This window comes from Bos grunniens, chromosome 4 (genome assembly GCF_055505025.1).
Source record: "Bos grunniens cultivar Pamir isolate PY7600 chromosome 4, Bosgru_T2T1.0, whole genome shotgun sequence".
In the NCBI taxonomy this organism is placed as follows: domain Eukaryota; kingdom Metazoa; phylum Chordata; class Mammalia; order Artiodactyla; family Bovidae; genus Bos; species Bos grunniens.
Window position 1 is genome coordinate 7,398,193 of NC_141168.1, and position 137,498 is coordinate 7,535,690.

General features: G+C 53.3%; 5 protein-coding genes, 3 non-coding genes and 1 pseudogene across 38 annotated transcripts in view; 2 read left to right on the plus strand and 7 right to left on the minus strand.

The window, feature by feature from the left end:
• Positions 1-26,603: 26,603 nt before the first annotated feature.
• On the plus strand, positions 26,604-30,027 carry RARRES2 (retinoic acid receptor responder 2). 4 transcript variants are annotated; one of them, XM_086395080.1, is made up of 6 exons: positions 26,604-27,107; positions 27,832-28,029; positions 28,267-28,371; positions 29,367-29,462; positions 29,643-29,771; positions 29,911-30,027. In XM_086395080.1, the coding sequence occupies exons 2-5, from the start codon at positions 27,856-27,858 to the stop codon at positions 29,754-29,756; spliced, it is 489 nt and encodes a 162-aa protein (XP_086251206.1). In that variant the 5' UTR covers positions 26,604-27,107; positions 27,832-27,855; the 3' UTR covers positions 29,757-29,771; positions 29,911-30,027. The 4 variants fall into 4 exon arrangements, with proteins under 4 accessions (XP_086251206.1, XP_086251208.1, XP_086251207.1 ...); XM_086395082.1 differs by having other exon boundaries at positions 26,604-27,070; XM_086395081.1 differs by having other exon boundaries at positions 26,604-26,661.
• Positions 30,028-30,300: 273 nt separating this feature from the next.
• On the minus strand, positions 30,301-43,084 carry LRRC61 (leucine rich repeat containing 61). 10 transcript variants are annotated; one of them, XM_086395076.1, is made up of 3 exons: positions 42,891-43,048; positions 33,768-33,856; positions 30,301-31,721 (listed from the first exon to the last, which is right to left on the minus strand). In XM_086395076.1, the coding sequence occupies exon 3, from the start codon at positions 31,561-31,563 to the stop codon at positions 30,778-30,780; it is 786 nt and encodes a 261-aa protein (XP_086251202.1). In that variant the 5' UTR covers positions 31,564-31,721; positions 33,768-33,856; positions 42,891-43,048; the 3' UTR covers positions 30,301-30,777. The 10 variants fall into 10 exon arrangements, with proteins under 10 accessions (XP_086251202.1, XP_086251204.1, XP_086251201.1 ...); XM_086395078.1 differs by lacking the exon at positions 33,768-33,856 and adding an exon at positions 39,503-39,762; XM_086395075.1 differs by lacking the exon at positions 33,768-33,856 and adding an exon at positions 39,503-39,762 and having other exon boundaries at positions 42,749-43,048.
• Positions 35,072-36,221, minus strand: LOC147373486 (putative protein ZBED10P; annotated as a pseudogene).
• A 4,932-nt stretch (positions 43,085-48,016) lies between the features above and the next one.
• TRNAC-GCA (transfer RNA cysteine (anticodon GCA)) lies at positions 48,017-48,088 on the minus strand. The gene has a single exon. It is a non-coding gene; the product is annotated as a tRNA-Cys (tRNA).
• Positions 48,089-51,535: 3,447 nt separating this feature from the next.
• On the plus strand, positions 51,536-51,607 carry TRNAC-GCA (transfer RNA cysteine (anticodon GCA)). Its single transcript has one exon. It is a non-coding gene; the product is annotated as a tRNA-Cys (tRNA).
• Positions 51,608-56,117: 4,510 nt separating this feature from the next.
• On the minus strand, positions 56,118-65,534 carry ATP6V0E2 (ATPase H+ transporting V0 subunit e2). The gene is made up of 4 exons (XM_086395085.1): positions 65,361-65,534; positions 63,894-63,941; positions 62,394-62,508; positions 56,118-62,028 (listed from the first exon to the last, which is right to left on the minus strand). The coding sequence occupies exons 1-3, from the start codon at positions 65,462-65,464 to the stop codon at positions 62,415-62,417; spliced, it is 246 nt and encodes an 81-aa protein (XP_086251211.1). The 5' UTR covers positions 65,465-65,534; the 3' UTR covers positions 56,118-62,028; positions 62,394-62,414.
• A 150-nt stretch (positions 65,535-65,684) lies between these two features.
• ZNF862 (zinc finger protein 862) lies at positions 65,685-98,855 on the minus strand. 19 transcript variants are annotated; one of them, XM_086394960.1, is made up of 10 exons: positions 98,592-98,854; positions 92,078-92,189; positions 90,271-90,375; positions 88,451-89,148; positions 86,847-87,003; positions 77,285-77,380; positions 75,222-75,281; positions 73,712-73,819; positions 70,330-72,338; positions 65,685-68,709 (listed from the first exon to the last, which is right to left on the minus strand). In XM_086394960.1, the coding sequence occupies exons 6-10, from the start codon at positions 77,341-77,343 to the stop codon at positions 68,522-68,524; spliced, it is 2,424 nt and encodes an 807-aa protein (XP_086251086.1). In that variant the 5' UTR covers positions 77,344-77,380; positions 86,847-87,003; positions 88,451-89,148; positions 90,271-90,375; positions 92,078-92,189; positions 98,592-98,854; the 3' UTR covers positions 65,685-68,521. The 19 variants fall into 19 exon arrangements, with proteins under 19 accessions (XP_086251086.1, XP_086251087.1, XP_086251090.1 ...); XM_086394961.1 differs by lacking the exon at positions 92,078-92,189 and having other exon boundaries at positions 98,592-98,855; XM_086394964.1 differs by lacking the exon at positions 75,222-75,281.
• Positions 82,985-83,057, minus strand: TRNAG-ACC (transfer RNA glycine (anticodon ACC)). The gene has a single exon. It is a non-coding gene; the product is annotated as a tRNA-Gly (tRNA).
• Positions 98,856-102,937: 4,082 nt separating the features above from the next.
• The window catches only part of LOC147373492 (SCO-spondin-like), a 51,354-nt gene continuing 16,793 nt past the window's right edge, over positions 102,938-137,498 (minus strand). The window contains 67 exon segments of the mRNA XM_086395086.1: positions 102,938-103,072; positions 103,710-103,860; positions 105,246-105,376; positions 105,620-105,680; positions 105,816-105,911; positions 106,221-106,438; positions 106,739-106,785; positions 106,912-107,054; positions 107,154-107,281; positions 107,380-107,582; positions 107,733-107,871; positions 108,270-108,386; positions 108,531-108,689; positions 108,995-109,273; positions 109,580-109,626; positions 109,879-110,003; positions 110,245-110,375; positions 111,305-111,472; positions 112,077-112,421; positions 112,608-112,654; positions 112,744-112,896; positions 113,166-113,412; positions 113,510-113,641; positions 114,495-114,662; positions 114,833-115,042; positions 115,541-115,696; positions 115,842-115,883; positions 116,448-116,671; positions 116,946-117,106; positions 117,660-117,826; positions 118,156-118,355; positions 118,459-118,555; positions 118,820-119,023; positions 119,340-119,510; positions 119,603-119,794; positions 119,907-119,953; positions 120,479-120,648; positions 121,640-121,719; positions 121,883-122,053; positions 122,140-122,346; positions 122,560-122,612; positions 123,152-123,246; positions 123,645-123,790; positions 123,994-124,125; positions 124,415-124,585; positions 124,756-124,802; positions 125,920-126,172; positions 126,416-126,580; positions 126,916-127,089; positions 127,981-128,072; positions 128,199-128,324; positions 128,443-128,572; positions 128,728-128,850; positions 128,993-129,172; positions 129,865-130,029; positions 130,129-130,308; positions 130,986-131,129; positions 131,427-131,597; positions 132,863-132,926; positions 133,622-133,694; positions 134,183-134,321; positions 134,421-134,589; positions 135,376-135,485; positions 135,593-135,802; positions 136,093-136,197; positions 137,056-137,110; positions 137,263-137,416. Of these exon segments, the coding sequence (XP_086251212.1) occupies positions 103,050-103,072; positions 103,710-103,860; positions 105,246-105,376; positions 105,620-105,680; positions 105,816-105,911; positions 106,221-106,438; positions 106,739-106,785; positions 106,912-107,054; positions 107,154-107,281; positions 107,380-107,582; positions 107,733-107,871; positions 108,270-108,386; positions 108,531-108,689; positions 108,995-109,273; positions 109,580-109,626; positions 109,879-110,003; positions 110,245-110,375; positions 111,305-111,472; positions 112,077-112,421; positions 112,608-112,654; positions 112,744-112,896; positions 113,166-113,412; positions 113,510-113,641; positions 114,495-114,662; positions 114,833-115,042; positions 115,541-115,696; positions 115,842-115,883; positions 116,448-116,671; positions 116,946-117,106; positions 117,660-117,826; positions 118,156-118,355; positions 118,459-118,555; positions 118,820-119,023; positions 119,340-119,510; positions 119,603-119,794; positions 119,907-119,953; positions 120,479-120,648; positions 121,640-121,719; positions 121,883-122,053; positions 122,140-122,346; positions 122,560-122,612; positions 123,152-123,246; positions 123,645-123,790; positions 123,994-124,125; positions 124,415-124,585; positions 124,756-124,802; positions 125,920-126,172; positions 126,416-126,580; positions 126,916-127,089; positions 127,981-128,072; positions 128,199-128,324; positions 128,443-128,572; positions 128,728-128,850; positions 128,993-129,172; positions 129,865-130,029; positions 130,129-130,308; positions 130,986-131,129; positions 131,427-131,597; positions 132,863-132,926; positions 133,622-133,694; positions 134,183-134,321; positions 134,421-134,589; positions 135,376-135,485; positions 135,593-135,802; positions 136,093-136,197; positions 137,056-137,110; positions 137,263-137,416 (9,583 nt within the window). The 3' untranslated portion in view covers positions 102,938-103,049.

Below are 137,498 nucleotides of genomic sequence, written 5' to 3' on the forward strand. Positions count from 1 at the left end.
TGCAGTCCATGGGGTCGCCAAGGGTCAGACACGACTGAGCAACTTCACTTTCACGCATTGGAGAAGGAAATGGCAACCCACTCCAGTGTTCTTGCCTGGAGAATCCCAGGGACGGAGGAGCCTGGTGGGCTGCCGTCTATGGGGTCGCATAGAGTTGGACACGACTGAAGTGACTTAGCAGCATACAAAATTTACAAATATGAAAAAATTCTGTCAGAAACTTTGTCAGAGTTTTAAGGTTCAGAAAATATGGTAGAATGGATATTGTAGCACGTAAGCCAAGTTTGATGAGTATAGAAGAATGGATTTTTCTATGCGTGCAATCAGAAAGTACTTGAGTTTTTACTGAAATACTTACTGTGTGTTACTTGCTCAGTCATGTCCAACTCTTTGTGACCCCATGGACTATAGCCTGCCAGGCTCCATGGAATTCTGCAGGCAAGAATACTAGAGTAGGTAGCCACTCCCTTCTCCAGGGCATCTTCCCTGACCCAGGGATTGAACCCAGGTCTCCCACACTGGAGGCAGATTCTTTACCATCTGAGCGACCAGGGACCCTAAAATGCTTAATAATAATAGTTAATATTATTGGGCAGAATAGAAGACAGAAATGGTACAGACCTAACAAAAGCAGAAGATATTAGGAAGAGGTGGCAAGAATACACAGGAGAACTATACGAAAAAGATCTTCATGATGCAATAACCACAATGATGTGAACACTCACCTAGAGCCAGACATCTTGGAATGCGAAGTCAAGGGGACCTTAGGAAGCATCACTATGAACAAAGCTAGTGGAGGTGATGGAATTCCAGCTGAGCTCTTTCAAATCCTAAAAGATGATGCTGGGAAAGTGCTGCACTCAATATACAAGCAAATTTGAAAAACTCAGCAGTGGCCACAAGACTGGAAAAGATCAGTTTTAATTCCAATCCCAAAGAAGGGCAATGCCAAAAAGTGTTCAAACAACCACACAACTGCACTCATTTGACATGCTAGCAAAGTAATGTTCAAAATTCCCCAAGCTAGGCTCAATAGTACATGAACCAAGAATTTCCAGATGTTCAAGAGTTGGACTATAAAGAAAGCTAAGCAGCAAAGAATTGATGCTTTTGAATTGTGGTGTTGGAGAAGCCTCTAGAGAGCCCCTTGGACTGCAAGGAGATCAAACCCGTCAATCCTAAAGAAAATGAGTTCTGAATATTCATGGGAAGGACTGATGCTGAAGCTCCAATACTTTGGCCGCCTATTGTGAAGAACTGACACATTGTAAAAGACCCTGATGCTGGGAACAATTTAAGGCAGGAGAGGAATGGGACAACAGAGGATGAGATGCTTAGATGGCATCACCGACTCCATGGACATGAGTTTGAGAAAGCTCTGGGAGTTGCTGATGGACAGGGAGGCCTGGCGTGCTGCAGTCCATGGGGTCACAAAGAGTCGGACACAACTGAACAACTGAACTGAAGCTGGATTTATAAAAACCAGAGGAACCAGAGATCAAATTGCCAACATACATTGGATCATAGAAAAAGCAAGAGAATTCCAGAAAAACATCTACTTCTGCTTCATTGACTATCCTAAAGCCTTTGACTGTGTGGATCACAATAAACCATGGAAAACTCTAAAAGAGGTGGGAATACTAAACCACCTTACCTGCCTCCTGCGAAACCTGTATGCAGATCAAGAAGCAACAGTTAGAACCGGACATGTAACAACACACTGGTTCCAAATTGGGAAAGGACTATGTCAAGGCTGTATATTGTCACCCTGCTTTTTTAATTTATATGCAGAGTTCAGTTCAGGCACTCAGTCATGTCCAACTCTTTGCAACCCCATGAACTGCAGCATGCCAGGCCTCCCTGTCCATCACCAACTCCCGGAGTTTACCTAAACTCATGTCCATTCAGTTGGTGATACTATCTAACCATCTCATCCTCTGTCATCCCCTTCTCCTCCTGCCCTCAATCTTTCCCAACATCAGGGTCTTTTCAAATGAGTCAGCTCTTCACATCAGGTGGCCAAAGTATTGGAGTTTCAGCTTCAACATCAGTCCTTCCGATGAATATTCAGGACTGATTTCCTTTAGGATGGACTGGTTGGATGTCCAAGCAGTCCAAGGGACTCTCAAGAGTCTTCTCCAACACCACAGTTCAAAAGCATTAATTCTTCTGCACTCAGCTTTCTTTAACTCACAGCCATACATGACCACAGGAAAAACCATAGCTTTGACTAGATGGACCTTTGTCGACAAAGTAATGTCTCTGCTTTTTAATATGCTGTCTAGGTTGGTCATAACTTTCCTTCCAAGGAGTAAGCATCTTTTAATTTATATTCAGAGTACATCACGCAAAATGCCGGCCTGAATGAAGCACAGCTGGAATCAAGACTGCCAGGAGAAATATCAGTAACCTCAGATATGCAGATAATACCACTGTTATGACAGAAAACGAAGAGGAACTAAAGAGCCTCTTGATGAAAGTGAAAGAGGAGAGTGAAAAAGCTGACTTAAAACTCAACATTGAAAAAATGAAGGTCATGGTATCTGGGCCCATCAGTTCAGTTCAGTTCAGTTCAGTCACTCAATCGGGTACGACTCTTTGCAACCCCATGAACCGCAGCACGCCAGGCCTCCCTGTCCATTACCAACTCCCGGAGTCCACTCAAACCCATGTCCATTGAGTCCGTGATACCATCTAACCATCTCATCCTCTGTCATCCCCTTCTCCTGCCCTCAAAATTTCCAAGCATCCGGGTCTTTTCCAATGAGCCAGTTCTTCTCATCAGGTGGCCAAAGTACTGGAGTTTCAGCTTTAGCATCAGTCCTTTCAATGAACACCCAGGACTGATTTCCTTTTGGATGGACTGGTTGGATCTCCTTGCAGTCCAAGGGACTCTCAAGAGTCTTATCCAACACCACAGTTCAAAAGCATCAATTATTTGGTGCTCAGCTTTCTTTATAGTCCAATTCTCACATCCATACATGACCACTGGAAAAATCATAGCCTTGACTAGACGGACCTTTGTTGACAAAGTAATGGCTCTGCTTTTTAATATGCTATGTAGGTTGGTCATAACTTTCCTTCCAAGGAGTAAGCATCTTTTAATTTCATGGCTGCAGTCACCATCTACAGTGATTTTGGAGCCCAGAGAAATAAAGTCAGCCACTGTTTCCACTGTTTCCCCATCTATTTCCCATGAAGTGATGGGACCAGATGCCATGATCTTCGTTTTCTGAATGTTGACCTTTAAGCAAACTTTTTCATTCTCCTCTTTCACTTTCATCAAGAGACTCTTTAGTTCTTCACCTTCTGCCATAAGGGTGGCGTCATCTGCATATCTGAGGTTATTGATATTTCTCCTGGCAATCTTGATTCCAGCTTGTGCTTCTTCCAGCCCAGCATTTCTCATGATATACTCTGCATATAAGTTGAATAAGCAGGGTGACAATATACAGCCTTCACGTACTCCTTTTCCTATTTGCAACCAGTCTGTTGTTCCATGTCCAGTTCTAACTGTTGCTTCCTGACCTGCATATAGGTTTCTCAAGAGGCAGGTCAGGTGGGTTGGTATTCCCATCTCTTTCAGAAATTTCCACAGTTTATTGCAATCCACACAGTCAAAGGCTTTGGCATATCAATAAAGCAGAAATAGATGTTTTTCTGGAACTCTCTTGCTTTTTCCATGATCCAGCAGATGTTGGCAATTTGATCTCTGGTTCCGCTGCCTTTCCTAAAACCTGCTTGAACATTTGGAAGTTCATGGCTCACATATTGCTGAAGCCTGGCTTGGAGAATTTTGAGCATTACTTTACTAGCGTGTGAGATGAGTGCAATTGTGCGGCAGTTTGAGCACTCTTTGGCATTGCCTTTCTTTGGGATTGGAATGAAAACTGACCGTTTCCAGTCCTGTGGCCACTGCTGAGTTTTCCAAATTTGCTGGCATATTGAGTGCAGCACTTTCACAGCATCATCTTTCAGGATTTGAAAAAGCTCAACTGGAATTCCATCACCTCCACTAGCTTTGTTCGTAGTGATGCTTTCTAAGGCCCACTTGACTTCACATTCCAGGATGTCTGGCTCTAGGTGAGTGATCACACCATTGTGATTATCTGGGTCATGAAGATCCTTTTTGTACAGTTCTTCTGTGTATTCTTGCCACCTCTTCTTAATATCTTCTGCTTCTGTTAGGTCCATACCATTTCTGTCCTTTATCGAGCCCATCTTTGCATGAAATGTTCCCTTGGTATCTCTAATTTTCTTGAAGAGATCTCTAGTCTTTCCCATTCTGTTGTTTTCCTCTATTTCTTTGCATTGATCACTGAGGAAGGCTTTCTTATCTCTCCTTGCTATTCTTTGGAACTCTGCATTCAAATGGGTATATCTTTCCTTTTCTCCTTTGCTTTTCACTTCCCTTCTTTTCTCAGTAAGGCCTCCCCAGACAGCCATTTTGCTTTTTTGCATTTCTTTTTCTTGGGGATGGTCTTGATTCCTGTCTCCTGTACAGTGTCACAAACTTCCGTCCATAGTTCATCAGGCACTCCATCTATCAGATCTAGTCCCTTAAATCTATTTCTCACTTCCACTGTATAGTCATAAAGGATTTGATTTAGGCCATACCTGAATGGTCTAGTGGTTTTCTCTACTTTCTTTAAGTCTGAATTTGGCAATAAGAAATTCATGATCTGAGCCACAGTCAGCTCCCGGTCTCGTTTTTGCTGACTGTATAGAGCTTCTCCATCTTTGGCTGCAAAGAATATAATCAATCTGATTTTGGTGTTGACCATCTGGTGATGTCCATGTGTAGAGGCTTCTCCTGTGTTGTTGGAAGAAGGTGTTTGCTATGACCAGTGTGTTCTCTTGGCAGAACTCTGTTAGCCTTTGCCCTGCTTCATTCTGTACTCCAAGGCCAAATTTGCCTGTTACTCCAGGTGTTTCTTGACTTCCTACTTTTGCATTCCAGTCCCCTATAATGAAAAGGACATCTTTTTGGGGTGTTAGTTCTAGCAGGTCTTGGAGGTCTTCATAGAACCATTCAACTTCAGCTTCTTCAGCATTACTGGTTGGGTCATAGACCTGGATTACCATGATGTTGAATGATTTGCCTTGGAAATGAACAGAGATCATTCTGTCGTTTTTGAGATTGCATCCAAGTACTGTATTTCAGACTCTTTTGTTGACTATGATGGCTACTCCATTTTTTCTAAGGGATTCTTGCCCACAGTAGTAGATATAATGGTCATCTGAGTTAAATTCACCCATTCCAGTCCATCTTAGTTCGCTGATTCCTAGAATGTCGATATTCACTCTTGTCATCTCCTGTTTGACCACTTCCAATTTGCCTTGATTCTGGGCCCATCACTTCATGCAAAAAGATGGGGAAACAATGATAACAGTGACAGACTTTATTTTCTTGGGCTCCAAAATCACTGCAGATGGTGACTGCAGCCGTGAAATTAAAAGACCCTTGCTCCTTGGAAGAAAAGCTTTGACAAACCTATATAGCATGTTAAAAAGCAGAGATATTACTTTGCTGACAAAGGTCCGTGTAGTCAAAGCTATGGTTTTTATAGTAGTCATGTATGAATTTGAGAGTTGGACCATATAGAAGACTGAGTGCCGAAGAATTGGTGCTTTTGAACTGTGGTGTTGGAGAAGACTCTTGAGAGTCCCTTGGACTGCAAGGAGATCCAGCCAGTCCATCCTAAAGGAAATCAGTCCTGTATATTCATCGGAAGGACTGATGTTGAAGCTGAAACTCCAGTACTTTGGCCACCTGATGTGAAGAGCTGATTCATTGGAAAAGACCCTGATGCTAGGAAAGATTGAAGCCAGGAGAAGGGGACGACAGAGGATGAGATGATTGGATGGTATCACTGACTCAATGGAGTTTGAGAAAGCTCCAGGAGATAGTGAAAGATAGGGAAGCCTGGCATGCTGCAGTCCACGGGGTTGCAGAATTGGACACAACTTAGCAACTGAACAACAACAAGAGCAACTTACTCTACAGTCCCCGGTCCTGACTAGAAGTATCCTCTTGTCCAGTCAGAAGTTTTCCATCCACTGTACCTTTGCCTTTTGGCAAAGATGAAGGGAACTAATATAGAACCACAGGGTCTTCCCTCTGCAGAGAGGAAACGCACAGGAATGTAGAGGGACTCCTGACCTTCACTCAGGCAGACATTCTAGAACCTTGGCATTAGGGGATTCACCCACCACTCAACATACTTTAGGGAGGCACAGTTCTACGACCATCCAAGCAGCCAAATGGCCTAGCCCCGTGGACACAGTCTCAGCTTCAACACGCCTGCAAGAAAAAGAGAGGCCTGTACAGGGTCAGGGGCCCAGTGGACAGTGGAACTAGAGAGGGACACTGGGAGGCTTCTTCTTCCCTCTTACTGGTGTGTGAACCCACGACCACCCCCACTACTGGATTACATGGCAAGGTAGGTGGGCTTGCCAGGGGTACAGGGGGCAATGTCTCCAGAAATCCCCTGTGAAGACATTACCGAACCAAACTTGGATCCACTTGCTCCCTGCACGCTGTGAAGCCAATTGACCCCAGATTGTGGTGAAGTAAAGTGCAGCATTTAATTCAGGTGCCAAGCAAGGAGTCCAGGACAGCTAGTGCTCAAAAAACCCAAACTCCTTGATGGGTTTCAGCAATGCACTTTTTGAAGCTTTAATAAGAATATTTTAAAATTAGTTTTTATTAGAGTATAGTTGCTTTATGATGTTGTGTAGTTTCTGCTGTACAGCAAAGTGAATCAGCCATGCGTGTACCTATATTCCCTCTTTTTCTGATTTCCTTCCTATTTAGGTCACCATAGAACAGTAAGAGTTCCCTTTGCTATACAGTAGGTTCTCACTAGTTATCTATTTTATATTAATACAAAGGACTTCCCAGGTGTTGCTAGTGGTAAAGAATCCACCTGCCAATGCAGAAAATGTAAGAGCCTTGGGTTTGATCCCTGGTTTGGGAAGATCCCCTGAAGGAGGGCATGGCAACCCACTGCAGTATTCTTGCCTGGAGAATCCCATGGACAGAGGAGCCTGGTGGGCTATAGTCCATGGGATCAAAAAGAGTCGGACAGGACTGAAGCGACTTAGCACACATGCCATATTAATAGTGTATACGTGTCAATCTCCATCTCCCAGTTCATCCCATCCTCTTTTCCCCACTTGGCATCCGTTTGCTTCTTCTCTATGTCTGTGTCTCTGTTTCCACTTTAGAGCCAAGAGTTTTTGTTTCTGGTTTTTTTTCCCACTTTATTTATTTATTTATTTATTTTGGAGGCTAATTACTATACAATATTGTATTGGTTTTGTCATACATTGACATAAATCCGCCATGGGTGTACATGTGTTCCCCATCCTGACCCCCCCTCCCCCCCCTCCTCATGAGTCAAGCATTGTTAAAGGCCAGGTGAGGGAGGGGAGTCTTGGTGGGTGGTCAGTCTCTGGTTGGCAGTGGAGTAATAGAGCTGTGTCACGGGAGTTAACGCATGATCAACTCTCAAGCTCATGGTCATCAAATAGTTAAATTCTTCCTTTTGGTGGGGGTTGTAGCTGTAAAACAACTCAGGAAATGTGCATCAGATACTGTTATCTAGGTACTTCCGAGAGATGCTACAGCCAAGAATTTGGTGGAGGGGTCTGTCCCCGAGAAGTCCCCACAGGGTCCTGCCCAGTTCCAAGACACCCAGGTACTGGTTAGCAGGAGGCTCGCATCCACAAGAAGGAAAACTGCATCCCTCTAGCAGGTACAGCATCCTGGCACTGCTCACGGGTCTTGCCCATGACACCCAGCAAATATGTTATCAGTGCCACTACCTGCTGCTGGGCCTGACCAAGAGCCCAACAGAAATGGTCCGTGCTGCTTCCCCTTGGTGCCGAAGGATGCTTAGAGGAAGTTGGTTTAACGATGGAAGTACCTCTTGGGTTCGTGTGCATGCATCCTAAGTCACTTCAGTCATGTCCGACTCTTTGCGACCCCATGGATGTAGCCCACCATGCTCCTCTGTCCATGGGATTCTCCAGGCAAGAATACTAGAGTGGGTAGCCATTCCGTTCTCCAGGGGATCTTCCCAACCCAGGGGTCAAACCCATGTCTCTTATGTGTCTTGCATTGGCAGGTGGGCTCTTTACCACTAACCTACCTGGGAAGCCTCTTGAGTTAGTAATTCATATGAAATAAAGCCAAATACGTGTTGCTGATTTCTGAAAGAACCAATAGGGAGGCAAGAGAAGAGATAGAAAACTTTGGTCCACTGTATCATTTTCTCTGGCTTCACACAGCATCCCCAAAACCAATTCGGAAACCCTCAGAGCTCATTTCCCAGGCAGCAGACAGCGAGGGGACGAGGCAGGAAGCTCCTCCCCACTGACCATGGTGGAGGACACGTCTGCAGGGGAGGCCTCACATGGGCGCTGTCACCCCCAGGTGCTCCCACAGCCCTCGACCCCCAGAGTCTTCCCAGCCTCCCACAGGGAGACCGGGAGTGAAAGCCAGGCTGTCCAAGGTCAGCATCCTGCATGAAAGGGGTCTTGCTGGGTCCTGTGGAAACTTCAGGAAAAGGTCACAGTGCTCGTCCCTCTGCAGCTCCCAAACCATTCTTAAACGCAGGAACGTGACCTCAGGACACAAGGCAAGGGCAGACCCATACAGAATCCCCAGGCTGAGATCAAATGTCACCCCCCAGCCCTGTGGCCAAGGGCCACCAAGGCGCTTCTGTTGTGGGGCTAGTTCCAGGGGTCCGCTCTCCTGAAAGGAAAGAACACAGTTGGTCCAAAGAAAACCGGGTTTCCTGCCAGCTGACTGCTCCTGCCCTGCGAGCTGCCATTTGCTCTCCGCACCCTGCCCTGGCCACCCTGAGCCCAGTCTCCCAGACCATGTGATCCTTTTAAACAGAGATCGGGTGGCGCTCTGCCCACGTGACAACATGGCAATGGGCTGCCAGGGCCTCTAAGATTCTGCAGGATCTGACCTCCCACCAGCAACTTGAGGTGACCTCAAAAGCCCATCCACCGCAGGGAGAGCCTCTGGAGTCCCTGCTTCGTCTGCCTGGGTTGTTCTTTCTGCAGCTCTTTGTAGTTACTCTTTCACTTTGTTCAGATTTGGGCTCAAATATGGGTCAGGAAGATCCCCTGGAGAAGGGAATGGTACCCACTCCAGCGTTCTTGCCTGGAGAGTTTCATGGACAGAGGAGCCTCGTGGGCTACAGTCCATGGGGTCACAAAGAGTTGGACACGACCAAGCAACTAACAAACTCACACACCTCATCTCCTCACAACATGCTCCCCAATGACCCTCTTCTCCCTTCTGCACCCCGACCTGGGTGAGATCACAAATGACAAATGACCACAAACTCCGTGGCTTCAGACAACACACATTTATTCTCTCACGGTTCTGGATGTCCGAAGTCCCTGAAACCAGTTTCAACTGGGTGAAAAGCAAGGTGTCAGCAAGGCCACATTCCCTGCAGAGGCTCCCAGGGCTAAGCTGGGCCTGCCTTTTCCAGCTCCCAGCGCTGCCTCCCATGTGCTCTGCAGCTCGGGGCCCCTTCCTCTGGCATCAGAGCCAGCAGGGTGGCAATCTGGGTTTGTGGCCACATCTGTCTCTGCTGTAGTCAACCCTCTCTCTGCATCTCTCTAATGAGGACACTTGTGGTTACACTGGGGCGGGGCGGGGGGGGGAGGACCCAGATCTCTCAGGGTAATGTAAGGGAAGATACAAGTGCAGACTAAGAAAAACATTCTAATTCTCCCTGGTGCGAAAAGCGGGAAAAGTCCCCCTCCCATCCTATCCCTAGGGGAATTTTCTTTAGAAACTTCTAATTGGAAGTCCTTTCTCTGTGCCTTTGAGGTGTATGTAAATATTTTGAAAAACTCACTAAGCCTCTTGCCAGATTTACATCCAGGACTGTGTTTCTTGAGGATCTGGGAGCCATCTCTTCAAAGCGCAAACATCAGAGGAACAGCAGCCAGTGTCCCCTCCAATGGGAGGTAGGAGCCTAACTCAGCAGTGCCCGGCTCCAAGATGCAAACCTCCTCCCATCGTCACCGAGATCCAGGAAGTATGTGCTTCCTTTGCAGGAAGGCAGTTAGCTCTCCCGGGTGGCCGCCAATTCCAGGTGAATGTAGGGCGAACTCTGTGTGACGAATGGTGCTCTCAGGTCCCTTCACCCAGAACCGGTTATGCTTTCCCTCGAGAACACGTGTGTAGTGGGGTCGCATCTGCTGGGCTATAAGGTAGCATGACATTTCTCTCTGTCTTTGCCGTCTCTTTGTGCATCGCCTGTGATGTGCATCTTGCTGGCTTAATGCTTATCCAGTAATAAAACTGTTTTCTTTCTCCTCTACCTTGGTACAGAGCTTTCCAGCACAAGCAGGTGATTTTGTTTTTAATTTTATTTCCCCAACATAGTCTCCCCATCTCAGAATTCTTGGCTTAATCACATCTGCCATCCTTTTTGCCATCAGTTCAGTTCAGTTCAGTCGCTCAATCATGTCCAACTCTTTGTGACCCCATGAATCGCAGCACACCAGGCCTCCCTGTCCATCACCAACTCCCAGAGTTCACTCAAACTCAGGTCCATCGAGTCAGTGATGCCATCCAGCCATCTCATCCTCTGTCGTCCCCTTCTCCTCTTGCCCCCAATCCCTCCCAGCATCAGAGTCTTTTCCAGTGAGTCAACTCTTCGCATGAGGTGGCCAAAGTACTGGAATTTCAGCTTCAGCATCATTCCCTCCAAAGAAATCCCAGAGCTGATTTCCTTCAGAATGGACTGGTTGGATCTCCTTGCAGTCCAAGGGACTCTCAAGAGTCTTCTCCAACACCACAGTTCAAAAGCATCAATTCTTCGGTGCTCAGCCTTCTTCACAGTCCAACTCTCACATCCATACATGACCACAGGAAAAACCATAGCCTTGACTAGATGGACCTTTGTTGACAAAGTAATGTCTCTGCTTTTGAATATGCTATCTAGGTTGGTCATAACTTTCCTTCCAAGGAGTAAGCATCTTTTAATTTCATGGCTGCAGTCACCATCTGCAGTGATTTTGGAGCCCCAAAATATAAAGTCTGACACTGTTTCCACTGTTTCCCCATCGATTTCCCATGAAGTGATGGGACCGGATGCCATGATCTTCGTTTTCTGAATGTTGAGCTTTAAGCCAACTTTTTCACTCTCCTCTTTCACTTTCATCAAGAGGCTTTTTATTTCCTCTTCACTTTCTGCCATAAGGGTGGTGTCATCTGCATATCTGAGGTTATTGATATTTCTCCCGGCAATCTTGATTCCAGCTTGTGTTTCTTCTAGTCCAGGGTTTCTCATGATGTACTCTGCATATAAGTTAAACAAGCAGGGTGACAATATACAGCCTTCACGTACTCCTTTTCCTATTTGGAACCAGTCTGTTGTTCCATGTCCAGTTCTAACTGTTGCTTCCTGACTTGCATACAGATTTCTCAAGAGGCAGGTCAGGTGGTCTGGTATTCCCATCTCTTTCAGAATTTTCCACAGTTTATTATGATCCACACAATCAAAGGCTTTGGCATAGTCAATAAAGCAGAAACAGATGTTTTTCTGGAACTCTCTTGCTTTTTCCATGATCCAGCAGATGTTGGCAATTTGATCTCTGGTTCCTCTGACTTTTCTAAAACCAGCTTGAACATCAGGAAGTTCACAGTTCACATATTGCTGAAGCCTGGCTTGGAGAATTTTGAGCATTACTTTACTAGCATGTGAGATGAGTGCAATTGTGCGGCAGTTTGAGCACTCTTTGGCATTGCCTTTCTTTGGAATTGGAATGAAAACCGACCATTTCCAGTCCTATGGCCACTGCTGAGTTTTCCAAATTTGCTGGCATATTGAGTGCAGCACTTTCACAGCATCATCTTTCAGGATTTGAAAAAGCTCAACTGGAATTCCATCACCTCCACTAGCTTTGTTCGTAGTGATGCTTCCTAAGGCCCACTTGACTTCACATTCCAGGATGTCTGGCTCTAGGTCAGTGATCACACCATCATGATTATCTGGGTCATGAAGATCTTTTTTGTACAGTTCTTCTGTGTATTCTTGCCACCTCTTCTTAATATCTTCTGCTTCTGTTAGGTCCATACCATTTCTGTCCTTTATTGAGCCCATCTTTGCATGAAATGTTCCCTTGGTATCTCTAATTTTCTTGAAGAGATCTCTAGTTTTTCCCATTCTGTTGTTTTCCTCTATTTCTTTGCATTGATCACTGAGGAAGGCTTTCTTATCTCTCCTTGCTATTCTTTGGAACTCTGCATTCAGATGCTTATGTCTTTCCTTTTCTCCTTTGCTTTTCACTTCTCTTCTTTTCACAGCTATTTGTAAGGCCTCCCCAGACAGCCGTTTTGCTTTTTTGCATTTCTTTTCCATGGGAATGGTCTTGATCCCTGTCTCCTGTACAATGTCACGGACCTCATTCTATAGTTCATCAGGCACTCTATCTATCAGATCTAGGCCCTTAAATCTATTTCTCACTTCCACTGTATAGTCATAAGGGATTTGATTTAGGTCATACCTGAATGGTCTAGTGGTTGTCCCTACTTTCTTCAATTTCAGTCTGAATTTGGCAATAAGGAGTTCATGATCTGAGCCACAGTCAGCTCCTGGTCTCGTTTTTGCTGACTGTATAGAGCTTCTCCATCTTTGGCTGCAAAGAATATAATCAATCTGATTTTGGTGTTGACCATCTGGTGATATCCATGTGTAGAGTCTTCTCTTGTGTTGTTGGAAGAAGGTGTTTGCTATGACCAGTGCATTTTCTTGGCAGAACTCTATTAGTCTTTGCCCTGCTTCATTCCGTATTCCAAGGCCAAATTTGCCTGTTACTCCAGGTGTTTCTTGACTTCCTACTTTTGCATTCCAGTCCCCTGTAATGAAAAGGACATCTTTTTGGAGTGTTAGTTCTAAAAGGTCTTGTAGGTCTTCATAGAACCATTCAACTTCAGCTTCTTCAGCTTTACTGGTTGGAGCATAGACTTGGATTACTGTGATATTGAATGGTTTGCCTTGGAAACGAACAGAGATCATTCTGTCGTTTTTGAGATTGCGTCCAAGTACTGCATTTAGGACTCTTTTGTTGACCATGATGGCTACTCCATTTCTTCTGAGGGATTCCTGCCCGCAGTAGTAGATATAATGGTCATCTGAGTTAAATTCACCCATTCCAGTCCATTTTAGTTTGCTGATTCCTAGAATGTCTACATTCACTCTAGCCATCTCTTGTTTGACCACTTCCAATTTGCCTTGATTCATGGACCTGACATTCCAGGTTCCTATGCAATATTGCTCTTTACAGCATCAGACCTTGCTTCTATCACCAGTCACATCCACAGCTGGGTATTGTTTTTGCTTTGGCTCCATCCCTTCATTCTTTCTGGAGTTATTTCTCTACTAATCTCCAATAGCATATTGGGCCCCTACTGACCTGGGGAGTTCCTCTTTCCTTATCCTATCATTTTGCCTTTTCATACTTTTCATGGGGTTCTCAAGGCAAGAATACTGAAGTGGTTTGCCATTCGCTTCTCCAGTGGACCACATTCTGTCAGATCTCTCCACCATGACCCACCCGTCTTGGGTTGCCCCACAGGCATGGCTTAGTTTCTTTGAGTTAGACAAGGCTGTGGTCCTAGTGTGATTAGATTGACTAGTTTTCTGTGAATATGGTTTCAGTGTGTCTGCCCTCTGATGCCCTCTTGCAACACCTACCATCTTACTTGGGTTTCTCTTACCTTGGGCGTGGGGTATCTCTTCACGGCTGCTCCAGAAAACCGCAGCCACTACTCCTTACCTTGGATGAGGGGTATCTCCTCACTGCCGCCCTTCCTGACCTTCAATGTAGAATAGCTCCTCTAGGTCCTCCTGCGCCCGCGCAGCCACCTCCTTTTTGCCATAGGAGGTAACATTCCCAGGTTGTAGGGATTAGGGTTGGGCAGGGATTAGGGTCTGGGAAGGGATTAGAGCCCTGATTCAGCCCACTGCCCACTCCCACCCCATCCCCTTCTAGCCCCCTACTCAGTTTTATTGCTCTCATAGGTTTGATCACCTACCTGACATTATTTGGACATGTGTTCAGTTAAATAGGGGTCTTCCCTGGTGGCTCAGACGGTAAAACATCTGCCTACAAAGCAGGAGACCTGGGTTCGATCCCTGGGTAGGGAAGATCCAGGAAGGACAGAGGAGCCTGGTGGGCTACATGGGGTCACAAAGAGTCAGACATGACTGAGCAACTTCACTCACTCACTTCAGTTGAATAACTCTTGTTTAGTTACCCAGCACAATATAAGCCACATGAAGTCGGGGATTTGACCTTTCTTATGCACTACATGAAAAGTGAAAGTGAAAGTGTTAGTCGCTCAGTCATGTCCCACTCTGCCCTCCAGGCTCCTCTGTCCATGGGATTCTCCAGGCAAGCATTCTGGAGGGGGTTGCCATTCCCTTCTCCAGGGGATCTTACCCACCCAGGGATTGAACCCGGGTTTCCTGCTCAGCAGGCGGATTCTTTACCGTCTGAGCCACCAGAGAATCCTCTAGACAGCCAGCCCCTAGAAAGGTGCCAGCCCCTGGCAGGAACTCCAGGAGTGTTTGTGGACCAAATGAAACAGGAAATGTGAGTTCTCAACTCCATGGTGAGGTGAGTTTAATTAGACCACTCAGAGCAGCCAAAGAGCACCCCCAGCTGTCAACCAATGACCTTCAAACCTCCTCCCTTGGCTACTGCTTGTTAAGCAGTCGTTGGAGTTGGACAGAACTTTTAGTGAGAGGGGGAAAAAAACTTTTTTTTCTTGCAGAAAAATTCCAATCAGTATGTGAGTGAGGCAAAGAACAAGGAACCTGGGAGAAAACTTCAGTTTTTAGCTTTCCCACTGGAAGGGCTCTGATTGTTGGTAGCGGTGCTGTGAATGTACTGTTTTATCTGGAACATTATTGCAGAGTAACTGAAGGGCAGGAATCATTGAAGAACCTCTGGCTCCAAGGGGGATGAAAGTGGCTAGAGTCACCCATTCAGCGGGGAGAAGGGTGCTCCACATCCTGGCGACCACTATTACCCCCAGTTAGGGGTCTGGTCCAGGCATCACTCATTGCCAGGAGGAGCTGCCATGAATCAATCACCTTGGTGTCTCAGCCAAGAGACAAAGTACTTGATTTCCTCTAGAAATTGACATTTTCACGCTTTCACTGTCAAATCTCATCTATATCTGGTTTGGTTTTTTTTTTCCCCGGCAGCACCAAGTAGCCTGCGGGATCTTAGTTCCCTAACCAGGCATAAAACCTGTGCCCCCTGCATTGGGAGCTCAGAGTCCTAACCACTGGGCCACCAGGGAAGTCCCTTATCTATGTCTTTTTCTATTGCAGACTGGCATCAGGCTCTGTCTTCTTCAACTAAATTCAAAAGATGGATTCAGAGGCCAGGGTGTATCCATTCTTGGCTTGAACGTGAACGTGAAAGTCGCTCAGTCATGTCTGACTCTTTGTGACCTCATGGACTATAATAGTCCATACAATTCTCCAGGCCAGAATAGTGGAGTGGGTAGCTTAAAGCCAAGCTTGATTTGGAAGAGTTACCAAAAGAGTGTGTGTGACCTTCTGGCTGCTCGCTGCTCAAAAGCCAATAAACAGCCCAGGCTGGTGGAAAGGAAAGTTTGCTTTATTTCAGATGCTGGCAACTGGGGGCAGGGGAGGGTGGACATCTGTCCAAAGGCCGACTCCCGGCTCCCTCCGGTAACCAGTGGGGCAAGAGGTTTTATAGACAGAAGGAGGGGGCTACATGCAGGAACAGAACAGTCAGCTCTGACAGTCATCTTCAAATTGGTCACTGGTGGTCTGACCTGCATCATCTTGGTTGTTTTAGGTACAGTTAATCTTTAGGTCCAGGGCCCATCTGTTCCCATTTCTTGGCGGCCAGTTCTCGGAATCGTGGCAGCTTCTGTACAGTCTGGACATCGTGTAGTTAACTTTTCCACCTGTTGTTTTGGTATCTATAAGACAGCTCCCAGGATATGCTCAGAGAGTCCTTGAGAAAGAACTAAAGGTCGTCAACTATGCTTAGTGACTACATTATTATTGTTATTACTTGGTCTCCTTTGACTGTTTTCCTTTGTTTGTGTATGTTCTCATTTCTCTGGTTCAATTTGTTCTTTGACTAAAGTTTTCTGCAGACAAAAGGCAGGCAGAGGACTGTGGGGAGCAAGGACTACAGGGTCCTGCTCCATTTCAGAAGCACAAGACAATCCTCTGGGAGGCCTGCAACTTAGAAAGGCAGGTGTATTTTCAAGTGTTTTGTTTCCTGTGAATGCCACATACTGCTATTTATGAATATGCCATCTGTGCCTATTTCAGTTCAGTTCAGTTCAGTCACTCAGTCGTGTCTGACTCTTTGCGACCCCATGAATCGCAGCACGCCAGGCCTCCCTGTCTATCACCAACTCCCGGACTTCACTCAAATTCATGTGCATCGAGCTGGTGATGCCATCCAGCCATCTCATCCTCTGTCGTCCCCTTCTCCTCCTGCCCCCAATCCCTCCCAGCATCAGGGTCTTTTCCAATGAGTCAACTCTTTGCATGAGGTTCCCAAAGTATTAGACTTTCAGACCAAATAACAAAAATGTTGCCTCTAACCTCAGCTCATTCCTACTCAGCTCCTTTTGAATAAAGCCACTTGAGTCAGAGGAATCAGAGTGTAAACTTGGCTTCAACTTGGCATCCTTCCGCTCAGCTCCAGATCAAATCTGGGTCACAGATAAATTTGGTGCCTCTGGAGCTGGCCAGAGAAATCTCTGATAGTCTCAGAACTTGTTTGCCTTCTCTGTCTCAAAACATGAGAAGGAAGTTTCCCCTTAGCAGGATTTAATAAGGCTTATTTGGAGATGTTATTAGACATTAAAACACTGTAACATGTTGCATTACTACATGGTAACATTCTATCAGCATTAAATTACTACATTCAATAAATAATATACCAAGTAAAATTCATTTTAAAAAGAATACTTGACTGATTTTCGTTGATGTTTGGTAGAAACCAATACAATTCCATAAAGCAATTATCCTTCAATTAAAAATAAATAAATTTAAAATTAAATTAATAAAGCAAGCTTTAGCTCCATTAAAAAAAGAACACTTGAAAAGTATTGCATTTCATAGCATCTCAAGTACCCTAAGTGTTTTTCACTCACCAAGATGCTGCTTACAATATTATCCTTGCTGTGTGCCCCTTTACAGTCATAACAGACAGGTTATATCTATATACATAACAGAAAGTCATATACAAAATCATTGCAACAGATTGGCATGGTTTATGAGTCAGATGGAGTTATGAGAAGTCCTTAGGGTTAAGTTCAGTTTCGTTCAGTTCAGTCGCTCAGTCATATCCAACTCTTTGCGACCCCATGAATCACAGCACGCCAGGCCTCCCTGTCCATCACCAACTCCCTGAGTTCACTCAAACTCACGTCCATCGAGTCAGTGATGCCATCCAGCCATCTCATCCTCTGTCGTCCCCTTCTTCTCCCGCCTACAATCTTTCCCAGCAAACCCGGCATCAAAACGCAATGATAGGCTACTGCAAGGATGTAGGAAAAATAATTCCACAGCCTTGTTATTTGAAAAATATAGGGAACTCTTTGGAAGTGCAGACCTAGCTTGTGCTCACCATCGCCCTCTAGTGGTAGATCCTGGGGTGCGTTTAACGGGCTCATTGGGAACTTTTGGACAAACAACCTCCTGACCATTTTGATTTAGGAAAATATTTCGCACTCATCAAGCTGACTTTTTAAATGCACTTGATAAAGGTGCAATCAGTTTGCTGAATTTCCCTGAAAGAGTCATCATAATGGTAGGTTGCATTAATGGAAGGTGCATCCACTGATTAAAATCCAGGTTTCGTCTCCAGCCACGTGAAAACATTAAAAATGGCCCCCTGATTTCTTATCCTTCCATACATTTATTCTCAAGCAGGAGATTTTTATTTTTTCAGCTTATCCATCCAAGCCTTGTTCTTTCTATCACAAACATACCTGATTATAGAGTCACAGACAAAAACTTGGCTTTTCAAAATATCAAGTTGAGTGCATAGCTCCAAGTTATAGGACCTAGACTCTGCTGCAGACTGGAGGCTTTGCTCTGTAAAAATAGAATTGGTACCTAGAGGAGTGTGCGAGGTCTGGCTGCTCGCTGCACAAAAGCCAATAAACAGGCCAGGTTGGGGGAAAGGAAAGTTTGCTTTATTTCAGATGCTGGCAACTAGGGGGAGAGAGTGGCGGACACCTGTCCAAAGGCCGACATCCCCCCACTGGCAATCAGTGGGGCAAGAGCTTTTATAGACAGCAGAGGCAGTGAGGCGGCGGGGGGAGGAACTACAAGCAGAAACAGCACCGTCAGCTCTGGCAGTCTTCTTCCAATTGGTCCTCGGTGGTCTGATCAGTGTCCTCTTTAGGTCCAGTTAATCTTCAGTTCCAGGGTCCGTTGGTTCCCATTTCTTTGAGGCCAGTTCTCAGAATTGTGGCAGCTTATGTACGTTGTGGGTACAGTCTGGTCTTTGTGTAGTTAACTTCTCCACCTGGGGTTTTGGTATCCATCAGACAGCTCACAGGATGTGACTCAGAATATTATCTATAGCCCTTGAGAACTCAAGGTCCTTGACTGTGCTTAACGACTACATTATTATTATTTAGTCTCCTCGGACTGTCTTCGTTTCCACATGTCTCTCTTATCTGATTACACTTATTCTTTGACTAAAATTTTCCATAGACAAAAGGCAGGCAGAGGACACGGAGCAACAAGGACCACAGGGTGCTCAGAACCAGGTGAGTGGCCCAAATGAGAGGGGAAGGGGCAAGTCAGAGTCCCTGTGCCAATGATGGCTCTCAGCCCCTGACCCCACCGGGCACCCAGAACACAACCAGCTGGCGACCCCAGCCACACGCAAGAACTCAGAGGACTCTTTCTTGGAAAAATTGGATGGCTACAAAGAAAAGACCTATGAATAATTCCAATACTGGGAATAGTTCAAACAATAATAAAAATTCAGGCTTACCACCTGATTATCCTATAGGGCAGCCCACCAGTCGACAAGGCCTCAAATTTCCCACAAAACTTTCATTTGAGAAATGCTTTTGACATGAAAGACCAAAACTATGAACTGAAATAATGAGCAGATGGAACTTTTATAAAGAAATACTATCATTACAGGATGGTATTTTTAAATAGGAAAGAGTTTTGGATGCTAAAAAACACAAATGAAATTTTAACTTAAAAGCACAGTGAAAGGTTTAAAAGATAAAGTCAAGAATATCTCTCACATTACTAAAATCAGATATGAAAGTAGAGACATTACTACTGATTGTCCAGAAATAGAAAGTATTATGAGATTACTATGAACAATTGTATGCCAACAAATTGGATAACTTAGATGAAATGGACAGATTTCTAGAAACACAAAACCTACCAAAAGTAAATCACAAAGAAATAAAAAATCTGATTAAACTTATAACTAGCAAGAAGATTAAGTCAGTAATCAAAATTATCCCAACAAAGAGTTCAGGATGAGATGGCTTCACTGGTGAATTTTATCAAACATTTAAAGAAGTAATATGAGTTATTACTCATACTTTTCCAAAATATTGAAGAAGAGGGAACACTTCCTAAATCATTCTATGAAGGCAGCATTGCCTTGATACCAAAGCCAGGAAGGAAAAAAAAAACTATAAGAAACCTATAGACCAATATCCCTCATGAACACTGATGCAAACGAAAAACCTCAACAAAATATTAGCAAACAAAATTCAGCAGCTATTAAAAAGATTATACATCACGACCAAGTGAGATTTATTCTTGGAATGCAAAAATATTGGCTTGGCCAAAAAGTTTCTTTTTAAGTAAAAATAAAAGACACATTTTTCATTTTTACCAAGCACTTTATTGAACAACATATTCACCAAAATGGTGGTGGAATCATTTTTTTCCACTATCTTCTGCCATTTTTCAGGCAACTTCATTATTCCATCTTCCCAAAACTTTTTATCTTTTTGAACAAAGAACTGCTCCAGGTGATTTTTTACAGTCTTCCAGGGAATTGAAGTTTTTTCCATTAACAGAATTTTGTAAAGACTGGAATAAATGGAAATCTGAAGGTGAAACGTCTGGTGAATACAGTGGATGAATCAGAACTTCCCAGCCAAACTGTAACAGTGTTTGCCTGGTCATCAAAGAAACTCGCTGTCTTGAGTTCCCCTAATGGAAGTCAGCATTTTGTGGTGACTTATTCCAGATGCTTTTCTTTCAGTTGGTCTAACTGGGAATAGTACTTACTGGAATTAATCGGTTTTCTGGAATGAGCTTATAATAGAAGATTCCCTTGAATTCCCACCATACACACAACACACCTTCTCTGGATGAAGACTGGCCTTTGGTATGGTTGGTGGTAGTTTATCTCACTTGCCCCACAATCTCTTCTGTTCCACATTATTGTACAGTATCCACTTTTCATTGCCCGTCAGAATTTGTTTTAAAGTGGAACATTTACATTTAAGTAGAGAATCGCATGTGAAAATACAGTCAAGAAGGTTTTTTTCTGCTTAACATGGAAGCCAAACATCAAAGCGGTGAATGAACATCACCAAGCTGGTGCAAGTGATTTTCAGCGCTTAGTTTGCATATTTCAAGTATGTCAGGTATCTCCCAAGATGTATAACGTTGATTGCTCTCAATCAATGTCTTGATTTGATCAGTATCAACATCAACTGACCTACCTGACCAGGGAGCATTGTCCTGTATAAAACTTTGCAAACCACTTTTGACACTTTCAATCAGTCACAGCACCTTCTCCATACACTGCACAAGTCTTTTATTTTTGCATTTTTACCTTTTTTGAAATAATAATAAAGCATAATACACCAAAAATATTGCTTCTTTTCTTCCATCTTCCATATTAAGATGGCTACACAAAAATTCACCGATTTTGGTAAGTTTCTTTTTTAAATGCATGCTGATAAGACAGCTATCACAATACAGCCTAACAAAATTGTTTCAAACGAAGTTAAAAACAATTCAGTGCTCTTAGAACTAGCTTATAAGGGGGAAAAAATGAACAAATTTCTTGACCCACCCAATATTTCAACATATGAAAATTCATCAATGTAAAAACCATATTAACAGAATGAAGGGAAAAGCCACATAGGGAATCCCCTGGAGGTCCAGTGGGTAGGACTCTGTGTTTTCACTGTGGAGGGCACAGGTTCAATCCCTGCTCAGGGAACTGACATCCCACAAGCCTCACAGGGCAGGGGAAAAAAAAATTTTTTTCAACTGAAACAGGAAAAGCATGTGACAAAATTCAATACCCATTCATGATAAAACCACTCAACAAACCAGCAATAGAGGGAAATTATCTCCTTAGTAAAACCATACATAAGAAACACATAAACAAACACATGAAAAGATGCTCAACATCACTCATTATCAGAGAAATGCAAATCAAAACCACTATGAGGTACCATTTCACACCAGTCAGAATGGCTGCAATCCAAAAGTCTACAAGTAATAAATGCTGGAGAGGGTGTGGAGAAAAGGGAACCCTCTTACACTGTTGGTGGGAATGCAAACTAGTACAGTCACTATGGAGAACAGTGTGGAGATTCCTTAAAAAACTGGAAATAGAACTGCCTTATGATCCAGCAATCCCACTGCTGGGCATACACACTGAGGAAACCAGAAGGGAAAGAGACACGTGTACCCCAATGTTCATCACAGCACTGTTTATAATAGCCAGGACATGGAAGCAACCTAGATGTCCATCAGCAGATGAATGGATAAGAAAGCAGTGGTACATATACACAATGGAGTATTACTCAGCCATTAAAAAGAATACATTTGAAGCAGTTCTAATGAGGTGGATGAAACTGGAGCCTATTATACAGAGTGAAGTAAGCCAGAAGGAAAAACACCAATACAGTATACTAACTCATATATATGGAATTTAGAAAAATGGTAACAATAACCCTGTGTACGAGACAGCAAAAGAGACACTCATGTATAGAACAGTCTTTTGGACTCTGTGGGAGAGGGAGAGGGTGGGAAGATTTGGGAGAATAGCATTGAAACATGTAAAATATCATGTATGAAACGAGTTGCCAGTCCAGGTTCGATGCACAATACTGGATGCTTGGGGCTAGTGCACTGGGACGACCCGGAGGGATGGTATGGGGAGGGTTCAGGATGGGGAACACATGTATACCTGTGGTGGATTCATTTTGATATTTGGCAAAACTAATACAATTATGTAAAGTTTAAAAATAAAAACAAACAAACAAACAAAACAAAACAAACAAAAAAAAAGAAACACATAGTGAAGATCATACTCCAATGACAAAAATAGCTGAAACCTCCTTGAAGATCAGGAACAAGGGAAAGAATATCTGCTTTTACCTCTTCTAGTCAACAAAATACTGGAAGTTCTAGACAGAGCAACTGAGCAAAGAAGCAATAAGTAGATAAGCTGAACTTCAGGAAAATGTAAAGCTCACGGACACTACGAACAAAGTAGAACAGCAGCCCATAGAGTGGAAGAAAGTATTTGCAAATCATATATCTGACGAGGGGTTAACGTGCAGGACATATAAAGAATTCCAACAACTCAACAACAAACAGACAAGTTAAAATATGGTCAAAGGAGTTACACAGTCATTTCTCCAAAGAAGATATACTGCTACTACTGCTGCTAAGTCACTTCAGTCCTGTCCGACTCTGTGCGACCCCACAGACAGCAGCCCACCAGGCTCCCCCATCCCTGGGATTCTCCAGGCAAGAACACTGGAGTGGGTTGCCATTGCCTTCTCCCAAAGAAGGTATATGAATGGCCAATAAGCCCAAAAGAGCAGCCAAAAGGAATAGGAAGATTTGAAAAAGAAGCAAATAGAACGTCCAGAAAAATTTTAATGGAACTTAAAACATAATAGCCTGATGAAAAGCAGATTACACATAACTGGATCAGAAATTAGTGCACACGGTAAATAAAGGTGAAGGATTTAACCTCCTCTTACCCGTCTGCTTGTCTCCATCTTCATCACCCTGGTTTCTGCCACGTTCATTACCTGCTTCCATTGTCTCTCTCCTACTGAGGGCATCCTGCACCTGAACTTGTCTCCCCTCTTGTCTACCCTCCACATGCTGGCCAGAGTGAGTTTTCAACAACTCTATTTGCTTTGTGATTTTTAAACTTTAAAAAAATTACTTTTACACTGCAAACAACAAATTAACCGGACGGTATGAGACTGTACAGATACAAAGGGCGTGCTGTTTTGCTTTCCTCTCTCCTTCGTCTTTCCCCTCTCTGAGCCAGACAGCTCCTCTCCTCAGAGGCAACCACTGCCACAGCATTTTGCTTCTCCTTCTAGAAACATTCTACGCATGTGTGAGCACAGGTAGACACACGTCATTCGTGATGAGCACCTGACATGTGGCCAGTGTGGCTGAGGTCTTGGAGTTTTCAAACAAGAGACCAATGTTTCCCGTGTTGCTTCATTCTACTGACTATTGAAAATATTTGTGTTCACTTTTCTGAACAGGCTCTATGCAAGTGTCATGGTTACAGTTAAAATCATTTAGTATTTAAGGGCAAATGCCATGAAACATCACTGGTTTATGAGACTGTTGAAAGAAGTAGAAGACAATGAATAAGTTTTTTTTGCCAACACTCATTGCTTGAGTCATGGAAGGGTTTTACTAAGGTTTTCAGTAATGAGACGTCCCCAGGTGGCACCAGTGGTAAAGAACCTGCCTGCTAATGCAGGAGACAAGAGACGCGGGTTCAATCCCGGGTCGGGAAGATCCTCTGGAGGAGGGCATGGCAACCCATTCCCATATTCTTGCTGGGAGAATCCCCATGGACAGAGAAGCCTGGCGGGCTACAGTCCATAGGGTCACAAACACGACTAAAGTGACTTAGCATGAGCAAACATGTACCAATATTTTCCTGAAACTAAGAGAACATTGAAACTTCCCTGGGGATCCAGGGGTTAAGACTCTGCACTTCTAGTGCAGGTGTCATGGGTTCAAGCCCTGGTCAGACAGCTAGGATCCCACATGCCATGTGGCAATGCAAAAAAAAAAAAAAAAATCTCAAAAATGATTTTAACCAGATATTCAACAATCAAAAATTTTAAATTACTGTAAGTTTTCTCACCAATATAACACTCCTATAACCAAGGACTTTCCAGGTGGCACTAGTGGTAAAGAATCCACCTGCCAATGCATGGGATGTAAGAGACGTGCGTTCAATCCCTGAGTAGGGAAGATCCCCTGGAGGAGGAAATGGCAACCCACTCCAGTATTCTTGCCTGGAAAATTCCATGGGCAAAGGAGGCTGGTGGGCTACAATCCATGCGGCCGCCAAGAGCCAGACACAACTGAGCAACTGGGCACATTTTGAAATCTTTGTCAGAAGGACCCGGATATGTGAATTTCTGCTTTCAACTGTGATGTCCGGGAAGATCATTAACCACCAGTACACAGCTAAGCGCTGTCGCTGCTCGCCTGGGTCACCTGACGCTGAGCTCACGATTGTACCCTGAGTAACCCCTGAACTGAACTGAACAGTAACGGGGCTTCCCGGCGGCGCTGGTGGTAAAGAACCTGCCTGCCTATGCAGGAGACAAGGGTGCGGGGTCGATCCCTGGGTCGGGAAGATCCTCTGGAGGAGGGCATGGCAGCCCCGCCCTCATCAGCCCTGTGCTGCCCGCCACTCATGCTCCTTTCGCCCACAGGCCGTTCTGTCTGGCTGAGTGACCTTCCTGTGTTTGCGCCTGGCCCCCTCGCCTGCCTTGCCCGCTGCCTGCTCCAGCCCTCCTTGCTCGCCCCAGGCCTGAGGCAGCCCCAGCTGAAAGCAGGGTCACTTTCCTGCCTTCCTCAGCGCAAGTCCACCTTGTCTTAGAAGTTTTCTCTGGTCACCCACTTCCTGGTCCTCCCCAGCACGTGGCCCTGCTGTTTCTCTAGGCCCAGAGGAAGTTCCTGGAGAACAAAGACCCCCAGCTCTCATCTCTGCTTAGTGATTGCTGACAACTCACAGATGGGACTGAAATGTCCAAGGTGGGATTTCAGCCCCCAGTACTGGCTAATTGAAGGCGAGGATCTTTCTGGAACCCCCAGGGGACATTGCAAAGGAAGCTCTGGGCTCCAGGTGGAGAATCCTGCCAGGGGTGCCTGGGAGGGGACCAAAGGCGGGTCATCTGTCCCTCTCCATACATCTTCCTGTTTAATCCTTCAAACAACCCCCTAGCGGGAGGGCCTCTGGCCCCCACATTGCAGAGAAGGGAGCAGAAGATGCAGGGGTCCTGGTGGTTAAACCAGGTCGTCTCCGTGCGGGCTTCCCTGGTGGCTCATCTGGTAAAGAATCCGCCCGCAATGCAGGAGACCCTGGTTCGATCCCTGGGTTGGGAAGATCCCCTAGAGAAGGAAACAGCTCCAGTATTAGGCCTGGAGAATTCCATGGACGTCGCAGAGTCGGTCACGACTGAGCGGCTTTCACTCGCTCTCCGTGGGCAACGGGCAGAGGGCCCGGGACTTAGGTAGCAGTGGTCCTGGTGGCTGACACACCAAGTCCCAGGGCTTGTTCTTATTTGCTCAGGAGCAGCATGTATGGATGTGAGAGTTGGACTGTGAAGAAGGCTGAGTGCCAAAGAATTGATGCTTTTGAACTGTGATGTTGGAGAAGATTCTTGAAAGTCCCTTGGACTGCAAGGAGATCCAACCAGTCCATTCTGAAGGAGATCAGCCCTGGGATTTCTTTGGAAGGACTGATGCTAAAGCTGAAACTCCAGTACTTTGGCCACCTCATGAGAAGAGTTGACTCATTGGAAAAGACTCTGATGCTGGGAGGGATTGGGGGCAAGAGGAGAAGGGGACGACAGAGGATGAGATGGCTGGATGGCATCATTGACTCGATGGACCTGAGTCTGAGTGAACTCCAGGAGTTGGTGATGGGCAGGGAGGCCTGGTGTGCTGCGATTCATGGGGTCGCAAAGAGTCGAACACGACTGAGTGACTGAACCGAGCAGGAGCTGAGCGCCTGTTTTCCCCTGACCCCCCAGCAGCCTTCAGAACCCCACCACTCGCCCTCCACCCACATGTGAGACCCTGGGAGACCATTGCCACCACAGATGGGATGTGATCCTTCACGCCTGACATGTTTGCTGGTGTTGGAGACCCCCTTCCTTCTCAGTGTGGTTCCAGGCTGCAGGGGGACGGTTCAAATGACTCGTCGAAGTCTCCTGGGGTTTGAGGATGTCTGGATTTCTGGGAAGAATTTTCTGGAATGAGTGTCTTGGGGACGGCCTGGAGGGGCCTGAGGGGAAGGGGTCGCCCTGTTCCTGGGGGCAGGGCAGCGCCCGGGCTGGGGCGGCCCGCTGGACCAGCGGGAGGGGACGGGAGGGCAGGGCGGGACAGTGCAGGGCGGGGATGAGGAGGGGAATCCCGGGAGGGCCGTCGGCCAAGGCCGGTCCCGGCGGGCGGGGAGGAGCCGCGGGGCGCTGGAGGGGGCCCAGGAGGAGGTGGGAGGAGACGGGCGCGCCGCCGGGGGAGCCTGACGGGTGCCGGGAAGAGGCCGGGGCCGCAGGGGAGACCCCGAGGCGCAGCAGAGGAGGTGAGGAGGAGAGACCCCGAGGCGCGGGAGAGGGGAAGGGGGGAGACCCCGAGGCGCGGGAGAGGGGAAGGGGGGAGACCCCGAGGCGCGGGGGAGGAGGAGAGGGGAGACCTCGAGGCGGGGGAGAGGAGTGCGGGGGGAGCGCGGGGAGGGTAAAGGGCGCAGCTCCGGAGGCCGGCGTTTGTTGGCTGCTCCGCGAGCCCGGTCCTGTCTTCGAGGCGACGGCCTGGCACCTTTGCCCGGCGGGACCTGGGTCTCCACACCTGGGGCTTTCTAGTCCTCGGGAGGCTGCTCTCGGGCAGATTTCTCGGGGAGGGTCCGGCCCTCAGGCGCCCCCAACCCCAGTCACACGGATTGAGGTGCGGGGTTGGCGGGCTGAGAGAGGAAGAAGGCTCCAGAAAAGAACAAGGCAAGGGAGAAAAACTCTGCCTAAGAAGACAGAGGAGGTGGGGCGGAGGAGGGACCCCCATTTTCTGGGGGCAGTGGGGTGGGGGGGCGGGCGGAGGCGGTGGGGCTGATGGCAACGGGCTCTTTCAGCACAGCGAGGGTTAAGTGGGCTCCTAAAGCCCACCCGCCCTGGGCCCCTCCTGTTTAGGTCCTCCCCAAAATATTTAGCCTCCAGCCAGCCTCCATTCCTTCCCACCCCACCCCCAGTTTTGGGCCCCGATGGTGAGGATCCGGGGCTGGAGCCTTGTGTACCAGAAAACAGGGGGTGACGGGGGGGGGGGGGGAGGGGGGGGCGGGGGGGGGGAGGGGGGGCGGGGGGGGAGGGGGGCGGGGGGGGAGGGGGCGGGGGCGGGGGGGGAGGGGGGGCGGGGGGGGAGGGGGCGGGGGCGGGGGGGGAGGGGGGGCGGGGGGGGAGGGGGCGGGGGCGGGGGGGGGCAGGGAGGTGGAGGCGGGAGCAGGCCCTGCTCCCCAGCTGCTGGCCCAAGGACTGGAGCAGACCCAGCACCTACCTCGGACAGGGCCAACCTGGGCTGGGCTTGGGAACAGTGGGGCCAGGTGGGAGGAGAGGGACGGGCCAGGGGAACACCAGGGCGTGGGGATGGGGGTCTGCAGGGCCACTCCGTGTCCCCCCACCTCTGCCCGGAGCCCACCAGACAGGGCCCCAGAGCCACAGGGCCCAGGAGCGGTGGCTCCTCCTCCGGACCCACACACAGCCCTCTGCAGGGTCCAGGAGACGGAGGTGAAGCCATGTGGCAGCTGCTGCTCCCCCTGGCCCTGGGGCTGGGCACCATGGGCTTGGGCAGGGCGGAGCTCACGACGGCCCAGCACCGGGGCCTGCAGGTGGCCCTGGAGGAGTTCCACAAGCATCCGCCCGTGCTGTGGGCCTTCCAGGTGACCAGCGTGGACAACGCGGCAGACACGGTGAGCGCCAGCCCAGAGAGGGGAGGGTGGGGACGGGGATCGGGAGACCAGAACGTGCCCCCCACCGAGAGCAGGTGCACCGATACTTGGGCCCCAGCAAGCCGCCCAACTCTCCAGAGAGGCCACCGGCCCCCGCCCCAGGGTGTGCTGCTGCCCGCTGGGGAGCAGGGACAGGTCACACCCGCAACAGCTCTGCCTGCTCAGCTGGGCCGCGGGCTTTCTCTTGTCTGTTGGCAGCTCTTCCCGGCCGGGCAGTTTGTGAGGCTGGAGTTCAAGCTCCAGCAGACGAGCTGTCGGAAGAAAGACTGGAGGAAAGAAGACTGCAAAGTCAAGCCCAACGGGGTGAGCTGATGGCAGGGCGCGTGCACCGGGCAGGAGTGGGCGGCGGGCTTCACAGCTGGAGAAGCCTGAGGTTGGAGACCCTGGGGTGGGGCAGCCTCCCTGGCTCTGACCGGCCTGCCTGCCTGCGCCCATGGCGGTGATGGCTGTGGGTGGGCTGAGGGGGCCACGACAGGCAAGAAGACGGACACACAGGCTCCAGAGCAGGTCCACCCAGGCTGCAGGTCACTGGTGGAAGGAGGCCGTGGTCCCCACCTTAGGCCTGGTGAACTTCCCATTTCGCATGAGTTTTCAAGGGGAGGATGGCTCGGCCTGGGCCGACTCCTAAGAGGGCTTGACTGTCATCAGCCACTTTGGGGGCCAAGTCAGTGCCATGGGGGTGATCCCTGGGCTCGGAGCACAACCACCTCTGCCAACCCCCAGTCCTGTTCCTGCACTGGCTCGTCAAGGCCTTAGTCACCGCCCTCTGCTGAAGGAGTGCTGGATTAGACTAGTGCTTTTCTGGACTTTTACACCAGGATCCCTGTGTTCAATTCAAATCTTGCAAGAAAACAGAAAACACAAATAAATGTAACAGATGGAAGCACAGTGGAAGCCAGGTGGGGAAAACCTGGCTGTGTCAGACACAGACAGACACACAGAGACACACACACACACAGTTTGAAAACTAAGTGCCGCCTACACACACACACATACACACAAACACACACAGACACACATACACACACACACACAAACTCAGAGAGTTTGAAAACTAAGTGCCGCCTACAGACACATACACACACACACAAATACACACACACACAAACACACAGTTTGAAAACTGCAGGATAGTTCTGACTTTTGAAAATTCCCAATCCAGAGCTAGGCTTCGCCTCGACCCAGCTGGCCTGCCAAAGGAACGGGCCCCACTGCAGGCTGGCCCCAGGTTCCGCCCTCACAGGGCTGCACGCCTCCCTTCACCCCTTTCCTCTCTGGCCCCCACGCCCCCTCCCCAGAGAAAGCGGAAATGCCTGGCCTGCATCAAGCTGGACTCAAAGGATCAAGTCCTGGGCCGGATGGTGCACTGTCCCATACAGACTCAGGTTCAACGGGTGAGGAGGGGACTGCTAAGGTGTGGAGAGACTGGGCCTTGGGAGAGGCCTGGATGGAGAGGTTGGGGAGGGGCATGGTGAGGAGGGGCTCTGGGCTCAGCCCAGACACTCCCTGGGAGGGGGGGCGGGGGTGGTAGGCGCTGGCAGGAACAGGGCGCCCGAGTGGCCCTGTGCTGGCAGGAGCTGGACGACGCCCAGGACACCCAGTGCAGCAGGGTGGAGCGCGCCGGCGAGGACCCCCACAGCTACTACCTCCCCGGACAGTTTGCCTTCATCAAAGCCTTGTCCCCCTGAGCTGAGGCCTGGCAGGTAGGTGGCCAGGAGGGAGGGGAACGGGAGGACTGAGAGGACGCTGGAGCTGGGCTGCGGGAGGCAGGGGAACAGGGCCTGGGAGCCTGCAAAGACCGCCTCCCTCACGCCTGGCCTGTTTCTCTTCCCTTTCCTCTAGAAGTCACCCGGCTTCCTGGAAGGAAGGGAGGTCGCCAGTGAAAGCCCGCCTCCCTCCTCTGGGCCCGGGGAGGGGCCACCCCCTGACCCCTGAGCTAATAAAGCTGTGCTCAGCTGAGTTCTCACGCTCCCTCGAATTCCCTCCCTCCCCCAGCTCAGCTGCAGGGCAGCCTGTGTGTGAGCAAAGGCCCTGGTCCTCCGGCCTCACAGGGAGGAAGCAAAGCCCCGAGGTGAGGGGGTGGGGGGTGGGGAGGGGGCAGGACCCAGCTGCCTGGACACCCAGAAAGCTGCAGACACCTCCTCCTTGCCCAGGGGAGACCAGACGTGGGGGTGGAGGACCCAGTCTTGCTTTCAGGGGCTCCCTCTTGGGAAAACCAAGCACGCCCACGTGTACTGATACTAATTAAAACAATTTAATAGGGATGAGCATGGGTGGGAATGGGGACAGTGGAGGTTCCAGGGAGACCCAGGAGCAAGGGACACAGCAGGAGAACCAGGGAGGTGGGTAAATGCAGCTTCCACGCCAGCGAGCTCAGCCGCGGCGTCTCCCAGGGCGGGAGGGGCAGGAGGCTGGCCTTCCCCTCCTCCCCCAGCTGCAGCCTTAGGACCAAGCTGCTTTCTTCCTCCGAGCCTCAGGCTCATGCCGCTGGGACAGGCAGCAGCTGTAGCCGTGGAAGGGGCCAGGGACCTCCTCCCAGGCGCTCTTCTAGGTGGTAGCAGGACAGCCTCAGGCTGAGCCCGCTGCTTGGGGAGGGCCCGAGGGAGGTACATCTTTGATGGACGTGGGGAGTTTTCCTTGAAGGGCAACAAGCAGTGGGACAAAACTGTCCAGACGAGCAGGGAGGCCACCAAGGGCCCCGGGGCGCCTTCAGAAGACGAAGGAGGCGGCAGTGGCGCCCGCGGGGCTGAGCGCCCGCATGGCCTGGGCCAAGCTGTCCCGGGCCTGGCGGTCCAGGTCGTGGCACTCCTGCAGTGTGTCCTGGAACTGGCGGCAGGCCTCCTCCAGGATGGAGCTGCTGCGTGGGGGCAAGGCCTCCCAGTAGCCAGGCTCCACCCAAGGCTGGGCCTCCATGGGCCGGGGGCCAGGGGCACCAGGGTCGGGGCTCAAGGAGCTGTCGAGGTCCCGGCACAGCTGGTAGAAGTCGCTGCCGCGCCCACTCACACGCTCGCCGTCGAGGACCTTCAGGCCGGGCAGCAGCTCACGCACTGAGGCCCAGTAGCAGGGGCTGGCGCACAGCGGGTTGCTGAGCCGCGCCAACGGGTCTCGGAGCCGCAGGCGCTCCAGACCCCGCAGCCCCGCCAGGCACTGCAGCTGCGCGGGCCCAGCCAGCAGGTTGCCTGCAGCATTGAGACACTGCAGGTTCTCACAGGCGGCCAGGGGCTCCAGGCCCGTCAGCCGGTTGTCAGCCACGTTGAGCACGGCCAGCTGCCGCAGGGAGGCCAGCGGGCCCAGCTGGGTGAGCGCGTTACCCGACAGGTCCAGCCACTCGAGGCCGAGGCAGTCCCCCAGGCAGCCCAGGCCCACCAGCCCCAGGCCCCGCAGCTTGAGCAGCAGGATGGACTCCAGGGCGAACTCGCCCGAGCGCGCCTTGAGCAGCTGGGGCGTCACTCGCACCCCGTCAGCCTCTCCTGACTTCTCGCCCCGAGGCTCCATGAGACCAAATGGGGCCAGGGGGCCGGGGGGTCAGGCAGCTGCGATGCAGGTGCCACTGGTGGTCAGCGGGCTGCTCACCCCACGGGTCGCCCCCTCCACTCAGCCTGGGCCCGGATTGGACACGTCTCCGACACCCTCACTCGAGGGCCAGCAGGTCCCTAAGGAGAGACAATCGAACAGTGAGTGGACCTCTGAGCACCACGGACCTTCAGCAGGGGCCCGGCAGGACCGGAGGACTCCAGCCCAAGGCACAGAAGGGCCAAGACCCCACAGCAGGAGCCAGCCAGGCACAGGCCCCCACCTGAGGGGGTCCCGGATGGAGTTCAGGCTCGACACTACAATCCCTCCACGGCCCCCAGTGTGCACAATCTCATTCCTTTTCTTTTTCAGTAACTGCTTGTGAGTATCATGAATTTAGACGTTTCGTCTCAAACCCTTTCAATCTATTTTTGAATAGACACAGGCCCCCAGAGTCGCCAATCTTCTTTGCTTCTTTCCTGGGAGTGCCCTGCTTTTGCAAACATAGTTCAGAGCACCTGGGTCTTGCCTTATTCCCTCCAAGGTGTTCTCGACTCGATTTTTTTTCAACATCAGCAATGAACTCAAAATGGGTTCAGGGTTCCATGGTCTACCCTGGTGGCAGCTGTGGGGGCTGAGCGCCCAGCCCTCAGTCCTAGACGAGGAAGCTGGGGTCGAGGGAGTGAGTGGCAGCACCACCAGGCCCCACGCCTTTGTTCCCCCGACCCCTGCCTGACAAGACCAGCTCTTCACTCTGGCCTCAACAGAATGTCCCTTCCCGTAAGCCAGAGAGCATGATTCCAGCCACAAACGTGATGCCGTTTCCCAAGTAGGCAAAGAGGGGCTGGAGAGGGAAGGTGGAACAGTCCGGGAAGCCATCCTGGAGGCAGGGACAGGGTGGCCCCGATGCTGGCTCTGGAAAAGGGGAGGGAGGGGACTTCCAGGCCGCCAGTGGCCTTGGGACAGGCAGAGACCCAGGGGCCACCGAAAGCCCAGAGCCCAAGGGAGGCAGCCTGGGGGAGGGGTGGCTGCCATGCCAGAGGAGCACAGAGGGGTCAGGGTTCAGGCAGAGAGGAAAACAAGCAGAAACCTCTGTTCCAAGTGGCAGCTCCCCAACCTACAGACCAGCCAGGCCCAGGCCAGGCAGGGTGGTGCCCACGGAGAACCACAGGGCCATTCAATCCTGCTGTTTACAAAGCCCGGGGCTCCAGGGCCGTGGTCAGGCTCCCAGGCTGTGTCTCCATAGCAACGTCACTTCTCATTCCCCCCCACCAAGGAAACCAGACCTAGAGCTCCTCCCACACCCCTTAGGAAGCTGTGGGGGCTGCCAACACATCCTGCCCCCACCCCACCTCTGAGAAGGGGGTCCCATATCTTTAATCTGCAGCAGCCCAGCTCCACCTTCATTTCTAGCAAAGTTTCTGTCCCAAAGCACGGAGGTACCTGCTGAGAAGGCTGGCTCACTCCATGGAAGCGTCTGCTAGGGTTTGTTTGAGAGCAGCGGGGCAACGCAGTCACTGCCACGTCAGGTTAAACCTGATCTGGCCCACAAGGTGGGGGGCAGGTGAGGGGCACTGGAGTCCTGCCATAAACGCAGGAGCCAGAGACCACGACCCCGCGGCGGTCAGGGAGCCACGGAGACGGAGAATGTGGCCTCGGAGCCTGGCCACGTGACCAGACGCCCAGCTCCATCTCAGGCATGTGGGTGCAGAAAGGATGAGGGGTGGGGTGCCCGTGGCGCCAGCCTCAGGAGGCCGGCTTGAGTCCAGGCAGATGGGGTCCGGGCGCCGCCTGGGAGCGAGGTGTTGCCTCTGCTGTGTGCCCATCTCCCACCCACAAGAGGACAGGAGTGACCCCCCACAAGCCACGACCGTCCAAGCATCTGGGGGACCAAACTGCCCCTGGTGGGGCACGGCTGCTCCAGAGCCTGAGCCTCCGAGAGCTCAGGACCCTCAAGCCTCTCACCCCTGCCTTCCGCCTGCCTCCTCAGACGCCCCCCTGCCTCTCCAGTCCAGGTTTCCCCTCTCCGGGAATGTGGAGAAGCCACTGGGGGTGACGCCACACCACAAGGGTGCCTCTCCTGAGAGCTGACTGAGGGATGGCGGCACCGACCAATACATGGCCCCCAGGACAGCGTCCCCTCCCCACACACACACGCCTTCCAGCAGCAGGGGAGAAGACGCTACCTGAGCAGAGAGTGGAGATGACTTCAGGTCACGCTGTTGCAACCACTGAACACAGCTGCACAAGGCTTTCTTCAAGGAGCCAGGTGACCCTGCTCAAATGAGCACACAGCAGACCAACTAGTACAGAGGGTTACGATCACAAGGTAAAGAGCTCACGAGGGCTACTGAGCAAAAACGATCACAGTGAGTTTCTCCTGAATGTCCTGCAGTGAACTAGCCACAATGACTCGGCGGGGAAGAGGGGACAGGTTCCCGGGGCTCACCCCCATGGCCGGGGCCAGAGTGCAGGCGAGCCTGCTGCCTCCCGGCCTCCACCACCTTCCCTCCTCAGAGCCCGGCTCCCAGCGGCCCAGCGCCTCAGGAGAGCCAGACTCACGCCTCGTGGGACGAACGGGCCCTCCAGCCTCACCCTTTCACCTTCTCCCACCCAATCCCACCAGCACTGGGACTCCCACACCCCCAGGGCCTGTGCCCAGCCCTAAAGGAACTCAGGCCAGTGGGTACCAGAACACACGCCCTTTCTGGCTTCCTGAGACCACTTTCACTGTACAAACAAGAAACCCCGAGGTTCCCAGCAGCCTGGCAACAACTACAGGTGAGAACGGCCGTGAGAGGAGTCTCAGGTCTGCTCCACTGCACGCCTGCCTACAGGAGCCGGGTGGTCCAGCCCCCCAGGGCTCTGGCACCCGGGATGCCCTGGAAGGGACGGAGCCGAAGGAGACCAGCGGGTGCATGGGCACCTCCCTCTTGAGGTGGCTGCTGTATCTTCCTTTCCCAGGAAGGGCGGCTGAGGACATTCCCCGTGGCACCCCCACCTCCCCAGCCCCGGCCCCTCTGAGAAAGCCGCCCTCCAGGGCCGTCACAGCCGACACAGACTAGCTGCATGTGGGCCCTCCCTACCCGGCAACACTTTAAAGGGGCACCACGCCCGTACACGGGGCGGGACGGCTCAAGTCACTGAGGAACATGGCCCACCTTTCCACACACATGCCGCCGGCAGTAACGCAAGCAGTGGGCAGACGGAAAACGGCTTCTCCCTGAAAACAAAACTGGCAACCTGGCCATAACTGAGAAACCGTCCTCATTCTTCTCAAACAGGCTTCAGAGTCTGGCCATCCTAGGACAGGATGCTCTGCCCACTTCTCTCATCTAGGTAGCCATCCCCCGGGGCAGCTTTCTGGGGCTTCCAAGCGCTCAGACTCCCAGCTCTGCCTCTCCTAGGCCAGATCTCCACAGGGGAAAGAGGGGCAGGGGGCGTGTAGCTGGAGAAATGCTCCAGGTTGGTCTTCAAGAAGAGAAGACGCTTAACCGTCTCCACCAGGAGCAGGGAGTTGTACTCCATGATGGTGGGGCTGCCCAGGGAGGCAAAGACACTTGCAGAGGAGGCGCTTGTCAGCAGGGGGAGCAGGACAGGACAGGTAGGTGGTGGCCAGTCTCGCCAGGGCTGGCCAGATGTCCCACCACTTCTTCTAGTAAGCCAAGGGGTCCTCCTGGGCACCCACTGTCTTGTTCTCACACAGGTGCTTCTTGACAATGATGCTAGCCAGGTGGCTCTCCGTGGAGCAGGAGGCATCGCTCCACTCAGAGGCCAGCAGCCCCACGCTCTCCAGCCGCTCCAACAGGCTCTTCTCGCTCTGGCCCAGCAGTGAGGACCCGGAGGAGGGGGGCCGGCTTCTCTGCACTGGCTCCCCCAGGCCCTTCCCTTCTGACCCGGGGCTCCTAGCTCCTCTGTCGCTCAGGGTGGCCTCCACCCGCCCAGCCTTGGGGCCCTGCAGGGAAGGGGAGGGTGGCACGGGCTATTCAGACAGCATGAGCTCCTTCACTTTGTACACAAGACCCTGCTTCCAGTGGTACATGTCCACCCCCTCGGGGAGGATGGTCTCGATCCTGCCCTTTAAGCAGGGGTCTGGCACGGTCCTCTCGGTGGAAGAACTCGGTAAGCTGGTTGTCCGTGGAGAGCTGCAGGGGCCAGGCCCTCGACTGGCTGCACGGCCGCACCCATCTCCCAGGCGCTCCGCTCCTCGAAGTGCCCGCGCTCCACTCCAAGGAGACATGCGGGTAGCGCAGCTGGGGTGGCACCGGGTGGAATGCGGCCTGGGCGGCGCACACCTCCTCAGCTGCCACCTGGAAGGGTCGTGGGCACATGACTGGGCTGTCAGTCAGGCTCCAGGAGGTGGCCTGGATACAGGGCGGCCCCCGCCTTGCCCAGCCGCTGCTTCTCGTAAACTTGAGCAGGCGGCCGCTGCTGCACCCACCAGCCACTCTGGCCAGCGGTGCACGGACACCCAGTGGCCCGTGGAAGTTTCTTTCCAGGAAGCCCAGGCACGGGGAGACGGGTCCGAGAGCCACAGGCCGAGCTGGCCCCGCAGCCTGTCCTCCGGAGTGCGGCCCAGGGGCAGCCCGCGGACCCCAAGCACCGCCTGCCTCCTCGGGCCCCCTGGTGGGCAGTGACATCCACGGAGTTCACGTCCTTGGCCCGGCTGCCACGGAACGGTGAGGTGGACTCAGACGCCCTCGGCCCAGCACCTGCTCACCCATCGCCTCATGGAGCAGGGGCTCTGCTCTGTGGGAGAAGGCCGGAGGCGGGAGGCAGTGGCAAGGGTTCCCCTGGGCCACGAACCTCCTGAAAGGGTGGAGACCAGACAAAGGAGAGCGGCAGGGCTGGGCTACAAAGGAGGTCCGCGGTGCTCTGGTTCCAGGCCCGGGCCTGGGGCTGGTTGGGGGGCATATGTGCCACCTGGGTCCTGCCCGACCACAATCAGGGGAGTGGCAGGGTCATCTCTAGAGGGGGAGCAGGTTGGGGAGGCCCACGCGGAATCACCTGTCCGTCCCTATCTTCCAGAGGTGAGGCATCGGGCGCTGGCATGGTGACGGCGGCCCTCAGGGACACGGCTGCTGGCCCACCAAGGCCAGGCCCTTCTGCTGCTTCTCGGGTGGCCCTCCCCGCTGCCCCCCGGGGGCCTCCTGCCTCCAGCCCTGTGCTTCCCCACCAAGTGATGGGACAGACGCGAGCATTGGGGCTGCCCCTTCACTTCACCAGGCCTGACACTCGACTGGCATGGGATGCAGGTGACCCAGCGGACGTTCCTGCAAGTTGACAGTAAAGAAGTGTCTTGTGTCGGGGAGGGCCGCTGACCCGGGGACAGCCTGGAGGCCCAGCCCTTGGCCTCGGCCTGCACGGTTCTCCCCGGCTTCTGCAGGCACAGCGGCTTCAGGGCCAGGCGGCTGCTCGCCCCCACCAGGAAGCAAGTGTCTCTTCTTCTGCTTCTTGAGGTGACGTGTCTCTCTGGCCAGATGGGCTATGAGGATGCCGGCCAGCCTTGCCTCCTCAGCCTTGCTGGGCTGGCCTGCCTCCAAGCCCATCCGGCCTGGCCAGGGCTGAGCACCGGGTCCCCCACCTCGCACCGTCCGCGGGCCTTACACCTGCACACCTTTTCCTCCCGCTGCACAGGGCACCCCTGCCCTGGCACGGATAGGAGGCCGCAGGGCCTGGAGTCTCTCCTTTGGCCAAGGGCATGACAATCTGCAGAGGGGGCAGCCAAGCCAGGGCCAGGCCTCCCCAGGCAGTGGGCCCGTCTCCTCACTGAGGACATCGAGGCCCAGGAGACCTCCCTCCTGCCCCTCCCGGAAAGCCTGGTCAGGCACGGGGACCCACAGGCTGCTGGGCAGGGGGCGGGCTCTCTTCCTCTGCTGGGAAGGGTCCCTCCCACCCATCTTCTGGGCACTGGAGCTTCTGGTCTTCTGGGGGCCACTGCTGGCCTTCTCCTCTACGTCTGCAAACTCAAGCTGGACCTCAGTCTCCAGCAGGTGCTGCCTGGCACCCTGGCCGAGCCCACAAGGGGCGCTGGTAGCTCTGGCATCGAACTTGGAGCCGGGAGGAGCCGGAATGGTGGGTGGGGTCATGGGTCTAGTCCTGGAAGAGTCAGCATACATCGGGGGCTCTTGCCCCACGGATCCTGAGGACGTGTGCTTCTTGCAGGGCTTTATGACTTTTTCTACTTCTGACAGGCCTGGGAGCTTGGGGCAGTGAGAATGTGGGCCCGGGCTGTAAGGCAAGCGGAAGAGGATGGCTCTCGCCTAGTGGGCTCTCGACCGTGGGCACCATTGAGGGGGGACGTGAGGCCAGAGGTGGGGAGAAGGGAGCGCTGGAGGACCTAAGGAGTCATGACCACCGGAGATCAATCAAAGGACAGAGCTCTCCAGACCCCTCCCTCCTTGGCGAGGGAGGCCTGACATTCACTCTTCCGGACCCAGCAGAACCACAGTCCTTGGCACCTGAGTGGTGTCTGTGTCCGTCTTCTTTGCCACGCTAACACTGTTTCTTTTTTTTTTTTTTCAATGTTTATCCAGAACCTAGTAGGCACTTGACAACGTTTCTGCACGCTGAATACAGTATACAGTAGGCAAGGCCCCTGCATGCAGGTAGGCCCCCAGGCTGGCGGGAGAGGCAGACGTGAATGAAATTCTCACTCGCACGACAAGAAGAGGAGAGCCCCACTGTGGGCTGTATGGGGGCACCGCGGGGCCGGGGGACCCTGGGGGGGGGGAGCTGACCTCACCATGACGTAGGGCTCCAAGGCACCGGGCAGGCTTCCCGGGGAGAGCCATGGGTGCCCGCACTGTCAGCGAGGCCATGGGAGCAGAGGGGGCCAGGCTTGGCGTCCTGGGCACCCACAGGGTCCAGGAAAACAGGGACATCACTCAGTCCTGCGGAGCAAGGCAGCCTGAGGCTTCCCAAGCCTCCATCAGGGCACAAAGGACGGGGCAGCTCCTGACGCTGGCAACTCAGCATCTCCTCCCCTCGGAGCCTGCTCTGCTCTGGGTCTGGCCCCCACCACTCCCTGGCTCTGCCCCCCACCGACCCCAAGGCCCCCAGTGACTCCCAACTTCTCTGCACCAGCCCCACCCACCCCGTCCTCTCGACTCTGGACAGCACGGTCTCCTTGGCTTCCTGTCACCGAAGACTCCTTCCCAGCCTCTGCCCTGCTCCCTTGTCTCCTGCCTGCCCCTTAATGGCATTTCCTCGTCTCACCTACCATGCCCTCCCCCAGACTGGGCCCCTCCACACCACCAAGCAAGCGAGCATTGCAACCCCCAACCCCGCCTGGTTCATGACCCCCTCGTGGGCTGCCCCTCACCCACTCTGCCTGCAGTCAGCTCAAACCAGGGCACAGACTTCAGTTCACCCAGATGCTCAGACCCTACACCCAGGCACCGTCCTCAACCCCTCCCCACCCCCCACACACTCATTTTCCTGGAGATGAGATCAAATTCAGGGCTGCTCTCAAAAGAAAAGAGACACGAAGAAGTCAGAGATGAAACATGCAGGAAGGAGAAAAGAAAATGTGAGGGAAAGTTAAAGGCCAGCGAGCGAGGACGTGTCTCCCGGGGAAAGAGAAGGTTCAGAGGAGGATGGCGGGTCCGCCCCGGTCACGTGAGGCGGAGGAGCGTGCGTCCCTCCAGCCCAGAGCAAGACGCAGGCTAACTGAGGAGATTTAAGCCAGGACGTTCTGACTCGGTAACGTGAAACGTTCAGGAGGGCCATCAGGGATGGCAGGGAGGCCTTCACTGGTGACGAGCCTGCTGGGCAGCTCAAGGGAGGTTCGGCTGTGAAAGCAGGTGGACAGCTCGACACCGAGGAGCCCTGTCCAGTGGGAGAGGCCTCAGGAGAACCGAGAGGAAACCGCCCCAGCCCATCACTAGACAACCAAGTCAGCCACCACCACACCGGGCACCTGGAGCCCACTGGAGGGGAAGCCGCGGAGGGGCCGGGTCAAGGCACAGACGAAGGGCCAGACACTGCCGTGGTCCAGAGGAAGGGCTCTAGATGTCAGAACCAGAAGGGACTCCCCTCTGCTCTTATTTTGATTGAAGAAACGGAAACCCAGAGGAGCAACGTGATGCTCCGTGGCACAGCAGAGGACCCGAGCAGTCTGTCAGCTCCATCGCTCTTGGGCCCACAGAGCAGGGTACCGGAGGCAGGCCTGTGTCCCACCTGTGCTCACGGATGAGGGCAGAGAAAAGCATAAAACCTGTTGAGTCAGGCTGCAGCCCGGGGCACACCCCAACACCTTCACCCGAGGGCCCGAGTGGACCCCAGGGCACCAATCCTGTTTCGTCCCCGACCAGCCTCGTCCCACCGGTCTGTCTGTATTCTGCAGACAACTTTGATCCACTTGACTATTTAACAAAACTTCGTCAATATCTACCGTGAGCCAGCACTGTGCCCTAAACATACACACACGGGAGAGGAGCTGTCAGCTGGCACGCGGGGCTCAGGACGACAAGACAACCTGGGAACAGCGAGGCAAGCGGGGCGAGTGCTGCAGAGCCCGGGCGGGCTGCCCGGGAGGCACACCGAGTCTATGACACCGGGGTTTAGTGCTGTCTCCGAAGGGTGGCTCCCCTTGGGCTACCTCTTGAGGAACCCCGTCTCTGGACAGAGAGCCCTGGGCAGATCAGGAACCCAGGGCGATGGGCGGCACCCACAGTAAAGCGCCCCTTTCTCTCCAACGAAGCACAGCAGGATGAGAGCTGCGGAAAGCTGGCCTCGAGTCTACACACATCCGAAGTGTAAAATTTAAAAAGAAAGTCACCCACAAACTCCAAGACTTTGGTTATTAGTGAGAGATTGTTTGTGACACATCTCATAACAGCTGACACACGCACCTTCGAGGATGATGACAAGATGGACAGTCTGGGGCTGAGCTGGAGGGTGGGGGAGGACCCCACAGAGGCAGGCCTCGCCCTGAGAAGCGAATGGGGGGCGGGGGGGAGAGGAGCAGGTGATGGCGGCGGGGCTGCAAGTGAAGGGACAGTTTGGAGAGCCATGTGGGGGGGCAGGTGTGCTTGGGCTGCTGCCTGGAGGAGGAGTGGACACAGAGGGCCTCCCCAGTGATCCTCCCCAGTAACCCAGATCAGCTACAGATGTGGCGATTTTAAGGTTCTCCTGCAACAAGTCTTCAGGAGTAGACATGACAGGTACTGAGCTAAAGATGCAGATCCACGGAAAAGTCCCCAAAGAAACGGAGGGAAAACACTGGCAGGAGAAGAGAGGGGAGGGTGGTTGCCCAGGCAACACACTGTGGGGAGGGTAGAGGAGGAGCAGACTCCAAAGGTGCCCTATGGGCAGAGGGCAGAGAAACACCTAAGTGATGTTAGGGAGGGCCAAGGGAAGCCCTTCCAGAAAGGACAGACAGGGTCACTTCAGTGGGATGAGGTGGCTGGAGCCCCCAGCTATGCAATGAGAAGCAGGGGGTACGGGTGCTTGCAGTGTCAAAGGGTCAGGAGGGGAAAGGCTTAGCTCCATCTCAAGACAGAGCAAAGGTGCAGTGGGAAGATAGGGAGGCCTGGTGGCAGGAGCCTCCGGAGGGCGAGGGGCTCGAGGCATAGGTGCATGTCGGGCCGGGAAGTGGAAGGGGTTATCAGAGACGAGAAAGAATCTATTTTTTTTCCCCCTGACACAGCAAAGAAGGATGCTGGGGTGGCAGGCAAGTCCTTGAGTGATGGCAGGGGGAAGACCCAGGCAGTTTATGCCCAGGAGCCTACAGACTCCCAAGGGGAAGCCATATACTCAGAGAGGCAGCAACCTGCTGGCTGAGCCTGAGGCAGGCGGGGCCTCAGCACAGGCACTGCCTCCATGGATCAGAGGTTTCCTCACCACCCTCACCAGTGGCTTCCCAGGTGGCTCAGGAGTAAAGCATACACCTGCCCAGGCAGGAGACGTGGGTTTGATCCCTGGATCAGGAAGATCCCCTGGAGAAGGAAATGGCAACCCACTCCAGTATTCCTGCCTGGACAATCCCACGGACAGAGGAGCCTGTTGGGCTAGTCATGGGGTTGCAAAGAGTCGGACATGCCTTAGCACCTCAACAACAACTCTTACCAGGCCTTTTCCCATGCGCAGGCCCAGAAGGAAAGGGGGCACTTTTCTATTTCTCCTAGGCCCGCCTCACCCCAGCGCCTCATTTGCAACTCAGCCTACCCTGGGCATTCAAGACCTATGCCAGAGAGACGTTTTCACCCTGCTCAGTCACCAGCCCCCACCTCTGTCAGCCCCTGCACTGGGGGGTGGGGGGGGGGGTGGTGCCAGTCCATCCCCGCCAGACCTGCAGGGGACTTCAAAGCACTGGATGAGCCTCCAAGTCCTGGGCTTCTCATCCCCCTACCCACTCAAGCTAGGAGGAGGTAGAAGATGGTGAAGAAGAGGATGGGACTAGAGGAACACATGGATGTGAAAGCCTAGAGCAAACCACTGTACATTTCTGGCTTTGGTCCCAAGTGCACACTTGGCTGCACGCAAACCCTAAAGAAGAGGCTTGAAACAAACACACATCATTAGGTTTTGTCATATGCAAAAAGTGACACAAAATGAGGTGTTTTAAACTACACACACTTGGCTCTTTTCTGCGAGGCTGCTCTCCATAGTGGATTGAGAGCATCAAGTTCCAGAGCCAGTCTATGGGGGCTTAAATCCTGCCTGTGGGCGAAGAGCTGTGTGCTCCTCCCGCTACTGAGCCTCGGTTTCCCTGTCTACACAACAGGGAGAACAGCACCTGCCTCACTGGCTTGTGAAGGATTAGTGACGTTCGGTTCAGTTCAGTTCAGTCTCTCAGTCGTGTCCGACTCTTTGTGACCCCATGGACTGCAGCACGCCAGGAATCTCTGTCCGTCACCAACTCCCGGAGTTCACTCAAACTCATGTCCATCGAGTCCGTGATGCCATCCAGCCATCTCATCCTCTGTTGTCCCCTTCTCCTCCCGCCCTCAATCTTTCCCAGCATCAGGGTCTTTTCCAATGAGTCAGTTCTTCGCATCAAGATATCGAGCGACAGTTCCAGGCATAGACTGATGGACATGAGCTCGCTGTCCAGCACGGACTCTGAAGACCGGGGAGACCGGGCCGCCCGCTGGGCCGAGGTCAGGACAAGCCGCCTCGGCCCCTGGAATCCAGGGACCGCCACGCCCGCTCCCCGGCTTACCTACTGCCGAGGGTCAGGCCGGCCGGCGGGGCCGACGGAAACGGGACGCCAGCGCCCCTCCACCAGCAACCGGCCGCGGCCCCGCAGCTGGGAGCAGGGCGCCGCCTACCACCCCCTCGCGCAGCGCAGCAGCTGGACCTACCAGGAGGCGCCCAGGGCCCAGCACAGCCAAGGGGGAGGAGTCCAGGTTCCGGGGCGGACTTCCGGAAGCGACAGCCCAAGGGATCCTCTGCGCCCACCCGCGTCCCAAGGCGCCTAAGTTCCTCCTACCAGCAGTCAGCAGGGAGTGCGCAGGCGCGGCGGGCCCCGACCGGAAACGGTGGGGTCCCGCCGGCTCCTCCGCCGGAAGTCGCTCACTGCTCTGCCCAGATAGACTTGGTTCTAGTTTAAGGGTGCTAGTTTGGAGGGGGCGGGGAGAGACTTGTTTGCTTGTTTATAATCGTGCTAGTTTAGCTCTATGGTCTTGGAAGAAGCGCTAGCATGAGCTTCGGGCCGATGTCGACCAAGTCTTCCTTGTCCACTGGCCGATCCCCAAGGTCCCTTCCACCCCGGGGCCTTTAACCCACCTGAACTTGACCTTTGTGCATGATTTGAGACGGGGGGGTTCATCTGACCTTTTTTTCATTTAGAGCTGATCCTCCTGCAGTGTGTATTCCTCGCTGATTACTTCTGCTCGCCCCCCCCCCCCCCCAGCCTTCTTTCACTCCCATATGCGTAGGAATCTATTCTAGGTTCCATATTCTAATGCATTTCTATTCTATTCTAATAGTCTCTCCCTGCAGGAATACATTTCTGGTTTTTTAAGGCATGATTTAGATCCAATCAATGTCCCAATTTTAAGTGTGCATTGCAATGGATTTTGACAAATTTGTTTACTTGCAGTACCACCTTCACAATCGACGTATAGGATATGTCTATCCACACACACATCCAGTAATAATAAAGTAATAAACCACTTAACCTTTTCCCAATGAACTTTCCACCCTGTGCCCCAGGTAACAGCTAATATGCCATCTGTCATGAAAGACTAGGTTTACATTCCCTAATACTTCATAAAGATGGCACTACACACTATGCAGTTTTTATGTATAGCCTCTTTGGCTTAATGCAATGTTTCCGGGATTCAGCCATGCTGATGTATGAATCAGGAACTCATTCATTTTTATTGCTGTGTAGAATTCCTTTATATGAATGTAGCATAATTTGTTTACCCATTTACCCTGTTGACAACTTGGATTCTTTTCAATTTTCAGTTCAGTTCAGTTGCTCAGTCGTGTCCAACTCTTCGTGACCCCATGAATCGCAGCACACCAGGCCTCCCTGTCCATCACCAACTCCCAGAGTTCACTCAGACTCATGTCCATTGAGTCAGTGATGCCATCCAGCCATCTCATCCTCTGTCGTCCCCTTCTCCTCCTGCCCCAAATCCCTCCCAGCATCAGAGTCTTTTCCAATGAGTCAACTCTTCGCATGAGGTGGCCAAAGTACTGGAGTTTCAGCTTTAGCATCATTCCTTCCAAAGAAATCCCAGGGCTGATCTCCTTCAGAGTGGACTGGTTGGATCTCCTTGCAGTCCAAGGGACTCTCAAGAGTCTTCTCCAACACCACAGTTCAAAAGCATCAATTCTTCGGCAGTCAGCTTTCTTCACAGTCCAACTCTCACAACCATACATGACCACTGAAAAAACCATAGCCTTGACTAGACTGACCTTTGTTGGCAAAGTAATGTCTCTGCTTTTCAATATGTTATCTAGGTTGGTCATAACTTTTCTTCCAAGGAGTAAGCGTCTTTTAATTTCATGGCTGCAGTCACCATCTGCAGTGATTTTGGAGCCCAAAAATATAAAGTCTGACACTGTTTCCCCATCTATTTCCCATGAAGTGATGGGACCGGATGCCATGATCTTCGTTTTCTGAATGTTGAGTTTTAAGCCAACTTTTTCACTCTCCTCTTTCACCTTCATCAAGAGGCTTTTTAGTTCCTCTTCACTTTCTGCCATAAGGGTGGTATCATCTGCATATCTGAGGTTATTGATATTTCTCCCGGCAATCTTGATTCCAGCTTGTGCTTCTTCCAGCCCAGCGTTTCTCCTGATGTACTCTGCATAGAAGTTAAATAAGCAGGGTGACAATATACAGCCTTGATGGACTCCTTTTCCTATTTGGAACCAGTCTGTTGTTCCATGTCCAGTTCTAACTGTTGCTTCCTGACCTGCATACAAATTTCTCAAGAGGCAGATCAGGTGGTCTGGTATTCCCATCTCTTGAAGAATTTTCCACAGTTTATTGTGATCCACACAGTCAAAGGCTTTGGCATAGTCAATAAAGCAGAAATAGATGTTTTTCCGGAACTCTCTTGCTTTTTCCATGATCCAGCGGATGTTGGCAATTTGGTCTCTGGTTCCTCTGCCTTTTCTAAAACCAGCTTGAACAACTGGAAATTCGCTGTTCATGTATTGCTGAAGCCTGGCTTGGAGAATTTTGAGCATTACTTTACTAGCGTGTGAGATAACTGCTATGAACAGACCTGTCTTTGTGAGGGCAGAAGTTTTCATTTATCTTTGGTAAGATAGGAGTGACCATGGTGGGGTCTATGGTAAATAATGCTTAACTCTGTAAGAAACTGCCAAACTATTCTCCAAAGTGTTTGTGCCATTTTATATTCCTAGGAACAATGTTCAAATTGCCTCCAATCCTCATCAGCACTTTATTGTCAGCCCTTTTCATTTTAGTCATTTGCATTTCCAGGTGAATAATAATGGTGATTACATTTTCAGGTGCTTTTTTGCCATTTGTATGTCTTCTTTTGTGAAGTGTGGTTACAAATTCTTTGCCTACTTTAAAACATTGGGTTTGTCTTACTGTTGAATTCTTTATATATTTATATTTGGCTCAGTTCATTATATATTCTGGACATATGCACTGCAGATATTTTCTCCAAATTTTCTTAACAATGTTTCGAAGACCAGTAGTACAGTTGGCACTGTCTGATCTCACCACCATCACCCCCTCACAGAGGAACCCAGAGATCAAATTGCCAACATCCAGTGGATCATAGAAAAAGCAAGAGAGTTCCAGAAAAACATCTACTTGTGCTTTACTGACTACACCAAAGCCTTTGACCATGTGGATCACAACAAACTGGAAAAGTCTTCAAGAGATGGGAATACCAGACCACCTTACCTGCCTCCTGAGAAATCTGTATGCAGGTCAAGAAGCAACACTTAGAACTGGACAGGGACAACCAACTGGTTTCAAACTGGGAAAGGAGTAAGTCAAGGCTATATATTGTCACCATGCTTATTTAACTTATATGTGGAGTATATCAGGTGAAATGCCAGACTGGATGAAGCACAAGCTAGAATCAAGATTGCCAGGAGAAATATCAATAACCTCAAATATGCAAATGACACCACCCTTATGGCAGAAAGCAAAGAGGAACTAAAGAGCCTCTTGATGAGGGTGAAAGAGGAGAGTGAAAAAGCTGGCTTAAAACTCAACATTCAAAAAAACGAAGATTATCACTACATGGCAAATGGATGGGGAAACACTGGAAACAGTGACAGACTTTCTTTTCTTTGGTTCCAACATCACTGCAGATGGTAACTGCAGCCATGAAATTAAAAGACTCTTGCTCCTTGGAAGAAAAGCTATGACAAACCTAGACAGCACATTAAAAAGAAGAGACATTACTTCGCCAACAAAGGTCCATCTAGTCAAAGCTGTGCTTTTCCAGTAGTCATGTACAGATGTGAGAGTTGGATCATAAAGAAGGCTGAGCACCGAAGAATTGATGCTTTTGAACTGTGGTGTTGGAGAACACTCTTGAGAGTCCCTTGGACTGCAAGGAAATCAAACCAATCCTGAAGGAAATCAGTCCTGAATATTCATTGGAAGGACTGATGCTGAAGCTCCAATACTTTGGCCACCTGATGTGAAGAACTGACTCATTGGAAAGGACCCTGATGCTGGGAAAGACTGAAGGCAGGAGAAGAAGGGGACCACAGAGAATGAGATGGTTGGATGGCATCACCGACTCAATGGACATGAGTTTGAGCAAGCTCCGGGAGATGATGATGGACAGGGAAGCCTGGTGTGCTGCAGTCCATGGGATTGCAAAGAGTCAGGCATGAGTGGATGACTGGACAACAACAACAACACTAATATAAAATTTAATAATGGGGCACCTGGGAGGGGGCAGCTGAGGTGAGGGGATGGAGGGGAGCTCTCTAAACTTTCTGCTCAGATTTTCTGTAAACCTAAAAGTGCTCTAAAAAAATAAAGTCTATTAATTTTTTAAAGTGACAGCAGTAGCGTTACTTGGATTATGAATCAGAGACCTCGTGATATGTGTTTAAATGATCTGTGAGCCATTATTATCTAAAAAGCACCTTTCCACCCATAGCACAGCCAGTCACCCAGATGTTTGTGGCTTCCAGAACCTGGGGGTCTGCCCCCTGGCAGAAGCACGACTTTCCCACCAGGTCTGCCCTCTCCCTCCTTGCTCCTGGCCCTGTCGAGGGCACTGGCTTTGATAATCATATGTGCGTGCTAAGTCGCTTCAGTTGTGTCTGACTCTTTTCGACCCTATGGACTGTAGCCTGCCAGGCTCCTCTGTCCATGGGATTCTCCAAGCAAGAATACTGGAGTGGGCTGCCATGCCCTCCTCCAGGGGATCTTTCCGTCCCAGGGATTGAACCTTCGTCTCTTAGTCTCCTGCATTGGCAGGCAGGTTCTTTATCACTTGCACCATCTGGAAAGCCCGTGTTCAGACAAAATGCCCTTGAGAATCATCCAGTATCATCTTCCCCCAAATGTGTCTGATCAGATAGTCCTGGTTGGGTAGGAAGAGCAGACAATGTGCTGTTTTTCAAATAAAAATATCCAGATTCTTCCCCGGAGTCTGTGGGGCACAGCTGCTAATTCAGGTAGCTCCTTGGACCTTCTTAACTCACTTGAAAGCAGAAATAGTAATAGTAATTGGGAGAGCTGATCAAACACACACAGCTCTTAGGGTCAAGACAAAGCCTCTAATGCTGGATGAGGAAAACTTCCAACCATTTCCTGAGTCAGAAGATGACCTTTCCTACCTTTCCTCTCCTCTCCTTACTCCTTCCATGTTCTGTTTGCTAAGCCCCCCTAGAGGAAAGTAGCCTACTTTTAAAAGCCTCCCAACAAGCAGGGTTGGGGTTGAGGTGAGGGTTGGTGGTACTCAGATCTAATCTACAGTGACCACATGTGTGGTCTCCAGATGGAAAGAAAATCAGCAGGGGGCACCCGGATTTGAACCGGGGACCTCTTGATCTGCAGTCAAATGCTCTACCCCTGAGCTATACCCCCAGGCCATTCTAGGTTCTGAACTAGCACCAATTCACGATGTCATAACACCCAGGTATGCAGTTGACAGCAATTACCATCCATTCTCCGAGAGCCAGTGGGAACCTGTAGAACTGCATCCCTCAGTAACGCCCTCTGGTCTCCAACCTCCCCTGCGCCTCCCACAGAAGTGCTTACTTCTTGGATGATTTCTCTACAGACTACGTTAGCTGTTTTGGTTTTTTCTTCCAGGTCAAACTAATTATCTCATCCATATACTGTTTGTCCTGTGGATTTATACCTTCTTATTGCCTCTTTATTATAGTTGTTGTTCAGTCGCTAAGCTGTGTCTGACTCTTTGTGACCGCACAGATTGCAGCACACCAGGCTTCCCTGTCCTTCACCATCTCCCCGAGTTTGCTCAAACTCATGTCTAGTGAGTCAGTGATGCCATCCAACCATCTCACCCTCTGTCATCCCCTTCTTCTCCTGTCCTCAATCTTTCTAAGCATCAAGGTCTTTTCTAGTGAGTCAGCTCTTTGGATCAGGTGGCCAAAGTATTGGATCTTCAGCTTCAGCATCAGTCCTTTCGATGAATATTCAGGGTTGATTTCCTTTAGGGTTCACTGGTTTAATCTCCTTGTAGTCCAAGGGACTCTCAAGAGTCTTCTCCAGCAATCACAATTCAAAACCATTAATTCTTTGGCACTCAGCCTTCTGTACGGTCCGACTCTCACATCCAGACATGACTACTGAAGAAACCATAGCTTCAACTATACAGACCTTTGTTGGCAAAGTGATGTTCTGCTTTTTAATATGCCATCTAGGTTTGTCACAACTTTCCTTCCAAAGACCAAGTGTCTTTTAATGTTGTTACTACAGACACTATTCTACAGTGATTTTGGAGCCCAAGGAGATAAAGTCTGTCACTGTTTCCACTTTTTCCCCATCTATGTATCATGAAGTGATGGGACTGGGTGCCAAAATCTTAGTTTTTTTGAATGTTGAGTTTTAACCCAGTTTTTTCACTCTAACTGTTGCTTCTTGACCTGCATACAGGTTTCTCAGGAGACAGGTAAGTTGGTCTGGTATTCACATCTCTTTAAGAATTTTCCACAGTTTGTTGTGATCCGCACAAAGGCTTTAGACTAGTCAATGAAGCAGAAGTAGATGTTCTTCTGGAATTCTCTTGCTTTTTCTATGATCCAATGGATGTTGGCAATTTGATCTCTGGTTCCTCTGCCTTTTCTAAATCCAGCTTCAACATCTGGAATTTCTCAGTTCATGTACTGCTGAAACCTAGCTTGAAGGATTTTGAGCATTACCTTGCTTTCATGTGAAATGAGCACAATTGTATGGTCATTTGAGCATTATTCAGCATTGCCTTTCTTTGGGATTAGAATGAAAACTGACTTTTTCTAGTCTTGTGGCCACTGCTGAGTTTTCTAGCTTTGCTGACATACTGAGTACAGCACTTTATTATTATTTATCATAATTAGGAAAATGTTATTTTTAAAAATTGTGTAAGTGAAAATATAGGCACAAATAAGTAAAATTAATTAGCTGTGTAGCCAGACCCATGAACCATGCATGCATTTCAAAATTTTTTTTACATTTGATACTTTGGTGAGAAGAGCAATTGAATAATAAAGTTGTCTTTACTGATAATTTATAGTTTTATAAAATACATTTTTTAGGTATAAAGAAAAATAACTTCCAACCTAGAATTCTGACAAGATTGGGTGCGTTCAGGGTGCTATGGCTGTAGACACAATCTAGAATTCTGAACCCTGGTAAAGTGACATTCAAGCAAGAGGACAAAAGAAAGACATTACAGATGTGCCAAACCTAAGAGCATTACCTGGGTCAGAACCTCAATGAATTAAGGAGAAAGAAGGGAGATGAACCCAGAGAGAAACAAGGAAATGCAAAGCTGAAGGATGACACCCCTGGGATATCTGGAACTGCCTTCTCTCCTGAGCGACTTCCTTTGTGGGGCCAAAGATACTCTCCCAATCTCTGTTTCCTCATCTGCAATATACATGTAATAATACAACTCCCTGGGCTGAATTTTTCTGAGGCAGACTGAGATCTTCAGCTTCAATCGGGCTGCTCTGGACAGAAGAGCTGGATCTCCTTGACTCCCTTGAATGAGTTTTCCCCATATTTGCAGAAGCTTCTTTAGATTTAGTTTCCTGAATGGTAAACTAGGAAAAGAGCTAATTCATGACAAAGAAGACCCTCACAGGGGCTCCAAGCAGGCAATGGGAAGAAAGGGGTGGGGGGGGGGTGTAAGGATATGGATCTTTGATGGAGTGGAGGAGGCACCCAGTGCTCAGTAAACACACAGATGAGGCAAGGATGAACAGGTACCCTGGGTGTGGCTGCGAGTGTGAAAGGGCCTGGTCACAGATTTGTGGATCTAGAGCAGCGGTTCTTAAAGCATGGCCCCAGACCCCCAGGATCAGAGAATTTACCTGAGAATTTGTTAATCAGAAACTTTCAGGGGGAAGCCCAGACATCCCTGTTTTAACAAGTCCTCCAAGTGATTTTGACACACCCTACAATTAAGAACCACGGGTCAAGAACAGAGTTCAGAGGATGAGCAATCTCATTGTGGTCCTTGGTTTTCATCCTGCCTCTGCCCACCAGCTCAGCCTGACCCTGTGGCAGGAGCTAGAATTCCTAACCCATCCCTTCCTGGGGGTTCAGTACCTAAGTCTTCCTGCAGGTGGCGCACAAGGGACCGGATATAGATCCGTGACAGGTGTTTCTCAAAGTGGGATCCCCCAGACCCTCAATAAGAAGCTTGTTCCTAACCCCACATCACATCTGCATGTTTGACAAGCTCCCAAGATGCTTCCTGAACACAGGAAATCTGAGGACTGGCCCGAAGGGTGCAGCATGCCCAAGGTCAAATTCTGGTGTCCCCATTAGCTTTTCCTTGTGCTCTGCTAAGCCCACGCTCTAGTTCCCCTGACGGTCCCAACTCCTCATTAATCTATTAAAACACTCCTCTTCTGTAGCCTTTACATTTTTTGACTGATAGAGGATAGGGAAAAGAGGAAGATAAGAGACTCACTGGCTTAGTTATAAGGTCCTGAACCCAAAGTCAGGAGAAGTGGATTCAGGTCCTGAGTTTATCTGTGAGGAGTTGTGTGTGCTTGGGCAGACCAGTAATCCTGAATCTCTGTGTTCAGATGCCCACTGTGAAGGGCATAGACCAGTGACCCTGAAGGCCCCTCCTGCTATAAACACCAATGTCAGTGCTTTTCCAGAAAGAGCAGGGAGGTGGTTACAGGGAGGGGGAACCTGGTGCTTGTTTTGCATCAAGGGAGTAAAATTATAGTGAGGCTGGTTTGGCAGCTTTGAGCAGGCCCAGCCTGGTGAACACCTTGTGGCAAAAATTTATAGGGATGTTGGGCATGGCTACACAGGTAAAAGGTAGTACTAAGGCCTCCACTTACATCAGGGGGTATAGCTCAGGGGTAGAGCATTTGACTGCAGATCAAGAGGTCCCTGGTTCAAATCCAGGTGCCCCCTGCTGTCCTTCACTTTTGCTAGCTGGAGCTGACATTGAAGGTTCAGCTCCTTTCCCTAATCCAGGGCCTCAGGATACCAAGTCTTCTCAAATCTGGGGTAACTTAAAACCCTGTCTCTGAACACCACAACTCTAGAGTGATATGTTCCTCCAACTATGGCTTTTTATTTCACTTACCACTGGTCTTGTTCTACATTGGCTTGTTTCTACACGTTTTAATTGCCCTAAGTCAGTGCTGTGTTGGTAAGTGTTTAACAACCAGCTCTTGAGGGGAGGGGAAGCATTGATTTGCAGTGTTTTCCAACTTCACAGTATAAATAATCTCACCAAATCCAATGTCAAGCCACAAACATAAGATCGCTGATCATGGTGTTGGGAAGACATGCTGAAGTGCCTCTCTGGTGCAAGTAGGCTCAAGCACACCACTGCTCCTAACCCATCTTCCCTGTAGTGGCATGGGCTCTTGGACCCCCACGCTATCCTCACAAAGCTTACAGAAATAAGAGCAATGGCTCTCATAGAATCATCCATTTACTCAAGACATATTTGTGTTCTACTTGATGCCAGACACAGGAGAGACAGAGCACAGCAGGAACTGTCTGTGGTGAGCAAGGGAATCAAGTGAAGAACTGGTCAGTTGAATGTAAGGATAACTAGATAAATGAAGAAAGGTGCTAATTTAAAAGAAAAGGGGGGAAAAAGAAAGAAAAGGACTTCGGTTACCAGCAATATACTGGTTGAGAGTTGCTTGGACTCCAAGGAGATCAAACCAGTCAATCCTGAAGGAAATCAGTCCTGAATATTCACTGGAAGGACTGATGCTGAAGCTGAAGCTCCAATACTTTGGCCACCTGATGTGAAGAGCTGACTCATTAAAAAAGACCTTGATGCTGGGAAAGATTGAAAGCAGGAGGAAAAGGGGAAGACAGAGGATGAGATGGTTGGATGGCACCACCGACTCAATGGACATGAGTTTGAGCAGCTCCGGGAGATGGTGATGAAGCCTGGCATCCTGCAGCCCAGGGGTCACAAAGAGTCGACACGACTGAGCGACTGAACTGAACTGAACTCCACCCCCCCCACCCCCACCCCCCGCCAACACACACTGTCTTCTTGCATCTCTCTTCCTGGCACTAGCTGTATGGGATTAGGGGAACTTGTAGCTAAAATACATAAAGAAATTCTATAAATCAGTAAGAAAAAGACCCAAAAAGTCTAATAGAAAATCAAGCAAACAATATGAACAAATTAGAGAAGTGGAAATCCAAATGGCCAACAAACAGATGAAGGGAGTCAGGCTCATCAGGTATTATTAGTGAAATGTAAGTTAAAACAAGATACCATTTTACACACATTATCTGGTTGAAAAAATAAAAAAGGCTGAGTAACAAATGAAGTCCAGGAGTTCCTGTAAGTTTTGTCAGAGTGTAAATAATTGCTTTGGAGGACAATTTGGTAATATCTTGTGACACTGAAAGTAAACACCACCCACAACTCTGCTCTTTACATGGAGACATACAGCCTAGAGAAGCTCCAGCACCCGTGCACAAGGACCTATGGAGGGATGCTCATTGTAACAGGAGAACCTGGAGTAATGCGAGCATCATCAACAATCGAGTAGAAACACAACATGTATGTCACCCTGTGCTAGACCTGTCATTACGCTGATCAGTCAGCTATGCCGCCACGATGCTGCATATCAAACTCCTGAAAACCCTGACTCAGAACAATAAGCATTTATATTTCACTCATGTGACTCTGCTTCTGCCGAGGTTTGGCAACACTGGGCTCCAGGTCATTTTGTGGTTGGTCTGTTTTCCATGTTTCTTCTATGGTGTTGGTAGGCTGCCCAGGGAACACACCTCATGATGGAGACAGAAGCACAAACCATCCGCTCAGGGGGCCACCAGAGCTGGAGAAACCGCAGGAGCATGTACATGCAAGCCCTATCAATCAAAGAGTGTGCTGATGGCAATATCTTCCTGACAGCACTTCCAGCCTGCAACACAGGGCAGGAAGACAGTGCTGACAGCTGGAAGTCAGCTAGTGTGCATGGAAGTATTCAGAGCAAGGGGAGCTGCAGGCAACACTGACTGTGACTATTAGGAGACATGTCTGTTATAGTTTGTCAGCAGTTTTGACCTCTGTTAACATAACAGGTAATGATGGGGTTACATTGTTGTTTCCATTTGCTTTCCTTGCTTATAAATGATGGGAAGCATCTTTTCATGCTGGAAAGTCACTTCTACCACTTCTTTTGTGAATTGCCTGCTTGTCTCCTTTGCCATTAACCTGCTGTGTCTTATTGATGACCTCTGTATACGTCTGTTGTTCAGTCACTCAGTCGTGTCTGACTCTTTGCAACTTCATGGACTGCAGCATAGCAGGCTTCCCTGTCCATCATCAAGTCCTGGAGCTTGCTCAAATTCATGTCCATCGAGTCAGTGATGCCATCCAACCATCTCATCCCTCTGTTGGCCCCTTCTCCTTCTGCCTTCAATCTTTCCCAGCATCAGGGTCTTTTCCAGTGAGCCAGCTCTTCCCATTAGGTGGCCAAAGTATTGGAGCTTCAGCTTCAGCATCAGTCCTTCCGATGAATATTCGGGGTTGATTTCCTTTAGGATTGACTGGTTTGACCTCCTTGCAGTTCAAGGGACTCTCAAGAATCTTCTCCAACACCACAGTCCAAAAGTATCAATTCTTTGGCACTCAGCCTTCTTTATGGTCCAACTATCACATCTGTACTACTGGAAAAACCATAGCTTTGACTATATGGATCTTTGTTGGCAAAGTAATTTGAATATGCATTTCAGTACATTGCTTGTCATAGCTTTTCTTCCAAGGAGCAAGTGTCTTTTAATTTCATGGCTGCAGTCACCATCTGCAGTGATTTTGGAGCCTAAGAAAAGAAAATGTGTCACTGTTTCCAGTGTTTCCCCATCCATTTGCCATGAAGTGATAATCTTCATTTTTTGAATGTTGAGTTTTAAGCCAGCTTTTTCACTCTCCTCTTTCACCTTCTTCAAGAGGCTCTTTAGTTCCTCTTCACTTTCTGCAAGTGGTGTCATCTTCATATTTGAGGTTATAGCTATTTCTCCCAGCAACCTTGATTTCAGCTTGTGCTTCATCCAGCCTGGCATTTCACATGATGTACTCTGCATAGAAGTTAAAGGGTGACAATATACAGCCTTGACATACTCCTTTCCCAATTTGGAACCAATCCATTTTTCCCTTGTCAGTTCTAACTGTTGCTTCTTGACCTGCATACAGGTTTCACAGGAGGCAAGTAAGGTGGTCTGGTATTCCCATCTCTTTAAGAGTTTTCCACAGTTTGTTGTGATCTGCACAGTCAAAGGCTTTAGCATAGTCAGTGAAGCAGAAGTAGATGTTTTTCTGGAATTCTCTTGCTTTTTCTATGATCCATTGGATGTTGGCAATTTGATCTCTGGTTCCTCTGCCTTTTCTAAATCCAGCTTCAACATCTGGAAGTTCTTGGTTCACATACTGTTGAAGCCTAGCTTGAAGGATTTTGAGCATTGCTTTGCTAGCATGTGAAATGAGTGCAATTATGTGGTAGTTTGAACATTCTTTGACATTGCCCTTCTTTTGGATTGGACTGAAAACTGACCTTTCCAGTCCTATGGCCACTGCTGAGGTTTCCAAATTTGCTGGCATATTGAGTGCAGCACTTTAACAGCATCAACTTCTAGGATTTGAAATAGCTTAGCTGGAATTCCATCCCCTCCACCAGCTTTGTTCATAGCGATGCTTCCTAAGGCCCACTTGACTTCGTACTCCTGGATGTCTGACTCTAGGTGAGTGATCACACCATTGTGGTTATCCAAGTCATCATGATCTTTTTTGTACAGTTCTTCTGTATATGTCATGGGTTGCAAATCATTTCCCTTGTCTGCCATTCATCTTTTTTCTCCAGGTTGTTCTTTTTGCTTTGCAGAAAATCCAAATTTTAATTAAAGTTCATCCATTTTATCTTCATCACTGCTGGATTTCTTTGTTTCCCCTCTTACTTAGACCTTTCCCATTAGGAGGTGATTTTTTAAATCCCCCTACGTCTTCTTCTGGTACATTTATAGTTTCATTTACATTTGTTAAATCTCTGATGCAGCCGGTAGTAATTTTGTGTCCAGGAGGGAGAGAGTCCCCACACTCCTCATTGCCTTTACTCATCTTCCCCTCACAGATTTGCTTTGCATGTTTATCCATTTGAGTTTATTTTTAGACTCTTCTTCTCTTCTATTGACTTGTCTATTCATGTGCTAACACCATTGTTTTCATTTCTGTAGCCTCTCATGTTGTGACTTCATAATACTTTTAAATATCTAGGAGGGCTAGTGTTCTTATCAATATTCTGCTTTTTAAGAAATCTCCTGGTTGTTTCTTAAACATTTATTTTCCCCAAGAACTTTAGATTCAGCAGATCTAGTCTAGTACCCATTCCCTCTTCATCCCCACACCCCCAAAGCATGAGTGTTTTATCAAGAGGACAGTACATTTATAGACTACGTTAAGAACATTTAATGCAAAGCACAGAAATACAACTGCATAAACAAGCTCTGGGTATTTTTTGTGGCATGTATTTCCCAGGTTCTATCTCACACATCAAAGCTCTCAGGGTGCTTGCCACTTTCTGCTCCACAAGGTGGATCGGTGTAGAGTCTGTGATGGGAATAAGAAAAGGTGAAGGAAGCTGAGATCCTGGCAGAATGAAGGGAACCATGAAAATAGAGTTACTATGTAAAAGTCAGGTGATTGGTTGATGGCATTTATTGAGGAGGCAGGCACTATTAACCCATTTATCACACAGTCACAACCTCTACAGGGCTTCCCTGGTGGCTCAGACGGTAAAGCATCTGTCTGCAATGCAGGAGACCGGGGTTGGATCCCTGGGTTGGGAAGATCCCCTGGAGAAGGAAATGGCAGCCCACTCCAGTATTCTTGCCTGGAGAATCCCATGGACGGCAGAGTCTGGTAGGCTACTGTCCATGGGGTCGCAGAGTCGGACATGACTGAGCGACTTCACTCTTCACTCAGAACCTCTACAAGGCAGGCACTAGTAGTATCATTCCAACTGGGTGATAAAACCGAAGCTCAGAAAGATTAAATAACTTTCACTCAACTAATTACTGGAGAAGCTGGACTTTGAACTCAGGCAGCCCAGTTCCTGCAGCTCAGTCAAGGTGAACGGCCTCTGGGAGGCTGAGCAGACAGAAAAAAAGAGAAAAACTTGTTTGCTGAATCAATTGCTCCAGACCAAGAGCACAGCTGTTACCCCTGGTATCAGCACGGGTGAAGGCTGCAGGCTATGCCATGATCCTGTTGCCACAAAACCAGAAATGAGTGAACAGCCTTTGGCACATACCGGCCAAACAGGCCTACAAAAGTTAAACAACCTTGGGTATTCTTTAGCTGTTACCACTAACAGACACTTGTATAGCTGGCCTTGTCCTTCACCAAGCTAATTACTCTTTGACTCCATAAAACCAAAAATCTTCAGGGTGCAGGTTATACCCTGCACCTGGCATTCTTCTCCCCCCATATATCCTCTTGTAGCACCCTGCATTTCAGAAAGAAGGTCACAGGCCAATAACTTCAGGGACACCAGACCCAGCTATTGAGTTGCCTGATGCCAGCTGTAGTCACTCTGAAACTTTGCAAAAGGAAGAAAAAAAAAATGCAAGACCTTCAAGAGGATATAAATCTTCTTCCCTACTCCTAAGAGAGGGGGACACAGCTCTTCAGGCGCTAGCCTGTTATGCATCCCTTTTGCCTGGCAAAAAATAATAAAGCTACTCTTTTCAATTTCCTCCAAACTCTGTCTCCATGTTTCTATTCGGCATTGGGGGACAGGGAGCCCAGACTTTGGCAACAGTCCTTGTGGCCCCATGCTCCCATTGTACTAGACTGGGAGTGGTCAGGCACAGAGGATCACTCATTGATGTCTCCCGGGTCTTTGTCAGGGGAGGAAAGGCTGACCTTTACTGCAAAGGGAAAGCCTTGCTGCCATCACAGCCCTTAATCCCCAGATCAGGGAGCTGAGGTGGGGGCTGTATGGGTTTCTAAGAATATCCACCCCAACCCTTTTCGGAGCAGATGCCTGCAGGGTGAGCCAAAGTTCAGCTGGGCTTGTGTGACACCCCGTCCCTCACCTGGCCTCTGCTGGACCACGTGGCACTGGGATTAGAGTCCACTCAGACACCCTGTAATCCCCGAAGGCTTTGGTGTTCCTGAAACTGCTAGATGGCATTTCCAGGGGCTCCACGGAGCTCTGGCTCTTTATGTCTCAGCACAGAAATACCACTGCATGATTCCAAAACTCGGGTCCTAAGACCTGTGTGGGCCTGCCTAAGAACAACCCAGAGTTCTGGGATTAAAAGTCTGGGATCCTCGCTCCAGCCCTGGAGACCCTGTCAAGATGGGCCTGGCTTTAGTCCCAGCATTCTATGGGCCTGTCTGTTCTGGGTGATTCTCATCCAGGTTCATTACACGGAGCATGGGCTGAGCTAGCGCAGACTTTGGTCACCAGCCCTCACCCTTCTGGCTCCGAGTCAAGCAGAACTGCAGTGGCTGCCAACTGACTCCATTCCTGGAAACCCCAAGGCGTATAAACAAAGATCATGCCCCGCACATGACCTTGGAGGTTCTCAGGAGCGGACAGTGATCACCCCCACTTGATTTCTCTGCTCTTCGCATTCCCAGTGTTATCTGCACACTGATTTTTTGTTCAAAGCAACCCAAAGGCCCTCATCACAGGCCTTGCTCTAGGTGTTTCAGCAGGGAGGGTGGCCCTGCAGCCTGCAGTGACACCTCCATCCTCCCCATTGGGCCAATGGGTGTCCCTACCATAGACTGGAATGTGCCAGGTCTCAGGATGTTGAGGTGGGGATAAGTCACCGAAGATCATTAGGAAGCCGGGCCTTACAGGAGCATCCAGTTGTCAAGGTCCCTTAGTTCTCTGCCCTTTGGATTTCCCCAGAAATACCTGGATGTTGCAGTTACATATCGTTCAGTGACATTTCATCCATGCTCCAGTACCATCTGGAAAATCTTCCCCATTCCCTACAACTGCCGCACCTTCCAACATCAGTGCAAAGCAGTTGCACCCCCAATGACAGCATAATCTGGTCTGAGGTCTCCATTCTTTGGGCAGCACCGCCCTCTGCTGGCCAGCCTCTGTGCGTGCAGCTGAGCTAAGCTTCCCACTATGACACTAGGGGCGGGCGGGGGCGTCCCACCCTTGCCCACTGCCCATCTTCAGGGATCGTTTGCTTCATGTAGTGAGTGTCTGTGTCAGAGGAAGTCATTTACTGATTCCCATCCCACTTGGCAAGGGAAGGTGGGTAGGAGAGTACTTCCTGCTTGAAACAAACAACAAGCCCATCCACACCCGGCACTAGGAGACTCGACCAACCTGGCTTGGCTTCTGGCTGCCTAAGCCGCATCCCTGGGACAACCCGGCCACGTCGGGTTCCTGTCTGACCAAGCTCTGGGCCGTCAGAAGGATGTACTGTTAGAATATACTGTCTGTTCTAGCCAGTGCCCAACCCCGGGCCTCTGATCCCCACCCCTCCACCCTTTCTTAGCGCATTCACGGTTGTGGATCCTCCTCGGTCCCTCTGGGAGAGAGATGTATCTCCTGCAGCCCAGGGGTGGCTCTTAAGAACCCTCCTGAGATGAACTCAGGAAGGCCCGGGCCCATGTCCTGGTCTCAGTGGCCTAGCCGCACTTGTGCCTACCAACCCTTCGTGACTTTTCACTCCTGGCTCTGCTTGGGCCCTGTCCACACCTCCCCTCTGCCTTCACCTTCCTGCCAAAATGCCCAGACCCCGCAGTGTTCTCATTTCCCTGTCAGTTGTTACAGAATAAAACGTGCTTTCACGGCTTTAACTAATGTCTGATTGTGTTTATTTCTGACAAAACCTGCTTGCCCTGTGGTCCCCCCTCGTCCCTGCACTGAGGTGGGGTGCGAGCTTTGAGAGCAGCAGCATCCACACAAAGTGGGCACAGACCCCGGGAGGGTGTCCCAAGCTCGCTCTCCTTGAATGGCTGCAAAGGCAGGAAGGAAGGGAGGGGAGGGGAGGCAGCCTGCTGGGAGGGGTCTGCCTGCCCTGGGAGAGTCAGGGGTGGGGGCTCCCCGGGACAGAGGCCACTGCCCAGTTCAGCGAGAACTCAGGGACAGACACACACACATCTCAGGTCTTCAGGCCACAGCTTCATCCTGATCTCCAAACCCAAGCATCCAACCATTTGCTGGGCATCTCCATGGGGAGACTGGGCTCACCAGGACATACAGGATGCCCCAGGTCATCACTTCTCCTCTGTGGTCTGTTGCTGAAAGGTTCCAGCCACCAGGTCCTGGGCACCCCTTCGTCCACGGCTCCCTGCAGGGTGCATCCTGCCTCATCCCTCCTCCCACAGCCCTCGCTGGGCCCCTTGAGCTCCTAACTAGCCCTTCACCCATTCATGGGGCCCCATCCTCCCCACCACTCTCATCTGGGGCCCATTACGCCCAGAGCAGAGATCATCCTAGAAGCCTAGTGGGGTCACATCCCACGCCCCCCATCCCTTTCATGGCTCCACATTTGCTTTGGATGAATCCAGGCTCCTCGCTTCTCCCAGTCCCTTCTCCACGCACCCCATCCCTAGCTTCCCAGCTGCTCCTCCCAGGAGCTCCCCTCTCTGCTCATTCCATCACCCTCCCCTGTGCAGGGAACCACGGATATTTAGGAACACTTAGGAAAGAGCAGGCCATGCTCCGCAAGTTGGGGACAGGCTTTATTGCAGAGCCCCAGAGGCCGTGCACTCTCTGTAATCACAGCTGGGAGGTGGGCAAAGGTTCCACTTGAACGAGTCCTCCATTTTCCTCCTCCTGCCAGGCCTGGTTCTGGGCAGAATCCGGGAAGCTGTACTCACTCTCAGGTCTCAGGAAAACGTAGTCCTTGATGTCCATATTCCAGGGTTGCAGCTCCAAGCAGCTGCCAGGCCCCTTTCCTGCCCCTCAAATCCACCCACCGAGGAACCGGGAATTGGGTGGGCAGGGGTGCGGCAGGCAGCAAACTTGGCCTCAGCCAGGAGTTTGCCCCTAGACAGGAGTTTCCCCACCTTTCATTCATTAGTCACTAGACATGGCCGCAAGACTCAGCACCCCACTCCAAGGGGGCCACAGAGCTCAGCACAGCAAGAGAGCTGGAAAGGGGGTGGAGGAATGTCAAAGGGAGGCCCCCATCTGAGCAACAGGCCAAGCCCAGAGCCAAGAAATCCAGGGGAGATGTACCATGTTCTGCCACCGCGCCAAAACAGATGCCCGCTGAACAAAATGCCAATCAAATAAATAGTCAATAAATACAAGAGACTGGTTTCCCCCACCCCGGGGAGGCAGCACAGCGAGTCAGCTCTGGGACTGTCAGGTGTCTGCCCCAACTCTGCTGGGGGAAGTGAGCACATGGGCTGGGGCCTCAGGCTCCCTCTGGTCCGATGCCCGCAAGCTCTGCCTCCGGTCCTCACCAGGCCAAGGGTTCCCCAGCCCACACTGGGGACAGTCCTCAGGGCCCACGGCACCGCCCACACCTCACTCACAACTGTCTGTCTTCACCCTCCCTCCATCCAGGCGACCTCGAGGGGCTCAGAAATCCTCCTCTCACAGGGAGTCTAGGCCTGGGGTGCGGGGGTAGCTGCTTCAGGCTGAGCCCTGGGAAAGGGAGGGAGCCTGATCCCCAGACAGGGAGGCCCAGGTCGGGGAGGAAGCGGGGAAAGGACATGCAGAGAAGATGCCACTTCCTGAGCAAGCCCCTTTGAGTGACTCAGAGGATAAAGGATGCTGAACATACAGCTTTTCAATCTTGATCCAAAGTACTGTGGTGCTTTTTGTGTGTTAATGTTTGTCCGTTATGTCAACATTTCCAGAAATTTCACATCAAAGCATGTCAAAAAATCAAAGGAGAACTCCCAAGAGGGGCCTTTGCCACGGCCATCTCACAGGTGAGGAACTCACGCGGGCAGATGGTCCAGGATCACAGAACCCGGCGGTGCAGGACCCGGCCTCCTCCCCAGGGCTTCCTCTCCAGCCTCGGAGCATCTTGGCTCCAAGCCCTCCTCCCCAGGACGCCCGGCCGGCCTTGGGCTCCCCCTTGTAGTACAAGGCAGCCCCCACCCTAGTCAGCTCCCGGCCAGGACCTACTCAGGGAGGAGCGGGCAGAGGGAACTTGAGGGCTGGACATCGGCTGCTCTGGCTGGCTCTGAGCCCGGCCTTCCTGAGCTGGGGAAGGCGGGACTTTCCAGAACCCGGCAGGCCTTAGGGGAGGGGGCCCAGAGGGACCAGACACAGCTAGGGGGATGGAGACGGGGGACGGTGACAAAAGAGTCATCAGGGACAGTGGAGCCACGGTCATCCGGACAGCGGGGGCACCTGAAAGCACATCACGTGACAGCGTCACGGCCTCGCGGTGGAGACCCCGTCCCCCAGCCCCGCCTTGGGGAGCGGGGCTCACCACGACCCCTGAGCCCGCCCTCCCAACAGATTCTGCTGCCTCCTCGGGGGTCTGCAAACCCACGAGTGAGGCTGGGCCCATGTGCTCCCCCCAGGACCCTGATCTTCTGTCTGTGCTGCCCAGCACAGCGTGGGGTTGGCGGGGTGCGGGGCGCGGAGCAGATGCTCAGGGGCTTGTTCTTCTTAATAAATGACAGCCTTTGTCCACACGCAAAGTCCTGCAACCCTGCCTGACTCGTCCTCCCCACCCCTGCCTGCCCGCCCACCCGCCTGCCCAGCAGTACCTGGGGCCGCTGAGGCGACGGTTACTCCCACAGGAAGCGAACGTACCAGATGGTCTCATTCTTCAGCTGGGGCCCGAACAGGGGATTCAGCTGAGCCAAGATGGCAATGAGCCAGCTGCCAGGGACAGCACAGCGCGGGTGAGCCCAGGGCACCGGGAACTCCACTGTGCGTCACGCCAGTGGTCACATGACCCACCCAGCGCATGGATGGTCTGGCTTCCAGAGAGGGAAGGGTCCCTTGGAGACATCTGCACTGCAGCCAGCTCCGGGGCTCAGTCAGGGCACGTGGGTTTGGGTTTAGGTTTGGTGACTTGTTTTGTAGATTTATAAGATCCCTGTGTTGGGGCTGGACTCAGGGTGTTAGAGAAGAGGTAAGACGGCCCCCAGGGGCACAGAGGGAAGCCATTCTGACTTAAGATGGCTTAACTACCTGGAGAATCCCATGGACAGAGGACCCTGGTGGGCTAAGTCCATGGGGTCGCAAGAGTCCGACACCACTGAGCGAGTAAACCGCCACCACCAACTGCTCATGAGAGAGGCCTCCCTCAAAACCAGAGCTTGGACTTATTCGTCAGTTTGGCAGCCAGGGAGATTTAAACATGGAGCAGGCTGACATAGAACTGGGGAGCAATGGTGGAGTGTCTCTTTTGTAAAAGGGGAGGGGCTACCATGAAAGGCACTTACAGAAAGAGAACACCTAGACCCTACTGATGTGGAAATTGACCCCCTCACATGGTCCAGGCACTCCCATCTCTTGGTATGTGTTCTGTATCCCAGGACTTGGAATATAGGACAGTATTCTATATGTACTGACTTTGCCAAGTTTGAAGACCACTGTTCACCCAGTGGTTCTAAATAGTCAGCATCACAAGCACTCAGGGGCATGCATTAAAAGTACAGATTCCTGGAGGGACTTCCCCGGTGGTCCACTGGTTAAGAATCTGCCTTCCAGTGCTAGGGATGTGAGTTCAATCCCTGGTTGGGGAACTAAGATCCCACATGTGGGGCAACTAATCCCCTCATGCCACAACAAAAGACCCTGTGTGCTGCAACTAAGACCTGATGCAGACAAATAAATAAATTTTAAATAAAAATACAGATTCCCATGTGCAGACTGTGAGAACTATGATGTAGTGAGTCCAAGGTGGAACCCTGAAACCTATGTTTTACAATCTCTCCGGGGGATTCTGATGCCCATCGGGGACAACAGGCACCGAGCGGGCCCCACTCACTCGTGTCACAGATTAGACAACTGCAGCCCACGGACATGGCAGAGCTTGTCCAGATGATACACTCAGAACCAGAACCCAGAGTTCATAACTCCCAGCCCGTCACTCTCTTTGCTACTCCAAACCCCTCTTCTTCTGTGGTTTACAGACTCAGCCTTTCAAGAGCTGAATGTGTCGGTACCAGGACAGAGGCGAGAGCAGGGCTGGGAGAGGAGGAAAGAAGGGAGGACAAGGGCCCCCGCGGACTAGGAGCTGGGAGAGCAGTACTTACAAGAGGTAACAGCAGACAGCAGTGGCCACCAGCATAGTGATGATCACTCTGCAATGGAAGAGGATGTCAGGTCAGGATGGATGGAAGCAGCACCTTCCATCTGGCCTGGCCAAGGCCAAGGCCAGAGAAAGAGCTCCTGGTGCCAACCCCTTTCCCTCTGGCCTTCTTGATGCCACCTGAACACAAGGAGGCTGAGATCTACTTGGGTAAGAATTGCTAGATGGAAAAAAAAAACTCTAAGTGTCACCTCTTGGGGAAGCCAACCTCGACCACATCCAACTTACATTATCAATCTTTCCCTTCACCTATCTCCCTTCTCCATCACCCACTGTTTCTCCATCGTAGAGGAGTCATGTTGGAGAACGACACTGCACACAGCTGCATTTGCAGCCACCCACCGTGGAGTGGTCTCCGGGATCCAAAATTCACTGGGCAAAGGGAAGGAAGACAGAAGACAGACCAAGAAGCAAGGAGACCGAGGGTCATCTCTGAGGCAGAGTAAGCAGTTACGCTGAGAATAGGGACTTGTTGCCTTGAGTCCCACTCCAAGACTGGAAACAGAGGCTTTAAATGCAGCAGGAGAGACTTCAGTTAGAAGAAAAAACTCACCAGTGTGTAGGAGAGTTGATGCACTAAAACGGTTTACAAGGTGAGGCCATGGGACCTCAGCCCCGAGAATCTTGAAAAACAGAGGCAACATCCATATGCAGCCTCAGGCTGAGGCTAACCCTAACCCAAACCAGGCCCTATGACCTCTGCTTGAGGTTGGTGCCAGACACATCAGCATCTGATCCATTCTCTCAACATTACCAAGCACCATGGGCCAGTCCCGAGCTGGGCACTGGGGTCTACAGTGGTGAAAAGGCAGTCTTTCACCTTGAGGAACTTGTCATCAAAGGGTGAGGGCCCATCACTGCTGAAGAGACTATGAAGCAAAAACCCGTGAGTGGTGCAACAGGTATAGAAACCTGCTGGGAGCCCCCAAGAAATATTGACACTGGCTAAAAATTATTCCATACAGCATGTGCCATGCACAACTAACAGTTTTATATACATTATTTTGTGTAATCCTCAGAGCAGCCTTAAAAGGCAGGAGTCATCATCACCCCCAGTGACCCAAGAAGAAAGTGAGGCTTGAAGGGGTGAGGGACGCTCAAGGTCACAGCTGGGCAGGAATGGACAAGCTGCATCAGTGGCTCACCAGACTTTACCTTCCCAGGCGCGGGGGCAGGGGGCGGCGTGGGCTTGGCTGTCTCCTCCGTTCGACAGCACGACCTTCTCTGCCCTTTGGACCCGACAGCCCGCCTGTTCCCGGTTGTACGCGGCCCAGCGCGGACCCGGGAGGAGGACTGGGGCGCCGCGCGCCGGGACCAGTGCCCGCTGCCCCGCTGCCGCCTCGCGCCGGAGGAGGGGTGGGCCCAGGCGCAGAGGGGTCCCCACGGAGGCTGGGCCGCGCGCGATCCTTACCCGCGGTTGGGTCCTTTGGGTACGAACCAGGGCCCAGCGATGCCGATGAGGCCCCAGAACGTGGTGAAGATGACGACCGGGAGGGCGAAGGAGTGCGCCGTCATGGCCAGGCGCGGGATGCGGGTCAGAGCTGCGGATGCTCCGCTGGGTACCTGTCACGGCCCGGCAGGGGACTCCGAGCATGCGCAGCAGGACCCTGCCGCCGCGAAAGAGCGCGTTCTGCCGCCCCGCTCGCGCATGCGCGGCAGCTAGACACTCGGGACGGAGGGGAACTTTGATCCGCCCAGCCGGTTTCCTATAGGATTTACGGGATAGAGGCACATATGGGGAAAAGCTATGCTTTATTCGGATAGCACAAAGGTTGAGAATCGAACATGGTTTTCTTAAACCGTGTTTTGCACATCTTTGAAACCAGAGAAGTGGACCTCGGCAGACGGACCCCTGGATGGAGGGAACAGGCCCATCATCACCTGGTCCTTAGCACCCTAGGAACTCAACGTGGGTTTGAGGGAAGGAAAAGGTCTGGAGGAGCTGACCTCCTCCGCGTCTGGCGAGGGCGAGGGCCGGCCCCCAGCTCCTGCCTGGTCTCTATGGCTATTGAACTCACGTTGTCGGTTATACCGCTGGTCACTGAGCTTGTCAGCCCTCTCGGCATCGCTATGGAGACCACAGGCGGGGAACGAGAGTGGAGGCAGGGCTAGGGCTCTCGCCAAAGACAGAGCGCTCGCTCCTTCCATTCCCAGCGCCCTTCAGCTTGTTTTCTCCAGGAAAAAGTAGGCAGGCTCTCTAACAGTGGGGTCTCCAGGCCCTGGGGTCTGAAGGCTGCCAGACTCTTGAAACAAAACGCAGGAGCCAGCCTGGGCAAGGGTAGGGGTTGGGGGGGTCTCGCCATGCTTCGGCCCTGGGGTCCTCCCCAAAATGGCCAGCGTCCTCTTTTCCATGAGCTAACAGAGGGGAGCCAGAGCATGGCTGTGCTCCTTGAGGAACTGGGCAGCGTAACTTCCCACGATAAACAGCATTTTCAGTAGTCCCCCTGCCCAAGGGGCCCAAGTTTCTCACAGCTGGCACTGGAGGCTTCCTGAGAGCACAGGTGTGGAGGGGCAGGGGCGGCTCTGGTGGGCCTCCGCCTCACATGGGGTTTGTGCAGTGGCGCTAACGCACAGTGGTGCTGGCAGGACTAGTCTCTTGCTCTGAGGAGTCTTAAAGAATGGCAGCTGCCATGGGGAGGATGCTGCGGGAATGTCATTCAATGGGAATCCCAATGGTGGGAGCTATAAAACCCCCACTTGAAAGGGCCCTTCTCTCTTCCACCCCGCCAATTCATACCCTTGGCAACTGGCCAAGGGCGGATCCCTCAACTCCCTGTAGAGCCCCATGTGAATGGGTCGGGAGGCCTGGGCTCCATCTTGGCTGTGTGGACAGTGGCCAGGCCAGAGCTCCAAGGGCCCACGGTACAGCTCAGCCCCCAGGACACAGCGCTGGAGACTGCCAAAGGTTAAAAGGCAGGAAGCGAGAACAAAATTCTTGGCTCAAAGCTGAAGAAAACAGGAAAGTGATGGCAGTAAGGCAGAGTCAGGAACACTGGGAACCATAGGTTCTGCCCATGAGGCACTCGGTACCAACATCTCAGGGGCTCTCAGCACCCTTCCAGGGTCTGCTCAAGGGTCAGATTGCTTGGGCCTGAAGCACAGAGCAGGGACCCCACCTGGGGCCCAGCAGCAAGCCAGGATGGAGTGCTACATCTTGCCTGTCTAAAGCCAGAGAAAGGCAGAAGCCTTCCCTCCAAGCTCCCCTGGTTTCCCACCTGTGGGAAGGAAGGCAGGAGGCAGACACCACGTCGTACTTGGCCAGTCAAGCAGCCTAGGCCTCCCCAGAGCAGCTGCCCTGGAAGGAAACATGCCCTACTTCCTGGTGGAAAGGGAGACGGGGAGAGGCAAGGGGAACCGAATCGTGTGGGACACCCTCTGTGCTGCCAGGGTGGTCTTCTCAGGCTTCAGTGAGCCCGCAAAGTTCCTGGGGGGCCTGTGGGAAACAGTCCCGGGGAGCTGATCAGGTGGGTCTGCGTTGAAACATTTAAACCAACACCCCTACTGATTCCCAGGCTGGTCCCCAGAGCACCTCTGGGAAGAATGGACTAGACCATTATGCTGAGGGCACCTCCTCCCACAATAAGGACATGGGCAGCAAGGGACAGGGACAAGAGCTGATGACAGCCAAGTCCACTCTGCCTCCTGAGGCCCGTCTTTGCCCACAGAGGAGCTGTCAGCCAGCAGTCCCGCGGAGGCCGGGCACTAACAGGCACTTGGCTTCTCTACTGCCGTTTCACGTAGAGGGACGTGAAGGCACAGGAGACAGGAAGGGGGCCATCATGGTTGACCCACTGCCTGAAGCAGAGCTGGGGCTGGATCCCAAGCCCCCCAAGTGCAAACTCATCCTTACGCTCTGCTCCGCAGAAATCCAGGGCTTGGCATGATACAGAGGCTGGACTGGTGGGAAGCGCCAGGCCCCTCCAGGGAGACACTCCTCCCGTCTAGGAGCTGTTGGTTGCTCAGAGTGCAGGGATTCTGCTTGCTGCATCCTAGAGGCAGGCCCCAAGACGAGGCAAAGACAGCCTCTGAGGCAGGTCTCCTGTGTGTTGAGACTTCCCTGCTTCTGCTATGGAGCCAGGGGGACACAGCCCGGAGCCAGGCCGGCCCCAGTCCTGCTCACCCCCTGCCCTCACCTCATGCCTCAGGCTGTGGGTGGCCCCCTGGATGCTCCCCAACTACCCAGGGGCCGGAGTGCTCCTTCAAGCCCTTCCCCCAGCTGTCATTCCCACTTCAGAAAAGTCTTCTTGCCACCAGAAGCTGAGGATTTCATGATGGGATTACGTACTGAAGCATCTTGAAAGTGAGCTTGAGATAGAATCTCTATGCAAATTTAAGTGCTGTGAGGTCCCCCTGGGCCTGGAGAAGGGCCCTGGGAAACAGGCCGTGCACCTCCTGACCCCCGGCCTCCCCGAGGTGTGGCTTTAACTGCCTTGTCACTGCCCACCTCCCAGTGCTTAGCGTCCCACCCAATGAAGACTCGGGTGGCCTCGAATCCAAGGGCCTGTCACCACGATCACAAGGCCAGGGCAGCATGGGGCTCCAAGGAATGAACTCCTCAGATTCCTGCTCCTACTACAGGAGTGCTTTAGCAGGACAGCCTGGGGCCTCCTGGCCAAGGAGGGGACATGGGAGCCTCTCAGGAGGCTCCAAGACGCAGGCCGTCAGGACCTCCACTGGTTCCCTGCAGGACGGGCCGGGCGGCTTCCAGGCGTTGGGCTCCTCCCTGCAGAGTGCACCAGTCTTCTTCCTGAGCCCTGCCCCTCGTGTGGGAGGAAAGAGAAGCCACAGTGAGCAGGAGAGAACAGTTCAGGTGATCATCCATCCCCCCCACATCCAGCTGCACCCAAGGGAGGCTGGGAGAGTAACCCCCGGCAGAACAGACTGGAGGCGGACAAGGACTGCTCTCCGGGGCTCAAGTGAGTCCCACTCTGCGGACTCTTCCACCCGAGGGCAGCAGAGCTCATGGGGTGATTCTGCCCCCAGCGGAGCCTAGGCAGAGTCTGGAGGGAGACATTTCCGATTCCTACAACCCAGAAGGTGCTGCTGGTAACCAGTGGGTGTGTAGTGGGCAAGCCGGGGTTGGCTGAGCACAGGACGGGCCCCCACAACAAAAAACTATCTGGCCCCAAATGTCCACAGTGCCAAGGCTGAGAAACTGCCTGGGGAGGAAGGCTTTGTTATATAAAATCTGGCTGGGTTCTCTGTTTGCTTCAGAGGTACAGTCCCATTGCCCTGTGATTACAACCTGCAGAAGGGCATGGATGAGGGCACCTTCTCCTCCACCTCTGGGGGCCAGGCTCAAAGAGCAACTCGTTCAACAGATGCTGGGTGAAGGACCCTATCTCAGAAGCACCGTCTTTCCTTCTCCCCATTTCTGCCACCCACCTCCCTGCACCCACCGCCCAGCAGCAGGCCCAGGGCCACCCTGCTACCCGTGGAGCCTGTCAACCCTGAGGCCAGTCCACTGCTGATGACCACAGACCCCGAGACAGAATGAGAGTGGAAGCAACAGGACGGAGACCCGTGCACAGCCTGGAGAAGCTCTGGTTTTCTTTGTTCAGTGACTACTTGAAAAGAGGAAAATTTCTTGCTTAAGACTTTCAGTAACTGGGTCTCCAGGATAATATCACTTCCCTCAAACCTAGTCCCGGCCCAGCCCTCCAAGCGAGTTGAGAGGCTCTCTTCATGGACCCCTCCCCTGCCTGAAACCTCTAACCTTCTCCTCCACGCAGCACAGTCCTCACAACCCCTCTGACCTGCACTGACCTCTTCCTGCTGCAAACAGGGTCCCCACAGCCCATGACAAGGTGGTGTCCCTGCCCTCACTCATCCAGTCCTCGAGTTAGTCCTGGTCATAGCTGAACCTTTAACGGACACCATGGGTATTACTCGCCAGACACTGTTCTAAGCACCTTTGTTGTTGTTGTTCAGTCACCAAGTTGTAAACAACTCTTCCCAACCCCATGGACTGCAGCAGTCTAGGCTTCCCTGTCCCTTCCCATCTCCCAGAGTCATTAATTCATTTTACAGATGAAAAACCAAAGTACAGAGAGATTAAGTTGCCCGAGGTCACATGCTAGTTAGCGGCACGACTAGAACTTGAACCTGGGCAGCCTGGCTCTGGAACTTCCTGCTCTTAGCGCTGCGCCCTGCAGCCTGCAGTGTGGGCGCCCAGCCTGTCTAGCTGAATTATAAAGGTGACCTATCCTGAGCACCCACCGGTCTAGCAAACAGTTAAGCACGTGACCCCTTAGAGCAAGCCTGTGGTAACAGCTGACTTGAGCGGAATCTACCAGGCTGTCAGCTCAGGGCGGGGCTGGGAAGCTGAGGTTCTCCTCTTTGGCGTCCCTGCGTCTAGGAGCTCTGCTGTGCATACTTACTTGCGTGGGAGCGGGACGGCACCGGGGCACAGGTGTAGACGTGGCTGAACCGCCGGCCTGAGGAGGTCAGGTACCAGTGCTGGATGGCCGGCTGGGGGTCATACTCTGTGACCGCCACACCATTCACGGCCGTCATCATAAGCATGTTGATCACCTCATTGGAGAGCTTGGTCCTCTCATCGGTCCTGATCCGGTTCATGGCACTGAATCCGCGCTCACAGCAGGAGGTGGAGACAGGCACGCAGACCACCAGGGCCAGGAGCCGGCTGAGCAGGGGGAAGCGGCGGTGCTGGGCCAGTGCATGCTTGCACAGCATGGAGAAGGGCAGGTTCTGGGCCATGACCTTCAGGCCCAGCCACTCCTCCAGCAGAGCCTCCTCGCTGTATCCTGGGGGGAGTGAGAGTTCAAAATACCTGGCCAGGGTCAGGATGTCGTCATTCCCGAAACTGGCCAGGGCCATCCCACTTGGCCAGGCCTTGGTGTCAAACACCTCCATGTTCCTGAGCTGCGGGGGACGGTCAGCGTCAAACCTGCGCTGGAGGTATTCGATCCCCGTCAGGACCACTCTCTCCCTGTCTGCCTGGAACCACTGTTCTGACGTTTCAGTCCTCTCCAGCACGATGCCGTGGAGCCGCCCGTCCCTGAAGCCAGCATTGAACTCTTCCTCTTTGGGGCCTGCCCGGTGACGGAGGGTCTCCAGTGCCACGTAGGCCCGCCCCAGCGTGGCGTTCACCTCGGTGATCAGCACGATCTCCTTCTGGCATACCTCGGACAAAGGCCCGTAGAGGCTCAGGAAGTCCAAGAGGAAGTGGCAGAACTTGAGGAAATGGAAGCCCTTCATCAGCTTCAGCATGCCTTGGGCCCTGTGCCCAACCTGCCCACCCGCGTCCGCCACGCTCTGGAGGTGCCTGGCCAGGGCGGGCCAGCTCAGGGTGAGCGCGTTCAGCGTGCGCCTCTCGCTGGCCACCCACCTGACGGCATTCAGGTCCTTCAGGCGGACCATTTCCTGCTCCAGGGGAGCCGCGCCTTCCTGCAGCTCATTCAGCCTCTTGTTGGAGGACTGGTAGAACTTGAAGACGGTTCGGATGTGCCGGTCACACTTCTTGACCAGGCCGATGCCCCCGCAGGCGTCGACCACGGCCAGGGGGAGCCGGTGGGCCACGCAGTGCACTGGCAGCAGCTGGGGCAGGATCTCCTGGAGCTTCTCCACCAGGCCGCCCCCGCAGCGCAGCGGGGCGGAGCCATCAGTTCCCAGGCCCACCACCCAGCCCGGCTTCCGGAAGGGGATGTCCAGCTCGTCCAGAGCCGAGATGATGGTCTCGAAGTATCCGTCGGCCGTCTCGCTGTGGAGGGGGGCCAGCGTGAGGTAAGACTCCTTCATCTCCGTCCCCTTCAAATAGCGCAGGTAGATGCCCACACAGGACTGGTCGGAGGCGTCCGTGGCGCCGTCCAGCAGCACGCTCAGGCACGGGGAGTTGCGCACGTCCTCCAAGATCTCCTTCTTCAGAGTCTCGGAGATGTGCTTGATGAACTGCGTGCAGGCGGTACGGTTTCGGTACTTGCCCAAAATCATGGTCCCCGTGCTCTGGAGGAGCTGCAGGATCTTCTCGAAGTCGTTCAGGGGCCTTGAGTGGTACGCGATTGAGTAGGCGGCGTGGAAAAAGTGCTCCATGTTGGCCATCAGGTCACTGGAGATCTCGGGGACTGAGGCGGCCAGTGGGGTGTCCTCCCTGAGTTCCACGGTGTTGACACAGAGCTTGTGTGCTTTGCTGACTTCATGGTACTTTAAAGTCTCCACTTTGAAAGGGCCCGTGTAGCCGCGGACCAGCCGGGATGATCTGTCATGGAGACTAGGCCTTTCTTTGCAAGCTGAGCAGAAAAGCTTGGTCTCTTTGGGGTCCATCACTAACCATGGGAACTGCCCAAACCACGACCTCTGAATTGAGCGGGGTCTGTAAGTCCTCTTGATTTTCGCCTGTCCATCTGCCTCCAGTTCACAAAGGCGGGGCCTGCAGTAGGAGGTACACGTCTCCACAGAAGGAACTGGAAGCCACGAGGACTCTACAGCTGAAGCCTGTATGTGCGCCTCTCTAACGGCCACCGTCTTCTTTTTCCCTTTGGGGCAAATCAGACTGTGCTTGGTTTTGCTGCCCAGGACTCTGCAGCCTCCTATCAGCTAAGACACCCCAATTCAGTAAGTACCCCTTATGCAAAGCAGAGAAGATGGATGGGCTCCACCTTTCTAGAAATCAGAAAGTGAAAAGTGAAACGTTGCTCAGTCGTGTTGGACTCTTTGCGACCCCATGGACTATACAGTCCATGGAATTCTCCAGGCCAGAATACTGGAGTGGGTAGCTGTCCCCTTCTCCAGGGGATCTTCCCAGGAGTGGCTTCTCTTGAAACCCTTTCCCATTATTTTCTCTGAAAGCCAGTCTGGCTCCCCACGGGTTATGTGCTAATCCTCATGGTTGCTTCAGCCAGCCGCCCCTTCTCTACCCACATAGCTACCCTGGGATCACGTGACATCAGATGCTCATAAGCTTAATTAACCACCTTGGCCGTAGATGCTGTTGGATGGTCTTAATCCTCTTTCGAGGCACCATAAAGAAATGAGGGCAAACATCCATAAGTCTTCTTATTAGCCTGAGAAACAAAGGGGGCATGGAGGTTTACACAGTAGCTGCTGCTGCTAAGTCACTTCAGTCGTGTCTGACTGTGTGTGACCACATAGACGGCAGCCCACCAGGCTCCCCCATCCCTGGGATTCTCCAGGCAAGAACACTGGAGTGGGTTGCCATTTCCTTCTCCAATGCATGAAAGTGAAAAGTGAAAGTGAAGTCGCTCAGTCGTGTCCGACTCTTAGCGACCCCATGGACTGCAGCCTACCAGGCTCCTCCGTCCACGGGATTTTCCAGGCAAGAGTACTGGAGTGGGGTTCCATTGCCTTCTCCGACACAATAGCTAGGGGCCAATAAGTTACTGACGGACATATGCAGACCTGCTAACTCCCACAGACCAGCAATGTTGACGCTAAACACAGAGGAGCAGGGAGAGGGAGGCGAGGCTCACAGCCTGTGGGTCACATGGCTCCTCGTGACCAGTGTCCACCACGTATCTCCCCCATCAGCTCTACCACACCATCCTGGTTTCACCTCCACTCATCGAAGCTCCTTACTTTTCCCAAACAGTCCCAGTTTCTCAGACTATTCTATGCTCTGAAGGCAGGGTTAGTTTCATATTCATGTTTTTCCACCCAGGGCCTAACACAGGGCCCCATGCACAATAGAGCCACACGAGTGTGGCTGAACTGACACTGTGTGACGTCCTGTAGCTGCCTGGCCCCTGGACAGACAATTCAAGTGCTTGGCAGATCAAGACCCACCTGGAGGAGGACGGCCTTTCCCCAACTTTGGCCCATGTGGGTCCCTGATCCAGGGTGCAGCTCTCCGCTCCAGTTTTGAGATCAGGTCTGGTTTGGCAGCAGCAGGCCCTGTTTCAGGGACAAAGAGTCATAGTGACGTCACGGCCCTGGACTATCAAGTCAAGCAACCCACGCAAAAGACCTGGGGAGGCCTCGGGTGTATTTCCTGATAAAATCTATTCAACTAGGGGTGCGATGAAAGCATACCTGTCTAGGGTTCCAATTGATTCTTAAAACCCAAAAAAGGCAGCCAGATTAGGGGTATCCCTTAGCTCCATGGGCCAGACATGGAAGCCATGAGTCAGCTACATACATCTAGAGGGGAAAGGGTGAAAACAGGAAGAAATACAGAGGCCAAAAGTAAAGAAGACAGGGAAGATAAAGTCACACAAGAAGTGGGAGAGGGTCACCAACAACTGTCCCCTGTACGTGCTTCTCAGAGACACCCATGGCTGGCCCTGGTGCAGGTGGCTACTACACGGGGCACTTGAAAGGCCCCTAACGCTGTGTCTACACCAGCAGTGGGCCCTGAAATCCGCCTCAAAGAGATTCATGTCTTTGGGTTAAGTACTGCCCTTTACTGAAAACATAAATAGTCTTCAGGGGTATGTGAAAAAATTTCTCTCTTGATTTAAAATAAAATCCATCATCTCTACTTACATGCTTTTTATGTATCAATGTGAATGGGTGTATAAACTTTTTTGGAAAGACATATGCAAGCAACTGGTAACTGTGGGCATTTCTGTTGAGGGACTGAAAAACAAGGTAAAGGGAGACTATTTTCACTATTCATCTTCAGATCATTGGGATATATTTATATGTTCATGTGTGTGTGTGTGTACCCACATATTATTACTAATGAAAATATAATAGATTATTAATCTGTGGTAGACTGAACACATATCCATCTTAAAACATCTCTTAAATGAGGGCAAATGAATAATAGCAGTAAAAAGAAGCATAAGCCCAAGAGAGACACTGCACTAGAAATGTTAATGCATCTTTAGAAGGAAAGGAAATAAAAGAGAAGAACTGACAGAGCTGAACACCAAACACCAGCAGAGGGGATAACAAGGAGAAAAAAGTGAGGCTGACCTCAGAGTCCCCACAAGAGCCAGGACCTGGAGGCACCAGGCACAGCAAAAGGTGGTGGCCAAGAAGAGACCTGTTCAAGTCCAGTTCCTCTCACCTAGTCCAGGAAACCGGAAAATACCACCACCCTCCCTCGGGGAGGAGAAGAGAGATTAGTCCACAGAAAAACTTAACCAGAAAGGTTCTAGGCCCTGGGATGGTGGGGTGAGTGAAAGATGAAGGAGACCCACTGCAATGCAAATAGATGAAGACAGCCTACAGACCAGAAGTTGTATTCCAGGGCTCAGAAACACCAGCCTGGCATACAGCCATGCAGGAGACCACAAGTTTTCTTTAGAGAAACAGACCTGCCCCTCCCCAGCCCCCCTCACCAAAATACCTACGGATCCAGCCTTTGGAAGGTGTTTCAGTGAAACATCCAGGTTCACAGATGGTCACCCTACAGTGAATGTAACTGAGAGGTTAACAGGCAGGAAGGCCAGGGGTCTCCAAATGGAGGAAATAGGCTGCAAGTGTCAGACATTTCTTATCTCTCCCTTAAGCGGCAGGAGGAAACAAACTACAAGGGTCAGATTTTTTTCCTTCTCTATACAAAATTAAAAGGCGGTCTTTCTTAAAATTCTGTGTTGCCATGACGACACCTGGTCCCACCTGAACTTAACTTTTCTCAAACCTTGAGCTAACCAATGCATTTTTCTTATGGAAATATTTTTCTTAAGCTATGTTAATGAAACTATGTATTGGCTTTGGAATTTGCCTTTCTTCAAAATGGTTCCACCTAAGACTAACTTTTTTTCTTTTCTCAAACCTTGGGCTGATTTCATATCAATTGTTTTATGGCTGGGGGCCTTCCTATCTCAAAAATGCATATTGTGGAAGAGGGGCCTGGTGAAACTCCCTCAGCCTTGAAGTGTCTCTCTTATCTGATTAATAGCTTTCTAACAGACATAAAACAGCTTGCAAAAGACTAGCAGGTGGGCACTCTTTCTGCTCCCTTCTGATGTCCATGTCAGAAGCTTTCTCTATCTCTTTTATACTTTAATAAAACTTTATTACACAAAAGCTCTGAGCAATTAAGCCTCATCACTGGCCCTGGACTGAAATCCTCTCCTCCAGAGGCCAAGAATCCAGCGTCTTTCACGGCTTAGCAGCAACCTTTCATAACCTACCCCTTGAGTCCCAGCCATGCACACAGAGATTCCAGTCAGTTTTTAAGGCTTTATTCTTAAATATGAATGAACCTAAAGATATTTATTCAAGACAAACTGTGAACATGAAACAAGAAGGAAAAGGAATGGAAGGAACTAGAGATAGAAGCAAAACAAAATTTCAATCCCTCCCCTAAAAAGGAGAATATTCCCACCAAGAAAAGTCATAATAGTTATCCATGAAAAGAGCAATGAAGACTCTGAGATTAAAAATATGATAGAAGAAATTTTTAAAAATTAAATAGAATTGTTAGAAAATAAAATGGAGGAAATCTCTAGGAAAGTCGAAGAAAAAACACAGAAGCAGAAAACAGGAAAAAAAGTAAAAAGTAAAACAAAATCAGGGACTCGATTTAGAAAGTCTAATATCTAACTAATAGGACTTGGGAGAAAGAAAAAATAGGAAGGAAGAAATAATACAAAAATGTTTCCTCAAACTGGAAAGTATGTTTCCACATGGAAGGGAAGCACCAGATACCTAGAACAAAAGATGATGAAAAAACATTTATATCATTAAGCACTAAGTACTTCAAAACACTGGGACAGATCTTAAAACCTTTAAGCATGGAAAAACAGGCAGTGTTCAAAGATTTAGGAATAAAAATATAATTAGACTTCTCAACAGGACCTGTAAAACCTAAAAGCAGTGCTTTCAAAATTCTGAAGATAATCATCTCCAACCTGGAACTCTATACCCAAACTAAGTTATCAATTGTGAGAGCAGAATAAGGGCATTTTTAGACATACAGACTCTAAAATATTTCCTCCCATGAACCCTTTCTTAGAAAGTTACTGAAGGATGTGCTCCAATAAAATGAAGACGTAAACCTAAAAGAAACAATAGATCTGGGAAATAGGAGAGAGACAAAAGAAAGTCCAAGGCCACAGATATGCAGCAGGCCTAAAGAATAACTAGCTTAGGCAGAGCAGAGGGACGGAAGACTCAGTGATAGACATCTCCAGAAAAAAAGTGAGATAAGTCACAGGATGTTTGATCATGTGGAAGAAATTCTTTGAGGAGTTGTATAATTCCAGGGAGAACTTGAGAAGAAGTGGTGATAGCACAGAAAACTAAAAAAATAAAAAATAAGAAAAAATTCAATTCCGGCGGGGTGGGGGGGGAGGGGAATCTTACAGCAGAGGAAACATCATCATATGTCACTTTGATTAAAAGTAAATAATACATAATTAGGCAAATAATTCACATTGAATTAACCAAAAAAGTATGATATACCTGTTCTGAGAGGATGGAAGGAAGAGAAGTGGGGGTCTGGGGTGATGTAAGAGGGCCATATCTTCATCCTCCACAGTAGGAATCAATAGATAATATCTAAAATCAATAAATCAGGAATAGCAATAAATATATGCAACAGGATATTAAAGTGTGGTTCTGTCTGCCTGTTTTAAAGGCCCCCTCAAAATAGGAGCCAACTCTTTCCCCATTCCAAAGCTAGACCACTGGAGCCCTACTTGGAAAGAATGGCTGAAACACTGGGCTGTAACCCAAAGCTCCACCACCAAGAGGGAGTCAGAACACTGGATGTGAAGATGTCAGGGAGTTGGATATTAGAGATGTTTCTGGAAAGAGCTGTTGGGTGTACTGTTGAGTCCCCCACACTACCATGGGGAAGGGTAGAGTAGGGTGGCTTCTTTCCTCTGCCTAATGGGAATGACATATGACCTGCATTTCCTGGAGTTGTGGGACTACTCAGGAACCCGGGCCTAGAAAAAACTGAAGACGTAAACTGACCCATGGGCCTAGCTGCACCAAGGCAGGTGGAATCTTAAGATCCCTGACCAGGCATCACACCAGCATCACTTAAATTGGACAGTAGATTCTTAACCACTGGACCACCAGTTAAGTCCCTGTCTCTCTGAATTTGACCATTCTAAGTACTTTTTCAGATTATTTACTGTAAACAGAATCATAGTTTTTATCATTTTGTGACTGGCTTATTTCACCTAGCATAATGTCCTCAAGGTTCATCGATGTTTTGACATGTGTCAGAATTTCCTTCCATTTCAAGGCTGAATAATATTCCATTGTATGTATAGGTTACATTTGCTCATCCATTCATCCATCCATGGACATTTGGGTTCCTTCCACACTTTAGCTATTGTGAATAATGCTGCTATTCTGTTTTCAGAATATTCTGAAAATATTGCTGCTATTCTGTTTAAACCCTGCTTTCAATTATTTTGGATATATACCCAGAAGTAGAATTGCTGGGTCGTAGGATAATTCTTGGAGAAGGAAATGGCAACCCACTCCAGTACTCTTGCCTGGCGAATCCCTTGGACAGAGGAGCCTGGTGGGCTACAATCCATGGGGTCACAGAGTCAGACACAACTGAGCAACTGACACATACACACATGATAATTCTCTCTTTAGCTCTTTGAGGAACTGCCATATTGTTTCCCAGAGTGACAGTACCATTGTATATTCCCACCAACAAGGCATAAAGATTCTAATTTCTTCACAACTTCATCAGTACTTGTTTTCCATTTTTTTGATAGTAGCCATCCTAATGGGTATGAGGTGGTATCTCATTGTAGCATTGATCTATGTTTCCCTAATGATGAGTGATATTATCTTTTCATGTGTTTACTGGCCATTTGTACATCTTCTTTGAAGAAATGCCTATTCAAGTCCTGTATCCATTTTTAATCAGGTTTATTGCTGTTGAGTTTTAGGAGGTCTCTGTATAGTCTGGTGTTAACCCCTTATCTGATATGTGGTTTGCTAATATTTTCTCCCATTGTGTGTGCTGACTTTGTATTAGGTTTATGTGTTGTATTTTTTTGTTTGTTTTTCTGGCCATGCCACATGGCTTGTGGGATCTTAGTTCCCCAACCAGGGATTGAACCCAGGCCCTCTAAAGTGAGAGCACAAAGTCTTAACCACTGGACCACTAGACAATCCCTGGGTTATATGTCCTTTGATGCACAAAATTTTACAGTTTTCGTAAAGCCCAACTTGTCTATTTTTTTCTCTGTTGCTTGTGCCTCTTAGTCTATGTAGGTAAAGGTTTGTCAATTTTGTTGATCTTTTCAACGTTTGGTTCCACTGATTTTTCTCTATTGTTTTTCTATTGTCTATTTATCTCTGCTCTAACCCTTATCATTTGCTTCCCTCTGTCAGCTTTGGGTCTAGTTTATTCTTCTTTTCCTAGTTCCTTAAGTTGTAAAGTTAGGTTGTTGATTTAAGATCTCTCTTGTTTTTAATGGAAGCATTTATAGTTATAAATATCCCCCTTAGCACCACTTATTCTGTCCCACATCAAAATGATATGTTGTTTTTGTTTTCACTCATCTTTAAGTATCTTCTAATTTCTCTTGTGATTTTCTTCCTTAATCCATTGGTTGTTTAAAGATGCTTAATTTCCACAATTTTGTGAATTTTCCAGTTTTCTTTGTTATTGATTTCTAACCTCATCCCATTATATTTGGAGAAGATACTGTTTAATATCTATTTTTTTTAATCTATTGAGGCTTAATTTGTCACCAAACATAATCTAATGCCTCACGTGCATACGCGAAGAATGTGAATACTGCTACTTTTTGGTAGAGTGCTGTATCTAGTAGATATCTATTAGATCTAGTTGGTTATTGTCTAAGTACTCTATTTCTTTATCTTCTTTTTGGTTTTTCTACTCATTATTGTGACTGGGATACTGAAGTCTGTAACTATTATCATAGAACTGTTTACTTCCTTCAACTCTAGCAATTTTTGCTTCACAAATTTTGAGAGTCTGTCATTAGGTTTATATATATAATTTTATATCTTCTATATTGAAACTTTTATAAATATATAATATCTGTGTCTCTTATACATTTTTTTGATTTAAAGTCTATTTTTTCTGATACTTGTATAGCCAACTCTTGCTCTCTTTTGATTATTTGCATGGAATATTGTTTTCCATGCTTTCACTTTTAATCTATTTGTGTCTTTGGGTACAAAATTAGTTTCCTATGGACAGCAAAAAGTTGGATCATGTGTTTTTATCTGTTCTGACAATGTTTTTTGATTGGAGTGTTTAACCCATTTACAATTAAAGTAATTACTGATAAGAAGGGACTTATGACTGTCATTTTGCTATTTGTTTTCCATATGCCTTAGGCTTTTGCCCTTCATTTCCATCATCACCGTCTTCTTTTGTGTTTAGTTTATTTTTGTAGTGAAAACGTTTAAATTCCTTTCTAATTCCCTTTTGTGTATATTCTATAGCTATTTTCTTTCTGGTTACATGGGAATTACATTTAGGAATTCCCAGGTGGCTCAGTGGTAAAGAATCAGCCTGCCAACGCAAAAGAAATGGATTCAATCCCTGGGTAGGGACGATCCCCTGGAGAAGAAGATGGTAACCTATTCCAGTATTCCTGCCGGGAAAATCCCACAGGCAGAGGAGCCTAGCAGGCCACAGTCCATGGGATCACAGAGTCAGACATGACTTAGTGACTATACAACAACAAACATGGCAATTACATTTAACATCCTAAAGTACCAACACTCTTAATTTCAATTTAGTTTAACTTCAATAGTATACAAAAACTGCTCCTTTACAACTTTCCCCATCTCTTTCCATCATTGATGTCACAAAATTACATCTTTATATACATGTGTCCCAAAATATAAACTAGTAATTCTTTTAAATGTATTAAATTATGTAGAAAATAAGATATGGAATTGCAAAAGTTAGAAAATACTAGCTTATAGATTAATAATTGTTTTTTTTTTCCTTTAAATGTACCAGTCTCTCAAATCATCAGGAAACAAAAGGTACAGTTACCAACCACTGTTATGATAACACCAGCTTTTATAACTGCCCATGTATTTACCTTGATTGAGATCTTCATTTCTCCATAAGCTTTCAAGTTACTGTCTAGTGTCCTTTCCTTTCACCTTGCACACCTCCCTTGAGTGTTACTTGCAAGGAACAACTAGTGGTAAGGAGCGCCCTCAATTTTTGTTTAGCTTGACATCTCTTAATTCCACCCTGACCTTTGAAGGACAGTTTTGCCAGATATGGGACTCGGTTGACTTTTTTTTTTTCATTTAGCACTTTGAATATATCTGCCCACTGCCTTCTGGCCTCTGGAAGTTAAATCTGTTTATAATCTTATTGAGGTCCCTTGTATGAGATGATTCACTTCTCTCTTGCTGCTTTCAAGGTTCTCTTTGTTTTTGAAAGTTGGACTACAGTGTGTCTCAGTGTGGGTATGAGTTCATCTTACCTGAAGTCTACTGAGCTTCTTGGATATTTGTATTCATGAAGTGAAAGTGAAAGTGTAGGTCGCTCAGTCCTGTACAACTCTTTGCAGCCCCACAGACAGTAGCCCACTAGGCCCCTCTGTCCATGGGATTCTCCAGGCAAGGATACTGGAGTAGGTTGCCTTTCCCTCCTTCAGGGGATCTTCCTGACCCAAGGATCGAACCCAGGTCTCCCACCCTGCGGGCAGATTCTTTCCAGTGTGAGCCACCATGTCTCTGATCAAATCTGAGGAGATTTTAGTCATTCTTTCTTTCCTTTTCTCTCTCTCTTTTCCTTCTGGGACTCCAACAATGTGCATGTTGGTCCACTTGATGGTTTCCTACATGTCCCTTGGGCTCTGTTCATTTTTCTTTGACTTTTTTGTTTCAGGCGCTCCATAATTTCCATTGTCCTATCCTCAAGCTTGCCGATTCTTTATTTTCCCTGCTCAAATCTGTTTTTGTATTCCTCTAGTTAATTTTTCATTTCAGTTGTAGTTTTCAGCTCTCAATCTTCTTTTTGGATACTTCTTTGGTTTTCTCTCTATTGATATTTCCATTTTATTCATACATTTCTGTCTTGACTTTCTCCACATCTCCCTAAAGTTCTCTGAGCATGTTTAAGACAGTTGTTTTAAAGTATTTATTTAGTATACCTGCCATCAGGTCTTTTTCAGGGACAGTTTTTGTTTAATTTTTGCCTCTGAATGGGTCGTACTGTCCTATTTCTTTGTGTGCCTTGTGATTTTTTTGTTGAACACTGGACATTTGAATCTAATAATGTGGTAACTCTGGAAATCAAGATTCTCCCCTGTCCCCAAGGTTTGCTGTTTTTATTGATTTGGGTTACCATTATTATTATTTTTTAATTTTTTAATCATTATAGGCTATCTCTGTGCCAAATATCAGCCTGAGGTGTAAACTTAAAGTCCTCTCAGGTCTTTTCGAGTCCTTCCCTAGTCATGCAAATTCACTGTCTTAGTTTTCCTCCTATATGGTTTTGAATGTCCTAGTCTCTAATGTCTGGTTTCCAAAAAAGGAAAAAGAGAAAAAGAGGAGGGGGAAGAATCTGCAGCAATAGGGGAGGTATACAACACTGGCTGCTTACTTCTTGGTCTGCACCTCTGTGATGAGAAGCAGCAGTCAGTGATCAGAGCACTGACCCCTGACTGATATTTAGAGGACAGTGCCCTTTTGGCCCACCCCAATTCCTGCCAACTCTGTTCAACCTGCTCTAGTCATACAGTACAGCCGCTTGCACTGTGATAGGAGAGAGAGATGGGCAGCTGCTACTGTGCTAAGAGCTGAAATTGACAAAACTTAACCACAATTTACTTTCCAACTCTTCCCCTATAAGCTGAAAGCCTCTGACAGATTTCAGAGTTCCAAAATAGCTACACCAGACAGATTCTACCAGTGCAACTGTTGTCTAGGTAAGGAAACAGATTCTTGGTGCTCTTCCCAGAGTTCTCCTCCTAATCAGGCCAGTTTTGAAGAGTACAGTATTGGTCATTTTATTAATTAAAATTAGAAAACACAAATGTGACTAAAAAGTGATTGGAGGCCTATCTGTTACCTGAGTGTGACAAGTCATGGGCCCCACTCAAGGTTTCACCCTATAAAAAAGCCAAAATGGAGGCCACAATTTGCTTTTATTTTTGGCCTCAGCATGCGGGATCTTAGTTCCCTGACCAGGGATTGAACCTATGTCCCCTGCAGTGGTAGGGCAGAGTCTTAACCACTAGACCACCAGGGAAGTCCCAGGGGCCACCTTTTGAATAAACCCCTGGACCAAACACTCATAACCACATAACCAAATCTTAAACTGTCCTAATTTCCTCAAAATGCTGACTCTGGTTTTAAACAAGATTTAAGTTTCTTTCATGTCGGAGTGACTATACAGCTTCTGAGACAATTAGCTACACACAAGAAAAAGTAAACAGTGCTACTACCCTAGAGAGAATATAATCACAATAAAAAAAATACTCCTTAATTCACATTTTATAAACTGAGCATTACCTGCTGAGAGCCAAACTTTTAACCACTTTGGGTGTGAAGTCTCCCAGTTCATGAACAGTTTGTTTCTTCCTCAATAAAATATTCCTATCAGGAAAGCTCTCTTAATTTTCTTTTAACAATGCAAAGGGTAAAAAAGAAAATCCCCAAAGAGGTGACCCAAGCAAGTGGTGATGGAAAAGAATTGAAGCTGTTTTAGAAATGCATCCTGCTGAAGTTTGTGCTTTTAAAAACAATGTCTATATATGTGTGTTTCTTAGGCATAATGAAACCAGTTACTGGAAAAAACAGCTAAAAATTTTTGGTGAGGAGGACTCAGTGATAGAGATTGGTGGGACAGGAACTGTCACTTTTTTGTTATATGAGAATTATTTCAATTAAAAAAATATATAATTATTGGGCTTCCTTGGTGGTCCAGTGGTTAAGGATCCGCCTTGTAATACAGGGGACCCGGGTTCGATCCCTGGTCCAGGAAGATTCCACATGCTGAAGAGCAACTAAGTTGGTGAGCCACCACTACTGAGCCTGCGCGCCTAGAGGCTGTGCTCCACAATGAGAAGCCACCACAGTGCGAAGCCCGCCCACCACAACAAAGACCCAGCACAGCCAAAAAATCAAATAGATAAATAAAGGTCTTTAAAAAACATAATTATGAAGCAATATTTTTAAAGACTAACTGAAATCGTACATGAGACTGAATATCCCTGAAAATGTTTGCCTCAGTTACGCTCCCTTGAGGATCGGTCACCTCTGACTGCCTGCAGCAGTGGCCCCAGAAGTGCTGAACCCCAGGCACAGCTCTTTGAAACTATGGCTGAAATGGTGCTAAAAAACCTTTTCTTTTTGATCTCTTCAGAACAAGTGAAACAGAGGGAATTTGCAAACAGATTCTCCATGTCTTAATAATGGAAAAGTGACTGAAGAGATATAAATATATCACGTGCACACATGTGCATGTTGATACAAACACACACGAAGTCCAGAAAAATGGCCTGGCTTGCAAAGACAGATTCTGACCCTTTCAGGCTACTCTGACCCCAGGGTTGGCAGGCTGGCTCCCGCACCGGTTTAGAGACAGCCCCTCTGGCTCCTGGCACTGCTTCTTTCTCTCTAGCTCAGCAGGGCCCCACCGGGAGGCCAGATACGGCTCACCGTGTAGCAGCTAGCCTCCCAAACAACACATAAGCCACTCTAACTCCCACTCATGTCACTGAGGGCTCTCCCACTCAGTTTTCTTTCCACTTGGTGACCTGACTTCTTCTCCCAGCTGTGAGGTCCAGCTGTCACTGATGAGCTCACCTGTAGAAAAGGCACTGCACACCTGAAGTGAGTGACCTGCTACTCCACATACGATGACACCTTTACTAGTAAAAACAAGGGTTACCACATAGTGCCTGTATTGGCTTGTCTGTTTCTGTAATGACAACTATTAATTTCTTAACAGTGAAATGTAACTGAATTTTCTTTTTTGGGGGGTGGGGGGAACAAGAGATATCACCAAATATGGCCAAAGTTTGAAACCAGAATTTAAAATACTGAAATAAAAGAACAGCTGGAACTCTACATAGTGATAAACAGTTCTAAATGAGCAAGTCCACAAAAGTAAAGGTTGGCAGAGGAAAGCACTAAAATCAAAGCACAAACCTCTTCTTTTCTCCATAATCAAGTGACTGTCCTCTACAAGTTCAGTCCTATTGATAAGACAACTGGTGGGGCCATGGAGGCTGAACCTGACCTGGAAACTACCAGCTGAAAAGCTTTAGTCGACAACAGTTTAACTGCTGCACAACTGACAGATTAACATTAAATCTGACTGCATCAAATTGAGACTGTCTTTTTAAAAAACAGGTACCGTAATAATAAAATCTAAAAGAACAAATCTACTAGTTGTAAGTCCTAACAAGAAAAACTACAGAACTAGCTGGGTTTCCTCGAATGAAAAGAGCACAAGGAAATCGACAGCGCAAATGTGCTGCGATGCAGTCTGAGGCCCACCGGACCACAGAGACCCAGGACCCAAGCCAACCCCAGCCTCACCCCAGGGCAGTAGCCCCTTTCTGCACCTCAGTTCTCCCGGAGGAGAGGCCTACTTACTGAAGATTTCCCCACTTCCGAACATATAGAAGTTAAAAAGAAAAGGATAAAAAATGCTTAGATGACATGGTCCAGCTCAACAACCCAAGTCAGGCCCACGCCATGGGAAACACACTGCTGTACCACCGGTCACCCCCGTCTTCCCCATGACTTTCCGCAGGGGCCCAGAGGGCAGAGGGCACCACTGCTGCTCATTCCTTCACAGGAAAAACCAACTTCCTGTGAGATTGGTTTCTTACAAACCAGTCTCCCCCTCGCTCACTGGCTCTCTCAAACACTGTGGATGGTAGTAATGTTCTTTGAAGGTGTGCTTCAAAGGCCTTGGCCCAGGACACGAGTACAATACCTCTGTCCTCATGAAAGAAACAATTTTTCACATCCTTTCTCAACATTTGAGGAGCCATTTAAAACTGTGAACAATGATAAGAAGTTGTATATTGGTCAAGGATGTACAGAAAATACTCAGGTGCCCAGGAAAGGGCGCTGTGAGCCGGCAACGTGACACCAGGTAAGCCACAAATACTCGGATTCCTTATTCTGTAGAAGTCATGACCCAGGTCGCTGGTGGAATTCCTAAGTTAGGTACAGCAGCCTGTTCTGCAAGGCTTTTGTTACAATATAGGCTAGTAATAATAACAACAGCGTTTAAGATGAAGAGTTGTCTTTTTCGTGCCATGTGAAAATCTGGGCTGCCTGATGGATAAAGGAGGCAAAGAGAAGAACAAGGAGCAAATGCAAGAGAGGAGGCTGTTCCAGGAAGGTGGCAGCAGCGCGTGCGGATCATGCTCTGGGGCCTATAGCCCAGGGACACCCGGGCCGGCCCTGCCCACCCCGCTGGCCCCGGGATGAAGCAGCACTGGCCAAAGCAGAGGTAGGAATCCAGGAGTCCAGCCGGACACCCTTTCTCGCCTCCCTGCCTCCGCTCCCGCCGTCCCCAGCTCTGTCATGTCTGGAAGCCTGTCCTCCTTCTGCGCCTGGTTTTCAGCGCAATTAAAGCACTTCATTCTCTGTAAAGCCTGTCCTTACCCCTCCCTCGGATACCTGGCCACATTAAGCCACTGTCTCCAGCGGCCCTAGGGTGCTTCCTGAACCTCTTTTACAAAGCTTGTGTTATTTTCCAGTTTCTTATTAAAGTGCCTGTCTCTCCCACACTTGCTTGTCTCTTGGAAGCAGAGCCCTGACTCGTGCCTGTTCAGCCAGCACACTGTAGGCGCTCAGCAGGTGTTTGGTGGAAGATGGATGACGACGGGTGGATGAAGAGGAGAAAGAGCACAGCACCCCGAGGCAGGGAGAGTTCTGAGATGCAAAGATCTAATCGCTCTCTGCCTACATGCAGGGAGAGGGCAGAAAGGGGACGACAAGGACAAGTGGAGCCACCCTCGCGGGTCCCCATATCCAGTGATGGCACAGATAGAGAGGCTTCTCGGATCTTTACCCAGGGACGCCAACAGCTCATAGTTCATCTGCATCACGTCTCTGTACAGTTCCTTCTGCCACTTGTCTAGCGCGCCCCACTCCTCCCGGGTGAAATACACCGCCACATCCTCAAACACCACCGGGAGCTCCTCCAACAGCCCCTCCTCAGAAGGATCCTGCAACAAAGAGTAGCAGGTACTCAGTACTCCTCTCACATCAGACACCCAGCATGATGCTCCAGGGATCCTGCTCATGGCCTGTTTCTCCTGGGAAGCCTGCCAAGAGGCCCAGACGCTCTCTGAAGAATTCAGCTGTCCACCAAAGTCAAAAGAGCAAACGTGTGGCCCAGAGTCGGTAGGTAACAACTACACAAACTTCACCATGATCCTAGAAGAAAGGGAAGACCCTTCCTCTTCTCTCTGGGAAGGAAAGGACAGGGCACTGAGGAAGAGGGTCTCGAAGAGCCTCGTGGCTGCACCCGTCCTCGAGAGCACCTTCTACTTATCTACCATTGCAAAGGTGGCCGCTGCCTCTGAGCCACTGCTGAGTTTCCCCATCAGGATGGAAAGAGCAGTAAAACAACAAGTAAAGATGATCCTGTTCAGTGACTAGGTTAACACACACTTTACTGCTAAAGGAATTCAGGCTATAAAAGGTTAGACCTGTTTATCATCTTCTAATCCTAAACACTGAGGGAACATGAAGGGAAATGAGCTTTGTCCCTTTTCTGGATTCCATAAAAATCCGAACTTACTAACTTTACCTACAATGTTAGGAATAAGGAACGTCTGAGCTCTTCTCAACAGAATACTAGAAGGGGCTGCTCAAAATGACTTGTAGTAAAACCCCGCTTATATGGTGGGGGGGCGGAGTTGAGAAAGGGGGATGGATCTGGCTACTCAGAGACCTCAATTAACACAGCTTCCTTGCAGGGCAATTTTCCAAAGAATCAGAAACTAAACCTGTTGCATTTGATAAACAGGCCTGAGGTGAGAAGTGGAGTCTGGAGGTCTCATCAGTGCAGCAGGGCTGGGAGGAGAGCCCTGGGCTGGCGGCCAGGGGCTCAGCAGGAGGGCAGCACCACGAGCCCTTGTTCTCTGGCTACATCTTAGCTCTTGCCCAACAAGGTGAGTTTAACTACGCTTGCTCCACCCCCTTCTGTGCAGCATTAAAAACACATTACACAAAGTCTGAAGAAACATGAGTCCAAAGTTAAAGCTGAAACATATCTTTTACATTGATTATTTAAGAGCTCTGCAGCTGTTTTTATGGTTGTGGGTTATTTCTGGAGTTCTGTGGTCATTTTAGATTCTGGATAAAGATGGCTTTTCTGAATGTAGCTGTTCTCTTAATGTCAGAAGTTAGAGTATTTGGCCCCACTAATATGTTTTGTTATCTGCCAAAAGGAGATAATAGTAGTAGGGCTGTTGTGGTCAGTAAAGGAGCTAATACATGTAAAGCACTTAAAATAAGACCTGGCACAGCTGAAGCATGGCAGCTTATGGTAACGTGATAATGTTAGCAGCAGCTGTGGCTAATGGAATTGTTCCACCATCATCATGCAATATACATTGTTGTCAGCACGGAATCCTCCCCCTTGAGCCATCATTATAAACATATTACCTGGCCACAGGGTTCAGCAGAGTCATTACATAAAATGTTATCATCTGAGGAACTGCGGATGTCATCAACGATTTCTGTTTGCCTGAAATCAGGGATGCGATCCAGGTACAATGCAGGAATTGCTCCATTCCCTCCAGGGTCCCCCAGGGCAGCTCTCGAGCTGGGCAGGAGCTGGGCTACATTATCACAAGCCCCCAGAGGCCCTGGGGGGTAAAATATGGGATAATCTGCAGGGAAGAAGGGCCCCTGGCTGGCCAGTACATCACCAGACACCTCCTGGGTGCTCTGGAAACGGGCTGCCCAGAGGGGGTCCCGTGCCGCCAAGGCCTTGACACAGAACACGTGGGCCTTGCTCTTGGCGTGGTATTTGAGAGTCTCCACCTTGAATGGTCCGGTATAACCTTCTATTAATCTTGACCGCTTGTCCCTGACAGATGGGTATTCCCGGCAAGCACAGCAAAAGAGAGCCGTCTGCTCCTCATTCATGACCAACCACGGGAACTGCGCAAACCACGACTTCTGGATGGATCGGGGTTTGGAGGGTTTGCTGCTTCTTCCTGCACAGTCTCCCTGGAGGCTGCCTCTCTCTGAGCTGAAATGGGACAGACAGGCTTCCTTCTGAGGAGGCAGGTAGAGTCCAGCTTCTCTGGATGAGCTCTGCATATCCATTTCCTCCACGAAGCCCATCTTGGTTTTTCCTATAGAGAAAAGAGACAGGTGGAATTTTCTCTGAAATCCTACAGGTTGAGTCACTGCAACTCAGAGGTGCTCAGATCCACGTTCTATGAAAGCTGGAACCATAGCCACAAAGTGACCCACTGTGTCCCTGTTCTCTTCTCTCCAGCTCCCAGCCCCCCAGGCTCACTTTGCCTAACCCCAAAGAAACAAATGGACTTTAAGAAAAAGTTCTTTTCCCTAATATAAAGGACAGATACACCTGGTCAAAAAGAGAGCTCCACAATTTGACCTGTGCAGCCTAAGACAGTGGCACAGCCTTCAGGAGAGCAGACTTATTTACTAGAGACTGAACACTGAACTCAGAGAATGTAGGGTTAAAGAGGTAATTGAAGCAAACACCACCACTCCACACTTAGCAGGAATCCCCCTCTTTGGTACCCTTGCCAGACAGGCATCTGCACTTGGCTCATGTATCTTCAGAGTGAGAGAACACCCCCCACCCCCCTACTGGGCAGACAATTTTGGCCCCCAGAGAGTTCTCCTTGAGCTGCATCCATCTTGGAGCACCTCCCCCCTGGGAGGGCTACTTCAGCCCTCTCTCACACCACATCCCTTCTGAGAGGCGAAAACTCCCAGGACCTCACTAAGATTTTTCTTCTTTAAGCTAAACCAGAAGTTTCTTTATTCACGCCTTAGTTGAAATGCAGCTTAGACACCTCTAACTGCTCTTATGCACCAACAAGTTCAGATGCCCAGTAGGCAAGGACTTGACAGTATTTGCTCCAGGCCACTGGACCACGAAATGGTCCATTACCAATCCCGGAAGCACAAATCTACTAATAGACTCAATAGGTCCAAAGTTAAGAGCCAAACACAAACCAAAACAAGTCAGTGTCTGTGAAGTCTAGGGCTCTGTGTGGTCCATCTGAGACAGGCTACAAGGGAGAGCAATCTTCCCTGATGCCATTCCTGGAGGAAGTAGCTCCACCTCCCTTTTCTCCGGTAGGAGGGGACGGTAGCAGCGTTCGTGTATAACTGGTGCACAGGGAGAAGCAGAGGACGAGGCCAGAGGCCTGGGGCCCAGCTTCCTGCTCCCTCCCTCCAGCAAAGCACCCCTCCTCCCGGGGCAGGTCTAGGCTCACCTGGGTTGGGGCTCAAGTGACTCCTCTGACCTTGGACACTGGCGAGCCATGGTTCTGGCCCTTGCTCAAATTTATAGAACAGCTCCGGGCTGGCAATAGTTGATCCTGAGTCAGGAACAGAGAAAAGCACTATGACGTTGAATCCAGGTCACACAGGTTAAAAAGGTTATGAAAACTATTGGTTCAGAACAGAAGCTCAAACTCAAATGCTGGGGGGACCAGACAATAATCTGAGGAAACCAAGTGCGGGGGTGGGGGAAGGAGGGGGAAGCAGGGGAGGCTGTGGATCTGAGCCCAGGTAGCGGCAGCTGCTCAAATTCAGGAGAGGCCATCAATTAAATGCAGGGTCAGCGGCCTCGGGACCTCGGAAGAAGCTCCGAAGGGCGGCCGCGATGCCCAGCCCCCAGCAGGTCAGTCAGCTGCTGGATCTATGCCTTTGGTGCTTCATGTAAAAAAATAAATAAATAAATAAATGCAGGGTCAGCACGACCAGACCATCCCAGTTTTCAAGAGAAGCCAGAAATCTTATTTCTATGTGTTCCCCTCCATGGCTATATACTGACAACTAATTTAAGTATTTTTTTTAATATATAATTTTACTGATTTATTTTTGGCTGTGCTAGGTTTTCTTTGCTGCATGGGCTTCCTTTTTAGTTGCAGAAAGCAGGGGCTACTGTTGAGTTAATGGTGTGTAGGCTTCTCGTAGCAGGGGCCTCTCTTGCAGAGCACAGGCTCTTGGGTGGGTGGGCTTTGGTAGTTGCTGTTTCTTAGCTCTAGAGCGCAGACTGAATACTTGTGGTGCATGGGCTTAGTTGCTCTGAGGTATGTGGGATCTTCCTGGATCAGTGATCAAATCTGTGCCCCCTGCATTGGCAGGCAATTTCTTTACCACTGAGCCCCCAGGAAAGCCCCTTATTTAAGCATTTTAAAGAAGTCAAACAAAAAAAAAAAGAGAGAAAAAAGGTGTAAGCCAAATCTGGCCCAGTGCTACTTTGCAACTTCTCGTTTAAAAGAATCATCAGTTTTTAAACTTTTTAGTAGACACAAAGAACGCAACCCCTCCATCCAAAGAGAGCTGAGACTGTTGGCCCCATAAACCTTAGACAAGGGCCAAGATGAAAAGAAGTAAGGAAATGCATGGTGATGATCATCAAATTGAAATCAGAAGAATATATATGCACATAGACACAATGAACTACAATCACCTCTGTCCATGGTACTGGAAGTCTATCCACAGACGAGAGAAAGGACATTCAGAAAATAAAAAAGATGAAAACTATCTACTTGGGCACAAATTTTTAAGTTGTTTCATTTCATTAAACCACTACAACAAGCCTGTGAAAAAGGAAAGCTTGTGAAGAAAGACACCAAGTCTCAAAAAGGCTAATGGGCTTGGCCAGGCCTTGTGGCAGAGCCGGCACTGAGACCAGATTTCCACGCTGCAGATCTGAGGCTTCTTCCACCGCTGCCCACCACCTCCAGTGTCCTCTGGGCACTGAAACAAAACCCACCTTCCAGCAGCACAGTCCACAGGTGGGGCTCCCCCTGCCCCCGGTGCCCTGGGATATGCCGAGGCATCCAGGTCTAGCCCTGGCACACCAAATTTCCCCACTTCTCTTGGCCAGTTTAAGTGGAAAAGAGAAAGCATGATGTGTGAATCCACAGGCAGTTAAGACAGATAGAGGACTGAGTGGATAAACAGCGTCAAGATGCTGGGGGGATAAATGGTCAGATTCCAGACAATTCGCAAGCATGTCACAGTCAGACATGGTTGGGAATGCTGTGGGGAAGTGAACAGGAGCCATACCCAGGGGTGCCACCAGCTTGTCAGAACCACAGATGTCCTTCTGCTGCTGACTCAGCAGCACCCACTCCTCCTGAAGCAAGTACACCGTGATGTCGTCAAACATCACAGGAGCCTGGAAGGGAAAATGACACCAGGTAAGCACCAAGTTCCTCCTTAGTCTTCCACGGCTGTGTTCACAATCACCTGAGGGCACCCTGGGAACAGAGGTGGGATCTACTGGGATCTACTCTGGAAACAGATCAGACTGGAGGAGGGGGCACCGTCAGTCTACACACAGGAGTGCACCTCATCGCTCTCCCCCACTGAGTGCAAGTCACAGAGGGAACGAGACCCCCTTCTTCTAGGGAGGGCCACACCCTGAAACCAAAGTGCTGTAACGAAGGCTGACTCTGGACTCTCACAATCCTCTCCCTGCACGCTCCTCGCCTGCTGTCCCACAGGACCCATTACTTCTCAGCCAGTGCATCAGAAACAACCAACAGTGCTTCTTTTTGCAAAATCTTGAACGTGGTAAATATTCACTTAGGAAGATGTATCCAATTTCTAGAAATAGTCAAATGTCACTGAGAACTATGACTGTGAATGTGTCAATGATCAAGATGGGCAAGGCTTTAAGACTGAGAACTACATTCCATGGGGCTTGTAAAGGAGCGCAGTTCCACCAGAAAGGGGCAAGGAAATTCAGAAAATGTTTCAAGTTCTGGATTAAGATGGCAAGTTCAACAAGTACACTGAATTTTGCTTCCTCCTGTGAATTTAAAAGACACCCTTCTCCCATGAAAAAACCCCAAACGATACACCACTAGGATGGACAACACAACAAGGGGACAATAGCAATATAATTGTGCTAACTGAAAAGCAGATGAAAAAGTAATAACTGAGCAGATCCAAGAAAACTGAATTCTCACCCAACAGCAGACAAACAACCCAAGTTACACCAGTAAATCAGAGGATTTACTGAGTCTCTCTAGAGAGAGACTCAGGCCCTGGCCGCCCGAGGAACCATTGGCCTGGGAGTGAAGGCAGCAAGGCTAAAATAACAAGAGTTGGGGGAAAACTGTTTGCCAACAAATGCCAGACCCCTTACACAGGCTCCAAGATTGCAAGAGCCTCCTTCCCACATGATCAGAGCTTCAAGTTAGAATTCTGGTTTTCCATTGTTTAGAGTCAGCAAACAACTGGACTACCAAGACATAGCAAAAGGCTCTTTTACACCTAACAGAGTCCAAAACAGATGGGGGTGTAGGGGTAAGGGCAGGGGGAGAAGGATCTGAGGAAATGGATGTGAGGCAGGGAGGAAAACAGTCTGTAAAAAACAAAAGTATCAATAGCCCCAGAGAAGTAAGATATTGCAGCCATGAACCAAGTGGTTATAAAAGAAATAATCAGAAAACACTCAGAATCTGTTGCTGGTTATCCTTTTAAATTTTGTACCACCAACATTTATCAGCTACTCAAAGAAATAATATTAATAAATAAAATTCTCAACAACAAAAAACCCTCCCCCAAAGAAAAACATTTTGGGAAATCACATCCTTGGGGTATCGGCCGTTTCAAAGTGACAACACTGAAGGGACTATTTGGTAAGTCCAAATAGTCCAATGGCTATTTCCATTTATAGCAAGTTATAGTACATTTTTTAAAATTTGCCTATAACTTTATATTCCAATTTTAAGTACATGAAATATCTAACTTCAGCAAAGAAGCTTCTTGAGAAAAACAGTATACATAATTCTTATAAGTCACTATTGATTTGTATATTTAAAAATAATTTGAGCATTTTTCTTGTAAATCAATATTTACTGCAGAAAATTTAGACAGAAAGCCAAAAAACAAAAACAAAAAATGCTTTAAGATCATCCACAATCTCCCCAATGAAAAAGAATTAGTATTTACATTTGATATGCAACTTGCAAGTCTTTTGTCTATGAATATGTATGAACAGTTTTTAAAGTAACAATAGAATTGTACTGCCAATGTGTATGTTTTAAATAACTATTCATTCTCAGAGTGTCTTCCAAAGCAAAATATGATTATAATTCCAAAAAACTGCTGCAAGCACACTGCAGGATGGACTCCACTAAAAGCAGGCAATCAGACAGGAAACAGGTACACACAGGATATGGCCTAAGGAGAGCCAATGCGGGAAAGGGGGTAGAAAACCCTCAAGATTATAACGAAGGAAAATCCCAGGACTACTGCACACCAAGGCGACAGGGCAAGCTGTTCCGACCAGGACAGGTCAGTGTGTGACCAAGGGCAAGCAGGGCTCCCTGTTCATTCCACGCACCCTGCCTTCCTGAGGGAACAGGTGGGCATAATGAAAGCCACCGGACCCATCACTCTATGAGTGCCACAAGGACGGAGAACACGGCCAGGGCTGAATGTTTAGATACTAAAGAAGTATCTTCCCACAAGAGCCTTGTGATGACTGCAATGTAAAACACACACCTACACACAGACACACACACACAAATCTGCTTGAACAGGAGGACTTTCTTACCTACACAGACAGCAAGGAATATCCCTGGATGTTCTATTTTAGTGATTCCTACTGTCTATAGGTAGAGCTGAGTTCTGAGCCCAGCACCAAGTTCCCTGGATCTGAGCCTGACTCCCCTTCCTCAGCTCTAGACATTGCCCCACCTGGAACCTCTACTGCAGTCAGGTCAGGTAAATATAATTGTAATCACAACCCTATATTACTCCTTTCTTCCCTCCACACACCCAGTCTTCAGATTCCCCGATTCTGCCCACTTCCACCAACCACTTAAGTTCCTACTCACAGTCCATCTCTTTCTCAAGGGATTTCCTGTCCACCGAGCAAAGCACTTCTGCTTCCCCTGAGCAGGAAGCCCTTATGATGCCTGGTGCTCGGAAGCTTACACTGATTATCTTATTTTATAACCACCTTCACCATCACCACCCTTCCTCCCATCACCACCACAGGATTTCATAGGCATTAATTCATTTGTTCACTGAATACACATTTTATTTGTTTCTGTGTGTGCCTGGAGATCCTAATATATAAAAGACACAATATTCATCAAGGAGAATAAAACCCCTTGGGAGGTGACAGACAACTATGATATAAGTGCAACAACAAAACTGGGTCCAGAGAGCAAATGAGAAGGGAATAATCACTTCTAGGGGAAGGGGAGGAGGTTTGCTAGAGGTCGGTGACCAGGAACCAGAGATGTTGTTGAGGCAATAAACAAATATACAATAAATACCCCTATCTGGCAGCACCAACAAATCTCCCAGCAGACACAGAACACGGTGTTCGTCACAGCACCCACACCTATAGCAGAAAGGCCTCTGCAGACATGCCATCTTGAGTCATTTGAATGTTCAAAAAATACTGAGAACCTATTACATGCCATATATTGCTCCACTATTCTAGCTGGGGTATAGCATACAGTGAGTCAGCAAACATGTGAGTAAATAAATAAATGTGAGAATTTTATACTGTAATAAGGGCTGGGAAGAAAATGAAACAGGATAATGGTATAGAGTGACAGGGAAGTCTTTGACCTCTATCCATTCTTCTGCCAGTGACAAGGAAGACACCCCACACCCAATCCTATAGGCCAAGACTGCCTTTACTTAATAAATATCACAAAATAGCATCAAAGGAAGATTCTAATAATAGATCAATAATACCTCACATGGACCCCCCAGTCTTCCAGCTTTGAGCCAAAAGAGTGATATAAAGAATGGAACTTTCCCTGGCACCTCAGACAGTAAAAAATCTGCCTGCAGCGCAGGAGAACTCAGTTCAATCCCTGGATTGGGAAGATCCCCTGGAGAAGGGAAGGGCTATCCATTCCCGTACTCTTTCCTGGAGAATGCCATGGACAGAGGAGACTAGGAGGCTTCAGTCCATGTGGCTGCAAAGAGTCGAATACAACTGAGTGACTAATACTTTCACTTTTAGAATAGCACAGCTATTCTACCCAGGCCTTAGTTACCATCAGTCATCTGCATATCATCTTACATGTCTAGTTTGTTCTGTAATCACTTTATCTTTGAATAACATTCTCATTCCCCAAGCTAAAAAAATGCATACACCTGGAAAGGGTGTCCTTTTGATATCCTGCAATCAAGATTAGAATCAAGAATGAAATTCCCAGTCCCCAAGGTTTTCAATTAGTGATTGGGCCTGAAAAGGATTTCCCTCATAGCTCAGTTGGTAAAGAATCTGCCTGCAATGCAGGAGACCCCAGTTTGATTCCTTGGTCAGGAAGATCCCCTGGAGAAGGGATAGGCTACCCAGTATTCTGGCCTGGAAAATTCCATGGAAGACCATAGGGATGCAAAAAGTCGGACATGACTGAGTGACTTTCACTTTCCTGAAAAGGACATAAAATTTCTCTTCCACTTCCCAAAATATTTGTAGTTCTCTCTTTTCAAACTAAAGACTAAGAAAGTCTACAAATGGACAGAATCGCTTGAAATCAACCTCAAATCACTAATTCCAATTTGCAATGCCAATTGTTTATAGCCCTTCTTCCCCACTACATTTTGCTTCCCCTGTCCAAAATCAGGTTCAGTTTAAAATAAACCTCGGATATTACCTGAGGGCAAGGGCCATTTCCTTTACTTTTTTTGTATCCCCTAAAGCAGGAGTTGGGGCTTCCCAACTCCTGAGTGAGTGAGTTGGGGCTTCCCCCTTCCTGAGTGAAGTCGCTCAGTCGTGTCCAACTCTTTGTGACCCTATGGACTGTAGCCTGCCAGGTTCCTCCATCCACGGGGTTTTTCCAGGCAAGAATACTGGAGTGGGTTGCCATTTCCTTCTCCAGGGTATCTTCCCAACCCAGGGATCGAACCTGGGTTTCCTGCACTGCAGGCATACTCTTTACCGTCTGAGCCACCAGGAAAGCCCTCCCAGTTGGTGCTAGTGGTAAAGAATCCACCTGCCAATGCAGGAGCCATAAGAGACAATGGTCAGATCCCTGGGTTGGGAAGATCCCCTGGAGGAGGGCATGGCAACCCACTCCAGTGTTGTTGCCTGGAGAATCCCATGGACAGAGGAGCCTGGCAGGCTACAGTCCTTAGGGTTGCAAAGAGTTGGACACAACTAAAGTGACTTAGCATGGCACAGCACAGCAAAGCAGGGGTCCCCCAACATTCAGGATCTAATGCCGAATGATCTGAGGTGGAGCTGATGTAAGAATAAGAAGAAGTACACAATAAATACAATGTGCTTGAATAATCCTGAAACCATCTCCCACAACTGTCACCACCCTCCCCCCAACATTATTCCCCTCTGGTCCGTGGAAAAACTGTCCTTCAGATAGCCAGTCCCTGGCACCAACAACGCTGCGGACCGCTGCCCTAAAGTGCTAAGTATGAGGCTAGCAGGCAGGGCATCTTCAATCTTCCTCTGGTTAGGTTGTTGGACTGTTTATAGGTTGTTACATCTGGAAAATGCACTGTGGAGAGGGCTGAGTGAGGAAAAGATGCTTAAGCAAGGAGTAACTTCTTTTGTAATTCAAAATCTTTCCCAGTCTTCCCAGGAATAAGTACAGCATCAAAATACCCTCCTGATTCTTTCTCTCTTTTGTCTGTGGGGCCACCCTGCCGCGCTTGTCCATGTTACTGAGGTGAAAACTGCAGGAGAGTTCCTGGAGGAAAGTGGTCATTTCATATTTATCCTGTACTTCCAGATTCTCCATCAACTTAAATCCCTGACCACAAAGGCTTATTAAACGAGCAATTTTTTTAAAAAAGAGACTCAATCCGCATTCGAAAATGTTTGCTGAAGACATTCCTCTTTGGCCAGAGAAGAAACAACCCTCAAGAACTAGCATCAAAGAATATCCAGAAAGATCTTAGTCCCCAAAGTCTGCCATGGTCTCCAAGTCAAAAGCATGCGACCACGCTGGTCTTTGCTGACAGACTCTGAGCTCTTAGCAATCCTGCCAAACCCACTTAACTCTGTCTTTAAGCACTCTTCCCCACCTTTTCTTACAACTCAGCTTCTTGCCCAAAGCCTGAAGAAAAATTTACGGGAATATGCTTCTCAGAAATATTCAGATACTCCACGAAGTAGAAATTGGCAAGAAATACTCCAGATGCCAAGTCTTTTGCTTCTCAGCCCTTTCTTGGGAAGAGACATCTAGGCAGGGCCAAGCCCTCACCCTGCCCTCCCCTGGCTCCCAGCACTGGTGTCTTATCCAGCCTTAAAGCCTTAAAACACCACAGGCCTCTAAACGCCAACGTTGGGAAAAACGGGAAGCCCTTACGCATTACTCCACTACGCGGGTCACCCACACAGCACCAACGGGGCGACCACTCGGCAGAGCGCGGTTGAGCCAGCCGCGGAGGGAGGGAGCGGAAGGCTGCGCGGGACTCGCCGGGAGAGCGAACGAAGAGGCGGGCGAGCGGGCGAGTCCTTCCCTGCAAGGGGGGCTCATCTGCGCGGACTCCTCCTGTAGCGCCCGCCTCGCCGGAGCCCAGACCTGGGACCGACGGGAGGGGAGTGACGGCCCCGGGGCCCGTCCAGGCCTACCTTCCCCGACTCCCTGGGCTCCATGGCCCCGCTTTCGGTGGCCCGTGCCACCCCCGCCACTGCCGTCAGGCCGCCCCCTCCCCCCGCGGCCTGGCCTGAGGAGGCCGCAGCCGCCGCCGCGACCACCTGAGAGAACCCGGATTCCCTGAGGGGAGGGTGCCCGAGAGGGAGGGAGCGCGGCCCGGAATCGGCAGTGCCTCCTCAGAGGGGGCGGTGGCGCTCGCGGCTCCCGGAGAGGCGCGCGGCCGGTACTCGCGTCGCACCGGGCGAACCACTTTACGGCACCCCCCAGCCCGGGGCATCATGGGAAGCGCAGTCCAGGCTCAGTAAGCGGCTCCGAGAGCCGCTTGTTGGCTTGGGGAATACAGGGTCTCGGTTGGACAGAGCGGTTCGTTCTCTACCCTCTCCACTCTCCAGGGCCCAACAGTAAGGGCAGAGTGCTCTGATTGGGCTATAAGATTGCTTGTTCTTGCGTCTGTTCCTTCCCATTTTTGCCAGTAACTGCAGTTGCATAGGATTCTCCTGTCGGGGTGGTCTGAGGAACATGAAGGGACAGAGGGTAAATACAGAATCACTGGGCATTGGAGCAGAAGTGTCCAGCCTGGCTTCCTCCCTCTCCACCCCATCCTGGAAGCAGAGCTGGAGACCAAGGTTTGGTCCTGGAAAGTGACCCAAGAGAGCAGACCTTGGGACTTGGGAGGGTTAAACAGGGAAGAGGAAAAATTGATGGATGGATGCGTTTTCGAGGTCACTGCTGTAGGTATCGGGAGCTTCATTCCACTTCTAAGAATTATACAGAATGCCCCTCCCCATAATAGTCCATTGAACAATGGGAGGAGGAGAGCTCAGCATTCATCCATTGCTCCCATCCCCAGAAGTTGAGAGTTGCCCAACGAGACGGTAACTGCACTCGGTCCTCACACTTGTACTTCTAGCTGTGCTTGTATGGAGGCCAGGTGGACACTCTGTGGTCAGAAAGCCCTGGGGCAGAAAGCAAAAGAAGCTTGAAAAGAAGCTGCTGCTGCTAAGTCGCTTCAGTGGTGTCAGACTCTGTGCGACCCCATAGACGGCAGCCCACCAGGCTCCCCCGTCCCTAGGATTCTCCAGGCAAGAACACGAGTGGGCTGCCATTTCCTTCTCTAATGCATGAAAGTGAAAAGTGAAAGTGAAGTCACTCAGTCATGTCCAACTCTTAGCGACCCCATGGACTGCAGCCTAGCGGCTCCTCCGTCCATGGGATTTTCTAGGCAAAAGTACTGGAGTAGGGTGCCATTGCCTTCTCCGTGAAAAGAATCTATATAATGGCAAATCAGCACATGAACAAGAATGCTCAGCATCATTGGTCATTTGTTGTGGAGTCACTAAATCATGTCCGGCTCTCTGCGACGCCATGGACTGCAGCATACCAGGTTTCCCTGTCCTTAAGTATCTCCCAGAGTTTGCTCAGATTCATGGACATTGAGTCAGTCATGTTATCTAGCCATTTCATTAGTCATTAAGGAAATACAAATTAAAATTGCAATGGGACACAACTTCATACCCACCGAATGGGTAATAAAAAAAAAATAAGAAAGATAACAGCAAGTGTTGGAGAGGATGTAGAGAAATGAGCCCTGGTACATTTTGAGGCAGAAGTGGGGATGGCATAGGGGCAGGGGAGGGAGATGTAAAATGGTGCAACCACTTTGGGAAACGGTTTGAAAGTTTCTTAAGAGGTTAAACTTACCATATGACCTAGCAATTCCCACTGCTAGGTATATACCCAAGAGAAATGAAAACATGACCACACAAAGACTTGTATAGGAATGTTTATAGCAGCTTTAAATGTTTATAGCATGAGTTTGAGCAAGCTCCAGGAGTTGGTGATGGACAGGGAAGCCTGGTATGCTATAGTCCATGAAGTAACAAAGAGTCAGACACAACTGAATGACTAAATTGAACTGAATTGATGGCAGCTTTATTCATAGTAGACCAAAAACAAGGAAGTACTCAACTGTCCATCAACTGATGAATGCGTAGATAAAATATGGCATATCCACACAATGGATTACTATTCAGCAACAAAAGGGAACAAGCTGTTGGCACATGCTGTAATATGAAAGTGTGAAAGGAAAGGAAAATAAAAATGGAGTTGGTATTGCCAAGAGAGCTCTTGAAAATGGAGCTGAGAGTCCATTAAGGACGTGTGACTTATTCATTTCTCAGCCTGGGTGGAATCTGATCTTTTGACTTGTTGGCTTGGGGAATACAGGGTCTTGTTGATTTGTTGGTTTGAGGAATACAGGGTCCAGAATACCTTCCAGAAACTCAAGATACTAACCAGACCCTTACCCTAAAATATGATCATCTGTTTACTTCTTGGATCCACGGACAAAGCAATGTTGCATGCTATTTTAGTTAACAATAATTGTTGCTGCCATCAAGCCATCAACAACTGTAGCCACAGCCCCATGGTGTACCCTGAGGGGATTCAGGATGGAGGAAAACAGGGTACTGACCCAAATAGTTAAGATGCATAGGTAAGGGATAATTTCAATGAACCCAGACTCTTGCATCTCCCCATACATAGAAAAGCACTACAATCATTAACTGGAGATATCAATATTTTGTGATTAGCAATAATCAATTGATGTTTAACTACATTTTTTTTTTCCTCAGAAAAATCTCCTATTATTCCTCCACTGCCTCAGAGCTGTCTGAAAGGCTGTCTCCCAAAACATAGTCCTCAGTAAGGGCTCCAAATAAAACAGGCAATTTTTAGGTAGCGTGTTTTTCTTCCGTTGACAGGCCTTCTTTAAAATGACTCCTGATTCTTAGTATTAGTAATATGCTCAGTCATGTCTGACTCTTTTTCAACCCCATGTGTAGTCCACCAGGCTCCTCTGTCCATGGAATTTTCCAGCTAAGAATACTGGAATGGGTTGCCATTTCTTACTGCAGGGGATCTTCCCAACCCAGGGATTGCATTTGCAGGCGGATTCTTCACCACTAGCACCACCTGATTACTTATCGACAACTATTTTCTGACTCACATCAGACTCAATCCACTCTCTCCAGGCAACTTTAAACAACCTCGTGGCTCTTTGTTTTTATTAGCCCCCAAATCTTTCTCTTCCTCAGAACACTCCTTCAGGGTTACCCGTATCCATGTCTCCTGAATTGTAATTCTTAAGGTTCCCAATACATTTATTTGCAACCTCCTGTATTATTTATTTTGCTTGACAGATGAATCTCAAAATCATCATGCTAATACAAAGGAGCCAGACATTTATATAAAGTGTCCAGAACAGGCACATCTTAGTTCAGTTCAGTCACTCAGTCGTGTCCAAATATTTGAGACCCCATGGACTGCAGCAGGCCAGGCTTCCCTGTCCATCACCAGCTCCCAGAACCTGCTCAAACTCATGTCCATAGAGTCGGTGGTGCCATTCAACCATCTCATCCTGTCAGCCCCTTCTCCTCCCACCCTCAATCTTTCCCAGTATCAGGGTCTTTTCCAATGAGTCGGTTCTTCGCATCAGGTGGCCAAAGTATTGGAGCTTCAGCGTCAGCATCAGTCCTTCCAAAGAATATTCAGGACTGATTTCCTTTAGGATGGACTGATTTGAACTCATTGCAGTCCAAGGAACTCTCAAGAGTCTTCTCCAACACCACAGTTCAAAAGCATCAATTCTTTGGTGCTTAGCTTTCTTTATAGTCCAACTCTCACATTCATACACGACTACTGGAAAAACCATAGCTTTGACTAGACGGACCCAATAAAACGGATTGTTTTATACAATCACTGGGCCTGGAGGTGGGAAGAATGTATCATAAATTGGCTTGAAATAATGCAAATGTTCTAAAACTAGCCTGTGGTGATGTTTGTGTGTATTTTCTATGAAAGTCAACTTTTATAAAACTTTGTGTGTTTTCCATAAGTCATCAAAGTGTAAACTCAAAATGGGTGAATTTCATAGGATCTAAATTATATCTCAATAAAACTTTTCAGAAGGAGGAAGAGAAGCAGACCTCAGCATGAGATGAATGTATCTTGCATGGAAATGCCTGCCAGAGCTGCAGCTGCTATCAGATGGGGTGAGGGATGGGACCTGGGGCCCTAGAGATGTCTCGTACCAGAAATCTTAAGACTTTACATCCCAACTGCTAAAGATGAGGAATCTGAGGTTCAGATATGGGAAGTGACTTGCCCAAGTTCACTAGCATGAGCGATTCGCAGAGGTTTCCCAGGTGGCAGTCCTTGTGCAGGTCCAGGCCAGGGCACAGAACCCACCCTCCCACCCCCACAACTCCCAGCCCACCTCCCCTCCCCTGTGAATCCTGGGATGCAGACTCTGTACACGGGCTTGCTGCCAATATCACTTTATTTGGAATATGCTAGAACTAGAATAGGGGATGGGGGACGGGGCATGGGAGGAGGGGTCATCATGGACAGTGCAGGCCTCATCAGGGAAGCCGTCAGCGCTCTGAGAAATCACCTCCTGGAGGACAAATAAAAGGGAGATGCGCTATCAAAAAAGGCAGGGTAATCGGGCTGGGAAGGGATGGGGCTGGAGAGAGGGAGGGTGCTGAGCAAACTGGCAGGAGAGGAAGGGAGAGCCGCCAGGAGGAAGACCGCAGTCACGGTGAGCTTCTGCCCCAGGCGTTCTCAGCGCCCTTCCATCTCTTTCTCACCCCCCACACTGTGTGGTGGCCTCGGGTTAACGTGTACCAGGTGTTTATAGAGAACCTGGCACTTCGCATACAGCCTCTCACCAAGTCCTCCCAACAAGCCTGTGCAGATCGTCACCTGGGTGTAAAGACGAGGTCATGGAACCTCAACAAGGAAGGAAATGGATGAGCTGGGATTCGAACCTCATGTGCCTGACCCCGAACATCTGGGTTTAAGTGTGATTAGAGAACAAACCAACAAGAATGCTAAGAAGGGGAATGGAGCAGAGCAGAAGGACTCGGAGGAGGAAATTCCCGCGAGGGGCTGTCGGGTAACGCGCCCGGCCTGGCCAGCTCCTGGCCTCAGGTGACCCCAGACCCCGGCCTAAGCCCCGGCCCCGCCCCTGCCCCACCCAAGACCCCGCCCACAAAGAACCCCGCCCCTCCGGGAACCCCGCCCACACCCACCCTGGCAGGCGCTGCACTGGCAGCTGTGAATGACCGGCAGCACCACCAGCTCTGTGCGGCCGCCAGGGCAGCGCAGGTTCAGGATGCGCACCGGGTTCTCAGGGTCTAGGCGGTAGCTACAGCAGTCACACTGACTCTGCAGGTACGGCTCCTGGGCGAGAGGGAGCGGATGGCTGAGCTGGGGAGGGGCAAAGAGTTTGCCCAAGCCACCTGCCTTCCCTGGCCTTTCCTATCCAAGACAGCAGAGTGCAGGGAGAACCAGATCCCAAGATCTCAGCCCCCAGACCTCTTCGCCAAATAGGGAAGCCAGGCGGGGGGCGTGTCACCACCAAGCCCCCAGTTCTCCAAGAAGCCCACCTCCTCCATTCCAGGCCCCACCCGTCTGAGCATCCAACAACTTGCAGGTTAAACGAGTGCTTTTTTTAACACGCTCATCACTGCATCCTGGTAGCAGTGGGGAAAAACACGGGTCTACTTCTAAGTCTAGTTGAAGAGACAGAGTAGTAATTTCTGAACCTACAAATAATGAAGTCCTCAACTGCACAGTCCGATCCTAAATGCAAAGTGAGTTCTCACTCCAAAGCAGGCACTCTTGCTTTATGATTATACAGTAACTCTGTGAGTCCTGCTGAACGTTTGATTTAATTTTACATGTAATTCTAACTTTATTTTTAAGTAGATCATACATTCACACAATACCAAGTTAAAGATGGACAACAGAAAAAAATTCTCCCCCAACTGTATCCCACTGCCACTTACTTTTTCCTCCCCAGAAAAAAAAAATGTATTAACTGTCCTCTCCTCACTCTGTGTTTTTAAAAAAAACCCAAAAAGTGATTTGAGAGGCATTTCCAGAAGGTTTCAGGAGTGCTCGGAGGAGCAGGAGAGTGGCCACAGGTTGAGGACCAGGTGGGAAAGCACCTTTGTCTTCCAGGCATAGGTTACTTTGGCCAGGTGGGCTGAGGCAGGGCCAGGAGCCGAGTGAGGCTCCACTATGGCTGGATGCCGGGCAGGTCGGAGCCACAGCTCTCCAGGCTCAGGGCTGGGGGAGTCAGGGTGACACAGGGCTCCTGAGGAGGTCGGCACCAGGAGGGTGAACGCAGAGCGGAGCTCTGTCTCAGTCTTCTGGGCAACGTCCAGGACGAGACTACCGTGGATAACATCTGCCCTTCAGCCTTCGCTAACTGTATCACGGGTTAACTCAGCGCCTCCCTGCCTTTCTCTGTTGTTCTGGCTGGCCTGTCTTGAGGGGCACAGTGGGCTGAAAAGTAGGTGCCAGGGGCTGTGTGGGGCCACAGTAGGGAGGAGCGGGACAAAAGCCCCAGGAGGGGCAGGAGGCAGGCAGCAGACTCCAGAACCCAAGCCCCACTGAGGTCGCCAGGCCACCTGGCTCTGATCAGCTGTAGGCCTGCGAGATGACTCTGTCGCTCATGTCCCCTGGGCTCTGCCTGGGTTCTGGGCTCGCAGCCGCAGGCCCTGGGTGTCTGCCGGTTGAGCTGCCTCCCTGAGCCGGCAGGCCCCCTGCCCCATGCTCACCTCAGGCAGGACGTTGGTGCTGGATGGGCAGTGCCCGCTGCAGTAGTTCACTTCCACCTGCTCTAGGTAGCAGGCGCCCTTGGTGAGGTTGCGAAGCTCCGTGAGGTGCCTGCAGGAGACGGGCTGCTCTTCTGTAGGAGAGGGGCAGGGCAGGGAGTGGACCGTGATAAGGGGACTTCATGAGGCAACAGAGCGTGGACCCGAGCAGGGCAGGCTGGGTGGGGTGGCCTGGTATTGTGACGCAGTGCCGGGGGGTCTTCACTCTGCTAATCTACGTGGTGGGGAGGACGGGGGAAGGTGGCCTCCCGAGGGCAGGGGGTGGGGGTGGGAGAAGGGCCCAGAGCAGGCAGGAGGGGCCCCCCGTCCCGGCGTACCTGGAGCCTCCTGGCGGCAAGTGGGACAGCAGCCTCCAGGCTCCTGCACGGCCGTCTCACCCTGCAGACGGAGGGGGCACCCCAGTCCGCTCAGGAGGAAGGCCCAGTGCCCCACACTGCCTGCTTGAGGCCCTGAGACCACCCTTCAGGGAGGGACCCAGGAAGGAGCCCAGGGCCACGGGGCTCAGGTGGGTACCTGGGCACAGGTGAGCGGGGGGCAGTGCTGGGTGCAGATACTCTCTCCGCTGACGCAGCGGCAGCTCTCACAGGCCTCCTGCCACTCGGATCCCGGCTGGGGAAGGGGGGCAGAACTTGCTCTCCACACCCCGCTCCCCATCACAGACTTTTCTGTTACCCAGCCCCCACCCCGAGCCCACCCAGGGGCCTGGCCAGGGCAGTGGCCTGAGACCAGCGTTGGCAGCAAGGGTTTCAGGAGGGAGGTGGGCCCCTGGGGGCCAGAGATGGTCCAAGTGTGCCAGCCGCTGGCCAAGCTGCCTGCTGCTGCGGGTCCGGGTACAGGGGTAGGAGCCAGGGACAAACCAGTAGTCCAGAGCCCTGGGTCAGGAAGGGCCAGGGGGCACTGAGGGCCACAGTGGCTCACCGGGTGGGGGCGCCCATGGTGCCAGCACTCGCAGAGATCCACGGGCACGCAGGGGCCCTCCTGGCTGCGGAAGTGCCCGAGCTGGCACACACAGCCCGGGGCCTGCCTCCCACTGCAGTTGCCCTGGGTCTCTGTGGCGTTGGGTTCCCGGCACGTCTGCTCGCAGGGCCCCAGCTCCCCGGGGGCCACCTGCTGCCACGTTTCTCCGGGGGGGCACTCTGCCAGGGAAGACCACCCATCCCACCACTCAGGTCAGCCCTGGGTCCAGCCTCCACCCTCCCCCTCCCACACTGGGCACCCCAGGTCCCTCCCCGCTCCTCAGCACTGCCCACTCGGCTCCAGCAGCCTCCAGATATCCTGGTCTCCAAACCCACCTCTCAGCTTCTATCCACCCTCCCATATAGTAGTGGGGCCCAGCTTGGTGGCTGGAGGGTAGCACTGGCCCCTCTCCCCTCATCAGGGCAGCCTGGCCTTGGCTTTGGAGGGACCAGCAGGAAACTGGGCAGCCCACATCTCACCCTGACAGTCAGTGAGGGAGCAGCTGAAGGCTCCACCTTGGCAGATGCTGGGAAGACAAATGCTCTCTTCAGATGCCTGCCATGCCTTCCTCCCCACCCCCATTCTCAGCTCCCCACCCGTACTCCCAGCACCCCACCCTGACACTCTCCCCACCCACACTCCCGGCCCTTACCAGTGGGTGCAGTTCTGGGTGAGCAGAGTCCCTGGGGGCAGCTCTCGATGCTGCTCTTCAAGAGTCAAGGTGAGGCCCCAGGGCAGAGACAGCTGGGTGCAGGGGCACTCGGCAGGGGGCACACACGTGCCGTTGTGCAGTAGCTGAGGCGGGGCAAGTTCGAGTTACATGTGACCACCACTCCTGCCCCCCCACCAGCCTGGTCCCCGACTCGAGAGTCAGGACACAGCGCCCGAACCCACCTGCCCTCTGGGGCAGTCACAGCCAAGCTGGCAGGGTTCCTGCATGCAGGGGGTGCCAGGCTGCAGATGCGAACAGAGGCGCGGGCACGAGACAGCGCAGGCACTGAGCACCTGGCCGGGTGGGCACTCTGGGGGTGGAGGGGAAGCAGAGAGTGAGGTGGAGTCCAAGGGGGGTCCTCAGGACAGGCCCCAGGCTGGGCAGGAACCTACCACCCTGGGCACTAACCGGGGCAGGGCTGCAGGTTACAGTCCTGCCGTTGCTCCGTGTCCTGGGCCTGGCACGGTGTCACCCCGGGGCCCTCCTTGCAGCTCCGATGTCTTTTGGTGGTGCCCCCACCACAGGGAGCAGAGCAGTTGCTCCAGGCTGACCAAGGCCCGAGGGTTGGACACTCATGGGAGGAGCACGCCAGGGACCCGTTGACACAGGTGCTGGGGGCAGGGGTGTGCAGAAAGGGCTCAGAGCCCCGAGAGTCAGGGTGAACAGCCTTTGCTCCCTAACAATGCCCCATTCCTTGAGCTGGCCCGAGCCTCCCACCCAAAGCTCCCCATCCCCGTGTAGCCATTGGAGAGCATTCGTACCAGTTTCTGCAGTCCAGCCACACCACCTCAGCCGGGGCCAGCGCCCAGGAAGCGTTGGGGCTGGGGAGGCCGCAACGACAAGAAGACACAGGCACACAGTGCCCATCCTGTACCAGCTGGCCAGGGGGACAGCGGCAGCCTGGGAGAGGGGGTGGGGGGACAAGCAGGATGTGGCAGGTGCACACGGGGAGCCCTCTCTCAGCAAGAGGGATTCCAGTGCCTAGGGCAGCCCTGGTGTGCCCTTCCTCCCGCCCCTCCCACAGGATCAGGCCTCTCTAGGCTGCCCCGTGTGTGGAGACCCACCTTGGGGACCTCTGAGGCTGCCCCAGAGCACCCCAAGGACACAGCACATCTTGACCAAGGCTCACTCAGTCAGGACCCCCAGCTGGTCACTAAAAGTGACCCAGGGATCCACTCTGCTGCCCTGTAACTCATGACCCAGCCGTCCACCCGCCCCAGGTCACAAGCTCTTGGGCAGCAGGAGGCAGTGGGCTTCCCCAGAGTCCCTGGGCCAGGCGGTGGGCATGGCCTGGCCACCTGGGCGGCATGGTCCCTGCAGACACTCCACGCGGTCCCAGAGGTCAACACAGCTTCTTGGGCACTGGTTGGCACAGTCAGGGGTGGGCACGGTGTCCTGGGCCTCACAGCTCTCTCCTGCAGACCAGAAGGTCGGAGTCTGAGCTGGGGTGTTCTCGAGTCCCCAGCCTTCCACGGGCACCTCCAGGGGCTGAAGCAGCAGCCCCCACCCCACCCCAGAGGCCATATCCCCGGCCCCTCTTTCAATGCTGGATCCATTACCTGGGCAAGGCCCCATGTTACAGCTCTCAGTCTGAGCCCATGGCCCCCGGCAGCCTCCTCCAGGGGGGATCCCGGCCTCTCTCCAGCGCAGCCGGAATCCCCCACTGCAGGGCACCTGGCAGGGGCTCCAGGCCCCCCAGGGACCCCACTGACATAAGTCTGGGGAGAGAAAACGGGAGTCAGTGTCCAGGCCCACCCCCCGCCCCCTGGCTCCCTCTGCAGCCCTGAGCCCCCTTCCTCCTCTTCCAGCTGCTGCCCCCTCCCAACCTCAAATCCAGCAGACCCTGGAGTCTAGCAGGAGGATGAGCCAGCCAGCTAAGGGCCCCCCCACCAACAGACATGAATAGCTGAGCCCAGCCCTACCCGGCCAGGCCCCGCCCCTTGCCAGACCCCGCCCATCCCCAGCCCCACGTGGCCCCGCCCCCACGGGCCCCGTCCCCACGTGGCCCCGCCCCCCCCATCACCTTGGCAGGCTCCAGGGTCTGGACAGAGGCGTTGTTGGCTGAGGGGCACAGTGCAGAGGTCTGTGTCCCCGGCCCACGGCCTCCCTGTCTCAGGGTCCAAACAGAGGCGGTGGCGGTGCTGCTCCGAAGCCAGCGTGGGGGCCGAGGTGGGGGACAGGCCAGCTGTGTCCTGGGGCCAGCGCTCCTCTAGGGCAGCCCTGGAGGCAGGGGCCAGCAGGCCGAGGGGCAGGCAGGGCCCACAGGGTGACCACTCAGACCAGCCGCTCAGAGGCAGAAGACCTAGGAAGGGCGGCTTGTGAGCGTCCTTCCCAGGGACTCCCCCCACCAGACCCAGAGACCACAGTGGATGGGGAACAAGAGGCTCCTGTTGTGACCAGAAAGTTCCAGAAACAGGAGAGCTGGAGTAGGGGGACCAACCATCCTGGTTTGTCTGGGACTGTCCCAGTCCTAGAAATGAACGTTCCAAGTCCCACTCCCACCCAGTACTGGGCAAAAAACCACCCCCACCCAAGTCCTGGGCAGAAATCCAGCCCCCTACCCGAGTCCTGGAAAAAGAGGGACAGCTGGTCTCCTCGGTCCAGTTACCTTGACAGCCTTGGCTGGTGCACTGTAGCTCCCCGCGCTGGCATTCACTGTGGGAGGGGGTGGTCAGGGTGGGCTCCAGGAGGCAGGACCCAGCCCAGAATGGTGGGTTGGTGGGTGGGGGGCTCATGTAGGGGTAACCTGGACTCTGGGCTCATTTGGAGCAGGGGGAGGCTGGGACCTTGGGGTTCTGCTTGGCCTTCTCTGCGGGGGTCAGGCCACCCTGCGGAACCCCTCCTCCTCCCCGGTCCAGTCCCTGGTCCCAGGCCTCTGGTGCCACCTCCCTCACCCCCAACACTCACCACTCTTTGCAGCCCAGCTGCAGGCGGTCCCCGGGGGCCAGGGTCACCCCAGCTCCTTCTCCTGAGACGTGCTGGCAGTTACACTGTTCTGGGGGTACGCAGCCTCCGGCCTGCTCCAGTAGCCCCTGTGCAGAAGGGAACAGGGGACAAGGCCTGGTGGCATCTCATCGTCACCCTAATGCCCACCCATGCCTGGCCCCCAGCAGGTGCCGTGCATGCTGCCGAGTCAATGGTGTGGGCAAACGGCCGCCTGGCAGAATGTGCAGTGCTGTCCGGATGAGAGGTTCGGAGGGGAGGGTAGGAGGTGCGGGAGAATGGACAGGGGACCCCTCCTCCTGGGGCATCTCCCCTGGCTCCACTCCTCACCTCAGGGCAGTAGCAGCCAGGCTGGCAGGGCGGCAGGTCCTGGCAGAGCCAAGGGCTCAGGTATGTGGCACAGAGTCCAGTGCAGGGGGAGCCACAGGCCTGGAACTCGAAGGGAGGTGCACAGCTGTCCTCTGCAGGGGGAGGCAGGCAGGCAGACAGGCTGGTGCATGGTGTAGCCCAGAGACACCGTCTGCCCCCCAAACCCAGAGGGCACAGTGCGTGGTCCCGTCACCTCCCCTTGAAGTCACCCAGTAAGAGTGCAGGATACTGCCCCCCTGCAGTAGGTAAGGGCAGACCAGTGTTGCCCCATCCATGCCCACTCAGTCCCTGTAGGCACCTCCAACTGTTTGGACCCAGGAGAGCCAGCGGGCCACAGGGGGTTCAAGCCCTGGCAGGTAGCTCCCAGGATTGGCAGGTGGGAGGCAGAGGGGTGGAGATGGAGGGCAGCTGGAGTAATAAGTGGGCAAAGACCCACCATGCCTGGGGCAGATACCAGTGGACACAAAGCCACAGCTGGGGGGCTTCCCTGGTGGCTCAGTGGTAGAGAATCCACCCGCCAATGCAGGAGACACAGGTTCGATCCCTGGTCTGGGAAGCTCCCACGTGGCAAGAAGCAACTAAGCCCGTACACTACAACTATTGAGCTTGTGCGCTAGAGACCAAGAGCTACAACTACAGAGCTCATGTGCTGCAACTACTGAAGCCCACGTGCCTAGAGCATGTGCTCTGCAACAAGAGAAGACACCACAGTGAGAAGACCAAGCACTGCAACTAGAGAGTAGCCCCCACTTGCTGCAACTACAGAAAAGACACACACACACAGGCACAGCTGGGAAAACCACGGTGAAGGCTTGTGGGGCAGGGTGGGGGCAAGGGTGAGGCAGGGAGCAGCTGGAGCAGGGTCCCAGCCAAGGGCAGAGTCCGTGCAGGTGCGGGCAACCCCTCTGAGGACCTGGGCACCCTGAGTATCACTCTAAGAGGAGCTGGCGGTGCCCCCTGGGGACCCCGGGAGGCCCCTGCCAGGGTTCGTCTCCCCAACTCCTCGCTCCCGGGGCCTCACCGGAGCAGTTTCCCGTGAGGCAAGGCCGGAAGTGGCCGTCCAGTCGAGTGCAGGGGGGGCCCGCTCCGGCGCCCCCGGGCGCGGGCCGCTGGTGTCGGTAGCGCTGCTGCACCAGCACCTCGCATGAGCACCGCGTCCAGCTGCTCCAGCTGCTCCACACACACTCCTCTAGGGACCAAGTCGGGCCAGGGCTCAGCCAAGGGCCTCTCTGAGCTCCCCAGCCTCTCTCCCACCCACCCTCCCCTCTCATCCCAGCCCCAGCCAACACCCTGAACAGGCAAAGGGCCAAAGGAAGCCAAGAATTCCGAAAGGTCCCAGCTGGCGGGCTTCCCTGCCACCCAGCAGTGAGGGTCACATGCCACAGGGCTCTAAAGGACTGATGGTGGAAGAGGGAAAACACTGAAAAAAGTCTTGAGAGGAGGTGCATGCTTGCTCAGTCACTCAGTCGTGTCTGACTCTTTGTGACCCCACAGACTGTAGCCTGCCAGGCTCCTCTGTCCATGGGATTCTCCAGGCAAGATTCCTGGAGTAGGTTACCATGCCCTCCTCCAGGGGATCTTCCCAATCCAGGGATCAAACACAGGTCCCCTGTGGCTCCTGCACTGGCAGGCAGATTCTTTACCATTGAGCCACCTGGGAATCCCTTGGGAGGAAATAAACAGACGTATATTTTGGGGAGATAATCTGGAACTTGATTATAATAATAAACATTCTCTGGATCTTGTGCAGGTAGGAGACAGAGAAGGGGGCTTTGCTTCTGACGCGCACTCACCCAGGCAGGGCCCCGCGTAGCAGGCCTGGGTGTCCAGGCGCGGGGAGGTACTGTTGCAGGCGGGCTCAGCCTCAGCCAGCGGGCAGGGGCAGGACGCAGAGCGAGAGGCCAGGCCCGGACCGCAGCTGCGGGAGCAGGGCCCCCAGGGGCCCCAGGAGCAGGCGTCTGGCAGCGCCGGGCAAGGCCACAGCCCGCAGCGCCGGCTCTGGGCATCGGGACCCAGGCAGGGGGAGCCCCCTCGGGGAGGGGCCGAGGCCACACAGACCCGGGTGCGGACCTGGTTTCCACCTCCACAGGAGACAGGGCAGTCAGACCAGGGGGACCACGGCGTCCAGGCCCCGAGCCCTGCAGGAGGCAGCAGGGAGGTTAGAGAAATCAGAGGAGCAAAGAGGCAGAGGGTTGGACGGGACCCTCAGCACACAGGGGCCGGCGGTTGGAAACACGGCGGGAGGGAAACACAAACAGAGCTGATAAGCGGAGGCCAAGGTGGAAGGCTAGCAGGGTAGGGGGTTTGGGAATGAACCCCCAGACCTGCACACTCGGCGTCTTCACATATGATGCCCTCCGGGGTGCAGGAGCTGAGGGAGGAGCCCAGACTCAGGGACCCTGCTGCCCAGCAGCATGGCACCCTCCCCTGTCTGCCCCCCGCCCCTGCCCCAGGGCTCACCACTGCTGGCATCCATCCTGCAGCCAGCTGTCCCCCAGGGAGCGGGGGCGAGTGCCCTGCAGGCACAGGGGTGGGCACGGGGACTGAGGGCAGGGCTGGCTCTGGGACTGCTCCTCCCGACACTCCGGGGCCCACGAGCCCGACGTGGAAGACCTGGGTGGGGCCCCGGGGCGGAGAAGGTGAGAGATGGTTCCGGGCCCTTCGTCACGCCTCCCACCGCCCGTGGGGAAGCCCAGCGCAGGTGTGGAGGTGGCTAAGGAAAGTCAGGGATGACCAGGGACCAAAGCCAAGGCCAGGTCACGGGGTGGCACAAAGTCACCGGCGGGGACAGGATCCAGGAACCCCGGCAGTCCAGGAGGCCGCGTCCAGGCTGCGGGAGGCCCCGGTGGAGCGAGGTGACACAGGCTGGCCCTGCCCCATACCGGAAGCGGCTCTGCTGCCCTGTGGGCCCGCACGAGCGGCTGCAGGGACTCCAGGTTGACCAGCGGCTCCAGGCGCAGTGGGCAGGAGGCGGGCAGGGCTGGGTGGTGCAGGAGAGCTGCCCCGCCCGGCACGTGCAGTTGTTGCAGGCCTCCTGGTGCTGGCTCCCCGGGGCCCAGCTGTGGCCCTGGGCATCCGTGCACTCGCAGTGCCCAAGGGGCACGCAGCCGCCGTCCTGCTCCAGGGACCCTGCGGGGGGCGGCCCTCCAGAGCTGATGCCCCCGCCCCAGGGCCCCCCTCTGCCTTCCCCCTGAGCTGCCCTGCCGTGCCTGAAGGGAGCACCTACCCTCGGGACAGCGGCAGCCCTGCTGGCAGGCCTGGTCCTCCTGACACACGATCCCCTCCTGGAGGTCTGAGCAGCGGCGGGGGCAGCGGTTGGCACAGCTGACCACCTCCATGCCTGCAGGGCAGCCCTCCTCTGGGCAGACAGGAAGACCAGAGTCAAGAGGCCCTGAGCCCTGGGACTCGGGAACCCTCCCCCTGCCCCATGGGGGCCACCCTGACCTCCGTGAAACCGTATGACCCATCCCTCCCCTCCCCCAGGCTGGTGCCCAGGGAAGCCTGGGGTCCTGGGGAGACCCTGGGGGTCCTGAGGACACACTGAGTGACAGTCAGTTCCTCTCACTGTGAGTGCCCAGAACCTAGCCTGCTCCTGAGAAGTGTTTGTGAGGTGGACTGAATGCGTGCATCTAAAAGCCAGCATTCTCACTTATGTGGCTCCTTTGTGTTCATCCAGAGAAGGATGGAAGGGATGGGGGGTGATCAGTGTGGGGGGTGGTCCTAATAGAGGTGGTGGGCCTTAGAGTACAGGGTCCATAGGGTCAGTGAGCTTGGAAGTACCAACTTCAGAAGGAGCTGGAGCTCGGAGTGGGGGGCAGGGGTGACAACCTGGCTGGCTCAGTGGACCTCCCAGGCACCAGGTATCTCAAGACTGTTATCCTCAAACCCCCTGAAACTCTTGACCGGGTGGTTCCAGGAACTGAAGCGGGGGGGGGGGCGGGTCACAGCTGAAAGGATGAGCTCTAGTCCCAGGTGGGGGTGGGCAGTGGGGGCGGATTGGGCAGCTCAGCCCTAGCCACTGGTAGTCCTTGCCCAAAGCCCGGGCCCCACCACCATCTGCCCTTGTGGGGCTCGGTTTCCTTCACTGGCCGATGAGGTAGCAGCCTGCCCCCCATCCACATTGCACAGCGATGTGGGGGGTGAAATTAGAGGAGGGGGTGGGGAGAGCTTCGCAGGGAGCAAGGGCAAGAGGGCTGTCACCACTGCCGTACCACAGGGCGTGGGATTGCAGAGCCGTGCGTGATGCCTCTCCCCAACACAGGTGGCGCCGCCGTTCTTGGGTGGGGGGCTCGAGCAGCTGCGGCTCCTCAGGGACCGGCCCCCTCCGCAGCTCCGGTCGCACCAGGACCAGGGGCTCCAGCGTGACCAGCCTCCGGGCACTGAATGGGCCAGAGAAGGGCTGCACCAGGGGTCTGGCTCAGGCAGGGACCCCCACGTGTCCCCCGAGCCTGGGGCGAGGTCCCACGCTGGAGATGGAAGGGCCCGGGGTCGGGTGGGGCACTGATGCTCAGGAAGGGCAGTCTGGCCAGGCGCTCACCGCCCACCGCACCTGGGCAAGCTCGCAGGTTGCAGAAGCGGCGTTCCTGGTAGGCTGTAAGCACGTCAGGGCACCAGTGTCCACCGGGCCCTGGGGGGTGGTAGGCCCGCAGGCGGCGCTGCTGGCCCACCCCACAGCTGCGGGAGCACGGCTCCCACGGGGCCCAGGCAGTCCAGGAACAGTTCCCGGCCTCGCAGCCAGGGCCCGGGCACAGAGGCAACTCTGCGGGCGGGACAGGACGCCGCTGAGCTGCAGCCAGCCCCCTGACCCCCACCCTCCCCGCCCCAGCTCAAGTGCCAACCTCCTCAGCGGGGGCTGGCTATGCCCCATCCTGCCCCCCTTTCAGATCTGACCCTGACTGTCGTGTGGCTTTGGCAACCGGGCCTCGGTTTCCCCTCTCTCGGGGTGACAGTGGCGCAGGGCGGGGAGACAGTAGTCCCAGACTCCCAGGGTGGCTGAGGGATTTGGATGGGACCTTTTTAGGGGGGAGTATTTGGTACCCACATGAGTGAGGATGGGTGGAAGGTGTCAGGGCTCTCCAACAGCCGTTGGGGTTCACAAAGAAGGCCCAGGGTCAGGTTGAGAACTCCGTATTTGCACAAGGAGTATTAGATGTGGGGCTTGGGGCTGGACGTTGGCTGGGGTTAGAATGACGCGTTAGAGGGGAGGTTCAGGGTCCAGACCCGGGGCAGCGTCAGAGGTCAGGACCAGAAGGCACACCTGTGCAGGAGGGCAGGTTGCAGGGGCGTTCCTGGGAAGTGGCACCCCCAGTGCAGTTCGCCAGGCAGAGGCGGCTGCGGCTGCGCCAAGCTGGGTGAGCCGGGTCTGTGCAGGTGCCGGAGCAGGGGGACCACGGGGACCACAGGCCCCAGCCGCCTTGGGTGGGGAGAGGAGAGCCCCAAGGAGTCAGCCCTGGGCTCCTGGGCTCGAAGCAGGGCTGGGGAGGGAGGAGACCCGGGGCTTGCTCTTCCCCAAGAGAGGGGTGCAGGGAATCGGGGTGGGAACCTGGGGAGTCTGATACCTGGAAGGCCTGTCGCTGGCTCCGCCGTGGACCCTGCAGCCCCTGTGCCAAAGGAAACCTGTTCAGAAGTGTTTCCCAGACAGAAGTGCATGAGGCCGAAGCCTCAGGGCCGGTGGTCAAGTTCCCCAAACCTGTCCCTCTCTGGTTCAGCCCAGACACCCCAGGCCCCCAGCACAGCACTTGCTCATAGTAGCAAGGCCTTTGCTCAGGCCATGCCTGATTCCTGGCATCCCTTCCTCCAACGCTTGTCTGAGTCCTCTCCATCCCTCAGACCCCCTCAGATGCCACCTTCTCCAGGAAGCCCTCCTAGACCGTACCCCTAGGAGAATTCTCAACCTCCCCCATTTTCCTGAGCACATGCATTCTCTTACAGGGCACACCCCCCATGCTGAAATGGGTTATCTGAGCCCCTGGACTCCAAGGTCAGGGTCCTCACTCTCCTACCCACCCCCCCACACACATTCGGCAAGAGTTCCAGAAATTTGGTTGAATGTATCTGAGCAGAAGAGAAACACTAAGCTAGACCCAGAGCGGGGACAGGGATGGACAGACAGGAAGGGACAAAGGGCCAGCCAGACGCCTCCCACCCCGCCCCCCTTCCCTCACCTGGGCACTCCGGGCTGGGGCAGTACTCGAGGTCCCAGTGGGGCCCATGGCAGCCCTGGCCACCAGGAGCGGGCGTGGGGCGCACACACTGGCGGCTGCGGGTGCGGGTGCCCAGCCCGCCACAGGAGCGGGAGCAGGGGCCCCACGGACCCCAGGGGCCGAAGCCACCAGCAGCCTTGGAGCAGGCCTCCACGGAGCAGGACAGCTTCCCGTGCACACAGGAGCTGGGGAGAGGGTGTGAGGATGAGGGGCCGGCAGCTCGGACCCCAGGAGAAAGGGGTGCAGGCAGACACGTCAGCCCCCAAGGGCGAGGAGACAGAGCTAGGGTGAGCCTGGGGTCAAGCAGCTGGGGCGGGGGGTGGAAGAAGGGGTGCAGGGCCGCCCAGGGCCCCTCGACACATCCTCTCACCCCCTAACCCTCAAATCCCCGCCCCAAATCCCCTACACTCTCATCATCCCCCTCAAATTCTCCCCACCCCAAATCTCTCACACCCTCACCAGTTGTGACAGCCTGTACGGAGGCTCTGACCCGAGCCCAACTCATCGCCAGGCCCAAGAGGCTGACCGTTTTCTCCCAGAACAGACAGGTGAGCCCCCAGGTCAGCACCAGCAGCTCCTAGCCCCTGCAGCCACAAGGCGGTGAGCACACAGGGGCACTCCTGGGATGGGGGAGAAAGTGCAGAGACACAGGCTGGAGCCACCTGCCATGGGCCAGTCCTGCCCCATCTCACCCCCATGGACATCCTCGGAAGCGGGATGGGGAGAAGGAGATGGGTGGGAAAGATGCTCCTGACAGCTCTGGGTCCTAAGACTGCACTTCCAATAGCAAGTGGGACTGTGTACCTGCGTCAGGGAGCTGACCATGAGCAATGTAAGGCTATGGCTTGACCAGAGCTGGCCAGGCACCTTCCTGATCAGAGCACTTAGCCAGGACACGGCAGGATCAACAGAGGCCATTTACAGGATGGAACCCGTGAGAGGAGAGCAAGGGAGGTGGAAAGGGCCTGAGCCAGGAACAGGGACTCCTGTGTTTGAGTCTACTCTGCTGGGAACTGTCCCCGACTCGGTGTGTCCCTTCCCCTGCCTGGGGGCTCAGGGCCACCAGCTCTAAGTCAGGACACTTAGAGGCCGTCCAGAGGCCACAGGGTCTGCAGAGGCAAGAGCTGACGGGGGAGGGGAGGGCCCTGGGCTGCTGGCAGGGGGAGTCCTAACCTGGACACAGGCCGAACGGTGCAGGAAGGTGCCCTCGGGGCAGTGACAGCCCTCCTCGCAGCCAGCGGAGAAGCAGCCCACCTGCCCCGTGACGTGGGCGCAGGAGAAGGGGCACCCTTCGCTGGGCTGACATTCACGGTACAGACGCCCAGCCGGGCAGCCTGCCTCTGAAGGGAACCCTCAAGTGAGCACCCGCACCACACCGCCCTCGCAGCCTCCTGTGCCCACCTCCGCTCCCCCCAGTGCCCATCGCCTCCTGTGTCCCCCCGGAGTCCTGCGGACCACACCCTCCCTGGGCCGGGCCCTGGGTCACACCCTCTCCTACTGTCTCCCCTGCCCCCCAAATCCACCTGCTTCCTCTTCTGTTTGCCCACCACTGGCCTGGGTGAGGGGTGGCATGTGGCGATGGGGTGGGAGAGGTCAAAAGGCAACCCATGAGTCAGGGTCAAAGGCCAGGATGGGGATCAGGAGTGACAGAGTCCGGGCTGGGGCTCACCTCTGCAGACCTGGGTGCGGCAGGTGCGGCTCTGGCGGGCAGGCCCGGGGCAGGGGGGGCGCGGGCAACGGCGGGAGCGCAGCTGCTCCCCTCCACCACAGGAGACGCTGCAGTCCTCCCAGGGGCCCCAGGAGCCCCATAGCCCCAGCCCTGAGCAGGCGGGCACCTCCTGGCACTGAAGGATGCCTGCCACACAGGTGCTGGGGACAAGGGTGGGCTGTTAGAAGACAGGGCCCTGCCCGCTTCCCCCGGGGCCCTCCTGCCCGGCTGGCAGCCCACACCTCCCTGACGCTCTTGGCTCACCAGTTGTCACACGGCCCCGTCACCACCTCACCGGGCTCCAGGCTCTCCCAGGAGCTGAGCCCAGACCCCGCAGAGCGGCTCTGGTTCTCAGGGATCCCTGAGGGCACAGGAAGGGGGCGGGTGCTTCAGATGGCTCAGCCAATCACCAATCCTGCTCAGGGCTCTACCCCGCTGTCTCCACCTGTGGGGACCCAGGTCCTGGCGGGCGGAGGACACAGAAGCCCCAACAGGCACCAGCCCCGGGACGTGGGAGTTGCTCATTCCTGTCCCACAGTCCCAGGCTGGCCCCCGTGGGCAAAGTGGCAGGGGCCAGGCGGGAGGGCACTGCTGTGCTCGGGGGCGGGCTGGGGGAGGCACTGACCCATGGCTCCAGGCTGGTACTGGCAGCGGCACTGGGAGGGGGTCACGCAAAGGCCGTCCTGGGACAGCTGGCCAGGGGGACACCCACAGCGGGGCTGCTGGCAGCCCATCGAGTCTGGCTGGCACTCGACCCCAGGGGACAGGTCCTCGCAGGAGCGGGGGCAGGGCTGCCCACAGGGGAGAAGATCCTGGCCACCTGCACAGTCTGCAGCAGGAGGGAAGCAGAAAGGGTGGGTTTGGGGGGTCCCACCCTGGGGGGGGGCGCGTCCAGAGAGTTGGGTGACCAGCCCTCCTGCCATGCCCACCACCTGCTAGGACCTTCACTTGCCCAGTTCAATGGGGTGAGTGCCCTAAGGGCTCTCCCTCAAAGAAAGTGGTATGCATGTGTATATGTGGTGCGGGCTGGGGGCGGGGGTGAGGTGGGGGGGCGGGTCAGATGCAGGGGATCAAAGGTCAGAGGCAGCATCTCCCTAGCCTTACAAGCCACCACCACCACCTGCCATCTCTGCAGAAATCCTCACCCGTGCACTGAGTGGAATTGCCCTGGCAGGGGCGACTCTGCCTGTGGCCCCCAGGGCAGGGCCGGCCTCCCTCAGAGGTGGGGGGCCAGCTACATGCTCGGCTGCGATGGGACTGCCCCAGGCACACGTCACAGGGAGACCACGGTCCCCACGGGCTCCAGGCTCCATCCACTGCGGCAAAAATACAAAAGCATCCCTTTGCCTTGGGAGGCCCGAGAGGTCCCAGCCCACTGGGATTAGTGCCGCCTGGTGGGGCATCTCACCTGGGCACTCGGGGGTGCTGGCACAGGTCTCCCTCTGATGCTGGGCCCCCGCCTCCCCTGCCTCCCCGGGGCATGGGGCCCCGCCATGCTGTGGAGCCGGGCAGCTGCAGGCCCTGGAGCGGGTCCTCGTCTGTCCCTGGCAGGGCTGGGAGCACGCTGTCCACTCTGACCATGGGCACCAGGCGCCAGGCACTGTGGGGGTGAATGGTGAGCCCTGGGGTGCAGCCATCCCTCCCCCGGTCCCAGCCCTCCCTGCGCCCCAGGACACTGCTTTTTCTCACCTCGCTCTGAGCAGGGTACATACCTGGGCAAGGCAGGTCTGTGCAAGTGAGCTGGCCCTCGGAGCAGGTGCTGGGCGGGGCACGCAGACAGAGAGAGAGGGCAGCTCATTCGCACCGTGCCCTCCACACACACCCCTCCCCGTCTGCCTCCCCTTCCCCTTTCCCCCACCTCCAGCCTCTGAGGTCTCAGTCCCCTCCCCACTCTCCAGCACCTCTAGTCCCTGCTCCCTGACCCACTCCAGGCATGCCCAGGGATCCTGCGGACTCAGTCCTATGGGGAAGTGACCACAGGTCGTCTGCGGCTAAAGGAAGCCAGACAGCAGGAGGAAACACCACACCGCCACCCCCTGTCCCCTCAAAGCACAAGCCCAGCTCTTCAAAGTCTCCCAGATCCCCAGAGCTGGCTGCCTCAGATTCCCCACCTGTCAGACCAGGGATTAGGGTACCTGCTGCATCTTCTCAGAGCTTGTGGGAGCCTAGTGTGCATCAGCTGAGACCGGGAGAGCTCAGGTGTGTGAGATACGGAGTGGACTAGCCCTGCCCTCACCCGTGGCATCCTGCCCGCATGCCGCCCCTCGCCCCCACCGGCCCTCACCAGTAGTTGCAGCCGTCAGGCTTGGCCAGCTGGGCCCCTGGACGGTGCCGCTCCCCAGTCAGCAGGTCCAGGCAGCTGCAGTGACCGGGCTGCACGCAGACGGTGCCGTCGGCACTCAGCACCTGGCCTGGGGGGCAGTAACAGCCGGGCTGGCAGTGCCAAACGCAGTGCTGGGGGACAGGAAGGGAGGGCCCAGGTCAGTGGAAAGCCGGGGGCGCAAGGGGACTGCTGCGGAATGGAGGGGGGCGCCGGGAGCCACGATGAAGTGAAGAAGGAGGCTGCGGGGGTGGGGAGGGGGGCGCGGCGGAGAGGGGTGCAGAGGGGAGGAAGTGCGATGCTCCAGGTCATAGCTGTCTTTTCTAAACACAGTTTATGCCGCGTTTCCACTGGAGTTTCTCCTCCAGGGGAGGAGAGTGGGGAAGGGACAGCCTGCGAGGAGCTTCCCTGAATGGAGTATCCTCCAGACGTTGGGCCCCGTGGAGGGTTGAGTGGGGACCAAGGCAGATCTCCTAGGACGAAGGAGCCGGGGACCGGAAAGCTGGCGGGAGCGGCGGGCGTTTGGGAAGGCGCCGGGACTCCCTGGGAGAGGTCGGGACCAGACACCGTGTCCTGGTCCTCCCGCCTCCGTGTGGAGCCTCCCGTCCCCCTTGGACAGGCCCAAGCAAGGCTTCTCAAAGCGCCGTCCCTTCGCCCTAGCTGTTTGCTCCAGCATCTTTTGACTCGGGGCCGCGTCCTCGCCACTGCGCAGGCGCCACTGGACCGCGCCCACCCCCGGCGGCAGCCGGCCTGGGTCCCTCTCCATGGTCCTGGACTGGCCCCTCGCCCCGGCAGGCGCGTGCGCACTCACGCGCGCACAGGGCCAAGGTCTGCGCACCAACGCGCCTGGGCGGGGGGGCTTCGGATGGATGATCCATCAAAAGGACTGCCCTTTTCCTGTGCGTTCCTGCTGTTTCTATCATAAAACGTGTCAACCGAGAAACGTATATGCTGTGTAAGGACGACAAGGGCTGCTGGATGAGGCTCACTCCCGCTGCTGTCTAGAATCAGGAGCCAGGCCGGCTGGGCGCTGACCCCTTTTCTTCCCTCCAACCGCGGACGGCCCCAGGTCAGAGGGGCCATACCTGCCGTCCGGCAATGTGACCGTCAGGAGCCCAGACTCACCACGAGGTCATCGCAGGAGCGAGGGCAGGGAGGGCCACAGGCGCTGTACTCCGCCCCTTCGATGGCGGTGCAGTTGGTCACTGCGGAGTGGGTGGGGTGGGGGGGGAGGAGGGCACCCGGGTGGGTTGACAGCTGTGCGGTTCAATCTCACGCCCCTCCACCTCCCTGCTCGCCTCCCCAGAATGCCCCCCACAGCTTTCCCACCTCTCCTCCTTGACCCCCACCGCCGTCCCTGGCAGGTACCTGGGCATGGCAGAGCCTGGCAGGCCGCCCCCTGGGCCCGAGGCCCCTCGCAGTAATCCCCCAGGCCCTGGGGTGGGGGCTGATCACAGGCTCGGCTCCGGCTCCGGAGACCCCCTCCACAGCTCCGGCTACAGCTGGACCAGGGTCCCCAAGGGCCCCAGCCTCCAGCTCCTGGGGAACAGAAGAGGAAGCAGTGGCGAGGGGCTGTGCTTGACTGGGGCAAGGTGGTGGGCACGTCTGGGCTCCACAGGACTCACGGTCACACTCTGGCAGGAGGCAGGGCTCCTCCTCTGCCTCGGGGCCTGGGCAAAGAGGGGGCACCGAGGACAGCAGGAGTGGTGGGGCCATGCTGGACAGTGCCCCACCGGGGGGCCTGGTGCAGAAGCGGTGTTTATGGCGCCGGGCTGGGCCACAAGAGGCCGAGCACTCGCTCCATGGGGTCCAGGGTGACCACGTGGGCTGACCTGGGGTGCGCAGCAGGGAGAGGCAGAGAGGACAGAGCAATGGAAGGCCGAAGGGGCCCAAAGGGCGAGGGGCAGGGTGCATAGGACAGGCCGCCCCCTCCCTGCCCCCCTCTCCCAAGGGCTTTCCTCCCCAGTGCTACCTCCCTCCCACCCCTGCACAGACCCACTCTGGCAGGGCAGGGGGAGTGAAGTCAGGAGAGGCCCCCTTCTCACCCTCCTTACAGGGCCAGGAGGTGCAGTTAGTGATGAGCCCAGAGACACAGGAGCTGGTGGAGAAGCAGCAGATGGTGGGGGAGCTCTTACAGGCTGAATGTGTCCCCTCAAATTCACATGTCAGAGCCCTAACATGTGAGCGTGACTGCAGAATTGTGACCTTGTTTGGAGAGGGGGGTCTTTGCAGAGGTGATCAAGTTAAAATGGAGCCGTTAGGGTGACCCCAACACAATGTGACTGCTGTCCTTCTACAAAGGTACAGACAGAGGGGATGTGAAGACCCAGGGAGGAGATGGCCATGTGAAGCTGGTGGGAGGGATGCAGCCACAGGCCAGGGGAGGCCAGGAATTGCCCACAAACTCCACAAGATGAGTGGGACTGGGAACAGCCCCAGCAGACAGAGACAGGTGGGAAGAGGGAGACTGATGAGGAGGGGGCAGGCGAGGGGCACACGCAGGCTTACTGAACACTGTGCCTGTGAGAGGGGGCGTCTCTGTGGCCCATGGAGGCCAAGACTCCCCCACCCCCAATGTAGAGGAGAGACAGAGGGTCCTTGGGATCACAGGGCCGTTGCAGGGGGCGGCATCCTCACCAATTCTCACATGGACGAAGCACAGCACTGCCTGGGGGGTGGAGGCGTCCCCCATAGGTGCAGGGGCAGTCCCGGGTGGGCACGCACACGTTGTTCTGGAATCAAAAACCCTCCACTGCCTTCTGGTTTCCAGCGCGTTCTGCCCACGCTCCCCCAAAGCAGAGCTCAGCACCCACCTGGCAGGCACCCACCCTCAAATGTCACGGATACTCCTTCCAAACACCCATTTCTTCCCAATTTCCAGCACTGGGTAAATGCACACCATCAGGTGCAAGGGCCATGGGGAGGGGCATGGACCCCCAATTTCTGGGAGAAAAGACCTGATGGCCACTCACCCAGGGTCACGTGCTGGTCATGGAGCTGGCAGAGCAGAACCACGTGTCCCAAGTTCAGCACTCTGTCCTCAATCCTGCAGGCTCTCCCTCCCTCCCGCCCCACACTCTTGGCTTTGCCCCTGCCCAGGCCCTGAGGAGGCCAGGCAGGGGACACTCACCAGCAGGAGCATCCCGGAAGGGCAGTAGCAGCCAGGGTGGCAGGGCTGGTCAGCCCCTCTTGGGGCGCTGAGCTCTGCACAGGACGCAGGTCCCTGGGCACAGTCCAGCCACCGCTTGCCCGGGGGACACACACCGGGCACTGGCCCTGGGGGACACAGGTGGACAGCTCAGCCCAGGCACGTTCGATTCTCCCCCAGGATCTCCCCCCAGGGGGAAGGCATCAGCTCTAGGTGTGGCCGGGAAGGTCATGGGGTTCCCCGGAAGCTCCAAAATAGGAGTTCCTGGGGGGACAGGGAGGGGTTGACGGAGCTCTGGGAGGGGTAGGGAGGAGAAGGTGGGTGCCCTCACCCGCACAGGGCTGCAGACCACAGGTGGAGAAGTCCACGGGGCTGGGCCCGCTGCTCCCTCGGGTGCGATTCCGGTAGCCGCCCCCACAGGGCACAGAGCATGGAGACCAGGGGCCCCACTCCCCACCAGGACCTGGGGTGACACCCAGGTCACTGCAGGCCCTGCCCGTCACACCCAGGCCCCCCGGTCACTCCACCCCCCGGATCCCAGGCCCCAGCAACCTCACACCCACCTCCGGACACCTCACCCCTCCTCAGGAGGCCCCAGGATACCACCTGGAACAGGGCTTCCAGGGAGGACCCCTCTTAGAGCTCCCGGGGAACCACACCCTCATGCCATCTCCTTGGGCAGGCCCTTGCACCTGTCCCGGGATCCAGGGCAGGGAGTCCCCAGGTTTGAGGACCCTAGTTGCGGCTCTCACCTCCGCATGGCCGCAGGCTGCAGAATTCAGCCTCCATGTTGGGGCCCTGGCACGCAGCCCCCCCGAAGGCAGCAGGGGGAGCTGTGCCTGCCCGGAAGCGCCGCCGAACGCCCACGTTACAGCTGCGGCTGCAGAGACTCCACGGGGTCCAGGGGCTCCAGCCACAGGCCACTGCCAGGGTGGGTGTGGGGGAGAGACACGGGATGTGTGAGACAGGTCAAGTCCTCCCTGGACCCCAACTTCCTGAGGGCACCCCCGACACCACCAGGTTGATTACTGAAGGGACCAGAATCCCTGAGACCCAACCACTGCCAATTCCTTGGCCCTGAGTATGGGGGTACCTGGGCAGGGCTCCAAGGCACACACCATCTCACCAGAGATACAGGTGCTGCAGAGAGAGGACCCAGGGGGCCACAGTCAGCCTTCCCCTTGCACCCCTGTGTACCTGCCCCCAGGGAGAAGAGGCCGGGACGCGGTGTCCACCACACAGAAGAGGAACCCGAGGGTCTGGGAAGTAAAGCAAGTTGCCCTACATCCCACGTGGAGTTCGTGAGTGACCAAGGATTCTCACCCAGCCTCCTCCCCCAATTCCACCCTCCACGAGCTCCCTGACACCCCCAGGCACCATGCTGCCCTCTGTCCCATGGTTTTATTGCCTTGATAAAAAGAATTTGCCTTTTTGTAATTTTATTCCATTTATATTTATTAAACACTGTAGAGATGGTTTTGAGTGACTCTTCCAGGCCAGTTAGGAGCTACTCAGAAGGAGTAGATACTAGTTTGAGTCTCCTGGATTTCTCTTTTGAGGTTTTCCTCTTTGTTTTTCTCCAGTAAATGTTTCAAAACCCACTCCTCAAAAATGTTGACATTTCAGAAAAAAAAATCTAGAAAGGAAAACGAGAAAGGGGCAGGGGAGAGAGGAAGAATGAAGGTGGGGATTGGGGGAGGACCAGGACATAGAAAGTAAAAAGGAAGATAAAAATGAACTGAATAAAGAAAAATAATAACAAAAAAAGGAATGGGGTTAGTGCCCCCTCTGCTGGCGGATTCCTGGTATCAGCTTTGTGACTTGGGCGATTCAAGGTTTCTGTGCAGAAATCAAGTGGGTCCCAGGAAGTCAATTATACTCAGGAAAGAGAAACAGAGGCAACTGGAAGGAGAACGTAGACCTGCTCGCCTAACTCTAGGCTCTCAGTTCAGTTCAGTGGCTCAGTCGTGTCCAATTCTTTGCAACCCCATGGATTGCAGCATGCCAGGCCTCCCTGTCCAGCACCAACTCTCAGAACAACTCTAGGCTCTAGATCCATCATAAATCACCTCCTTCAACTGAGCCTCGGTCTCCCCATAAGTAAACAAGCTAGATAGTTCCTACAGACGCCCGCCCTTCCGGGCTTCACGTCAAGATGGAGGCATGCTGAGCACCCCCGCTGCTGGTGGGAGTCCACGCCCACCCACCTCGTGGCTACGGGCCTCCCCACTCCACGCTCCCCGACCCTGATGCCCACCAGTTGCTGCAGGAGTCCAGCCGGGCCACTGCTCCGGGGGCATAGAGCTGCCCGCGCAGCTGGCAGGGGCACTGACTCGGAGGCAGGCAGCTGCTGTTGTGCAGGAAGAGGCCCGCAGGGCAGGCGCAGCCAGCGGTGCAGACGCCAGTGCACTCCACCCCAGGGCCCCGCGCCAGGCACAGCCCGGGGCACGGGCCCCCCTCCCAGCGGCACTGCTCTGCTGAGCGGAACACCATGTCGCCCGGGCACTGGGCTGCACAGGGAAGACAGAGCAGGTCTCGGCAGGGGGCACACGGAAGGGCCTGGGAGATGGGAGGGTGTGTGGGGGAGGAAGCTGAGGGCTGAAGGAGACAGGAAATAGGGCCAAGTCAGCTCAAGGCACAGCCTTTCCTGGAGGCAGAGGTCAGTGCCAAGTGAAGGTGGGTGGGGAGAAGGTCAGCACCCCCCGGGGGCCGGCTGGTCGAAGCGGGCTGGAGAACGGGAAGGGGACATTCACCTGTGCAGGGCTGCGTGTTGCAGTCCCTGGTCTGGCTGTGGGGTCCCTGGCACCCGGGGTCCCCAGGAGCCGAGGCAGAGCACCTGCGCCCTCGGGTCTGGACGCCCCCATTACATGGGGCAGAGCAGGCGGACCAGGCGGCCCACTGACCCCAGACACCGAGCCCTGGGAGGAAGAGACAGCCAACAACGGTGAGGGACGTGGCAGAGATGGGGGATGGCCAGGGTGGGCGGGGCGGGGGGGGGCGGTCCGGAGGTCTGCAGGGTCTGAACAGCAGCCTCAGCCCCCACCACACCCACACCTCCAGGGCTGCCCTCAACACGCTTTCAGGCCAGGTCCACCCTGTGCATCCTCCGCTGGGCTTCCGGGGGGGCTATGACTGGGGGCCAGGGAGAAGCTTCTGGACAACAGCCAGGTTTGCCTCCACCCTTCCCAAAGTGTTCTTCTCTTCATCCATGCCTCACCCCACCCAAGGGCCCCCCCCCCAGAAGGTGCCATACCTAGGCACACAGGGGGGCTGCAGGGCTCCTCCTGGGTGGCCTCTCCTATGCAAGACGTGTCCCCGGGGCCGGGGCAGAGCCGGGAACGGCTGCGCAGGGCTGGGCCCCCTCCAGGGACGAGGCAGCTCTGGGAGCAGGCAGACCAGGGAGCCCAGGGTGTCCAGCCGGGCACCTCTGCAAGGAAAAAGGTGGGAGGCTGAATGGGGCCCTGCAAGGCGGGGGTGGCTCGGGGCAACCGGGGTGAGGTCCGAGAAGCTACAGGGGCAAGAGAAGGGCTCGTGAGGGCAGGCGTGGTCTCTGCCCCTGCGGGACCCCAAACGTGGACCCAGGTCTTCCTCTCAGAGCTTGGCTTCCTGCTGAATCTGGTTTGCATAAACGCCGGGAGTCGGTGATGGACAGGGAGGCCTGGCATGCTGCAATCCATGGCGTTGCAAAAAGTCGGACATGACTGAGCGGCTGAACTGAACTGAACTGAACTGAATCTGGTTCACTGGGCCCCCACCTCTATCTGGGGGCCTAGAAGGTACCTCCAAAAGCCCTCATGATTTCTTCCAGAGCCTTCTAAACAACGGTCCTTCATTCAGCCTCAGTGAGGAAATCCTAGAGACCCCTCAGACAGCCAGCTGCCATTCTCCAACAGCCCCTCCTTCCTTCTCCTGCTCAGAAACTGCACCCAGATCCCCTGGGCCCCCAGCTGCACCCCAACTTCCCTGCTCTCACCCTGCCCAGTTGCCTGCTCACAAAAGACCCACAGACCTCCGCTGGGATGGCTCTGGCCCCCCCCCCCCCCCCGCCATGGAACAAGGGCATCAGTCTTGGGCTCCAGGAGGTCCTGAACTAGCCCTCTCTTCCTGCCCCCGCCCCCAGGTCCAGCCTCACGCCTCCATCCTGCTGTCAGACACTTGCGCCCCTGCCCAGGCCTTCATCTCCTCCCGAGGGCGCCTCCTGAATGGGGGAGGCTGCGCCGACCACCCAGGACTGACCACCCAGCAGAGTGACCAGCAGGCTCGACCCAGCCGCGCTCTCCTGGCAGGATCTGGAGGACGGAGGCTGGCGGGGACCCACCTGCCCCGCACGCCGAGTAGCAGGCCTGCAGCTCCTGCCTCTGGCCCTCACACGGGGCGCCCCCCGAAGCAGCCGGAGGGTTGGAGGGGGACCTGAAGAGAGAGGCAGCGTGGGCACCGCTCCCCACCCCGCCCCTCGCCGCCCCCCCACCCCGAGGCCCTCCGCTCGCCCCGTGCCGCCCCATCCCTTCCGGTTCCATCGCCTCTCTGCCTGCACACCTGAACCGGGCCCTCAGGCCAGAGCCACAGGAGCGGTCGCAGGGACCCCAGGACGACCAGGCTGACCAGCCGCAGGGCACGGGGCAGCCCCCTGGTTCACACAACAGGGCCCCCTTCTCACACACGCTGGGGGGTTGGCGGGGGGCAGGGGGCGGAGGTCAGGACCGGAAGGCGGGGAGTGGCCCCTGACCCCGCCCCGCCCCGCCCCCCCGCCCCGCCCCCCACGGCGGGCAGGCGACCTGACCATCGGCTGCAGTTATCCAGGAGGAAGGGCACGCCTGGCTGCTGCAGCTCTTCGCCAACAAGGCAGGGGCACTCGGAGAGGGGCAGGCAGCCTGCGTCCTGGAGAAGGAGCCCGGGAGGGCAGCGACACCCTGGGTGGGGGAGGGGGCTCTCAGGCCGGAGAATGGGGGGCAGCAGGGAGGCGGGATGGAGACGGAGGGCTGGTGGGCCTGCTGGACGCCCACACTTCCCCCACCACCCCCGAGGACCTTGCCCGCAGCACCCCTGCTTGCTGGGTGCGCCTCACCCTCCAGACAGAGTCCGCTGCAGCTCCTGTTGGCCTCAGGATCCAGGCAGGAGGGTGGGCACGGTGGCACCAGCCCCTTCCGGCAGAGCTCAGCACTCACATGCACTCGGCCCTGCCCGCAGTCTGGGGGATGGGGGTGGGGGGGAGTGGAGGATGGGCACCAGGCAGGAGACACTGAGAGGCCCAGCGAAGGGTCCCACAGCCCCACCCCCACCCCGGGGCTCCCCTCTCAGATGCTCCCCCGCCCCAGCCCAGCTCCTCTCACCTGTGCCACCTGCACAGGGCTGCAGGCCACAGGGTGCCCTCTCTTGGGGGGGCCCGGGGCAGGGGGCACCACCATTCTTGGGCGGGGGGTCCATACAGCTTCTCCGACGACTCCGATGGCCGCCCCCACACGAGACGCTGCAGGGCCCCCAGGCCTCCCACTCAGCCCACGCCCCAGCCACTGCGGGGGAGCGGGAGGAAGAACGGGGGTGAACCAGGCGGTGAACCCCAAGAGCTGCCACCCCGCTAGAGAGAGCAGGGCCAAGGGGCGGGGGAATCTGGGCAGTGGCCAGCGGAGTGGCTTAAGGCAGCGCCCCAAGGCCTCCGCAGCTTCCTCTCGTGTCCCAGGAAAGCCCCCTTAGGTGGGTAGGGCGGGTGACGTGCGGAAAGGCCTTTGGGGATAAAGGCTCTGGTCCCCGAAAAGGGAATCCCAGGGCGGCGCGCCCCCTGGAGGCAGCGGTGAGAAGCGGGGTTACAAAGGCTGCCTGCTGGCGGAGGAAGGCCCGCGTGGGAAACCCTGGATGCAAGGATGCGGCGGGCTGGGGCCCCTCCCTGAACAAAAGCGCCGCGGGGCCTCGGGCGCAGAGCCCGGGACCAGCGGGGCCGCCTGTTCACAGCCTCCCTCTGGGGCGGGCCGGCCGCGGCTCCAGTTCCCACACTCCGGCAGGAAGGGGGCCGGGCGGGGAGCCGCCTTCGGACAAGCCCTCAGTGGGGAGGCAAGGCTGGGATGTCGGAGGGGGCTGTCCTCCTAGAGTCCCGGAGCCGGACACACGGGTCCCAAGGGGGAGCAGGGGCATTTCCCCGTGAGGGTGTCCCACCTTGGGCGGGGGGCGGGGGGTGGTACGGGGAGGCCTGGGAGGGGAGGCCGGTTACCTGGGCAGGCCTGCACGAAGCAGGGCTGGCTGCGGAGCCGGTCCGGTGGGCAGCTGCCCCCGGGCAGGGGCGGCCACAGTAGCTCCCGGCGCTGGAAGGCGAGGCCCAGGCCACAGCTACGGCTGCAGCTGCTCCAGCCAGACCAGGGCGCCAGGCCACAGTCCACTGCAGGGACGGGCCGGCCGAGTTCAGAGAGGGACTCACGCGGGAGCGGGCCCTCCCCAGGGCGGCCCCCGGCCTGACCCGGACCAGCCTCGCCCCTACCACAGCCATTCTCGTCCGAGCCGTCCTGGCAGTCCAGCTGCAGGTCGCAGCGCCGCTCGGCAGGCAGACACTCCCCACTGCCGCAGGTCAGCTGGCTCGGGGAGCAGAGGTCCCTGGAGGCCAGCAACCCCGGCAGGGTGGTGGTGGGCACGGTGAAGGGCACGGTGCCCGCTGCCCATGCTGGGGTGGGGAAGGGCAAGGGCACAGGTCATTCCAGCCGGTGATAAACTGACCCCTTCAACCCCAGGCCCAGCGCAGAACTGAACCTGCTGACCCTGGCCTGGCCTTCCCTTCCTCCTGATTCCTCCCACACCCACCCAGCCCAGCACCCAGGCCTCCCTCTGCTATGAGTGGGGTGGTCTTCCATCCACACACCATCTCACAGTCTCTCTGTCAACAGCTCTTTGAATGTCCCAAGAGAAGCCAGAACAGTTCACTCCCCAGGTATCCCTTCCTGATGGATTTCCCCAGAGTAACTGGCTAACACTCCATCCTTCCCCTTATTGGCTTATACTTGATTGTTCTTCTCTTGATTGAAAACTAGGCTTTGAGCATATTGGTCTACTTTGATGGATGGATAGATGGGTTGATAATGGATGGATGGATGGATGGATGGATGAACAACCTCCAAGGTCAGAGAGGTTTTATAAAACACCTATCCCATGCCGCCCCTTCACTACCAGCCAAAACACACACTGCTGGTTGTTTTAACCCAGTCGGTTTCCTTCCACTCCCCGTGGCCAGGACTTTGCCAGGACCTTCTCATATATGCTAAAAACAGAGGTAGGCACCTCCACAAACCTACAGCCATCTTGCCGTTACCACCCACATGGCACCAGACTCTCCAGGGTGCTCACCGCAGGGCCTCTCATCAGAGCCGTCCAGACAGTCCTCTCTCCCGTCACACAGCTGCTCCAGCTCCACGCAGCCCAGGACCTCGCAGGGCACCTGGCCTGGGCTGCACTGCACATGCGGGAAGGGCCCCGGCGTGGTGCTCCGTCCTGTGGGCGCCACCGCAGCCAGCTGACCGGCCATCGCCCCCTCCCCAGCCCTGTCCTCTCTCCTCTGTCACCTCCTAGCAGCCCCCAGCCTCCCTCCTGACATCCGCTGTGCCCTCCCTTCCTGCCCCTCGTGGGATTACGGAAAAGCAGGGAGTGGTCTCGGGAGACTTGGATCCTAGGCTTGATCCTCCCAAGCCCCTAAGCTCAAGCTGTGTGACCTGGAGCAAAGCAGCCAAGCTCTCAGGGGCTCGGTTCCTCTACGGGGAAGCCGTCTCTACAGGGCAGGAGGCATCTCACCAGCAGGAACCTCGGGCGTCACCATGGGGTGTGGGGGGAGCACCGTCACAGCTGCCATTTCCGGTCTCAGGGCCTGTGCCTCCGGTTGGGAGGTGGGGCTGGGGGTCACAGTCTGCACAGATCCCCCAGGACTTGGGTGAGGCTCGGACCCAAGACTCGCTGGCCCCTTGCCTAGGAGTGCAGGAGGGAGGGGGAGCCCATCAGTTCCCTGTCCCTGAGATAAGGCCGACGCAGGCCCTCCAGAGGGTTTTCCAGGTCTTGGGGTGGTGACAGGTGACACCCCACCTTCTGAGGGGCTTCAGATCAAAATGGAAAGGGGACTCGGTCGTCCCAGGGGCACAAGAAGGGTTTTAACTGAATGCAGAAGAAAAGCTGAGTTTTGAGTGAGATGTGTACTCTCCACTCACAAAGACACACACAGCAGCCTCCAAGTGAAACTCACTATGAAGTCAACGTTTATGGAAAAACGCAAACGGCAGCAGGAGGAGCTGCCTGGCCAGAGACTCAGCACCAGCCCTTTACTGCAGGTACAGAGAAATCGGCCAGGAGCCTCCTGGCAGCTACAGGGAAAAGAGGGATGAACCTATTTTGTACAAGAGATTCATGCTTAAAAAGACAGCCTTTTTTCTAGAACCAGACTTGGGATGAGAGGAGACTTCGTCATGGGAGTCTGCATTCTGTGGACCCAAGCGATGGTTCAAGCGGCTTCTCACAAGAGATGCAGAAGCACTGCTAGCCAGGCTTCCGAATAGCTATCCTCAGAACTTTCTGGAAGGGACCATATGCACCAATTATAAGTGCTCCTGGGCTCACAGAGGGGGAAAATGAGGCTCCGGGCAGGTGGTGAGATGGACCCAACACGTCCCAAGAGAGAAGGTCATTCCCAGCTGCCCTGATAGCCCTCACTGGCCACCTTCGCTCTCTTGGGCCCTCGTGCAGGTGAAGGGCCAGGCGGCCATGGTTGCAGGGGGGGCTGGCACACAACGGGAGCCCCTTCCTTGTCCTATTTAGGACCCCGCTAACTGGGTGACCCTGGCTTCCCGTGCCCACTGACAGACATCTGCTGCCTGCAAACGCTTCCGAAATGGGTGTGTGCAGGGGTGGGGGGTGGAGGGAGTTCTGGGCAGCAGCCCACAGATGGGCCAGGGGCCTGGGGAAGGCAGCCACCCCCTGCAGGGCACAGGCTCAGCCCCAGGGACCAGCCAGAAGCCTCGTACCCTGGAGTCCAGGATGGTGGGCAGGGGCTGGACCTGGCCAAGGAGTCCACGGGGACCACACCTGCCTCCCTGAGCCCCCCTTGCTCAGTCAGAGGACAAGAAGGGTCAAAAAACTGAACTCCAGAGATGTAACAGCCCCCTGCCCTGAAAGAACAGGAAGGCTGGCAGGGGTCAGGGGGGGTGTGGCCAGGAAGGCGGCCTGGAGTTTGGGCACATTACCTGTGGGGGGCACGGGTGACCCCCGCCCGGGATGCCAGTGGTCAGCTTCTGCTTCTGCCAGACCCTGCAGAGATAGGAGATGGTCAGCTGCCGGTGAGGCCCCAGCCCGGGGGCAGTTCAGCCTGGTGTCCAGCTTCTCATCCCCTCCGGAGTGCACTCGGACCCCCAGCTCCAACCCTCTCCACGGCACAGGGCAGAGCTGGGGTGTGCAGTTTTGATGTCGGGCTCCACACCCACCAGGTGCCAGAAGCTCAGGAGCTGTTCTTCCTGCCCGCCCAGGCTTGTGCCTGAGTGCTGGTGTCACTCTCCCTTCTGGGGTCCCCACCAGGCTGTTCTCCTGTGGGACAAGTGCCCGGCCCCCATCTCTACGTTACCCCCCACCTCCCATCCTTCAAGCCTTGTCCAGGAAGCCTCCGGGGCCTATGGGCTCGGGTTGGCTCTGAGCACCTGATGCCCTGGTACCGGCCTGTGGGCATCGCCACGCTACAGGTACATGGGCCTCTACGCCTCTCCCGTCTCCCTGACTCCTCCTGGCCCAGCGTCCGCCCAGTGCTCCCTGCACCCTCTGGCCCCCAGCCCAGCACCAGGCTGGCCCCAGGAGGCCCAAGGCCGAAGCCCCGATGGAGAAAGGAATACCAGGGCTGCACAGGGAGGCCACGCTGTCTGACAGCGCGAAGGGAGTGAGGACCAGGGCTGCTGAGATGCTGGGGTGCCCCGGGCTCTGCGCCCTACCCGGTGGGCTCGCGTCTCCCCACACACCTCACTGGGCTGAGGGGGCAGCTGTCCAGGCTGGGCGGAGGAGGGCGCGGAGCTCCAGGCTGTGGACTCGATTCTGAGAGAAAAATAACCACGGGGGCTCCAGGGGCCCTCCCAGCTTCGGAAGCACCATCCCAGCAGGGGGTCATCCCTGGGCGGGCCTGGGGAGGGCACTGTCCGCTGAGACTAGACATAGGGATGCCCTCCACCGTGGTCCCAAAGGTCAGAGTCCCCTGCAGGCGTTGTTAAGCAGAGGGCTGGGCACCCCCACCCCCCAGTGTCTGCCTCAGCAGGTCCAGGCTGCGGCCTGAGAGTCTGCATTTCTACCAAATGCCAAGTGATGCTGCTGCCTCTGGTCCAGGGACCACCCTCTGAGAACCACTGATCTCCAGCTCCAGGACAACGGCTCAGAATCCCACGTGGGAAGGCGCCTCTGAAGGCGCCCAGCTACAGCGACTCAGCACATCCAGACCCACGGGCACTTTGGGTTGAAGGTGACACAGGCTCCTCCCACCAGGCTGGGCCCCCAACCAAGGCCAGGCCGGGTGGCAGGGCGCCCCATACCTGCCAGCGCCTGCGGGTGGCGTTACGCAGCCCTCCTCATCGGAGCCGTCCTTGCAGTCCTCCACACCGTCGCACGGGGCCCCCCTGGGGGCACACTCGCCACTGACACAACGGTGCCCAACCCCTAGGCACAGGGGCGCTGCCCAGTGGGGACATGGCAGGGTGGGGGGATGGCTGAGGACTCCTGCCCATCCCTCCTGCCCACTGCCATCTCTCCCTCCCCCAGCCCAGCCTGTACCTGGCTCACAGCCCAGCAGCTCCACCCGCAGGGGGCTGCCCAGGTTGGCATCACTGCGGGGGGCAGCCTGGTGGTGCCCATCAGAAGGCCACACCCGGACGTGCCGCGCCTGCACCATCCGGGCAAACATCCACACTGTGGAGGGGCCATTCCAGTTCTTGGGGAAAAGCTACGAGCATAGGGGTGTCTGCTCAGGCTGCCACCATGACCCTGCCCATTGCGCGCCCCCCTCTGCCCATCCCCCCAACCTCCATGGCATGGCATGGACCGGGCCATCCCAGCGATCATGGTCTCCCAGCATGAGTCATCCAGGCCCCTCAAGGCTGAGGGGCTCCGGTCCTAGTTTCCTGAGGGCAGGGTGCCCACTGCGGTGTCCCCAGGGCCAGGCCAGTGCCCACACGTGGCAAAGAAAGTGAAAGTGAAGTCGCCCAGTCATGTCTGACTCTTTGTGACCCCATGGACTGTAGCCTACCAGGCTCCTCTGTCCATGGGATTCTCCAGGCAAGAATACTGGAGCAGGTGGCCATTTCCTTCTCCAGGGCATCTTCCCCACCCAGGGATTGAACCCGGGTATCCGGCATTACAGGCAGATTCTTTACCATCTGAGTCTCCCTGGGGAGGATGCTAGCCCCAGGAGGGCAGAGCTGTGCCCAGCTACTCTCTGCACACCCCAAGGCCCTCACTGAACTCGCTATCACCCCAAACTCCCTCCCTCCCCAGTAGGGCTTCTCACAGCCGCCCCCCATCTGAGCCACTTCGATCGTGTCTGATGCCCTTTCGACTGTGGCTCTTCTGCCCCACAGAACACTGTCCCTGCTACTAACAGGTGCTGAACAAGCCTCTAAAGTAGGAAATGTCCCTCCAGAAACAAGAAACCCCTTGGGAACATAGACTGTGGGCCCCACACAAAAGGGCATGGTGGGCCACTGGTCCAGGGGGCCCGAGTGGGTGGTACCTGGGGTGCAGGCTGAGTGCCAGGCCGGATGTCACGATAGCTGTGCCAGTGTAGACCATCACTGCTGACCTGGAGCCAGTCTGAGGACCCAGCCCCCTGCACTATGATGCCTGGGGGAGGGGCAGGGAGCAGAGCTAAAGCAGGGAGTGCCACCCCCAGCCTGCCATCCTCCACCCCTTCCTTCTCCAGCCCCGGCCTCTGCTGTCTCCCCACTGACCAGTGAGGTTCCTGGGCTGGAGCAGGTCGAGCTGCAGGTAGGGAGGCAGGGTGTGCCCCTGAGTATCAGCGTGCTCCACGGGGCTCCAGCCTGGCGCCCCTGGGGCAAGCCTCAGGATGGCAGCCCAGGCGGGGTGCTCCAGCTGCTGGGACGAAGCAGGCAGGCTCCCTTCGGGGAGTCGGGCCAGGCCCAGGGGTGAATAGCAGGGATCTGGGTGCACAAGAGAGGGGCTGGAGCCTGCCGGGGCCATAGTTAGGAAGGCACAAGGGGTGCTGTGGAGGGTTGAGAGCCCACCTGGTTGACCTTGTAGGGTCACTGGAGGCTGGTCCAGGGAGGGCAGGGGTAGGGAGGAAACAGGTTGGGCTGAGGTTCTAGATCCTTAGGATAACCGTCCTCCCCATGGGAGGCAAGAGGTATAGTCCAGTGATCCGGTCTCCCCTCCCAGGCTGGACAACCCCTCAGCAACATCCCCCTTCGGCCCAATAGCCCGTGGCCTTTACCTCCGGGGGGAGGCAGAAGGTAGGTGATCAGAGGGGCTCCGATCTGAGGACTGGGGGTCGGAGCGGGCACGGGAGTGGCCATGGGGTGGACCGTCTGGTTCTCTCCTGGAGGCGGGGGAGGAGAGACAGGCTCACACCAGGCCCCGGCCCTCACCTCTCTCCACATGTTGGAGCACTGTATCTCCCAGGACTTCCCTGAGAGCTTTGGCAACAGCGCCCCCCTCCCACAGCTGGGAAAGGTCCATCCCCAAGTGAGTCAGGGGTTTTCGCTTCCACTGAATGTATTTAGAGAACACAAACTAAAGCCACCTGCCCAAAGCCACTTCAGGGGCCAGGACCGAGCGGCTGCAGTTCAGTTCCTGATCAGGGCTGCTGTCGCTAATAGGGGACCTTTGTGGGCACCAGAAAAGGGCATCTCTGGATGAAAGAGGTCTTTCAAGCTAAAGTCTGGTCCCCACTCGCCACGTAACTTGTGCAGTCAGCCGCCTGTGCCACTGTGCAGGCGGGCGCTCTCCTAACCTCAGCAGCCTGTAGGTGCACTTTAAAGATATGAAATCTGGGCCCCAAAGTGCATCCGTTTTTGAGCCTTTGTATTCTGTTTTATTTATGACTCAGTTTCCAAGTAAAGACGATCTTGAAAAGTCCAACTTGGTCATGGTTGCTCTTAGAGGGAACAAGAAAGGAACCAGATCCAGCCCATCGTAACCAGAGAAAGGAAAGTACCCTCAAGGGTGACCTCGTGGGGGAGGTCAGAGGAGGCAGGCGGAGACTGAGGCCCGGTCTTAGGGCCCCCCCCACCCAGAGGGCCCCTTCCTTGCCCAGCTTCCACAACCCAGGCTCCCCTCACCCTGAGGCTGGGGTAGCCAGTGCCACCCCCACCCCCCGGGACTTGGTGCAACCACCTCTGACTCCCTGCCATCGTCCTCCCCCGGACCTCCTCTGCCGCCCCCCAGACCCACTCACCAGGCGGCACGCAGTGGCAACACGACTCCCCCACTCCCTCCACCAGAACCCAGTCCTACGGATGCAAGAGCCGGGCTGGACATGCGGAATTGGCCACCTGCCCGTCCCCGGCCCGCTCCATCAACTGCCACCCACAATTTTGGCCTCTACACACCGCTCCTCGCCCCACCCCTACTGGCCACCCGGGCGCCCCCTGGCCCGCCTCACCTGGGGGCAGCTGCCCAGTGGGCAGTAGGGGGAGCAGCGTGCCGAGCCGTCGTGCAGACACTGGCAGACCCTGCAGGGGCCCGCTCGCCAGCGCTCCCCCACGCGGTGGACCCGGCCGTCCTGCTCGCAGCCTTCACAGGGCTCTGTCTGGCACCTGGGAAGGGGGGCCACCCCTCACCTGGTGACCAGCCCACCCTGGCCTGCCTGAGGGAGGCATTTCCCAGGACTCGGGACTT

Bases quoted from the DNA above. Each gene is read 5' to 3' on its own strand.
- ZNF862 (XM_086394948.1), bottom strand. From the start codon at position 98,615: ATGGAGCCCAGGGAGTCGGGGAAG. The intron at 73,820-86,846 runs GTAAAGATCCGA...TCCCTGAAACAG, and splicing joins TGAGCTGTTGGCGTCCCTGG to GGCCTGCTGCTGCCAAACCA. The intron at 72,445-73,711 runs GTGGGTCTTGAT...TTTGCCCCAAAG, and splicing joins GAAAGGCCGTCCTCCTCCAG to GGAAAAAGAAGACGGTGGCC.
- LRRC61 (XM_086395071.1), bottom strand. From the start codon at position 31,563: ATGGAGCCTCGGGGCGAGAAGTCAGGAGAGGCTGACGGGGTGCGAGTG.
- ATP6V0E2 (XM_086395085.1), bottom strand. From the start codon at position 65,464: ATGACGGCGCACTCCTTCGCCCTCCCGGTCGTCATCTTCACCACGTTC. The intron at 63,942-65,360 runs GTAAGGATCGCG...CTTCCATTGCAG, and splicing joins CCCAAAGGACCCAACCGCGG to AGTGATCATCACTATGCTGG. The intron at 62,509-63,893 runs GTAAGTACTGCT...TGTCCCTGGCAG, and splicing joins GCTGTCTGCTGTTACCTCTT to CTGGCTCATTGCCATCTTGG.
- RARRES2 (XM_086395080.1), top strand. From the start codon at position 27,856: ATGTGGCAGCTGCTGCTCCCCCTGGCCCTGGGGCTGGGCACCATGGGC. The intron at 28,030-28,266 runs GTGAGCGCCAGC...GTCTGTTGGCAG, and splicing joins TGGACAACGCGGCAGACACG to CTCTTCCCGGCCGGGCAGTT. The intron at 29,463-29,642 runs GTGAGGAGGGGA...CTGTGCTGGCAG, and splicing joins TACAGACTCAGGTTCAACGG to GAGCTGGACGACGCCCAGGA.